The following is a 144,179-nucleotide window of genomic DNA, read 5'->3' on the forward strand; positions in this document are numbered from 1 at the left end:
TTCATTAGCCAGGGATCTTGCTATATCTGTAAATTTAATTTTATTTTTAGTGCAATGGTATGTCATATTTACAATATTTTGCTAACATACCTCATGCAATGTTAATTCTCTGTTAATACTCTTTAAAAAATGTCTGATTACAGGTCTTATAAAAATGCACCTACAGGTATTTTTCTTTCAGTATAAAATAAATAGTGATTTTTGGATATCTATTTATTTTGCTATATCAATATATATTACTTAATTGTATCTAATAATCTCTGAACTAAACCACTTTTGTAACCTTTTGGGGGTGAGTGGGTAGGTGTTCAAACATCAAAATAAAAATAACTGTTAACAATTAAAGACTTCCATTCATGCAAGGAACAAAGCAGAAACATGTTGCTTGGGAGAGCCAAACATATAAGAGCTGTTCCATTCTACCTGATTTCTGTGTTTAGCAAAAGAATGGGCCACATCACCCCCATTCTCCATGTTATGTTACAGAATTGTGTTATGTTACTTGATATCAAGGTACTATTACTTGTTGATAAATTGCTAAGCTGGACTCTCAGATCACTTGAACCTCCTCATTAGTCGATCATGTCTATGGTAAAGAAAACTTTATCTTCTCTTTTGCTCTTAGATGGAACCAGCTGCCTTAGAAACTGAGACTGAAAATATTCTTGTTTCATTTAACTTTCAGTTAGGTTCATGACATTGTTTTAAATGACAGTTTTCCATGTCTTATGCCATCAGACATAGTATTGCACTGCTATTCTACCTTATTTTTCATATTTTTCAATGTATGTTTACACACACTTTCAACTTACATCACTTTCTACTTTTATCTCTATTAAACTGTTAAACTCTGTTAAGCTAATTGAACTCTACTAAACTTTACATTTTCTATTTAAAATCTAGATTTTTATTGGGTGCATATTACAACTTATGAGATTTGCAAATATGTCATAACCAGAGATAAGGGCTATAAATGTCTTCTTGCTGTAAGCTGCTACATGAACACTTTATTATATAAACACTTTAACATTGTGAATTAGACTTTGTGTGGGAATGATTTTAGTGAAAATCAGAAAACAGTCTTTAGTGAAATGGTTCTTTAGTATTTGCTTCAGGTATTATAAGACCCACCCACATCCAGGGCAATTACTGACACAGAGGACACCCTCTAAAATATGGTATGGGCTTGTAATTACCAATTAGCAGTAAATATATCACAGTCAATTACAGTCAATATATCACAGAAAAAATACACTTTATTTAAATTACTTTAATTAAATTACACTTTAATAGTTGAATATATAAGCTTTCACTGAAAAAATCACATCACATTTGTCAATAAAACCCTGAGGCCTTAATGGTAACAGAAGTTTGCTTATTGATTGGAGTTGTACAACAAATGTCACGACTCCAGACGGAACTACAGCCACCAGCTCCAACTCAAGCAAACTGTCATATGTTCCGCAGATCATCATCACCTGAATTCTGATTATGTTCATCTGTGGCTTATTTCAATACCTGTAAAAACACTTTTCTTAGTTTAGCTTTTTGTGGAGTTTTCCCCTAGTGCGTACCGAGTGATTTTCTTTGTTCTCTTTTTTGGCCATGATTGCTTTTTTCTGGCTTTGGTAATAGTCTTTTGGATTGCCCATTGGTTTTGTTTGCCTGTTTATCTATTGCTTTCTTGTTTATTGGTACTTTTGGACTCTTTTTTCAACTACAGCTCAGACTTCCCTTAGGTTCAAGTTTTCCTGTCTGGTGTTATCGATATAATTTTGTGCCCCGACTTTGTGACCTTTTCCTAATTAAAGTTTTCTACATTCTGCGAGCGTCTGTCTGGTCATGAAACGTTACAACAAAAGACTAAGTTTGATACTGCTTTAAGTTCATTTGCTCTATACTTACACCCAATTAAAGACATGCTTCTATTCTTCTAAAAAAATAGTACATTTTATATGTCCTTGCACAAAAAGATCTTGTATTTATGTATTTTATAATGTTAGTAATTTTAAGATGTTATGAGGTGGATGAAGTCAGTCAACTGTTTCAGCAAATGTTTCCATCTACAGTGAAGGAAGAAGTGATTGCTGGAGACAAGTTGCGTTGATGAATGAGACTAGCTCATTGGATCAGACTGTGATCAGTTCTACCACACCTCATTGGCTTCTTGAGAGCTAGACCAGCTAATCAAAAGCTGCAATCATGATTACAGTGCTTAGTTGTTCAATATAAATTGGTATCCCTGTGGCATTCAGATCTTCAACTAATAAAAACGAATGGTTTACATATGGGTAGATGTGCATACAGCACGCATAGAAGATTGGAATTAAAATTAAAATTGCTTAATTAAAATAATTTCACACCTTTCCATGCAGCCTGCCCAGTAAAAATAACACCAATAATAATAATAATAATAATAATAATAATAATAATAATAAGAAGAAGAAGAAGAAGAAGAAGAAGAAGAAGAAGAAGAAGAAGAAGAAGAAGAAGAAGAAGAAGAAGAAGTATCATGATGATTAGCCAAATCTTACACTCACTGTGCATGGTATGTTTGCCTTCATCAGCAAAATATCATGGTTCACAGTTATTTTAAAGATTATTATTTTAAAGAACCTGACAGGTAGACCTACCTTACAGCATCACAATACTATAGATCAGTGGATGGGGGAATAGTTCCTGAAATGACCTAGCTGGAGCCCACATCAAAGACAACTTAAGACAAGATTTAAAGATTGGAATTCACCAGCAGCATCCAAAGAGCACTTCAGAGTGTGACTAATTTAGAAATGAAAAAATGTATGGGTATTGTATAAGGCAGGTTGGAAAATCATACCTCAAAAACATTGACCTGTAGCTGAGAAAAGAAGCACCCAGCAGGCAATACTGCAATGCACAGGTTAAATAGACATACATATTTGATACAGAGGTTCATGAATGAGAGGATAGTGGCATCTTTAATAGGATTTGGTAAAATATATTGAAAAAAGAAAAAAGATTTTTTTAAAACACTTGAGATGACAATAACACTAATACAAAATTTAAAAGTTTAGCTTTTTATAGTCATTTTCAGTTACATTTATAGTTGGGTTTTTCAGTACTTAGTTTCTGAGGAGTGTTATGTTTGAATGTGTATGCAGGGAGCACATGGGAAGCTGTGTTAAGTCTCAGTGGCCTGTGGGTAGTGAACACTCAAAATTAAGGTCTGGCTGATGCATGAACTTGCAAAAGTTTAATGCCCACAGCAAAGCTTTTTCCAGAATGTGCATGGTCCAAAATTCCAGTGTGTGTTGGACAGCAAAAACATTTTCCACAGTTCCAGTGCTATTCTTTCATGCTTTCATTCTATTGACTATATTCTCCCTTATGGTACATTAGTTCTGCAGCCAATTAAGCCTTGTTGTACATAAGTTCAAGAGCATAACTGAGGGCAGAAAGAGGCAGAATTTAACTGCTGCGCACTGAATTTATCACTCTGTAAACGTGTTCATTCACATGCATATGCAAGCATAGCATGAATTATTCAAATTAATGCATTTTAGTGTCACAGCATATTGCATCACAAATGAGGTAAGATATAAAGAATGTAAATTCGTTTAACATGCAATGTAGAAAGGTACATCATATTGCAAAGAATTACAATATGTGGCTGTCTAAGTAATCCTATTTTTAAATTGTAAATAATATAAACAGCATTTACAAAGCCTCCTAGCACACAAGTGCTGCTCCAGGGTTCCATTTCTTAGTTTCATTTTCTCCACCCCTCGTCTGTTTTTCGGCGCCTGTCATTACTTTCACCTGTTCCTCATTTCCAGTCCTTGTTTTCATTTTAGCTGTTATATGCACCTGTGTCTCATTTAGTGTTGATTAGTTCATGTATTTAAACCCTGTCTGGTTCCCGGTATCATTGCTGTAGATTCTATTAAATTCATGGCGTCTTGTCTGAACCTAGTTTCTTGTTTGCTGGTAGCTGTAATTATTTGCTGCAGGTGTAGTTTCGCCTTGGACCTAGGTGTGAAATGGGGGGCAAACACAATACTTACTGAAGTGTTACATTAGGAAGACTAATGTAGCAACACCTGTAGAAGGTTTTCCTCATCTACACTGAGACCAGACCTTTCAAACTCATCTAAGTATGTTTTTTTCACACTTTCTCAAACTTTCATCTCATCTGTCTACAAACCTAAATATCTTTCCAATCTGAAATGTGTCTTGCAATTCCTGTCTACATATGCCACAGATCTCCTAGACAGTATAGACACCGCAATCTCAGCAACCTCATTTACTCCCAACGTTTGGCATGTATGTTTATGAAAGTCCGCACCTGTTCATTGTTATCCGTGTATCCTAGTCTGTATGTTAATTCTAGCCTTTGTTTGTTTAATCTTCCGTGTGTTTCATTCTAGCCGCTGTTTATTATTAGTTGTTCGTGTATTCTCATACTCTCCATATTGCTAAATTGACCCTGGATTAGCCAAAGGACTATGACTCTGGATTTGTCCCTAATAAATCTTGCTCTTCACTGTACATGCATCCGCCTCCTTACCGCTCACCGCTACACATAAACCATTCTAGTACCAATGGGGGGGGTTTGAATTTTTACTTTTACATTTTTTTTTTTAAATAGTGAACATCTTATTGGAATATGGGTAAGTATTCAATGTAGAACAAACCAAAGCTCTAGGTTATCCATGATCAGGGGAAATCCCATTTTCCTGCCAGATAGAATATGAAGGTTGTTACTACTTCTGATGTTGTAACATGTTATGTAGCCAGTGAGGTCACCAACCTGACGATGCGTCAGTTGACATCAACATCAAAGCAAAACACTATGGACCATTCTGAGCCAGAGATGTAAGAAGACATTTACAGCTGACACAGCACTGTCTAACAGGGCAAGCTAAAAGATGTGTGGACTGCTACTGCTAAAACCTCACTGTTGGATTGGATATAAATCATATATGGAACAATCAAGCCAGAGCAGGTGTGCAACGGCTGGTAATACAGCCTGGCCGAGGGATGTGCGACAAGAGGCGTTAATAAAATAAAACTTACTAAGGGTTTCAGTGAATTAAACCAGTGTCTTAAAATACACTGACAGCTAGAAATGTAGTATAATGCCATTTGGGTTGGTTTTGTACTCATAATGAGAGAAAAAGAGACATCATGAGGGACTCTTTTATACTGCGGAAGGTGAGAGCAGAATATGTGGAACAATTCCTCAGGATTTCTGTGATATTTATTTGTCTCCATTTTTATGTTACAATTCTGATATATGGTTTGATCCCCTGACCTTTAAGCCTCAGCTAAGAGCATGGTGGTGGTTTGTATGAGGAAGCTGCTTCACATATTGCTGTGCATATAAGAAAGAAAAGTGAAAGGTAAAAGATAATGTATCTCAGTAGCTCAGCCTTTAACTAAAGCATGGGTCAACAGAATTCAAAAGAGTAGAATAGAATAGAATAGAAGAGAATAGAATAGAAGATTTGCACACAGAGCAAAGGACATTTACAACTGCTGTGGTGACCCTGGGAGATAGATTGTCATAAATAATGCATGGCTGATGGCAGTGCCGCAACCACACTATACCCTGCCTGAGAGTTATGTTCTGCCCAGAGCTATTTGCAGTAAGTCAATTATTTTTATGCATGGCCCCCAAAAGCTGGAGAAATGATCAATGCAAGCATTTAAAAAAATACTCGTTGAACTTATGGGCTAGGCATGAAAAGGCAGAGCAATAGTTCAGGGGCTCAATGGCAGAGAGCTGCATCAAGCAGGCTGAGTTGTCGGATTCAGCATTATTTCGTCTTTTATCCCTGTGTAGGAACAGTCTACCTGCTGAGGACTAACTTAAGCTAAAGAATGTGTGTTTGTCAGTGTAGGATGAAGTGAGGGATTTATAGCCAGTTTCACTGGAAATGCTGCAGCCTTCTGAGAAGGCAATTCTATTGCACTATTCAAATCACTTACTACCCAGGGTGCAGGAGTGTCAGTGCTTTTATTATTGGTGATGCTTGTATGGTACACTTAATTTCAATCTGATACAGTAGCAGTCTAATCCTCAGTGAGGTAGTGTTAACATGTCTGTGGACAACCAAAGATGAGCCATTGTCAGCATTTGTGAGAGTGAAAATGTCACCCTCATTCTCATATCGCAGCCTTGTCACAGAGCATGGCAACACTATTCTTCAAATGTTAATCAATTCCAAATAGCTTTTGAAAGAGCACAATGCATCCTGGTTGAAGAGGAGTGGATGAACATCATATGAAATTTAAAGACTACAAAACACGTCACTGAGTACCCAATCAGAGGTAAATGATCTCATCCCTTCTACAAAATGAAAACTTCATTTGAATGTTAAATGACTCATACAATATAAAACAACAAAAAGAAAGATAATATTATAATCATCATTATGACCTCCAACAATGATAAATCCTTAATGAAAGGCCTCTCATAATATTAGATGCTAACCTGAAAATAAAAGAAACTTTTAACGGCACTGACCTACATCAAACAATGGTGCTGTGGTTTATCCAATTTTCATAAGAGAGCAATAGTCATAAATTATAGCCACAGAAGGCAAAAGAAGCATAATGTGGCATATGTTTTAAAGAAGTATTTTTTTGGCTTTGTTTTCTCATCTGGCTCATGAAGAAGCCGCTTGTCGATGCAGGACGGTGCAAGTGTGCATGGTGCTATTACATATCCTCATGCCTAAATACCTACAATTAATATACTTCTTGAAGGCCCTTAATTTAATTACCAAAAATCACAGAATTATTTTAGTGCCATCATCTACTGACACCACTGCAAATACATGAAGATGTTAATGATTAGGAATTGGAAGCAAATTATGAAAGAATGAGGTAAACAGTTCTCGCTGACAAACAGTAATAAAGTTTCCTTTTGAGAGCAGTCCATGGGAGTTATTTGTATATTTGTATATTTGTACACTGCCTTAAAGGGATATTCTATTTTTCCTTCACTCTAATTTGGAACAACTCCTGTACCATTTGAACAGCTTTTGTATTCTTATTTTGGTCATATATACTTCACAGAGAAGTAATACCGCATATGGGAACAATGCTACAAATATTTTACTATTCCTCTAAAACTACTGTAAGTACAGAGGGTCCACCAAGAGAAGGGGCCAAAAAGATATCAAAATGAGCATCAAATATTCAGATATTCATGTGTAGTTTTTTCATCTTGTGTACATGACCCAAGACATGACAAAGTTGACGTAGGTGAGAGAAATCACCTCCATTATTACAAATAATCAACACTTAAATACATACTTAAATACATATGTACATTTAATACTTAAATACATATATATACAAATGTATACAAGGAAACACATGTATTACAAGGAAAGTACAAGGAAACACTGCTTTAATTTGACTACCTTAGTGCTTTTTAAGATATTCATAACATAAATAGTAGATTTGTAAGCCATATACAGAGGTCTTTGAAACGTATGGAGACAATCCAAGGTAGAGTAATATCAGGTTAGTTCTAAGATATACCAACATGGGGTATGTCTACACTATTTTGTTTTTGCCAAGAATCTTTTTATTAAGATGTAAAGTATTTAATTTCAAACTGAAGTGTTGGCATAATCCAAATGAAAGTAAGTCAGATAAGAGAGATAACATAACACTTGATATATTTCTGGAAGGATATAATTTAAAGAAAAAACACAAAATAAATAAATACAAGTAAATACAAATAAGTACAAAATTAAAACAAATAAATACAAATAAGTACAAGAGTAAACACACTGTTGTACACACAAGATACAGGAATAAAAACACTGTACATATAGCACTGTACACTCCTAGCATCCCTCTTTCCATGGTTTTCCTGTCTCGTGTCTTTGTTTTGCTTTACTACCTTGTTGTGGTTCCTTAGTTTCATTTTCTGAGCCCGCTCATGAGTTGCACCTGTGTCTAGTGCTCATTAGCCCATGGATTTAATCCCTGTGTTTGCAAAGTCTTGTTACTGGTCATTGTTAATCCAAGCCTCCGTGTGTGAATCCTCGCCTTTGTTAGTAATTCCTAGTTGTTCGTGATTCCTAGTGGGTTAATTCTAGCCTTTGTTTATCCTAGCCTCTATGTTATAGCTAACTAGTTTTGTTTCATTTAATTAGTCATGTATTCCTGGACTCTAAGTGTTGGATCTATGACCCTGGACTGTTCAAACGATTACGACTCTGGATTTGCCCATAATAAATCTCGTTCTTCTGCACACATGCGTCCGCCTCCTATCCACTCATCATTACATATAGATAGACTTATACTGAGAACCCTGATATAGAGGCTAAGTCATGCTCAGATGACTGTGCCAAAATTTGCAAACAGAACTGCGAATTTACCACAGTAGTGCAGATATACAGAAATATCATAGGTGCAGTGACACTTGTGCTGTAACAGGCAGAAGGAATACTATTCTTAGCTCAAAAACACTGTATTAAGACAGACAGTAGAAAGGAGGGTGTTGGACAGTCTTCTGGGAGGAAAGACCAGGGAAAGTACTACCTCCTCCTGTACTGAGGCAGGAGAAGCCTGGCTACTGTCCACTGGGCATTGAGGCTATGTGCAGCACCGAGCCTGCCTTCCTGATGACCTTATTGAGTCTTGATGTGTCCTTCACAGCACACAGCCACCAAGAAAAGAAGCCACCTTGTAAATGTCTGTAGTGAAATGCCACAAACACCAAAAGATGTCCTTTGATGTGTATCAAGTGCCTCTGCATAAACAATAGGTATAAACTGCATGGTTATGCATGTATATCTTAGATCTGTATGCCAAGTATGTGCTGCAAGCCCAGGCTGAGACCTATAAAATAATCAGAATCAGAATTACAATCAGGCATTGTTGGCCAAGTACATTTGCACATGCAAGAAATTTGTCTAGGTTACATGTATTTCTATTCTTCTCTATTCACATGGGAATGCAGACATCCTTGTCTACATCCTTGTATACATTCAAATATATACATTTATATATACATATTTATAATGTAACATAAGTATAGAAAATATGTGTATGCAAATAAAATTGAAAAGGCTGCTGAATAACAGAGCCAGATAAGAAACAGATGAGGAATTAAAAATAGCAGTACAGATAAGCAGTATCATAAAAACGTATTATTTTTTCATGAGTTTAATGGCACAAGGGAAGAAAGGTTTCTGTAATCTAGTAGTTTTGACCCTCCAGAGAGAAATTGGAAAAGGTGATGTCCCTGGTGTTTGGATTTTCTCTGCTTACTTTCTAGTTCTATGAACTCATAAAGGCTGAAGCTAGTTTGGTAAACAGGTCATAAAGACTGGGCTAGTTTGCATCTATAATCTTTTCTGCAGTTCCAATGCTGCACTGTATGTTGTGTAGTTCATGACTTGTGGCAGAGCTGTACAAGACTGTTATGGAGGTGGTGATGACTGACTGTATGAACACTGTGTATAATTGGACCATCATCTAGGAGGAGGATGAACTTTTTATGTTGAATTAAGTACATCCTCTGCTGGAATTTTTCCTCAGTGGAGTGAAGAGTGATGAAATATTACTGTTTTCAGAGCACTCAGGACCAGCGGGTTAACTGCCTGCTGTTATGCAGACTCATCCTCATTTAGGATGAGACCAGTAACTGTAGTGTCATCTGCAAACATCAGGACTTTGACCATTGGATGCAGTTGTTATTGTAGAGCAGAGGAAAAGGACACAAACTTGGAGATCATCTGTGGTGTCCTACCTGTAAAGAAGTAATCCACTGGCAGGTGGACAGATGGGCACTGAGATTAGCAAGTTTATTTTAGAACATTTCTTGGGTTGCTGTTTAGTGTTCTTTGCTGGGCATTTATCAACTCATGGAGCAGGTGGGAGCAGTTGCTCATGATGACTGACAGCTTGGCAAGCATTCTCTATCAACCAGCATCTCTGATATTTTAAGGCCATTTGCATTTGCTCATAGTGAAAAATATGACAACATGCCAACAAGAACAGCTGCTGGTTCACCACGAGGCATACCTAGCCATCCCAAAAAAGTGCCTACAAGCCTTTCTGTAAGCCTTCATGCCAAACAGACTTCGCACTGCAGCCCCCACCACTTTGAGACAAATGCTAATTTCTGTTGTTATCACAACTATTCTGTGTGGAGGTAAGTGATAAGGAACCAGTTCTTAGTAGACCACACTGAGAGCAGTGAGACTATAAGCAAATAATGCCCACTTCTAAGATTGAATTGCCAGCAGTGTGGAAAAAAGAGACACAGAATACAATACTACTGAGAGCCATTCCATGAGGGGCTTTGATGTGAGTGAAGCAGTCCCTTGCAAACCTACTTGCACTCTGCTTGAACCAACTTTTATTGTGGGCAGCCTGGGTTACTCATGCAGCCTTCACCTCTTCCACTGAAGGGGATTATTATGAAGCACCAAGGCTGTGGGAGGTAGGGGTGTGGAGGGTGGAAGAGCACCCTCTAACGGATGGTATAGGACCTTCATGTCCACACCTATACATTTGAAAATTCCCCACAGCACCCCCTACTTGAAATATGTTCCCACAGCTATTTGAAGCACTCTTGGAACCCAGGCCTGTCATTTCCTTCATTCAAGTGCAGCTGCATGGCAATGATTGTCGAGCATTAAGAGGAGTCAGCGAGACCATTCAGCTGTAAGAAAGCAATTATTAAGGACACTGTATGAAACTTAGACCCCACAGCCACTGAGTTTTGTACTTGGATGATCTATTTGTACACCTTGACAGAAGACACCTTCTAATATGTAGGTTTCCATCTGTATCTTGGCATATTTATCAGACATATTGTCATGTATGCCTGAAGCTGAATCCAAGCAAGATTGAGCTGCTATAAATCCTGGTGTCACGCCACCTGCTACACCCTCCAATACACTCCACCAATCAGCCTCACTCACAGTCAGCTTCTCTATTAGCAACTGGCCACAATCCTGTCATTGTACACCTGTGGACTATTATCACAAATTTCACACACTCTTTAAAGCTACAATCACAAACACCTCTATACCAAGTCTCTTGAGCTGTTGCTGAGATTCTAAGCAAGCCCACTGTTAGTTATTACCTGTTTGTTATATTTTCTTATTTTTAGATCTTGATTTTTGCTTGTCCTTTTTGCTCCTGTTCTGCCTGGTAACTTTAGACTATTCAACTCTGCCTTTGGATTTGTAACTCTGAGTGACAAGAGGCAGGAGGCTTCTTCAATCTCTTGTCATGTCCATACTACAACTTACCTCTGGCAGGTCTTGCAATGCATGTCATCAGGTCCTTGCAACTGATCCTGCAGTTGCAGCAGGGCAGGTGTTCACCATATTCCCAAATCCACTACTGCGTTCACTTGACTGGCTTCCTGTAGCTGCCTGTATCAGATTTACAACTTACTCTTGCCACTTTTCCATCAACAAAGTTGCTTGAGCTGGTAATGGTTCCTGTGATCAAGCAAATCTATTAAACATGGATTTCCATTGGTTTGAGAGCCCAACGATTGTGTGCCTGGATGTAGGCATTCCATAATCCAGTAATAAAAATCATATAAATATGCTCCTCTTTTGCAAATTTTGCTTCTTTCTTTTAGGGCATATCTTACCATCCAAGACCATCTTTTTCAGATTTTTCAGAACCACTGTTGATTCATTGCTGTTTTTGCCGTGGTTCTTGTGCTTTTAGTTGTAAATGGCAGAAAAGCAGGTAAACAGCTTTACATGGTGATGCCATGGCCCAGCCGTTCTACTGCTTGCATCATATGTTCATTGTTTTCAGTCCAACAGGATCCTGGGACAAGAATGGCAACAATTTTGCTGGTCAAGATCTCTTGTTTTGCGGTGGAAATGTGCAGAAGCATTTGAGATTTTGGCACCAGCACCATGCCAGTGGAAAAGTGCTATCTACTGAACCAACATTTGACCCATTAACCTTGAAGTTGATGCCTGCAGTATTACATCATACACAGAGAAGATCAGCAATGTATGTGACTAGCCCACATTTCAGAGTATGGGTGTCAGTTGTTTACCAAGACAAAAGGACACCTACATTGAGCCCCTTAAGCTCAGACTACTTTGACTAGCCATCCTTCAAGATTCATGGAAAGCCAGCATCAGAACTTCTCTTCTTTCCTCTTCACCAAACCAAACTACCAGGCTAGTCAAAACAGCCTTCCAGCAGCTGTCTTCCATTACTGACTTAAGACTCATCTGTTTAGGTTTCTTCCAAGTAGTTTTCAATCATGCACTTATAGAATGATTTTATATTTGCACTGGAACTGCCTTGTTTTCGCAATTGCACTTTTACTGTCTCATTTTTATAGAATTGAATTATATTGTATTATATGTCTCAATCTCAATCGCCAGACTATGGTTTCTGGTGATATCTTGAGTTAAGGGTATTTTTGGACTGGTATTTTTGGATTTTTGTACAAGCTATCTATTTCTTTTCTGAATAGACAACTTAACATTTTTGTAAGTCTTTCTGGATAAGAGATTTTGCTAAATCTAAATGTAAAATAACAGTGTGTGAGGGGCCACCATCAGACTTACTGGAATAAAGCTGAGCCAAACCAAATGAAGATTCCAATGGCAACTAAAGCTCCTAAGGCATGTAGCTGGCACCTACAGCATTGCAACACACCTGGAGAAGATCAGCATGTGACTTGCCTGCTTTGCAGAGTGTAGGTCACCTACAGAGTTTTATGCATCTAGCTTCATACAATTGACCTCTTCACCCCCTGACCAGCAAAAGAGCAGAGTGACAATGGTTTCCTGAGTGCGATGAAGCCTTCCAGCAGTGAAACAAAGCCCTCATCATTGCTCCTGTGCTGGGCTCTGTGATTCAGCATTGTCATTCACTTCAAAAACTGATGCCAGAGAGGACTTTTTTCTAGCCTTCTGTATTTATGGATTGTAAATATACAGTGGTGTGAAAAGGTGTTTGCCCCCTTCCTGATATCTTTTTTTTTTTGCATGTTTGTCACACTTAAATGTTTCAGATCATCAAGCAAATGAAAATATTAGATAAAGATAGCACAAGTAAACACAAAATGCAGTTTCTAAATTAAGGTTTTTATTATTAAGGGAAAAAATCCAAACCTACATGGCCCTGTGTGAAAAAGTGATTGCCCCTTAAACCTAATAACTGGTTGGGCCACACTTAGCAGCAACAACTACAATCAAGCATTTGCAATAACTGGTAATGAGTCTTTTACAGCACTGTGGAGGAATTTTGGCCCACCCATCTTTGCAGAATTGTTGTAATTCGGCCACATTGGAGGGTTATCCGCTTTTTCACACCACTGTATATTATCGCATACCTCTATATATCACAGAGATGTTACTTGTCAGTCCAGCTGTTGCAGGACATTTTACACAATGAGTTATAGATGATAACTTGCTTCTCAACTGCTTTGCTTGCTGGGTAACAATTTACATTACATTGGTAATATTTCAGTGTAACTATGCAGTGTAACTATAATATTGCAGTGTAATATACTGAGCAAAAATGTTTAAAAATACACTGATACTCTGCACTTATAGAATGGGGAAAAAAAGAGTATTAGTGTGCAAAAAATACAGTGGGTGTACAGAGTATCATACTGTTGTTACACAGTGTTAATCAGTATACTATACTGCAGTTAATAGCATAGTTACACTGTACCAATGGATATGTAATGTAATACTAAATTAGTCAGGCGTGTGAGTGTGTGATAAAGCATCCTTGAATTTGAGAAAGGCGCTTAATAAATGTAACTAATAATAATAATAATAATAATAATAATAATAATAATAATACCTTTTGGTGTTTTATGTACTGTATTTTTAGATAACATGCTAGTCATTTTTTGCACACATATACTGTAAGATAATACAGAATTATGTCCAAGGTCTTTGGAAAATGATGACAACTCAGTGAGGATTCATGAAAAATCCCTAAATGACTCCACACTGTAATTTATCCAAATATACAGAAACCCAGTTAGCAACATCTTAAACTGTCTGATTTACAGTACATTTAAAAATATGTACATATAGGACAGGTTAAGGGCTTTGCTGGTTGTTATACAGTATAACTGAATGTATCTAAAATAACAGATAGTTTAAAAGATTATTTGGAATCTCATTTCCATTTTTACCTTACAATGAGATGAAGAAATAACTGTGTCTCTCCAAAGTGCTTAACACAGTAGTTGTAATAATCAATTAATGCTTGTGATTAATATTTGTGTCTAACTACAGTTTAACTACAGTTGATGCAACATGGAGTTCTCACTTGTTTGATTGTCTGCGTAATGCAAATGTTCTCTCTCAGTGTCTACTTAAAAGAAGAACAGCAGTGACATTTGGGGGTGTAAAAATTGATAGAATGACTGTAGTGGGAAGTAGTGTGAAAGTGATTTTGTACATGATGTGACAATGAAAGTTTGTTTGGCAGCTAAAGCTTTTTAATGAACCAAGTAGTGTATCTTACACAGTGAGTTACCTCAGGTGTGGTTTCCAAACTTTACCATATGTCCTGGTCCTGAAGGACATTGTTGTTACTGTGTTGTTCTATAATGTATCTGTCATGGCACTGCCCCCGTCTCCTCGACTCCTCCCCATGTCCGAGCATCTTGTTGGTGTTTGTGTGTTAGCATGTGTATGTACAGTGTGTACTGTTTTTCAGCTGCCATGCTGTGTTTAGAGTTTATTATTCGCTTATCACATTTTGTCTTGTTTTTGCTCAGTGTTGTACTTTGTGTTTTTCTTTTGTTTCTGTAATGTGTCAAAATAAACATCTGTTTCTGTTTGAATGAGAGTTTGCTTCTGCATCCTGCCTCACCTCCTAACCTCACAGTAGCTGTACTTTCTAGTTTCAAGTCATACTGAATTTTAGTATTTATTCAATGTGTAATCACCACTAGTGAACAAAGATTTACAGAAAACCTTCTCACAAAACATTTAAAACATTTAGAGGTAGATTGAGCATTCTGCACAAACAATATATTTATAATCAAACCATCAAATATTTTTATACATTTGACTGCCCCCCCCCCCCCGAAGCAGTAATAATTATAAACTGTACAAAAAGATCTTGCTGAGTGTTATTTTAATGACTAAATATCTCAGAGAAATAAACTGAACTCAAGAATGCAACATATACAAGACATCAGACACAGACTTGAAAGTAATACATTTTATCTTTTAGTGTCAGAATGTACAGTAGGACATGAACTATAGGATGGCCATGAAACAGATGAGTCTATAATGTCCATGGCCTTCCAAATGAATTGAGAGTGGACTGAATCTTTCATTTCCTGATTGGTGAGATTTTTCCTGCTCTGTTAAGAGCATGGTTCCTATGAGCAATGAGCAAGAAGATGGGAAGGAATATTCACAGCTGATGGCAGCACACTGCACTTCTGCACATTGTCCATTAAACTTGTCAGCCATAGCATACATTGTAAGATCAAGGACAAGCTTTCCTTTGAAAATGTACTACACTGCCAGTTTCCTTTTCTGATTAAACTGTAGGCGATATATTTCTGCCATCTCAGGAACCTAATCTGGTCATTCTGCATTCAGTAATGATATTGAAGAAAAAAAATGCAAGAGAAAAGTTTTTGAATTTGATTTTGATTTTGTTTTGATTTTTTTTTGTTTTTATTTGCCTTTATGCTCTTTGATTTGACCTTTTTGTATTCCATATTTTTTCGAGGTATCTATAACCTTAATACTTTCATAATTTGTTGAGAAAGATCTTTACACAAAATGCAAAGTGTGAATGTAGAGAAGGCAGGGAGTAGTGTGATGGAGACCATGTTCTGGCTGGTGCTTTGTTCTGGTGGTCAGCGTTCACATTGTCACCAGGAAGACTGGAGTTTGAAGCCAGGTATGGTAACTACCATCTGAAGAAAAAATAGTAAAGAAGTTTTTGTCTGTCTTAGTTATAGTGAGATAATACTAAACGAATTGCACAACTGTGACTGTCAAACTTATTCAAACAAGTGCAACTTACTACACACATGTGAAATGTGAGTTGAACAAGCTTGCTCCGCATTAAAGTGTAAAGTGAGCACATTCATGTAGTGCATGTACAGTGGCAGGACCTTGGGATTCTAAGTTGGATGGCTGTTCAAGTTTTAAACCCAGGCTTTTTGCCATTTTCTGCCTGAGAGTACATGAATTGAGGAGATCACATTTTAAGCTTCCAATGACCATGACTGCAAACATGTCCTGTAGCAATTCATTCACCAAGTGCTATTTCCTCAGATAATGCTCAATTCAGGGTTAAACAGAAAGTCTAGGCTTCATTTCTGTCTAAGAGATCAAGAGATCTGTCTAAGAGGCTCCTGGATGCAAGAGCTGTAAGTTTGGAAACTCAGCAAACTGGCTTCACTTAAATACTTTATAAATTAAAGGTTTTCAGGAGTCACAGAATACAAATCACAGATAATGATTATTTGCAGAAATTAGAATATCACTCTTGACTCATAAGCATTGTAACTAGAGTATATTTATTGAATAAACGGAAATAGGAGAACATGCATAAAAACAATAAATTAAAATTCTATTAATAACCAGAAGTACTAAAATCACTATAGTGTAACATATGTAGCAGACAAAGTAACCTAACAAATTAACACAAACTAGATTCGTGGATGGCCAAAGTAGGTACCTAATAAAAGAAAGGAAAGAATGAAAGGAAAACTGTTTAAATGACCTGTGAGAACGATTAATGGTCAGTCTACTTATCGAACCAAATAACAAAGAAAACTTATTAACCAAATGAGATTAGATGTGAGATGTGAGAAGGCATGACAAAAAGCATAACAGGAAAACTTAGGAAAGAAGGAGAAACTTGTGAAACAGCGGGAGGGAGAACTAATTATAGGATTGAGGAGGCTGCATCGCAGACAGCAGGAAAGAATTACAATTCTAAGTTATAAACAGTAGCATTACTATTGATACCAACTGGTAATGTAAAAGGGCAAATGCCTGTCCTTACGGCATGTGGGGCTCAATCATGTCAAACTGTCTAAGGGTACTGAGGGAGAGTGTTTCCCATCAAACCATCTGGGTGGCAGAGAGAGAGTGTCCATTTTCCATCACATTGCTAGCTTGACCTGGCACGATTGATGTAGGGTGATGACGATAAGATGACTAGGCTTCTTGATCTGCGGGATTGGATTTTCAGAGCTGGCTCGGTTAGAGAGTCCTAGGCATTTGCAGGTAGACCCTTCCGAAGTAGGAATTTTGGGTACTGGTGGTCAAGCGTCCCATCCTTGCATTTAATGACGATTCTGAAATGGTTTATCGGTGGCCGTGCAATGAAACTTCAGTCTCAACCAACATAGCAAGGTGAGTTTGCTTGATATAAGCTGTGATGAACGAATTCCAATGAACATGAACTAAAATCTAAGAAATTAAGCAGAATCAACAAATGAGAAAATATAATTGATAATAAAATAGGGTAACATGATATTCAAGTCTTTTGTAACTGCTTAGCGACAAGCTATTGTCTTAGTTTTTAAAAAAATCTTATCTTCTTTGCTAAAAAAATAAAAACAAAAATGGGGGAGGGGGGCGGGGCGGGCATGTCTTCTGCACCTTCCTACTTCACACTCAGACTGCATAGGGGGTCAAACTTTCCAGGTGTATGTTGGGGAAAGGACATGCCTTGGTTTGTGCATATTCAATAGCCTTGGTTTTCACAATGGGGGAAGCAAATGGATAGTCAATTTAATTCCTTTCTTATTTTCTTGAAGTTACAAACTAGACTTTAATATAATTTGTCTAATTGATTCATATAAGATTTATAGTAAACACAGTTAGTAGTAGTTAACAATTTGTTTACAATAAACATGAGGAAAGCAACATACAAATGAGTTGATCAGGATGAATAATGCAAATTAATCCAAAACAAGTAATTAAATAATGAAACAATGGACACTTATCAAATGATAGAAGCAAACATCACAAAATAGCCATGCATTACTAGCTGATTACCATTTGACATCATAGTAGTAGTGCTAAAAGGCTATATGAATCTGTAGGAAAGCATATGTATCTGTGAATATATCTCTGTTGGATGAGACAGAGATATGCCTTCCCTGTTTAGACAAACTAAAATCTTGGTAGCAGTAAATTACACCCTTCTGCTGTCAGTAAGACATCATCAGATTTACAATGCACTGCTGCAATTCTAGAAAGGCAGTTTCATAGGAGAATAACATACCAGTGGATTTGTTCACCATAAAAAGATCTAACCAGGAAACAGTAAGGACAGTGGTGACATTTACAACTGTCACAGCCTTGTTAGGTTTCACCATGCCTATGCATACAGGCTTTCTCCCTCTGCATGCTGTTCACTGTGTGTAATGACTGCCACTTATATCTTGTTGCTGTGTGTGTGTGTGTGTGTGTGTGTGTGTGTGTGTGTGTGTGTGTGTGTGTGTGTGTGTGTGTGTGTGTGTGTGTGTGTGTGTGTGTTACGTAACATGGGTCAGTCGACAAGGCCAACTGGAATGTAACACCCACACATAATACATATAAGGGAAGAATATATTTATTGATATATAGAAAGCATTCATTGAAGAGATTTAATGTTAGGAAGACATTTTCCTCAATCAAGCAAGTATAGACGTCTTCTCAAAAATAACAGGCCTGGAAACTGGAGACTAGGATTTGACCTGTGGCTTGTTCAGAGAATGAAACCAATGAACCGCATGCCAGGTTTCCAGCCATCAGACAGAGATAAATCTAAAACAGGAGATTTTGATTGATGAGCTGTGTCAGACTTCTACATGTGCATCACATCATATGTCAAAAGAAAACAAAAGTTAAATCTTTTTTAAGTTTCAGGTGACTGCAAGATTACCCAGACAGCATGATAGTGGATTCACTGCCACAGACACTAAGCTGCTAACACAAAATGATACTGTCACTGTTAATAATAAAATCCCATAATATCTCAAATTATATCAACTTTCCTTTAAATAACTTGTTAAAACCAGGTATCAGCAAATGCTAATCATGTCCTGAGTGTCCAATATATGCTAACATTAAATAATGTTAAACAAATCCAAATCCAAAATCCTTTGTGAAGGTAACCTAGAATGTGCTCAGGAGAGGGACGTGAAGACAGGTTAACTTTTCTGAGCAAGTAAGGTAAGTTACATTGTTGACATCTGCAGCTACAGATTCTCAGTAAGGTGCTTTCACAATAAACTTGCATTTTTGCTATGATCATGAGGGATTTTATTGAGAAATCTACAAAATATCTAGCATGTAATAATTACTCACAATTGCTTTGATGGTCAACATCACCGAGTGAAAAATTAAGCTCTGAGGTGAATCTTAACTGGCAGCAGTGTCACATGGCTGAACACTAAAGGTTCTTAACTGGCCTTCAGTGAAGGCTCACAGCGCTTAATAAAACATCTAAACTGCTTCTACAGCCTGTGTTGGCTTGTTTTTGGACAGTGACTCGATTTGTTGTTTTTGACTTCACATTTGTTTGCCAGTCCTTTGCAATCTGTGATTGCCTGAAGTCTTTGAAACCGGTATGCTCTGTATCTTCCAATGTGATGCTCCAACGAATTATTTACCACTGCAGGTGCCCTTTAACGCTGATCTGAAACTAAATTACAAACCCAAAATCAAACTTTAATAACTGTAAGAGAAATTGGCCTCAGCTCTGAATAATGGACAGACTGAGGCCTTTAAGCTTTTTCTCAGACTATTGCCTATTGACATGACCAGTCAGAGAATTATTTCCTCTCAGATTGGATATCAAGCCCTTGGCTTCCCACTGGGCCTTGCATGATGGCAAGGTCTAGGTATTCTGGACTAACTATTTCCCTATTTAAAAATATTAATTCATGAAGCATATGTGCCCTGTAAAATGCCTTGTAAAACAGATGCCATTTTGCCTATATGGAATTCAGCACTGCACAGTGTTGGCATTCTAATACATGGAAATAATTCTGCATTCAGCAATGCATGCTCCTATCTCCAGTGTCTTTTGAATATGTATAAACATTTAAAGTTTTTTGTCAAAGGAATGTGATCTACATAGATCGAAGGTCCCGTCCGCTTATTCTCTTCTTATTCCTCCTATAAGTAAGTCCTCTTATTTTCTTCCCATTGTTTTTGCGCCCTCATCAGCTCTCCTCCTAATTTAAAGGAGATTTTGCCTGATAGCCTCTAAGCATGCAGAGCATTGAACAAAATCATTGGCTTGCAATAATAGTTTGGAAATATCAGTCTGTAATACATGGGGAACAGCACAAAGACAATGCATGTGGGTGTGGGATAGAAACTGTGTGTGTGAGAAAGAGAGAGAGAGAGTCCTAGCCTACATTAGAATGGTGACTTGTCTAATCTGCCTCACAGTTAATGGATTTAAACCAATATGGGTCAACTGTTTCACGTTATTAGAGTAGCAACAACATGGCCCTGGTCAATGATAGAATGTGGAGACAGGATTACACACCAGCTGGTTGCCCTATAGACATCAACCATGACAGAGAGTATGTTTCCAGAAAACCTTAGAGAATGGCAGCATATCAGGTAATGAAAAAGAAGAGCCCCAAAATAGTGCTATCCCATATCCCTGGCCTGTCTGAAATGGTTACTATACACCGTGGCATTCAGAAGTTAAGCTTTATCACAACTAATGTGATAAAGGCTTTTTTGCATCTACTCTCAGGTGAGTCTGAATAATTAATAGTAAAGTTGAAAGATCAGATGTATATAACAGTTTCATAGTCCCAAAATGCAGAGTGTGAGATAATTCTAATGATGAAATAATTAGCCTTTATTAGAGCCTTCGCAATACTGATGTTTTAGTGTCACCTTAGCTAAGAACATCACGGGAGTCACAGTCCATAGGAAACACTGAGTACAGTGCCAGTGGCTCTGCTGCTGTTTTTTTTTTTTTTTTTTACACTGGTTTATAGTAATGGTGTACTGCTCTCCATTTCTGGCTTTAGAGAACTGGGAACACATTCCTCCTATTAGATGCAAGTCTTTTTTTAAGTGACTTTCTAACAACCATTTTCAGGACTGCATTCAATGCATTGGCCTGCAGAGCATTGCAACAATCCTTCACAAGATAATTATTAAACTATTGTAATTAAAAAATTTAATATCTGCAAGACTCTGGGCTATACATTTTATACAAAATTGACACTAATTGCAGGTGTTTCTAAGTTCTTCAATTGGCCAAAATACAAATTTACCCCCATTATGCCTTACTGACAGTTTGAACTGATCGTTCAACTGGATTGTTCAACCTGGATTGTTCCAACCTCAGACAGGTGCTAAGTTAGTTTTGTTTGTGAAGCGTTCCCAGGTTACAGTAAAAAAAAATCCTTTAGAATTGATTTATGCAACAATGAATAAATAACCATTAATGGAAAGAAGATTGGGTATTCCTAAAACAATTATATCTTTATTTAAAAGCCTGATCATGAAAATTCTATCTCAACAGAATTATTTATTAAATGGAAATCACATATTACCAAGGTCAACGATATATTATTGTTGTTGCTATGCTGGCATATAAAGCTGATACCAACAGGTAAAACTAGGTAAGACATCCTTGATATGAGAGCAGTAGTAATACAATAACAATTTATTAAGTGACTGAGCAAGAAAAAATCTAACAAAAAGGCAAAATGACCAGACAAAAGACATAGAGAAATTATCTAAGGAAGCTGAGCTCAGTAAAAGACAACAGAGTAAGCAATAAACTAGTTAGCAGGCTAATGTAAAGTGCTAAAAAAATTAATGAACCTATGGGTGACAGGTATATGTGATGAGTGGTAAGCAATATTGTGGGAAAGGCGAGTGGTGAAGTGTTCATGAGGTGTGTTGTGAACTGTGGCTGTGATTGATGCTGGCATGGGAGTGTTGACACTGCCATATATCTGGCTGGGAGGAGGCAGTAGCTATCGTACACTTGCCATTAGCTATAGCTTGTGTTAGCTTGTTAACAAATATTAGCATCAGGAATATGTAAATATACAACGAAAAAATAAATGATCACCTGCCTCATTACAAAATACACATGCATCATTCACAAAAATACCAATAGAGATAAACACTGAGAAGGGATGACCATCTTTGCTAGCTAACTAGAAGCATGCTAGTTACTCCTTGAGTGCAGTTAATCCAGCTAATCCACTAGCACCACACTGGGTAGAGGACTTGGTCCTCTGTGCTCCTATAAGGATGATGTCAGAGGGGACAGATGTGTTGGGGGGCGGGGGGACTGGATGTGTCTTTACATTGGCATGACTCTCTTTGTTCATGCTCTGGGGCAGTGGTAGCCTATTACATAGGACCTTGGGCTAACAATTGTAAGGCTGTGGGTTTGAATCTTGTCTCTTCCATGCATCCACTCTTGGCCCATAGCCTTCTGGCTTCGTATAATGGCTGACCTTGCGCTCAACCTCCAAAGTAGCTTGGTTATGTGAAAAAAAAGCACAATTGTAAGGGACATGTATATGACAAATAAAGGCATTCCATCTGGCCTAGATCATCTTCTCAAAACTCAAATGCGTAGCCTTAGAGACAATAAAATGTCTTCATCCAGACGTCAGTGGAACACTGGAGGAAACACTAGAAGCCAACTCAAAGACCATTACCCAGGCCACCATAGTGTGGTATAAACCAAGGAGATACACTGTCATCAATCCTGTTCTGTATAGTCCTAAACCTCTCAGCCAGATCATCAACATGAGTGGGTGTAGGTACAGATTCAGGAGTGGAACTACTGTCAGCTACCTCTTGTACCTAGATGACATTAAGCTGTACACCAAGTTGGAAAATGTTCCATCTGACTGGGATCTATAACAAAGATATATAAGGAATAAAGAATGTCATTCCCCCCCCCCCCCGACCAGAGTAAGGCAAATCCTTAAGAATCAGTTGAATAGGAACAATAAGGTCAAATCCATAAATACATAACCCCTGCCAGTCATCAGATACCCAGCAGGCACAATAAGATGGCCAAGAGATGCAACGGAAGAGGAAGGAGGCTACAAAGTGTAAAATCTACTCTCTACTCTCCAGAATAAGATCAAAACACATCTGAAGATGTGCTTCAGTCAGATGGGAGAAGTAGTCATAAGCCCCTCCATGGAATGTACCACTGACAGATGGCAAAAGGTGGCTGATAAGTCAATTGCTGGAAAAAGCAAGACTGAAGGACAGCACAGAGTTTCTAGTCATGGCAGCACAAGATCAAGCACTATGCTCTAAGCTGATTGAAGCATGGGTGTATCACACCAGAGAGGACCCAAGATGCAGATTGTACAAAGGAAGTCTCTGAGAGAATCCAGTAGCTAGTGGCAGAATGTAAGATCCTGGCATGAAAAGCATATGCTGAGACACACAACCAAGTAGCAGGGATCATATGTAAAGCATCTGAGCTGGACACCCCAAAGTCAAAATGGGAGAAACCACAAAAAGTGGTGGAAAACCACAAGGTTAAGATCCTGTGGGACCATCAGAGCCAGACAGATAAACAAATAGTGGTGAACCAAACAAACATGTTGATATTGGACAAGATGCACAAAACAGCAGTGGAGATAGATGTAGCAGACACAATTGGTGGAAACTTTCAAAGGAAGGATTATGAAATGTTGGAAAAATATAAGGGACTGAAAGAAAGAAATAGTGAGACTGTGGAAGGTTAACACCAAGGTTGTCCCAGTGGTGATAGGGGCACTTGTAAACTAGAGGAATGATATCAATCTCAGTCCAGAAGAGTCAAATCCTAGGAATAGCAAAATCTTTGCTCATGCCTTTGTTCATGCTCTCATCGCCATCACTCTGAGTTTGTTACGGTATACAGTTGTCAACCTCACCAGAATGGTGATTCTGAGACAATCTAGCCCCAGCATGTCATTGGTCACTGATTGTCCTGTCGATACCTATTGTGTGTGTTTGTATTTATATGCCTCCTCTTCAAATAGTTCCCTACAGTATCTGAGATCAAATTTCATTATGATCGTGAAACTCTGCTCACTATACAATCTGCTATGGATGTATATGAATGGTGGAGAGCATTTTTTTTCATCCCCAGTTTTCCATGGTGACATCAGTGTGTATTCTCTGCATTTCCTCCTGCCTCATGCAAAAAGAGGAGCACCAGAGAAAATGAGGAAAGTGAGCCGGAATGAGAGTGAAGATGCACCATTTTTCATATGCACAAAACCACGCTTTCATATATGAAAGGTAGAAATGCCAGGCACTTACCCTGGAAAATAGATGGCAGCAGCAGTGAGGAGACTAGCAGGATACCAAGAGGTGAGATATGTGTGACGTGGGTCCTGGCAAATTCTCTGATAATGAGTGCTTCTGTTATAGCAGATTTTCTTAGGTTCCTTTTATAGAAATTCAGGGTTTGAATATAGGATTCCTGGAATGAAACAAGGAGCATATGTTTCTTTTCTGTTTCTAGTTAGTCATTTCTTATAGACATTTTAAAAATTAAAATACAATTATATACTTATTAATGTATTAAAATAAATCTATTTTAATAAGCCTAACCTTAAGAGATTCCATGATATGGAATAACTAGATAAGTAGGCTCAATATAGTTTGCATGCTAAATATAGTATGCTTTTCCCCCCCTCCATCTCAATTTATAATTATAAATCTTAAGCATTTTTTAACTCCAGATATACAGGAATGAGATTAAACACATTCAACACATTTAGAACTGTGATGTGACCATGTGGATCATTCATTTGTACATGCTGTGCACTTATGGTACTTATGGTACGAATTAGGCACAAGTTCCCAGCATCACTTCACTCAAATCCTCTTGAGAATTACACACACAAAGAATCCTAGCCTCTGTCCTCAAGCTCAGGAACAGAAGGTCGCACACTATACAAACAGTGCCCTTGGTCTAAGATAGAAGTCTGGAGATTCCACTGTGGAAGGACATAGAGAGTGATTGAAGAGGGCCATTGGCTTTTTTCAACATTCTTCTCATTCAGCAATTCTTACATGCTTCAGGGATGTGAATCTGAATGTCCAGGAATGACATGAAATGCATCACAAGGATTAAGCATGTTGTCACCCTAAAGTGGGATCAAGGGGCTTTCCAATCAATATTTATATCTTTTAAAAAATAGATAAATCAATCATTAACCCTTTCAGGTCTGTACAGAAGATGTTAGAAACTGATAGGGTTGTGCGGGCTTGCATACAATTAATTAAATACAAAAAAGAAAAATATATAATTTCTTATGTACCTACCCCTTGTTTTCAAGTGTCCTCTTTCCCCATAGAACTTAGTTACAGGGGATAGTGGTTGGAATCTTCCCCTACAAGAAGGGACAATGCTTCCAGAACCAATACGTCTCCACTAGTCCTCAATGGCTTTTACATAAACAAACTCAACATGTTTTGCCAGACATTTCCAATATGCAGTCATCAGCTGTGGTGATCTCTGTTGCCTGGGCTATAGACATCCTTTTGCGGTTGTCTGCAGTTGTCGTTCACAACTTCAATTTCATGCATCAATAGTTCACCAAATAAAAAAGAACACTTATTCATTAGCAGGCTACTAGTGGTGCTCTGTAGGCAACCCTGCCAGTCTGCATTGATTAGCAGAGTAGTAAAGTTCAGCAACAAGAAAATATGTCAGAACAAAATGTGTGGATTGTCATGGACAAATCAGCTATAACGATGTTTAAAAAAAAAGCAAGCAATAACAATGTAAGGATACTATTAGTGAATTTTTGTGCTTGTTATGAAGAAAATGACTATAATACTTTGAAACTACTTTAGACTAAGATAATATAATGATCATTGTAACTTTTATATTTTTATGAACTTAAAAATACTTACATTTGTGGGTTTCTTAGGTCTCTTGCACATCCATTTTGCTGGTGAGTCCCAAGGCATTTTGAGAAATTTCTCACAGCATTCAGAGGCGTGTGCCTCTGAAAAACCCTAACATTTTACCCTACTCTTGTATCCCCACAAAAATTGGGACACCTTTAGGCTTGAACGCACAAAACAGAGGGGTAAGGTTAGCGGAAAGGTGAAGGGGTGAAATGTGATTGGGCCTAATTAAAAAGTAAGCATATATATATATATATATATATATATATATATATATATATATATATATATATATATATATATATATATATATAGCGCCTATGAGAGAGAGAGAGAGAGAGAGAGAGAGAGAGAGAGAGAGAGAGAGAGAGAGAGAGAGAGAGAGAGAGAGTGTCCCTGCCGCCACATGCACCAGTACACAAGATTTCCAAAGAAAAACATTTTGGACAGAAATCCTTCATCAGGTCCGTCTGAAGACCTAGGAGGTGAATTGCTTTAGATCCATAAACACGATGTTACAAAGCAAAACTCTTGGAAGGTCCTTAGGCTGCTTACTTGCTGAAATGCAGTTTAATGAAATGGAGTGTACTTCGTCAGTGTTACTAATATGTCATACTGTGTATGAACAACACTTGTTCCTTTTTTCATGCTTACAGTGAACCTCGTACGCAGAGCCGGGCGTACGAAAGCGTAAAACAAACATAATTTGATGTGTCTGCTCAACATTTTTCCGTTAGCGCTGGAAGAAAAGTATGTTTGTGCTCCAAGAAACACGGCTTCACTTTTGCTGCGGTATTAATAAGATCACTCCGTGTGACACATATCGCACGGTGCCTTTGCGCCAAGAATAGGCAAACAAATCGCATGGCTCGAAAGCCAAAGGGGCGCAGACCAAGTGCCAATCATAGTGAGCTGCACCGGATAAGAGAACTACAATTCTGCAATAAATCTAAGATATTAAACAAACGTGCTGTGTGGATGATATTTAGCCATCGAGAAGGTTAATTCCTCATATCTGAAATAGTGTTGTAACTCGTTTTTCAAAAAGAAAATAAGATAAGAAAATAAGATAACGTTTTGTTGATCTGCGTGCGATTGCATTGTACTGTAACTCGTGGTTACAGAAGCGGAATATAGAACGGCGCGTAAATCTGCTCAGTGTAGTTGTAGCCGGAGTGCGCAAGACAGTTTAACCGATTGGTCTAGGAAGCCGGCGCACATACAGTTAGACCGCACTGCTGCACTTTATTTCCTAGTGGAAGTTCTTTACTTCATTTTTATCCCTCATTTTGTCGTATCTCAGTTTGCCATGGCCTGCGACATTTATCCCTGCAGTGACGCGTCGCTAATCAAGTACATATTAATGAAATGCATGCTCTTCTAATTCAGGAGACTGACGCTGCACAAAGAAGTCTGTACCTGAAGAACACGCAGAGGCGAGTAGCCAGAAGCTTGTTATGCCAACAAATAATTGGATGAAGAGAGCCTGAATAGTGGTTATACAAGACGTGGTCTACTAAAAGTTCTATCCGCAGGGTGTAAGGAGCAGGTCAAAAACACCTATCGCTTATCATTCCTTTGTGGGGGACCAGCGGGAGCAGGACACCTTCGGAAGGACAGAGCTTGGTCCAGTACAAGCCAGTCTCCGGAGACCTGGCGGAATTAAGATATCACTTACCTACTACGGATTTTAATTGCTGAAGGCTTCTCAAAACCAGGAATTAACAGTACGCGATTTCAGCATAGCAAGATGTAAGATAACTACCTCACAGGCTGGGTCAACTACTTGAGGGGCACAAGATGAACGCTCTTTTTTAACTGCCACTCCACTTCACTTTTTCCGCGTAGAGAGGAAAATGTGGAACTGACTAGGTGGCCAAAGGTGAGGAGAAATCTCCTGTCCTTTTGGGATAGTTTGCTACCCAGGCTACTCTCAAAAGCGTTGCGGATCCACACTGCCGAAGTGTCGCTGCTAGTGGCGTGACAGCAGTGCGATTAAGACTCTTTAGAGTTCGGATATTTCTGCAGAACAAGCTGTGCGACAATGTATCGCATTCTGCATCCTCAAGTAAGTTTGAATTTCAGATACATTTATTTTTAAGTATTTTTTCAGAACAATGTCACAAACTTTCATCGCAACTTTATAAATCGCATATATGTATAATTCATCGGAAGGTCATGAACGATATTATCAATTAATTAATCAGTTGAGCCTCTATCAAAATTTACCAGAGAAATGTCTTCGATCACTGAATAATTCACACGTTAAACGTTACGGCAGGCATGTTTTGCTCCATCTACTTTACAACATTTCTGGTGTTTAGCCAATTGTAAACTAATATTATGTTTTGCTAATATAAAACATGAAATACAGTTTACCTTAAAACCAGATCGAAGCCCACCTTGTTTTTAAATGAGCCAACTAGTGCACTAACGGAGTAGTATGTTATAGGGATTCTTGAAAAATCGAATTTGGCGATGGAATATGACGGAAAGTGTCAGTGGTAATTACTTAACGATTATCGTGAGGGGGTGGGGGAATTGCCAATGACTCAGCAGCGTGTGGGTGTGCAATTGAATTCTCATGACGATACATAGGCAGAAACTGGACTCAACCCACCGGTGTTTATCATGCCCTGCGCTTATTATAGCGCCTTGGCACTTCCATACAAACAACATTTCATAGACCAAAGGCGATGATTGTCATCATTTAGTACTTGAAACACATAATAGAAGAACCGTGATTGCTTGACAATATGAGGACACTGAACGAATCACTGCAGGCTAATTAAGTTATAAGACTTCAAATCACGAACAAGATAAACTTTTTATGAGGTTGATCAGAACAGCATCATCAGATTAGTGCTGAATAATAGTGGACTAATGGCTTGCTAAAAATATGACAAAATATAACAGAACAAAATATTATGCTGCACAGCATCCTTCAAATTATTATTTTTAATCAATTTTATGAACTTATAAACACATTAACCAGACAGGGCATTACAGTAAATCTAAAGCAAATTATGTCTGTCCATCCTCTATTTGTTATCCTGTAACATACAAGATCATTTCTCAATTTTGAAAGAGTTAAAGGATTTCATAAAACTTCAGAGAGAGAGAGAGAGAGAGAGAGAGAGAGAAAGAGAGAGAGAGAGAGAGAGAGAGAGAGAGAGCGAGAGAGAGCAGTAGAGAGTCATTAGCTACTTCACTCTTTTCCTTCTTAACTGGGAATAAGACCTATGCATAACTAGCACTCTGTCATGACAACATGTCTATCACAGGGATGGGATATTGGCAGAGAGCTAGATGTTATCTTTCTCATTTGTGAAAAAGATGATGTTTTCCTCTGTCCCTCCTCTCAAATTAGACCATTATTTGCTCTTGTGTTGTAAAACTATGCTGTAAATACAATGTAGGTCTTGGTAAACTCCTAATAATGGAGGGCCGTCATCAGTCCTAGTTCCTTGGCTAGGATTTCAGGGAAACTGGCCCTAAGAATTGTTCCTGGTTTGGATGACCTTGGCGCAGGTCCAAGCCTTGTCAACTTAGAGCAGGCTCTTTTGTGTGTTTCTGATGGGTGCAAACGTGTTTTTGCCACACTGTTCCACACCTGTCCAGATGACATGGACCTATCTCAACCCCACTCCTCAGTCTGCCAAGCATCTGACAGGTCCTGTGCAATTAAAGTCAATCCATCACCGCTCGGTGAGTGCACTGATCTCATTAACTAATCACAGAGCACTCAGGTACAGGGGCATCTCACTGGATCTCTACAGGCTCAACACACTAGGGATGCTAATAGGGCTGACGGGTAGAGAGGGCTGCTTTGTAGGGGAGCATCTGCAAGGCAGCAGCTTGCTAGCTAGCAGTAGATTGTAAGCACACTCAAAACCCCCACAGGAAGTTGGAAAAGAGAATATGAGCTTTTTGCTGATATCTATCCAGGTATGTATTTGATTTTATTTTTGTTCTTTAGGTAGTCATCTGAGGCATCAGAACATTACTTTTACTTTAGTTTTAAACATTTGAATATTTTTCCATATATACAATTAATTTATATATGACATATATAAGTATATATACTACTTTATTCTTAATATATTTTTCTTTTCTTTTTCATATTTAAGTGGTTGCAGTAGCACCCCCATAACGTCAACAGTTTTTATCCAGTCCTCAACATTAATGATTAATGATTTAATGATTGATCCATCTATTTTTTAAAGAAGTGAATATTGATTGGAAAGATCATTGCTCCCATTAAATATAATTTTTTAAAAAAATGAAAAATTGCAATAAAATATAACCCTTCATCAAACAGTTTTATTCAGAACTTTAGTCCCTAAAAGTGCTCAGCATATATGAGAATTTCTTCAAGACTCATAGAAAAGCATCATAGGCAGCTTTGTCATGAAAGAATATTATGAATATTATGGTGGTGTTTACACTTTATGGTGTTTACACTTTATCTCTTTGGAGGGTCTTTTGTAAACCCAGCCAAAGATTTAGGCAGCCCATGTGTGTAGTTGGTATTATACTATAAAATGGTTCTTCATATCCCTGTGGCCAGGTGGTGAGAGGACTAAGCTGTTAATTATTAGAACATTACTCAATGTCATTTCCTCACAAGTAGTCAAATATGCTCCATCTGTCAAACCATAGATGTGGAAAGCATAAATGATGCCTTTTCCTTGAGCTCTACTGTCACATGAGGTATTCAGTACTGGTCACAACCTATTCCAAAGGAATCAAATAAGACTATTATAGAACCTTCTTGTTCTGTAATTGGCCAATTTATTCAAACTAGAGGTTTTTCTGAAGTGATATTCTGAAGACTTGAAAGCTTGGCATAAATGGTCTGCTCTAAAGTTAGACCTGCTACAGAGACACAGAAATGAGCAAACAGAAGTCAAAGTCACTGGAAAGATGGAGCACAGGGTTTCACTGACAGCATAACCATGCTTCTGGGGGCTCTGTAATGAGACCCCAGTATAGTGCAGGGTTCCCCTGAGTTGCCACTGTTGAAACATGCTTCCACTAACCACTGTAAAGTGGTTTTCATTCAGTGAATGTTCCATCAGTCCAGTCCAACATTAGGTTTGATACATGGTACAAATGCAGTGCAAATAGAAAAATAAATAATTGCTGGATAAAATACTTTCCATCATGGGATTTATTGCTGTAATTCAGTCAGATTATAGGTATATATGTCATATATTTCATAATATTTCTGGTAGTTATTCTTGAGGTATAAAGCAATGGAAGTTTTACTTGTTGTCACTGTGGCCAGATTGGTTTCCACACAATAAGAATAAAAATATAAATTTCTCTTCCCAACTTAGAGTGAGTCCAGTTTTCTCTGCTCTTTACTCCACCATATATATAGAAAACTGGTATCTTGAAGGTTGGAAAGAAGGAGTATGAAAAGTATTTCTACATGTTGTACACAGATAAAGAGAGGGAAAAAAGGCTGGAGCTGCCAGTAGACATTCCACTGTTTGGAGACAAAGGCAGTTAGCCCTGCAAGGTGGAAAGAAGCGCAAGATGTTCATGCACATGGTTCTTATGCACTGGGGACTAGTGAGGTCCCTTTCAACTCTATAAAAGTGCACCTGACATCCTAAAGTTGATTGTTCATTGTAGTAGTGTGGATGAAAGGATTTATCCTAAAGGGGTGGTCAAGAACAGGGGGAATTCTAATGCCAAAAAGAAAGATGCAGTGAGTACAGTTTAGACTAATAAGCCCTATTAATGTGGAGGGGAAGATCTTTTTAGTGTGGTTGTGCAGAGGCTGACTGAATACTTGAAAGCTAATAGTGTAATCAACACATCAGTGCAAAAGTCAGGGATCCTAGGCTTTTCAGGATGTTTATAACATAGTAGTGTGATCTAGCATCAGAATCAGTGAGCAAAGAAGGAGGGCAGGGATCTACATGTAGTATTTTTGGATCTTGCTAATGCCTTTGACTCAGTACCACAAAGTCCCGTGGAAGGCATTTGAGTTTTTCAGGTGCCAGATAGTACTACTAGGCTGGTCGGAGCCTGTTTTAAAGATATTTGGTTTTGCTTTAATACAGATAAATATACTACATTTGATATGCACCAAATATACAGCATCTGGAAGTGGGCATAATTACAGGGTGTGCAATTTCACCATTGGCATTTACAATGGCATTGGAAGTGATAATCATAGCTTCCAAGTGCGTTGGTGGAGAGATGTTGCAGGATGGCACTCAGTGCCCTCCTATTAGAGAATTTACTGTTAATATGACAACACTTTTGACTACTCTTCCATGTGATCAAAGGTTGCTTGACAAGTTGAATGATAATCTTAAGTGGAAAAGGTTAAAGGTTAAACTTTATCAATCCAAAAGTCTATCTACTGTTAGGGGAATGCTCATGCAAGAAAACCTTTTTTACTAATGGTACTCGAGAAGCCTGTGCAACAATTTGATAGATGCTATAATGCCACTCTTAATGATATAGAGCAAGTTGTGGTCCTGAGAAAATATATGGTGAAGGATATTAATAATATCAATGAGTTCCTTTTGCCAGGTAAGATAAAACTTTTTGTGTCTCCAATCTGTATTATTTCTTCAGATGTGGTGACGTCTGACAGCCTATGAAGGTGCTGTAAGACAAGTGGAGAAATAAAAAAAGATTATGCATAAGACCATAAGGAAGTGGTAAGGTATGCCTCTTGTCTAATTAGTGTAGGTTGGTACAGAAAAGGGATGCTAGAGCTGCCAATGTTTAGTAGAGAAATTTAAATGTGCTAAAATAAGTCTCGAGATTACTTAGTTGAGTTCTAAAGAGGTGGCAGGCTCCTGTTGTTAAAACAGGAAGGAAGTGGGATTCACAAGAGGCAGTCCAGTAAGCTCAGAGAGCTCTGGAAGACAGAAATGTCATACAGCATGTACAAAATGAAAGAGCAGTGTTTGGGTTAGGTGATTCATGGAAGGCATTCAAAAAGACAGCACTACCAGAGAGGAGGTGGATGATTACTAACTTTATTCAAGAGCAGGAAGAGGAGGGCAGGCATGCAGCAGCAGTCAATCAAGGAAAACAGAGTCAGTGGCTAAAGTGGGAATATGTTGAGAGACGAAAGATAGGTTGGTGAGCTTATGGGCTATGAGTCCAAGTCGCATCAAATGAATCCTTGCAGCTGTCCTGATATCCTTCTAACCCAAAACCTTGGTCGGTGTACGGGAAGACATGCACTGTAAACTATGTTTAAGTTAATTCTATGAGGCACATTTTATCAGGTAGCAAAGTTAGTCTTTCACATGGAGATTATACTTCAGATGCTTAAATACCTGGCATGTTTATTGGACGGTAAGCACATAGATGTTAATTCTTATTTAGGCAGCAATTCTTATCTGGAAACAGCTTTATTAAGTTTTGAAGGAAGGGCAGAGTGTCAGTGGTCAGACACAAGTTAGAAAAGAGTTTTCAGAAGTGGTTGAAAAGGCTAGTCAGTGGCTGTGGTTCAGAAGGCTCACTAAGATGTCAGTGGGGTTTAATACAGCCTTAGTCACAGGATAGGGCACAATAGTCAATCAGTTGTTGAAAAATGTTATTACAAAATGGGCTTGGAAGGGGGTGAGTCTGGGATAACAGGTCTCATTGTTTAGCCATTTGGAGGTGCTGTAGGCTTAATTCAATGAGACACTGGAGAAAGGGGATGCCTACTTGACAGACCTAATGAAAAACCTGTCATTTGATGGCCTCGAAGGTGGTTTATCCATTGTTGGGCAATTACAGTAAATGGGAGGGGGAAGTTGAGCTAGGCCTTTATATAATCCCTAATGTCTTGGCACATGTAAAGAACATCTTAACATGTGTATAATTGTATTAGACAAATGGAGCCTTGTGTGACTCATTTCACAGTATTGTAATTATATAATACAACACATGGCTAACTGACTTGGCACAGATGCTGTACAATAGCTGTACATGCCACAAGTCCCAGTGGCCCGTAGTTTTTTTGCAAAATACAAATAGCTGGTACCTGGGTGCTGAGAAGCTCAGGCAGAAGAACTACAGCCACCGTTACTCTGTGTGTTTCTGACTCGTCATCAGCATTGTTCTCACGTGTCTCTCCTCATGCACAACTTGCATGTGAACCATTTCTGCATCCTGCTTAGAACAAACATGTACATCAACGGTCTTATCAGTTCCTAGGAGATGTTTCTTCCTCTGGATTTGTTTTGACTGAGCTGCTCTGTAGCTGCAGCTGTTTATTTCTGTTTATTTGAATTGTAATTTGGATATTGACAAATTCTATGAGATGCAGCTACAAAGCAAATCATAATCACAAAAATTAGCAAAGGAGGTTCCCTTTTTCTCTGATTCAAGCAGGAGATTCCCCTTTTCTACAGGAAGGCAACATTTTTACTATGCTAATATTTTACATTATTATGAATGCAAAGCTAATGTTGTAATAATCAATGCAACAGAAATGCTGGCTAAAAGTTTCACTCCAATGAACAGATTTGGAAATAAATGTACATTGTATTTCTCTCTCCCTGTCTCTCTCTTTTCCTTCTCTGGCACCGAGTTCAATTTTATAATGCCTTTTCCCTTGCCTCCCTGATGCATGAACAAAATATTAAACAGAGGACAGAATAAAACAATATTCTAAATCAGGATCAGCACTTTGCATTTGAGATATTTTAAATGGGCAAGTGCATTGTTTTACTGTACATTAGGGCTTACCACAAACAGACAGAAATCCAGTGCTGAATGTGTATGGAGGTAAAGTACTCCATGAGTGCCAGTGTAAAGGGTGCCTGTAGCGTCCACATAAACAATCTCTGCCCTCCCAAGCCATAAACACAAGCCAGCTGCCAAATAGAGGCGTATTTACAAGAGCAAATTTTTCATCACTGGTCAAGCAAGAGGCACTAATGGGTTGTAGTCAAGTGGTGGCACTTGACCCCATTTTGTTGCTACAGCAGGTCTAAGGAGGGAAGTTTGTTATGTCCAGGGTGGATCATGCCAATCTCACGGAAAGAGTCATTAACAAGGACACCGACATTCCCGAAGGATTCTGCTATGGGAAATGTGCTCTTTTTCTAGAATCCTAGAAACTTGTGTGTGTGTCATATAGTTGTGGTATGACAAAAGGTTTATGAACCCTAGATATCTGGATATCTGATTATCTAGACTTATCTAGATATCCAGCTTAGTTTTTGTTTTCTTTTTCTTTAATCATAATAGTTAAGGACAGTCATATTTAACAAAAAACTCACATTTAATATTGCCAAGTCTTTAATGCTCAAAATCATAGCTTACATTCAGTAATTGTACCTGATTTGCAGTAACCTCAACTAAATACTTTCTCTTGATGCTGACTAGCCCCAGCACAGTGACTATGAAGTGTTTTGCCCATTCATTAATACTAATCTGTTTGATTTCAGCAGACATGTTTGAGATGTTTTGCTTGGATGGCCCGCTTCAGATCACACTTCAGCTTCCTATCAAATCCTTCTCAGATCTATCCCAGGGTCCCACTGTTATGCACAGTTTAATGCTTCCTCTGTATAAGAATAAACTCACACAATCAAATACATATCAATACCTTCATAAGATGAGAAGGGTAAGCACTAGAGTGGACTGGTTGGATTATGGAAAAGATCTATTTAGCCAGCCTTGTGATATACTGTTATTACTAGACAGTATTGATGTGCCTCCATTAACCAAAGATCTTACTTAAAACTATTATTACTCTAATGGAATATGTTCATATTTAATGGCATTTTAACTAATATAAAATGTATTAATTAATCACAAGATTTACAAATCCATCAGTATTGCCACAGTACAATGAATGACAATAACATGATTTTCTGTCAACAAATGAAATCTTTCTGAGAAATAAGTAATAATATGTTTTATATTTGTGAAAGATACAGTGAGATAGATAGATACAGTGATAGCTCTGGGTTTGTGGTTCTGTCTCTTAAAGCCTATGTGTGCAGACCACAAGATGAACACCAGGCTAGCATCCTGCACTTTTAGTCATAATAACACCGTCACAGGGGGCAGAGTTGAATGTCTTTTTTCTTACCCTAAATTTAAGTTCAATACTAGATGGATACTGTACATTCTTTAATTTTGTCTTCATGTTGCCATTTGTCACAGTTCAATAGCCTGGCGAACATGGCTGTTATGTAAGGCTTATTAGTAAATGGATTGAAAAAGTAATTGTATTTAGTTTTTAATGCATTATGTATCTAGGGTAATGTAAATTGGTACTAATTCCTGATATATAATTTCTTCACAATATGTGTATAGATTCACACATACTCACACTTAGAGTGCAGTAAGATTAAAAACACATTGAGGGACAAGCCCTCTATTACTCTGTTACTCCCACACCAAGTATTGCTTAATCCATCCTCCCACACACATATACACAAACATCCATATCATCCACAAATTTACTCAGAATCCTTATTAATTATCTCTGCTGAACTCTGCTGCAAGTCCTAACATAAAATATATCGACTTCCTGCGCTACCTTTACAGCTCGTGTCATCCCCATTTATCACAATTATCAACCCCACAGCTAAAACGTGTACGTGGAAGCACAAGCTCAAGGTTAAGTTTGCAGTGGTGAGCTCAAAGACCACAAACGTCAAGCTAAACAGGACTTATTTAAAGCTGTTTTACACATCACAAAACATAGAATGTATGTGCATGTGTTAAGCATGAACCTACCTTGACGAAACATGGCACCATTTCAGATTCCATTTATAAACTCACCAACAGATTTCCTCTTTCTTTATGTTAGCTCACACACACTGCAACTATACCTCCTGCACTCAGTGGCCCCATGCTGCCTACTTGTACACACAAGTTTTTGCATCCTACAGCTGTATCACTTTTCTGACCTACTCATTTCTTCACACGGATGGAAATTTACACATTACAGCAGCACCAAAAGTTATTTTAAAATGGAAAAAAAAAACTTAAAAGCAAATAAACAGCTAATAAACAGTATAAACAATTAGTATGTGTTGTAAAAAAAAATATATAAAGAATGTAGTCTTTTACATGCATTGTAAAAAATAAATATTGAGATATATAAACAGAATAACTATGCAAATGAGGACAAAGTCTAAAGAGTAATATGAAAATGAAGGATATGAGTAACTGTATTAGGGTATATTGTCAACATCCACAGAATAATCATAAGAATGAAAGTAGAATGTCTTGTGAGGTGGATATAAATACAGGGCTAGAGTGGCTAGAGTGGACATAAAGTGTCTCAGCACACTGTAAATTATCCTTATACAATGCACACATTTAAGGCAATGTTGAACAAGTAGAATTGTAAAGGACAGTGCATGTGGATATGAGTAGACCCAGTGAGAATCACTGAGCCTGTTCAGTGAGAAGCTCAGTGCACAATAATTGTCTGGTACAGTGAAGAACTGTTGTACAATGTGATTGGAACAAATGAACTCCTGTAATGTTCCTTGCCACAGCAGTGCTGAATGAGACTGTTAATAAAGGTGCTCCACTGTTTGGTCAGTAGGTTGTGTTGGGGTTGTGAGGTACTGCCCAAAATAGGGCAGTGGTAGCTCAGTGGTTAAGGTACTAGTAACCAGAAGGTTTCCAGTTCAATTCCCACCACTGCCAAGTTACCATTGTTGGGCCTCTGTGCAAGACCCTTAACCCTCAAATGCATTCAGTCATAAATGTAAGTCAGCTACATGCTGTAAGTTTAAGTGTCCTCCTTTCCACCACCATATTAAAACCATTCAGAGAGCAGCCCACAACCAAGCCAACCTTGATATGTTTGTTGAACCTACTTGCATCTATAGTCCTGATGCTGCCTCTCCAGCAAACTACTTCAAAGAGTGCAACACTTGCAACAGCAGACTGGTAAAAGATCTCCAACATTTCAGAGAGACAAGGCAATCAAGCCTCTGCATATGGCCACTCCTAGAGGAAGCACATTATTAAAATTTATTAAAAATGTGAAATAAGTGGGTGGAGGACTGTAGTCTGAACACATCTCTCATTAATTTCCCTCTGTTTCTCATCTCTTTTTCCCTGTTTCTCATCTCAGTTACCATGGCATCCCTGCTACCAGGCCACTGTCCAACATTAGTCACCAGCAGAGATTGGCATGATAAGAGATCAAGCTGATCAAGTTTTTAAGTGTGCCATGTTACAGGTCCTGTTACATGGAGTACATAGACTCTGACCCCAATCCTATGTTCAAGTTCTCCCACAGCAAGCTATAGCCACTATACCAGCTGTATACTCAGGACCCTCTTGTATATATCAGCTGTAAACTCAGGACCCTCTTGCCCTCTGCATAACCACAGAGCCCTAAGCAGGCAACTGGGTACGAAAATGCCAGGGTTCAGATTTCAAATGCCATGAACGGGTAAACCCGTGCCATAGGTACGGGTCCACCCTCAGGGATCAGCCTTCAAGCTGAGGACAGAGTGACCTACGTATCAGGGGCTTCAGATCCTTGTGTACAGTACACAGTGTTTTAGAAGCAGAAGAGACTGCTTGCGCCAGATGGTTTCCCAGCATGGCCTCTGAACCTTGCGAGAGGTGCACTCATTGTTACTCCCTAGCTTGCTCCAGGTCGCGACTGAGCACTACGCTACAAGTCTGGAGGCACACTGCAGGACACATGTTATTCGCTGCTATTCTACAATGCAAATCTCTTATGCTATCCCTTAATTCACTCTCTGTTTGTGTTGTGCTAGGAACAGAATGAGCCAGAATGAAGACAAAACCTCATCCCTACCATGACAGACCCAGGGGACTGAAAGTCAGATTTAATGACTCTACACACTAGCTGTATTATTTTCTCCTTAATTTATGGGGCTTTCTTTTATTTTCTGATTCTCCCAGAACCTCATTCTTGTGAGTTCGTTAACTCTGATGAAAGCCTAACCTGTGTTCAACTCTGGAAAGTATTTTAATACTCACATGCAGCATGGTTGTTGCATAGGGCCTTTTTGGCCTGAGGTCCTGTTGCCTGGCTGGCTTTATTAAGTTAGAGTGGCCACGAAGGAGCCCCAGAGGAATGTGTTTACCTCTCAGAGGTTGCTTAAGGTTGGATTAAATGTGGTTGTGTGCTGGTTGTACAAACTCCAATGTCAGTCTGGACAAAGAGTACAGCTATTGAAACCTGTAGGGACACAAGGGGACACAAACCTGTGCTTTCTCACATACCCACCAAAGCCCAATAGCCGTTGCTACAGAGTGCACAACAGCTACTGCCATGCTTATAAGCTGTTTAATGGGGAAAGGAGCAAACATTTACCCTTAGTTCATAGGTCAACCCTTTATTGATTACTCAACCCTATTTATTGCTAGTGTTAAACCCAGAAAAAGAGCTGATAAGCAGGACTGGAGAGCCCTTTTTAGAAGAAATGATGAAATGAACACACATAGTCTTGCATTGGCCAAGGAATAACACACTACTCACCCTGAATCTGCCCAAGTCCTCTCATAATGTGAAATTACTTTTGACTCCCATTTCTTTGAACTTTCAGAAACAATTTGAGGGCAGTTAAAAATTGATCCCCTGTCTGTCAACACCTTGTTCCAAATTAAGGTGCTGGGGCCAAGGAAAAGTTTCCAGGAGTGTATGGAGCATTCACTTCTGGTACCTCATTCCCCCATGAGGTCACCTTTCTGTTCTCCCTGGCCATTAAGTTGCCTCTGGTCAAATAATCAACTCTTTCTATGCACTGCCACTGGACAGAGTGAGATGAAGAAAGCAGAAATACAGAGCAGAAGTGGTGTCTTGCTGGATGGCTCATGTCAACCCCACATCGGCTGGGCAGACTATCATACTCCAGGGCCGGATGGCTCATGTCAACGCCACATTAGCTGGGCAGGTTTTTGTACTCTGGGGCCGGATAGCTCGCATCAACCCCACTTTGGCTTTACAGGCCTTCGTACTCCTTGATTAGCGTACCCAGTGGCTAAATCTGGACAAGCCTGCTCCCTGCTGATAACTGAGCTCAGGAGAGTAGAGCTGAACAGCAGTTCCTGCAGTGCCTTGCTCCCAGGCCTTCTTCTCATCTGCCCTAAGCTGGGTTTCAGCTAATATTAACACCCAGTGGACCTTTCATATAACAGCTCAGTGCTATTTTGGTCCCGCTCTTATGCTGCCAATATATTTTTACTTTATGAGTATCAGCAATTCAAGGGTAACCCTGCGGCTGACCACCTGCGATATATGAGCTACCACACTGACTTGAGTGAAACCAGGTGAACCAATTTGCCATAAATGGTTTTCCCGTTAAAACCAAGTGAACACACAAGAAATTATACACATACATCTAGTCAAACCTTCACAATTATTAAAAGAAAAAATTTCTAATGATTAATAATTTGTCAAGGCTAGGCACATCACTAAATTGATTCATTAATTTGCTTGATGTTGGGAAAGTTTAATCTGTCCCCACTGAGAGATCATTTATTTCTGCTGCTGGTGATGTTGGGGAGGATGATGAATCTGAGCACCCTGGTGCACCCTTTAACAGATTCACACAGCATGTGCATGTGCATGTGAGCAAGAGCAGTCTTTAAAAACAAATATGCATGTGCTTTGCACACAAATTGCCATATATGCGTATGCACATGCACGCAGAAACATAAATACTAATGCACATATACAAATGCATATACTCTTGTACACATGCACTCACACACACACACACACAGGCACATTTACAAATGCACACAGCATACATACTTACATACATATGGACACTCTAGAAATATAATATAGAAATAACTATATATTTAGGCATTACAGATGAATATTGTGTTAAAAATCATTCAGACCAGAAAAGAATGTCCTCACAAAGTCAGAAGGATTTCATCATGGAAAGATATTTTTGTGGAAGAGTAGTGTCTCACTCATGATTAATTCTAGACCAAAGACAAGAGGAAGCATGTATTGCACAGCTAACATTAGGAAGTAAGCATTTACCATTATTTACTGCCGAGATGACAGATAGGTTTTCTAACAGCTTCATTTCATGTGTTTGAGTGGCTTTGCTTGAAGTATTGTATCTAATTAGCTAGGTTATATGAAAGAACTGGTGCATGGAAGTGTTTGTAGCTATACTGCCTGTATTTATCTCTGCCATTATGCTATTTATCTAATATTGCTATATATTAGTAAGTGTGTGTTCTTCTCTTACCCATAGCTATGTCTAGATGAGGGTGGACCAAAGCAAAACAAAACCACATGGAGAAAATTGCCATTGATTAACAAAGATCCCTGGTATCGCTAACTGTTTTCAAGCTAATGTTATTTAAGTTGAAATGTTGTTGTTTAGATTCTTTGTGTATGTGACTCAGTCAGTCAGCATGCAAAAAAGGCCTCTTCTAGGCAAAGCTTGACAGCGGAGTTTGACGAACACATTCATGCCACAGTACATATTCGCACCACTTCCCTTTGCAATGATATGTCAAGCAAGGACACACAAACACATGATAACATAACTTTAGCTAACTGAACATTCCCTCCCATCTATGCTGTGGACACCTTTGATTGCTTTATGGCGGGTTGCACTCCTTGCAAATGCATGTTTCAACAAAGTGTGTCAGACAGCAATTATGCCTCTTCTAGGCTGGCTCTTCTAGGTGGTCTGGCAAAAAAAAAAGTATTTAGACAAAGGTTTTTAGGCAAAAAAAAAGGTTTTTAGGCAAAATCTTTAGAAGAAACACTAGATTAAATTCTACAATATATGTTTCATTATAATGCTCCAGTCTCTTTTTGTGTGGCTATTGGAAGTAGGTACATTGATGGTACATATACTGGTACAAATACTAGTATAGTATCTCATTTGCTGACAATCTATGCCACTGACTCTGTGACACATTGATATACCACAACATATTTATGCCATACCAACACTGCATGTAATAAATAATAATAATAATAATAATGAAAATATCATAAAAATTGATACGTAGAGCAATTGTTTCCTACCATTATCTTTGTAAACACAGTCTGGCAGTTGTTTTGTTATATTAGTACTCACATTCATTTTCAGAAATGCTTTAGAGAGAAAATTGGAGAGTTTTAGAGAGTTATTGAGAGACAAATAACTTAATTATGCCACATTTGCATTTGAAAGGCACTTTGAAGACCCACAGGGAACATTTGTTTAACTGTAGAGCCTCTCTTCTATTTTTAGATGACTTGGATCATTTTTAGCCATTTTAATAAGGGAGGCCTGGCACTAGGATGGCTGCCACTGACAACCTTTGATGTTGCTACACGAAGCTTTGAGGTAGTGGTTAAAAAAAAGGTTTCTAGTCATTATCACTCCTTCATTTTATCCAATAATCAGAAGTAATGCAATTAAGTAATTACTTTTTCCTTGGCTGCAGGTTGTATCGCGCATTAATTAATGTCGCTATAAGTAAATGGGGTTACTGTGCACCATATTAAATTTGGCAGCTGATATTAATAATGCATTAAGAAGGTGACTTTGGTGGTAGGCAAACTGAAATCGAGCTGGGACATATAGAATAGAAATGTACACATTCCCACACACAGATAAAGAGGGATGGGGAGGAAGGAGGGAGAGAGAGAGAGAAAGAGTAATTAAATGACTAGTGGATATCAGTGACTAGACTTCACATACTTTCACATCATTGGAGAAGGTGGTGATAACACACACACACACACACACTCAGCTACCATCTCCACCAACTAAGAAAAGTATAAAGACAGCTCTTTACAGCATGAGTTACACAGTCAGGATTATGGCTCATGGAGACAGCCCGATGTATCATTTTCACCATGTGGGGAAAAGGATGCAGACTTCCCTCAGTCTATGGGGGCTGCTTAAATCAGCCTCTGTTAGATGGTTATGTGGTCTTTTTCCTTTAAAAAAAAAGAAAAAAAAAAAAGCCTGACTAATCAATAAGGGTTCAGTGGAGTGGATACAAAGCAGAGAGGAAGATCCTATGGCCTCTGTTGACGTCGCCACACTTCCACATTTAACCTGTCCTATACATGCCCAGTGATTATCACTGACAATGACAGATTTTTGGGGTCATTTACTGAGGGGAGGCAGATGGCAGTCATCAGGCCAACTCCAACATGCAGGCATGAAAATGAGACAGTCAGTACTGTTTGCTCCCTTCTAGGTTAGTGTGGAAACACATTTAAACAAGGGCCATGTCTCTTTTGCTGCAAGGCTGTGGGAAGTGTTCAGCCATGACATGTTTCTTGTGCTTATGGTTTATTTAATATTGAAGGCACTGATAAACATACTAATCCAGTTCAATTGCTGCTGGAAACAAGGAGGCAGGACCATAAAACCTCAAAGTTGCACTTAACAACAACTGAGTCTCTCTGTTTTTTTGTAGGCAATATCACTCTTTTCACTTCTTTCTTCTTCTCTTTCTTTCCGCCTCTTTCCAATCCCTACTCCCTCTGATTAGGCTGAGAAGGGGCAAGTAGCCAAGAATTCTTAGGAGATGAAGGTGGATGCATGCACAATCCAGACTAAGGCCGCTACCACTCAGTGCTGTCAGATGGACAGGAGCAGCTGCTTCCTGGTCCTGACAGCTTAGTGGAGCTGGGCTCAGAGGAGAGGAGCATGTGAGCCATGCTTAGACAGCTCACACAGCTCTAACCAGCAATTTACAGGTCATTAAACATCCCTTGTGCATGTTAGAAGCGTACAACCAATGCTAATAAAATGAAATAGCATCAACAATAAAACAATGTGGCGCATTGTTATACAGAATACCTTATTAATTTAGATTAATTTCCTTTGCAGCTGTTTTCTTTGACTCAGGCCTGATAGATTCTTCCCTTACCTACACATCCTTGAGGCACTCCAAGCTTGAGATGTATCTCTCTGGTCCCGCAAGTTACAAGACAAGGCTCCTGTTACTAAGGAGGGTATAAGAGAGATCCAGTCCTTTTCTGGGTGTTCTACCTGGGAAAAGAAATACGGGGCAGTGTCAAGTCAGGTTAGCTTTATTGTCATCTCAGACCCATATACAAAGTAAACATAGGACATACACCAACTTACTACAGATCCTTGCCACCTTACAGCTGCACGTATTCATATATAATTCACAGGGGTGAAGAGTGAAGAAAATGCCAAATTACAGTGTACCTCAGCTGCTGTACTTTATCAGCCTTGCTTTTCATTGGGCATCCACAGTGTGGATCTGTAGTGCAGCCACTCTGTGCAGGCAAAATCATGCTAAGAACCTTTTGAGTATTAGGTGCCCATGGGACCAGTACTGTCACTACTTGTGTATAGTTCTTCTCACCACTGATCTCAATCAGCTTCCAGACCATACCACACATTATGAAACACAGCAAGGTTCAGTTCCATCCACACAGTGACTGCAATTACCCCCCCCCCCCCCCCCCACTGAATTAGTACCCACAAATAGCTGAACTGAAACATAATTTGCCTCAACACAAGCGAAGTGTACATAATTTATCATGTGCAGCCCCCACTGTCTGGTGCATAGTCTTTCCCTAACCAAAATAAATGAATGCTGATCTGGAAGAGAGCTGTGACAAGCTGCTCTAGCTGGTCCCAGCTGCAGAGGGAGAAGTAGCACAGGCCTGGGGAAGCAGCTGCCAATCACAGGCTCTTCTTCTCTGTGTGTTTGTACACCCATCCATGTCTCTGCAGTCTGACACACTGGGCATGGTGATAAGCAGCATCGATTTGTTCCTCATGTCCCTCAGCTATCTGCTGATTGCTTCTGTATATAGATATCTGTGTAGAGCACATACACAGCCTTTTTAGCAAACATGGACTTTAAGACTGCTGTAATAAAAAAAATTATTATGATAAAATGGGTTAAATGCATGTTGAAAAATGTGAGCTTTTGGTACTAACCCTGAAACACTAGGTTTGGATAGAATGTAAATGACCTAACCATTCACATGGCTCTTTGGTAGGGCCCTCAGCCCAGCAATTGGAATTGTCAGAAGACTCAAAGTGATCATGGCAGCTTTATGCATCTTGTGGTCATCAGCTCACACCAACAAGATGGAGCTGATCCCTGAGATTTCTGCTGCTTGGGGTTTGTTTGCGAGGTAACAGAGGGCATGGGCCTGCTCTAGTGGGTTATTGCATTAGACCCAGGAGGCTGCGCTTCTTGCCAGTCAGGCTTGCTTCTCCAGGGGCAGGCTAAGCTAGCAGAGGGAGTCAAGCCCTGGGCGTGTTCAGGCTCTTCTTGCATGTTAGGGCCTATTGTTAGGGCAGGATTACCCATTTTCCAGTCTGCACAGCTGCCGGCTGCATCAGTCTGTCCATGCCACTGCAGAAACTGACCACACACCATCTCTCTTCACCCCCTTCCAACAAATTCTGTATTAGTATTAATATTTATAATTTTGTATCAATAGGGGATGATATATAAAGTATTTTTGTCCTTTAATCTATAACATATAAATTCAATTGAATTTCATTATAATTATCCAGCTGTTTTATCTGTTTCATTAGTTAACAATTTTATGACACCATCATTTAATCAATGGTCATTTGGTGGTGATAGAAATAGCTAAAAAATTATTCCAGTGATTTTAATTTGTAACATTTGTTCAACAATGAACCCAAAAGAAGCTTCTTTTAATGGTTCCTTCATGGCTGCATGGAATGATGAGAAATGGAGACCATAAGGGCTAAAGCTGCTCTACCAAAGCCCTCTAGACTAGTGGCACAAGCCAATCTCTCCACAGCACTGCGCTTATTGTCTGATGGGTTTAAAAAAATAATAAAAAACTTTGAAGGCTCCCAGAGGGATTGAATAAAAAAAAAGGCATGGAGAGAGGACAGGAGACAAGTGGAAGGGGGATAATATAAAAGAAGAGTAGGATTGAGAATGAGAGAAAGCAAGCAAAATTGAGATAAAGAAAATGATAGAGAGACAGAAAAAAGAATGAGGGAGAAAGAAGGGAGAGATCTAATTTTCAACACAGTTTCACCACCTGGGCAGGGGGATTAGCTTTCTGATTATCTTCATAGTATAGACCTGTTTGGGGGAAAAAAAACTGCACTCATTTGCAAAATCACACAAAAAACTACCTGTACAGAAGCGGTGCCTGAAGTATCTGACGTGATGCTGATACAACAATATATTTACAGTCAGAGAGAGATGCAGAAAGGATCACTGTAAGAGATCTGAATTGTAGGTAATCTCCTTTATGCAATTTTTATAGGCTACTACTGTTTATACATAGGCTTTTCCGGAGGCAGACAGAACAAGCAAGCTATGGGAGGGGTCTCAGGAGCTCAGTATCTTAGCTCAAGGTCAAAGTTCAGAGATCAGCCAGAAGTTGACAGCTCCCTACATATAAAGAAGCTGTGCTGTACTATTAACTCAAAGGAAACTTTCATTCACAATACATCTTTTCACATATGCCCATAACTTTCATCAATTATCATGATTTTGCTTTGCCAGCAGAGTTGTGATAAGTTATTAATAAATGCAACCTAAACAGTCAAGGACATAAGCTTTGCGCATGTCCTCCATCATTCATTTATTCCTCATAAATACTTCATATAGAGTACTCCACCAGAAGTTAATATTAACACGTGCTTTGCCAAGTGTTAAATACTGTTAAATATTGCACCTCCAAGCATGCCAGTAGCCAGTGAAGCCTTAGTATGTTTCACACGTAACCTTTAATAACCAAAAATGTGCTGGAAATGCTGGAAATTATTGTCTCACTTCCTCCTCACTTGTGTAGGCAAATGGAACAGGCTGTGCACCTTTCAGATATACAGTATTTCCCCATTTGTCCAGCAGTTTTAATAATTTGCCAGGCTCAGGTGTTTATCAGCCTCATACCTTATCTAACCGCTAAAGCTTCCTTGACTGAAGCTGTCACTCCCTATTGTACTTGCACAAAGCATTTTACCTTTATTTTAAACCTTTCATGTCAGCCATTATACCTTCGGGGAGGAAACCCAGGGGAGCTGGATTACGACTGAGCTGTCAACCTGTGCATGTTGTTTGCAGCCACCTCCTCTCCTGCGCTGTTTTGGGATGCTTTTTGTGGTGAGAATCGCCTCAGGGGCACTCAGAGGAGGGTGGAGGTCTTCCACACTGAGCAGCGGGAGGGCCAGTGTGGTGTGTGGTTCTGGCTTTGCTCCTGGTTCTTAATGCAGTCAGGGAATTAGCTGCCACTCGTGCTTATCAGGTAGGTAAGTGCGTGGAGTTTAGTAACCCCACTGCTCTTTTCTATATGAGATTCCGTTCTCATCTCATCTTGATGAAATTGAGAAGAACTTGACCTTCTGAGCAAACCATACTTTTTATTTCTGTTCATACACATATATGCGATCACATACACACACACACACACACACACACACACACACACACACACACACACACACACACACACACACAATTTGCCTTAGTAACAAGAGGACTGCCATATACACTAATAGCATCCAGTAAAGACAACTGCAAAATAAATTTGCACAATAATGGAATTTGAACAGAGATCCCATAGGACTACATTTTTCTCAGTAAACCCAAGTACTTTCTTGGAGGATTCTTAATAGCTTAGATGCTATAAGCTATCTTAATAGCTTAGATGCTGAGGGGAACAACTGCTGAGAGACATGGAGCAAAGCATCTATCAACTGTGTGGAATTGATAGTACAAACACACAGATCAACATTGTCACATCAGTAAAACACACATGCCAGTGTATGAAGGACTACAGCAGTAGTTTGTCAGTTTGAGTGTTAACTCAAATACCACGTTAACTCAAATACCAGTATCACACATTTTTTGTTGTTTGACACATCAAGACGATTATAATTTCTTTATATAATAATTATGATGGTTATGGTGATGGTCCACATTACAAATGAAAAATGAACAAATAAAAATAACATCTTAAATTACATTTGAAAGAGCAAAGAAAGAAACAACAGGAAGATGAGAAAAGAAATGACAGTGCAAGGAGAAGATTGACATGGCTAGGGTAGCAACTGAAAGATGATGAGTCATTATGAAGTTTCTGGGAAAACCTCAGGCAGAGGCTAACCAAGGCAGATGTATTTCATACAGAAGTAACTGACAAGACATATTTTCCTATACTCAGCTTGGAAAACCCTCAGGGCTGTTTTTGGTGCTATCTTCTCTCCCTCTCACTGTCTCCACCCCAAGCTCTGAGGTAGGGGTGGGTTGCAGCAGCTGCTGGCATGTGGCTATGAAAACCCATCTGTGCTCATAGGAGGATTGAGAGATTGCATTCTCACGTCGCATGTCACTCCTTGCGATTAGATCACTGCAGCGGAGATTCCAGTCACCTTCCTCACTTCTAGTAAAATCATCATCAACCAGCAACCAACTGCAGCCATTCCAAAGTACATCCACATTCTGAACTACTGATATGTATAACATACTGATGCTTCTACTGTTTCTTCAGGAGTGCTTCAGCATGAGGGACAGTGTAGCAAAACTGGGTGATATTAGATTACCCAGGAGCTCTAAAGGCACTGATGGGTCAATTCATCATGTCATGTTTGCCCTTGCAGAGCGAAGTATAAGACTTTGGACATATGGACGTTTTATTACATTAAGAGCATATTGGTAGGTTTCATGAGAAACCTATAAAAGTGTTCTTTACTATAAGATGGTAATATCCTGGAGAGATGTATTAAATCACAGAATACAGGTACTGTCAATGTACACATATCCATGCAGTCTAAAATGCATGTCATTTTCCCCCTCATCAACGTTTCCCTACACGTGGTAATGTGTCTTTGTTTTTGTCTTCCATCACGTTGAACTCCATGTGCTATGCTGTAATCCCTGTTGCCAGTCCTCAATTTGTGTTGGTCCCTCCATGTCATGTATATTTAAACCCTATGTTCCCCAGCCATGATTGTTGGTTCTCTTTGTTGTTGCCCTTGACACGGAACGTTCCTCCCCCCATGAGTCACGTGGCACGGCCCGCCGCGTGCAAGGGGACTCACAGTTGTGTTATTGTAACCACGCCCACCTAGGATAGCACACATCTGTGCTGGGTTGAATGTTACATGTTTGTTGGTCTATTTAAACCCCTGTCAGTGTATGCCCTGTGTTGGTCATTGTCGCTACTTTACATCAATCTCTATATACATCACAGTAGTAGTAACGTGGATTTGTGTTTGTCACTCATTTATGTGTACGTGTTCATTGTTTAGTGTTAAATGTTTAATTATGTTCTCCGTAGATGTTATATGTGAGTGCCACTATTGTTGACCACGTTTTATGTTAATAAACATCTTCCACAGACAAGGGGGTCTGTGTATCCTGCTCTGCGCCCATTGGCACATTGGCAGACGTCATTACTTTTACCTGCTGTTATTATTGTTGTTGTTCTGGTGATCATATCTGTCTTCGTCAACCTTGTCAATCTCCGTTATATTCCCACGTTCAAGTTACGACTTTGTTCAATAAAAAACACAGCCTGCCCCTGAATCCCATCTCAGCAGTTCGCTTTCCACAGCCTTACACTGCATTAACAGGGAAGCATCACACCAGAACAAAGTGACTGTGTCCTATACTGCCAAGCTTCTCCAATTAAACATCTATTGTTTAAAAAAGGGCTACTTTCTTCATCTCTTCTTTCTAAAGAAAATGTGAACTGGTGTTCTTAAAGCCTACTATAAATACCTTGATAATATGAATCATTTTAGCATCAAGCAAAGTCTGTAAATACTAGATCAAATGTATCTAATATTCTGGAATGCTGATCACAATGATGCATTAAATTCAAAGAATAATACACACAGAGACACATACAAGAACACAGAAAGATTATGACGTAGACATTCTGAGTTAGTATTCTGAGGCTCATTCATGTTTGTAATAGTTGGTAATAGCCCAGTTCACTGAGCCTCAAGACAGGTTAATCGTCTGGTGTTCAAGTGCCTTGTTATTGGCAAGACTGTGCAGGAGCTGAATGAATGATTAAATCATGCCTTCTATCTTTAACTGTGTATATTCATCCACTTAACAGTATTTGCTGTTCTGCAGCATAAAGAAATAGCTCAGCGTGTTGGAAGAATGTACTATGCCTACTGTAGCAGACAGAACCCTATACCCTCAGTGATTTAAATAGCTTTGGTCCAGTAAAATGTAGATTTCTTTTGAACTTTTCAGACAGATGTGCATTACATAAAACTTACATCGAGGGCTAAGCAGCTGCAGCTATTGTATATGCTGTGCAATTATTTGTGTCCTTTGTGGATTACAGATGTTTACACACCAACACTGGAAGCACGTCAATCAAAAATTCATTTGGGGATTGTTCATGTTTGAGGCAGTAACAAATGATTGCTCTTTATGCTTAAAGTCGAGCTTAATATCCCATCTCCTGCCTTGACATGCTGTGATGTCTGGAGCGGTACACACAGTACACAGTTGACTGAGCTCAAATTGCTACTGCTAAGCGCCAAAAACGAGTGAAGCACAACACGTGACTAATGTGTTTACCACCACGTTCACGCTTCAGCATCATGTTCAGATGTGTTTGTGGTCTATCTGCTGCATATCACACACCTGTGCTCTGCTCCCACATCAGTATCCTCACATGCACTGGCATTAAATATGAAACATATGCTATCTTCTTACCACTTGCCTAACAGGAAATTTCACTGTACACTTTTCTTTCCCTTTTTTTGGTAACACAACACTGCCCCCCATCCCCCACCTGAATGTCTCTTTCACAGTCCTTCTTTCCCTGCATGCAGGTGTTCTCCATCTGGGTTACACTCATCTCCGGGGCCACGGCTGAGCTGACATGTGATGCGCTTCTGCTGCTCTCCACCAACCTCACTGGTGAGTGTGCACTCTTGTGTTGGTGAAACCATAACTGGGTCAGCAGTCTTCTTTCTTTTACGTTTAATGGTTATAATACATTCCAAGATACTTATATGAAAATATGCTCATATGTAAAGTATAGCAGAAAGCATTGATATTTATTAGTTTGGAAAAATAATTCCTGTTGTGTTTTTTCCTACAAGATTTCTGAAAATTGCATGAGATTCCCAAAGAGATTCATGGGAAATATGGCTCAGTTTTTGCCCTTGCTTTCATACTTCTTTAAACTGTACTGATCCATCATTAAAAAGCACATGATGTTACACGTAATACTATATGGAATCAAAAATAATAAAAGGACAAGTTAAGAGTTAAGGAAGAGAAGATTAGAGGAGATTTGGTGTGATTGGTGATGTGAGGGAGACCATCACTTAGGAAGGTTAAATTGGTGCGCTGACTGCTGTGCCAGAGAGCTAGATCTTTGGTCTGTTGGTCAGAGTTCATGTTTACCTTCTGTCAGCCCTGCGTTTGAGTCCTGGATAGGGTGGATTCCTTATGCCTTCATTACACATGGTGTCAGAGATGGGATGGCTGTGAGGCCATTGGGAGTGTGCCCCAGGTAGATGAACCCTGCTGTGAAAGGATGGTGTAGCCCAGTGTGAGGACCCCTGATGAGGGGCATGAGTGTAGCCCCTCTCTCTCTTATACACCCCTCTTGCTGGTGTTGTGACCTCTTGCTTGCTTTTAAAAAAAAGCTTCTAATCGGTCAAAGAGCATAAATAGAAAGCTGATGAGATACTTTCTCTTTCTGTACATTGCCTCTTTCTGTACACATAACTATTTCAATTTTATGTAATTATGTTATAGCCTATACTCTCCAAAACCCCTAAATTTAAATGAATAAAAAGTATTGTTCATTTTCTGTAGTATCCTTGCATTTTAAACAAATACCAATAGAATGCCAAATAAATTTTAAAAAAAACTATTAAAAAACATGAGTGAAATCACGTACATATAACTGAATTGTTCTTTCTTCTTCATATGGAAATATATGGATATATATATATTGTATGTTTAATGTTATCAGAAGTGCCACCAGGCCTGCACTTTGCTCTGATGGCCCCAGCCAAAATATGAGACAATTACATAAGGCCAGAAAAATTAGAGAATAATTTACTGCACAGCTGTGTAAACACACATTACTACAAGGCAGCATCAGTTCCCGAATGGTGGTGGTGTTGACATCATATCCTGCCATCCCTCCTCTTCTGGCCATCCCTAAACAGACAACAAAGCATCCACATTTTATTTGTTTGTTTTTGTTTTGTATGCACTTTGCATATATCTTGTAAAACACTTACCAAGCAAATTGTAAATCAGAGGAAAGAGGATGTAGCTGATAGAAGACAAGGACACCTGATGTAAATGCATGAAATTATTTTACTGGCATATGGCTGTGCAGGGAACGTTAACAATAACATGCTCTGATTGTCTTTGTACTTTCTTCCTGTGGTCAATAATGTCCCATAAACATCATTATGTGAACATTAGCAGGAGAACGGGAGTGCACGCATACGGGATTAGCGCATAGTACTCTGCGAAAAGATTCTGCACTTAGAATATGACTACTAAATTATTACTTATTTTTATTATTATTTATATTATTTATGAATAAATAATATATAAAAATACATAAATAAAATTATATGCATATCATTTTTATTTATTTATACATGAATTTATTTATTTAGCAATGAGTGCATGGTTCTTTTCTTAGGTATGTTTAACCAGTAACCTGTAATGGTAACCCGTAATGTGCTGTTATTTTTAAAAATATGAATGGCAGCTCTGCTTCATGAATATACAGCAGGTGTCAACTGTACAGAGTTGCCATTTATCAACTCTGAATAAGCAAAAAAAAAGGTGTTTCAATTGCTCTCCTGATGCCATGTATACCGAATAGGTAAATAATATCCAATATGTTAATGTCACCTCAGTCTCAGTATCTCTTTTTACCTTTTTACCTGTTCTTACACACACAAAAAAAAACTAGAAAAGCACATGTGTGAGCAGACAGTTGCAGAGCTCATAGTAACACCAGACTGGTAGCAACCCATATAAGCTACAGTCAATCACAGTGTTTCCCACTCTCATAACCTTGGCAAAAAACAAAAAACAACAGTTTTGACAGAATGAAAAAGAAAACAGCCTCTGCTAACCAAACATAACTTTCTAGCAAGGCAACCAAGCTTAAATGTTAAACAGTAACTTTGTACACTAATCACACGGCACATGTAGGCCATCAGTGTGTTGGTCATCTGGTAGCCTCAGATCCAGGTTCATCTCATGTTAATGTGAGAACTGTCTCCAGCTGGCTAGGATACACAGCATAGCCCACACCAGACAGCCTTAGATGGCACAGATCCAAATAATTCACAGGGATCCAAATGATTCACAGTGGCTTTTCAACACTGGAAATTAGAGACAATCAGGAATATAGTTGTATATATATATGATGTTAATATGAGGCTAATGTGAGTTTTAAGGTCTGCAGTGTCACCATCATAAACCTAAACTTTCTGAAAGACAATAACTCATGACAGTTTAGTCAGCTGTGTTGAATCCCATCTGCAGCTGCCTAAGTAGAGTTATTGCTGCAGAATTTTACATTTTAAAACCCAGTGAAATCACATTTTCACCCTGCAGAGATAAGCCCACTTTCCTTTGCCATGATTGCAACACACTGACATTAACAGGTTCAAGAGGTCATGTGTTGCTTAACAGAATGGTAGTAGACAATAACGGATGTCTTCACATCATGGACATTGCATCGCTCTGCAGCAGTACGGTCACTAAGGAAACAAACACGTGCCTCTTGCAGAATATGCACAAACCTGCAATTAGCAGCGAGCATTAGTGCCATTGGCACTAAACGTGATTAGCATCCATTCACTCTCTGACACTGCTATCATCACTGTTATGAATATATTGTTTATTGTGATGAACAGAATAAATCTATTCAGATTGCTTTATTTTTATATTTTTTATTAATTTTTTTATTTGTCTGCAAGTTACTGAATATAGCCATAAGAGGACTATGTCACAAAACCTAAAATGTATTTATGTGTGCTTTTTAAATGTTAAAGCCTCTCTTTTATGTAAAATATTTTGTTTACAATTGACATTGCAATTGATACAGGTATATGCCAGATTTTACTGCATGCTAAAAAATATTTACATTGCAAAGGACCTTATTATGTATTATGTATTCTGTCAACTTCAAAACTCTGTTAAATCTAGGAACCTTAACAATTTTTGCCATAAAATAAAGAACATTTTGCCAGTCAATATATGTGTCAGTCCAAATATAAATGTGTGTGTGTGTGTGTGTGTGTGTGTGTGTGTGTGTGTGTGTGTGTGTGTGTGTGTGTGTATTTTGCATAATATCAAATGATAGAACATGAACAGTACAAAGTATTATTTTCTCCTCTCAGTCAAAAGGAGTTTGTGTGGCTAACCCACTGCAGAACCTCACTGGAAGCTACACTGGTAGAGCTCCTGGACTCTCCCTAAGGCAGTTTAGCTCAGGTAGCAGCTATTATAGCATAAGAAATCTGCTTTTATGGCAAGACATCAGCACTTAAAATGAACTTGCCAATAGAAGTGGCCTATACCCAGGCAATTTATGAGACTACTGTACATATAAAGACCTTGTCAATAGCTTTAACTGTTCCTTTGTTACTGATAACTCCCTCTTCTAACAAGATGAGGGCTAATGAGGTTCATTTTAAAGTAATTGCCAGACACTAGAACTATATAGTACCACTGTGGATAAGCATCTCTACACATAAACCATACTGATGGTTCTTGCTCTTGCTTTATTTTTTTTAATTTATCAAAAAACCTAAATGAGCCAGGCTTCATGTGGAGCTTCCACCTGCATTCCCTCTCTTACTACTGATCCTTAGCTGACTGGTCTGTGGTGCAGGCACCTTCATCCTGATCCCCTCACTATATCAGTGCTCAGTCATCTGCACTATAACCATCTGTTCCACGGATCCACAATCCAAGGCCCAAACAGCATGATTCAGGGGTAGAGCCTGCATGTCATATTTTTGTCGCCAATAGATGTTGCGCAATGCTCACCCATCTTTTTCATTCATGATCTCCTGTAAAAGATGTCTTTTTTTGTAATTGAGCTCATAGAATATGTTACACTGGTTAACAAAAATTTCATCACATTCAAAAATATATGTATTTTATGTATTTTTGCACACTGAATCCAAATATATTTTCAGAATTTCTCTATTGCTAATAGTTTTTTTGTTTGTTTGTTTATTTCAGTACACTAGTATATCATTATGTATTGTATAGAAAAGTGGTACCAATCCCCTCTATATTGGCAAGCCATTGCTGGACTAGGAGGGATGTTCCTGAGGGCAAATAGCAGGGAAATATCTGTACATGTTAGAAAGACGTTTGTGCATATTTTTAAATGTAATAACAGCCTTACTGATAAATATGTAATATATGTTTATTGTCAAATTTAATTGCTCTGTCACTTAAAAACCATGCATATCAAATTAAATAATTAAAAACAGATTCAAATTAAGCATAAATATGTGGGACAAAAAAAAGTTCACATTTTGTTTGTCTAGTGTTATCAGACTGTCTAGTGTTATCAGATTGTCATGTTTCCTCAGCTTTATGTGAGGCTTGTTATGTGCCACCGTAGTAATACCAGTGATTGTCAGAACTCAGTGCCTCTATGAATACACCAAGAGGCTGTCAGGGATCAGTCATAGATGCACTCTTCTAAAAGCACTTATCCCTCAGATTTCCCATACCATAAATCAACTGTGTCAGGCCTGACAGAATGTCAGTACTGGTAAATGTGGCAGAGCATATGGGTCTCCATGAAATTGGTTCACTTAATCTACTTCCAGCCTGAGAACTGAAATCTGTGCTATGGGAATGCTCTGCATGGGTCAGAGAAGAACTGATCCCCAAGTGCCAGACCCATGTGGCCTGGACTACAGTTCCTTTCCAATGTGCAGTAGCTCTTTCAAGACTCAAGGGAAATAAATGTGTTTATCCCCTGAGAACCAGGCTGTCCCCATAAAGCCCCTAAATCTAAACACCAAAATAGTCATCAAATCAAATATGAGCTTATCTGGATAGCAGCCCATTGATCAGTTTTGTGAATGTCAGACAAAAAAGCAAACATGATTGGTCTTATTATTTAAGACCCTTTGGTAGTATCCACTTGCATGGGGGTGACATAGGCAGTGTCAACAACCTCATTTCACAGAACCTCGTAGCATCTCTTTTGTGCAGCATATGATCACATCAACTGGCCCGTTTTGTTTGGGTTAGCACCAGGATACAGGTGGCACACTCAAACCACTGCAGCAGGTCAGACTCCAAAGCCTGGCCAGCACAAACCACCACAGTAAATCCTGCTGAGAACATGGCCCAATGGCACAGCATAACCAAAGTCACACCATTGGCCTGCATTAGCCATGAGGTTGCTGTCATTTCTAAAAATAATAGTGCAACATGGCTTCATGCAGTGAGGCACAAAAATAAATGAATATGTGAATAATAAACCAATATTACCCATTTGTCTTATTCTACTAAAATCAGAAATTCACACAGTCACTTAAATGATTTGCCCAGTTACCAAAATGGCTTTTGACTGTGCTGTTCAGCAGAACCATCCGCAGATAGCGTCACTGTAGTGGCACTTATCTAATACAAAGGGATGAGTCAATAAACAGCGAATATCAATCCAAAAGCACACTGAATTCTGTGACTGCTCATGGCCCTGCCTTTGGGACTTATTTTCTCTACTTCAACTGATCCCAAATGATGATCTTTAAAAAAAAAAGAAAGGTCACAACAACTTATGGGAAATTACATTTGCTAGTATATGATCAACATTAATTAAAAGCAGCCACAAACCATTAAAAGGCAGCCTTCCAGTTAAGTTGCACAGACTTACATTTTTAAGCATGAGGTAGCTTTGATTTCCACCCTCTCTGAACATTTTACACATCTGGCAAACACTCTTATCCACAGCAACTTATAATTTTAAGCTTATTACAGACATAGACAAAGCTAGATGTTAAGAGCCTTGCCAAGGACTCTTATTGGTACTTGCTCAGATGGGGTTTCAAGCCCTGACCCCAACAGGAGAGGCAGCATTGTTACCCACTACACCATACCAACCACATTGTATTACAGTGTACAATGTTTGGTTTGTTGTTTCTTATAATGACTGTTGTTTGCAGCTGAGAGTTCAGGATAGATGACAAATCACATATTGGATATGATTTCACTGTTCCACTGTTTTGTTGAAGACCTCTTATAATGCCAAGGATAACAAGATGCACCATTGCAAGTTCTCTGATGTCTGCTTTTGGCTATTACACCATCCGTACACACAAAACTACAAAGTACGGGTTCTGACACAGTTTTCAATATGATACACGTCATAGATTTTATCCTAGCCACCCCCCTCAGCATCCCCTGGGGCTCCACAAGCCACAGTTTCTATCAAAGCCAACAAGGGAACTTAAAGGACGACACTGCAGTCATACATACAGGAGAAGAGAACAGAGAATGTATGGTGCAAGCAAGCACACTGCAACGGCAAGTCCACCGCATCACCTTGGGCAGAGATTTAGAATATCACTGTACTGTTGTTTTCTGGCCTGATGCACCAGAGCAGATTAGAGCACTACTTAGGAGGCCTGTGTTTTTTCTGCTCATGCACACTTGGCGCAGCTCGATAATTACTGTTGAGAATTACTGTTAAGTGCATTGCAGTAGAAAGGTCAGAACAGAGATTGGAAACAACCAGGTCATAGAAGGAACATAGGGCTTTGACCATAACATTTTTTGCACTGATTGAAAAAAAAAACATTTATTTGTTTACAGGACAGCTGTAATGTTCCATTTCATTTTGTTCTTTTTCCAGCTCGCACTTTGTTACTGTGGAACCAGACATCCAGCTCAAGTAATAACACAGGTGAGGTCATTCTCCATCTCCTAACTTTGTTCACCTATATACATACTAAATTAACAGTGTTCTACAGTGTTTTTAGAAGTCAAGCTGGGCCCAGATCGATGTTGCATGAGTTCATTCAACCAGTATGTGAATGTTCAATTTCAGTTTCTAAAAACAGCCAAAGTTCTCACAGCTGATATAAAAATGTACCATTTCTACAGTCAAGCTTATTGCACAATTCCCTCGATAATGAATAGCTTGGCTCAGTTTAGATGTGGAGATATTTTTGAATCACATTTTGCAGCTTCAAGTGTCATAACTCCTACGCTGCATCACTGTAAAGCCAGCTGCTGAAATGTATAGCTCTTTTATGAAAGAATGCTTCGACATTAAAGGTTCCCTTATCTAACATTCTATATAGTATTCATTTCGATAACCACCATGAATTTCAACATTAATGAACCATTAGTAAATAATGAGGTTGAATTAATTGACATTTTCCAAATGTAATGGACACCAAATATTTTTGATTTAGATACTGATTTCTTTTCTTTTCAAAATGTTTAAGCATGTAATCGTAACCTGTTTGCCCATGGCCAACACTTAAATCTGTAAATGCAGGTGGTAATTAATTTGTTAGTATTATGTATGGGTAAAGTTCATGGCATGTTAATATTACATAATGCTGTAAATAATGTTATTTAGGAACACCTTAAAATACTATACTCAGGATAAAATTTTCAAACTACATATAATCCAAAATAAATATAATCCCAGAATCAACTTGCATTGTAGATTTCATCTCACAACCACTAAAAATCTCTTGTGCTTAAAATACTCTTATCAAGAAGACTGTGGCACAACTGTGGTGTGCATTTTTGTAAATCTCATACTTGTGGTCACATTTAACCAGAACACTGAGACTTTTTTACCCACTGTTAATCAAACACCTCCAGCGTTAAGAAGAGTTTCTTTATGTCTGTGTATCGTTTAATCTACTGTGTATTACTGTATTATTTCTTAAAGAACATTTGACTGTTTTGACATTTGAAATGCTAGTTTGTTTATGGGAATTCCAGAACATAGTCTTTCAGTAACTCTTACTTGTAACACGGTGGCCCGAGTGCCGCAGGGCATGTAGCAGGACGCACAGACTTCCCCGACATGGACAAACATTTAATTGAAACATAAAGACAACGGCACTCACATGTATTACAAACAATGAACGCAACATGGTTAACAGTGAACAAACACGATGAACATGGATACATTTAACAATGATAAGAAGAACATTTAACATTCACATTAACACGCTACATTAACACATTACGTCAACAATAACCAACAACACTGCACACAATGACAAAAGTTTAAATACACAAAGATTAACACAATACAGGTGTGTGCAGGTGTGGCTACAAACAGGATCCTCCCATTGCACGTGGCGGGCCAAACCACGTGACTCGAGAGAGGCGAGTGTTCCGTAACATTACTTCTTGGTTAATAAATAAGAATTGAAGTTTTTCTACTTCTTTTTCTTTCTTTGATCAGTGCGAGTAGGACTTTAAAGCCTAGTTCTGTTTCAGGCTATATGAGCTGCCTGCTCTGATTCTTGCCTCATTAATTAGTCTAGACTTCTTCCAGACTCACTGCAATGGAAGAGTAGCTAAACCAATGTTATTCTGAAAAAGTAACTTGCTTCATTAACAACATTGGAGTAAAGGTACAAGTGATCAAGGGATTAAAATATACTACAAATTATATTAAGGGAGAGGAGAAGTTCTAACAGTTTGTCAGGTTTCATGCTGTTCATCTCATTTTGGTGTACTGATTACACATAGCACTGTTTAACTGTGAGTCTGCATCACACCATTCTGTATGCTCAAATCTTTAAGATTAATGCATCTAAATCTTTGTGGATCCCTGTTCCTTCACTCATACACACACACACACACACACACACACACACACACACACACACACACACACACACACACACACATATACTCTTCCTGTGTGTGTTTTCCATCACTATTTATTAAACCTTTTAATGGGACAAACAATACATAAATAGCAGTCTTTAAAAATGGGCTAAGATTACCATTACTCACTGCCAGGTGCAGGCCATTGGCAGAGGTAATTAGATGGTGTAGGTTAGCACTCCACATTTCACATGGCCTATTCCCATCCATGCTAAGCCCCTACTAAGAGTCCAGACCACAATAAAGTGTAAAAATCAATCAGGACACTTAACAACCATGTCAAGACAAACACAGAAAGATTCCACAGCCACCATATGACTATTGTCTCATATTGCAAAGGACCACTAAACCAATCTTCACAAACATGTATATGCAGCAATTTCAAGTTAACAATGTATTTATCCTTGAGATTCTTTTTGTTGATGTTGTTTTTGTTTGGTTTATTTTCTTTCCAGTTACCATATTGAAGTTTGTCTTTGGCATTTTTCAATACAGACCAGGAAGACCCTCCTCTTTCATATTCTAAAGACACTGAATTGGGGTGGATGGGCAAAGACTACAACTAACACTGCCTGCATCTTACTTGAATCGTACAACTCTTTATTTTCAAGACCATGGTTAAGATTCATTGCTTCTCCACACACCAAGGAGAAGTCTGAACCACTCCATACGTTCACCTCATTGTGTGCCCATGCTAAAGTAGGGAAGGAGAGAGGCGTCATGTGGTCTATATCTTCTCAGATGCTGCAGCAGCACATCCCTTCAATACTGTCAGTACTACTGGCAACACTAAGATGGATTAACAAACCCTCATGATACTTGGGAAACAGCACCAAGAGAAAGGGCATTTCATACTCTGTGGGGGCATGTTGAACACTATGGTTTCAGGGGCAAGATGAAAGTGAAATGGGGTGTGGTTTCAGGGGTGGATTAGGAGAGTTAAATGACACTGAGATTCCTTTGCCTACAGAGACTACTATGGATGATAAAATGTGATTTGGTGATTCATTCAGTATTTGCAAATATGTGTACTTTAAGCAGAAAACAAAAGCAGAAAACAAAAATGTACATGCATACACACACACAGAAAAGAATGTGCACACAGGTGGACACATACATACCCATACACTCGCAAAGGATTGGATAAAGAGAAATAAATCTGGAGTATCTTTATGAAATTGTTGTCTCTCTGGGTCATTACTTTTAGCGTGCTCAATTTTTTGTTTGCATAAGGTTTATTAGCCAAGGATATGAAGATTCATAAATATAAAATGTATGGGTGTGCAAATAATATTTTATAGAGTTCAGAATACAGCAACCAGATACAGGATACACGGTAACAGATACAGGATTAAAAATTAGTTTGCATTGTATATTAGTTTGCTGTGAAATAAAGATAAATTACACTTGTGCTTACAAAAATAGCATTTACAAAGCATAGATAGTAATGTGACTTCAGCAAGAGTTAATGGCATGAAAATCTTCCCTTAGCTGTGGGCCTAAATAATGCCCAAAATCTCTCTCTCTTTCTCTTTCTCTCTCTCTCTCACTCACTCGCTCTTCCTCTCTCCTCTCTCTCTTCTCTGCAGGCTTATTCTGTAATATATCGATAGATGGCATTGGGACATGCTGGCCCAAGAGCAGTGCGGGTGAGATCGTATCGCGGCCCTGCCCGGAGAGCTTCCTGGGTGTCCGCTACAACACCACCAGTGAGTCCAACATCACTCATCTACACTGATGAATAAATAAAACAAAGGAAGCTATATGACAGGACTATCAAAAAGGGAGGGATTTAATGGGAAGGTTTAATATTACATCCGTTCAGAGGTGTGCACTGATCCTCCATGCAATGAAAAAGAAGACTAGAAAGAGAATGGATCCAATTGCAAGAGGTTGTATTGAAGTGTTGGAACAGGCTGGGGAGAAACCAGTATTTGAAGTCAGTCCAGTCTGGTCGGTAACCAGAGGCAGAATCCAGGTGGTGTTTGAGGGTCAGGCAGATGGCTGGGTCTGAAAGGCAGGCAGAGTTTGGTAACTAGAAAAACTAGCAGACAAAAGGACAGCTCGATACACAACATGACAGTGTCAATATTTCGCAAAATGGTTAGGAAAGGAAGGAATATAAATAGGAAGCCCTGAGTAGGAGAGGAAATGGGTGCCTCATCTGTGCCTCATTAGCATTGGGGTGAACCTGATTGAATGTGATGGTAGAGAGAGGAGGTGGGCATGGCAGAACTGCTGGTGTGAGTGGAACAAATGACATTCCATTAAAATACAGAAGAAAAAGAATTTACAGCTCAAGTGCTTTGAAATGAATTCTAACTATATAGTTTATAATTAGAATATTTGAAATATAATAATATCTCATAATAGTATATAGTTACAGGGTACATTTTTACAACTTCTTTGAAATTTGAGTACATCTACAATACCAGTACTGTTCAAAGCAACCCAATACATACAGGCACACTGACTATGCCAGACTATGTCAGACTATGCCATGCAGCAGTGACAAACACCTCAACATGTCTGATGGGGAACCCTAACTGTCTCAATTGTAATTTGATCAGAAACCAAATAGCAGTATAAGTTCTTGCTTGGCCTGGCCTCTGCGCAGTTACACACAGCATTGTGGATTCCTGTGTCCCTGGCACTGGGAGATAAGAGCTGAAACAATAAAGGCTATGTCTGCAACCCAAGTACACACTGTGTGTGTGTGTGTGTGTGTGTGTGTGTGTGTGTGTGTGTGTGTGTGTGTGTGTGTGTGTGTGTGTGTGTGTGTGTGTGTGTGTGTGTGTGTGTTTTTCTCACTGCAGAAACCAGTATATGTTTTAAAACATGAAAAGGGCATTGATTATAGAAACACTGAGATAATGCAGGTTATTCCCATGACACAGAGGTTAGGAAACCTTAGTCCCTGTGGATCAATGTGTAGGTTTACTAAATGAGTTTGTTGTATTTCTGTGGTGGTTGTTGTCCTACCTCTGACTCTCTCCCTTCCCTGTCTCAGCCAGAAGGACCTCTGCACTGAGGCTTACATGACCAATGCTGTTCAACACAGCTTTTGTGTCTTTAGACTGTATCTGCAGGTTTTCCCCAAAAGTCCTCTCTCCCGTCTCTCTGTTGTAAATCAAAGCTTTTTGTAGCTTTTAACAGTGTTGTCATGGAAGGCAGGGGTAGGATAGTTTGGAAGTACAACTGACATATTCTGGTATCTTATGTCAATAATGGTGTGGCAAATAATAGGCAAAATGCTCCAGTTCAATCCAAAAACAAGAACGGGAAAGCAAATATTAGTGAGGAAATATGTCACTCTCTCCCAGTCACAGTAAAAATGCATTAATTTACTCTTTTTTGTTCAAATCCTAAGCAGACCACAAAAGCTGAAAATCTAATTCTGCATAGGTACAAAAGACACTCATACAAATATATGCACACATACCCTCTGACAAAGAAAGCAACATTTGCATCTATTAGTGTCTACTTAAATAGAGCTGAAGCCCTGATTGATTATACAATTCCACCTTAAGCATCTTACCCTATACCCCCAAGCTATTTACTTGATACTTCCAAGGATTAAGTACACCCAGTCAAGTCCAAAAAAATGTAATAAGAATCCTGTCCTCTCCATAGCAGTTTAATGTGTGTGTCTGTGTGTGTGTGTGTGTGTGTGTGTGTGTGTGTGTGTGTGTGTGTGTGTGTGTGTGTGTGTTTGTGTTGTGTGAGAAGAAAGACCGGTGTATAGGTGTGTTTAAACAGCAGAGAAAAGGCTGTTGATAAATGTGTTGTGAATGTACTGTGAAGTATGGAAGTAGGGAAGAGTGAGATGACACTGAATTCCTCATATAATCAAAATGATAATATTTTCCATTCACGGTGAGAAAGTAGCAAGAAATCTTCAAAAATTAATTGTAGTCATAAAAAGGATCTGTGTCATTTCTTAGTTGTAAAGTTCATTGTGTCATTGCACTGAAGACTAGGTCTGCTCAGAACTACATGGGTTTTTCTTTTTTCTACTGAGAATATGTTTACACTGCTACACTAATTAAGTTTAAATATGTTACAATTCTCAGGTCTCAACCCATAAATTGGTTCTGAATTGTATTGTTAAGATGCTCCTTTACACTGAGCAGCATCATGGAGGGGGTAAAGGAGGTCAGTCTTGTATCCATCTAGAATTACTCCTTGATGACTCCTCAATGACACCCTCATTATGATCATTATGGTTATTATGATCGTTCAGAAATACACTGTGAATAAGCAGTGCGCTATAACTCACCACCAATGAAAACAAAAGGGAAAGAGCCTCATTTGTCTATGAACCAGTAAACCCATGTTTGTTTTTGTTAAAAGTTGTTTTTGACTTAGGCGATCTACACAAACTTGTGCTCCAACAAGGAAGAAATGTATATTTCCTGCACCCTCTCCACTCCCTTCATATGAGTCCGTCTCGCCTTGCTGTAGTTGTTTATTACCTCCTCTGTGCTTGGCGTGCGGTCGGACAGCACTGCACTTGCCTGATGTGTTCAGGCTGCAGGTAAAGAGCAGCTCAGCATGTACACATCTCCATGATTGTTTCTACCTCCATGGGTCAGCACACATTGCTGCTCCCACCCACAGTGCTTCGCTTGCAGAAGTTAGGTAGTTCTTCCTCCTGCTGTCCCGATGTCTCTTTATCTTCTCATGCCATCCTGCTGTACATCTGTGTCTCACTGCAGGACAACAGTTTGCACCCCAGCAAAGCCTGTAGTGGTGGGCGACAGTAAATGTGGTAAATATGGGGGTATTTACTACTGCTAATGATTCAGTTCTCACCAGTTACATATACAGGCACTACTGTGGTGTCTTTAGCTTCACTAATAAACAGGGAGTCAGTCCTAGGGAGCCTACAGTTTTGGCAGTTGCTGACTAGAACAAGAATCAATTAGTAGCCCAGTTTCCCAGCACGTCATGGCCGTAGGACTGTTGTGAGCCTTCTGCAGTGCATCAGAAGGGCTCTGGTCTATGTAATGTCCACACATTTTATGTTATTGCCCCCCACAATGTTTATGTTCCAACACATCATATTTACTATAAAATAAATGAATAAAACTGGGGGGAAAAGTCTCACAGCATAGTAACTGTACTAACGCAATACTGTTTTAAATATAGTAGGAGCAGAGAGAGAGGGAGAAAGAGACAGGAAGAGAGATATATGATCTCGTCTTCTAATTCCTCAGGATTCTCTTGCTGGAAATGTAATGAAGCAGACAAAAGAAACTCTGGCTTTACTGGTGAGAAACAGTGACACTGATGATTCTCATTTTCACACATGCAGAGTCCAGCAGCAAAAACAACCTGATGAGTGCAGAATGCCCAGTAACCTCGCACAAGCAATCGATTTCTGAGCCCCTTCCAGGGTTGCCTCTCTGGTTTTCACCAAGACAGCCAATTTTTAGGCTATATATCCAGGCGTTCACTTTTGACTTCCATTTATCCTTTTTTTGTGACTGACACAGGACTGACTCCCTCCTGAACTGTTGGGGATGATGATGAAACAATACAATAATATTGGTCAGGTTGTTTGTCACAACACCTCACTTTCCCTTCCAACTGTCAATTTTAGGCCAATCAAAAGGTGGAAGACAAATTAGTGGTGAGTCTAATGGAATAGGAGTGTCCGGTTTTGGTCTGTTGAAAAGGTGAGAAGCTTAGTCTTGTGTCAGAACCTTATCGTAATCAAGGTCTAGCTCTCCTTCACTTTTGAAGATTATGTCCTAGCTTCACTCTTCCGAGAACTGGGGTGAGGCTAGTGCCTCGTACTGACAAGTATTTCTTTGTTCCTGTCAACACACAAGTCATCTCCATGGAAACCCAGATACGCACACAAAAGACAGATATAGAAGATGGTGAATCTTTCCTGGAATGTGGGTTGATGATTAGCGGCATGCGGTGGTTGAATGTTAATATGCATTCAATTTAAAATGTAGAACAATGTGGTCAAATAGGGATGTATTGTCAGAGGACAAACATATCATGAGGTCTAATACTGGTCGTGGCTAAACAGTATGAGCGGATATTTGATGGAGCATGGATTCATAAGTCTAAATAATGCCATAGTAACAAGGTACTTTCTTAGGTGAAACTGTCAGTGGGTTAGAATTGAGCATTACCCCAGGACAACAGATCCTGTACCCAGAGAAGAAATACAGGTATAAGATAATAAAGAAACTACTTGGTAGTTAATGAGAGTCCATTTCAGCTATTGTCTTAACCCTTATCCCCCTATGTCATCTCTGTGTAGTTAAAAGATATTATATTGGTCTGTGATGATGGTCAGTAGTCATGATGTTATTTCTTGCTGTTATACAGTAATCCAATTGTGAATGGATGTACCTACATGGGCTAACTAAGGCCCACACTTCTTTCAAAGGGAAACACCTACCACACCACTGTGGGAGTTTCAACAGCACAACCCAGTTTTAGATCAAGACCTTAAGTAAGCAGCTAGAACAAGGAGCATCATTTACTTGATCAGGTTCTTTTATTTTAAATAGAAATACAATTGATGTAGTTTTTCACTGCTTAAAGGATTAAAATAGTGTTATTTTAAGTTGTAATTACACAAGGAACCCAGACGAAGTGCAAAAGCTTTACATTTATTTGAATTTAGGATTCCAGTCTTAAAATTGTAAAAGCCAAAATACCTTTAAATATTTTATCTAAAACCATAGAAAAGTCACAAGCCCAGAGAGCAAGCTAGTAGGTTTACCCCTCTATGCTACTCTCCACATATGTGCTCGTGTCCCACACATCCATCTTTCTCTCTCTCTCTCTCTCTCTCTCTCTCTCTCTCTCTCTCTCTCTCTCTCTCTCTCTCTCTCACACACACACACACACACACACACACACACACACACACACACACACACACACACACAGAAAGAGGGAGTGTAAGATCCAAATAAAATGACAGGACAAACACATACAAATGGAGTAGGTCTAGTTCCATACCCACTTTGAAATTTTCCACCACCACCAAAACATGGAAGAAATATGTACAAATGGCATTGTCAGAGTAACATCGCCCCCCCCCCCCCAAAAACCCAACATAACCTTCTTTCATAACCATTTCAATAAATGATAAAAGAAACTACAACGCCGCCTCCTCAGATCTCCCAAGACAAAGAATGTGCTGTTAACAAGGTTCCTGTAACCTCAGCATATGCACAGGCTACTGCACCCAGTTGTCCAATTTTCATTGCTTGCTCAATCACTGCAAGAAGCAAAGGAGGACTGTGCATCAGTAGCCTACTCTGCCTGGGATGAGAATGCTTAACCAGTAGAGAAAGCACTGCAGCAAGCACTAAAACTTACTCAGTATAACCAAAGGACAGTATAACCCAAAGGCTTTCTGAAGGCTATTTAAAAGGATATACAACATGGAAGTAGCAGTAGTTATTATGAGGACACTCATAGTAACATTGCCTTAAAAGTAACCAGTTACACATTGTTGCTGTCATCTGGCAATGTCTAATTACAGGAATTTTTCCCTTCTGTGATTTTCCAGATAATGTCTATAGAGAATGCCTCGCCAATGGAACTTGGGCAAAGAAGGGGAACTACTCGCAGTGTCAGGAAATACTCAATGAAGAGGTATGAGTGTGCACAGCTTGCCATTCTCCACAATGTGTGTTACACACTACAGCCAAGATGTGGGGGTTTAGTGCAACCTAAAGTGTGCTCCGCGGCATACTTGAATTTGGTATCACAATTGCTCATAATGCAGTTAAATTACCACTGACTCTCAGAGGAAAAGCAAATACACTCTTAAGCAAGTGAAGTGCTGTTCTCAGTTGCTTTGGAATGTGAATATGATACAGCTGGTCACTCTCAAGCACAAAAGTGTTTTATGTATCCCTGCCCTGGTACAGACAATATGTACCATAAGTCTGAAACTCTTATTTCTTAACCCAAATATGTGAAAGTTACAAACCCTTACAAACCAAGCATTTTCATTCTTGCTTTGTGAATGTCTTGCTCATGAGTAAAACATTGATTGTGATGTAGACTATGAATACAGTTTTGAGTGCTTCTTCATACTGTGTTCGTACAGCTACATTGTGAGAGCCAAGATCATGTTCAGATTGTTTTATAAATGCATGCATTTGTCGGGATGATAAGTATCCAGCTGTAGCTGAACATTACTTCAAAGGACCAGTGTGCATTAATCCCTCCAGTTTAAACTGTTTTAGAAAGACAAGTACACTGTTCAGTCAAAGATACAACACTGATCTTGAGCTGCAAGATTTATCATCTGCCCTCTAAGGTGGATTGGAGTAGAGGGGCTGGAAAATAAATAATGTATAGGATCATTATCAGCTTTCATATTGAGCATTTACCCATTCATAGTGGGGGTTTTCAGAGTGAGGCTCTCCAAATGAGAACCCATTCACTTGCAATGGGATCAGCCTGGTAGAAAAGGTTAGCCATTCAGTACTCAAGCTATCATTCACAGCGCAGTTTGCCATTACATTGAAATATTACCATAAGCACTGTAAAGGTCTTCTTGTTTATAGAACAGATGGTGGTTGTTTGAACATTTTGTGTTCTTCAGTAATCCTACCTATAACTGTGGATCAAGGAAAGTTCTGTGGAGAATGACAGCAACCTCCTGCTTCAAATGAGGTTTGCAGTAACACTGCCACCAGAGTCCACAGAGCCTGGCCCCTCCTGCACAGCCATATGTACACTCTTAGTTATTCAGCCAGCATCTGGATCTCAGGCATTATCATAAATGTAACTTCTCGCAACACATCAATGCTATACAATTAAAGCAAACTGTCCATTTAAGTCCCATCTTATTTTTTACCTCTTGGACAATGGACATTAATAATGTGGTTAGCAAACATTATTGCAGACAGCTGATACCTGAATGCTGGACTAGGGCCAGTTTCATGATGCAATATTGCAGATTGTGGTTGCAGTTTTGGCTGACCTGGGCATGGTGGTCAGAAGAACTTGGCTAGGAGTGCACAAAGCATTCTTGATCGGCCACAGTCATGCTCAGTTTGGTGTTTACCCTTACATGTGACACACTAGAAACAAATCACCAATTTCCAGGCCAGGCCTTCCATAAGGATATTAAGAGAGTTACATCAGGGACAATTCAAGGCCAGGAGGTTGTTTTAGAGTTAGGGTGTAAATTTGTGAGACTGGTTTCTTTTTCCATCTGCTAAACTGGGACTAAAAAGTGTCCAAGATATTATTACAAGTAAAGAGTCATCCTCAATCTATGTGTCTGACAATATGGAAAACAGAATATGTGAACAAAAGTGACATGAGAAAACACAGACCAGGATGCTGTCATTAATACAATTACTACTAGTAGTAATAATACTAATACTAATAATACATGTGAGTTATATAGCATTTTTCAAGCACCCAAAAATGCTTACAGTTACAGATAAACCCTTTCGTCAACGGGTGAGCACAAAGTGAGGCGAGGGGTCGGATGCAAGTGCAGATGGAATTTATTAACAGACAAACACAAACAAACACTAACCAAGGATGAACTAAGATAACAAAGATAACAAAGGCTAGGGCACAAAACAGTAAGAACCATACATACTGAATGAACCGAAGGACCAGACCAAACAGACATGATCACCAAAATAACCGACAACCAGAATAACAAATCGCTGGGAGCAAGAACAAACTGGGTAGCTTCTTCCATGCCATGAATGGAAACTGGCAGGGCTTCAGGAAGTGCAGCAGCTATTATGGACTGACCTGTGGATGCAGCTGCTGCAGACGAGAGGTCCGGAAGCACAGCTGCTGCTGACAACGGGTCAGGAGGCTGGTCATTGTGTTCCTCTCTGGGGTCTGGAGGCTGGCTGGCACATTCCTCTACGGGGTCTGGGGCTGTGTTATAGGAGAATACACAGAAAGAACAGCCCTGGCGTGCTCCCTCACGTCCATAGTCCCCCCCTACCACACGTTCTATGGGCAGGTCTGATGAGTCTTGAGAGCCTGACACAGTTGCATAGAGCTTCCCCCCAAAAAATACTTGGATGCCAGTACAATGAAGGCTAGGGATGTGGGCTGATAGACTAGAACATACTTTTGGGGTCGGTTATTCTGTAACGTCAAGGGATGATCTTGATGTTAGGGGTCAGACACAAGTGCAGAGGGAATTTATTAACAGACAAACATAAACATAAACACTAACAAAGTATGAACTAGGATAACAAAGCTAACAAAGGCTAGGGCACAAAACAGCAAGACCCATAAATACTGAACGAACCGAAGGGCCAAACCAAACAGACATGATCACCAAAATAACTTCACTGACAACTTCAAGAGAATGGTGAAAGATCAAACTTCCAACAGACAATAAAAAGTGACAACCAGAGTAACAAAACACAGGGCTTAAATACCGAGACTGATGTAGACTAACAAGACACAGATAAACATAATTGCAGGAAAGGATACAAGCAAGGGGGCGCAACAGAATAAAACCAAGACAAAGAAGCACAGGGAAACAGAACCAGGAATGAAACAAAACAGCATTGCCATGGAAACCATGATGCCAGGGAGGGACAAAGGTGACACAGTTAAAATGATTACAATTATAGATAAACTCTTAGTGTGTGTCATATTATAATGTCTATTATGTTTTTTATTGCCTCTTGTTACAATGGAAGAGGCACCAGGAAGCACAATATACATAATCATACCTGGATAACAGCAATGAATAAAATTTGGAAAGATCACAGTGGAAAATGGGTAGGTTAAGCCTGAGGAAGGTCATAGACTAGAGAAAAAATTATGTTTTAAGGTTGGATTTAGATATGGAAAGAGAAGTAGATTGCCAGATATACAAGGGGAGAGAGTTCCAAAAGCATGCAGTACATCTGGAAATTGCTCGGTCACCGAAACTGTGAAGGAGACCATCAGAAGAAGACCTGAGAGAGCGAGTGGGTTTGTAGTGAAGAAGATGGTAGATAAGGTAGAGTTAAATTTTTGAGAGCTTTATATATGAGTATAACGTTTTTGAACTGCATGCAATACTTAACAGAAAGCTAGTGAAGATCCTGTAGAATGACTGTAATGTGCTGGTGTGACTTAGTGAGAATGAGAGGATGAGCAGCAGAGTTCTGAACTATTTGAAGCTTGTGAAGGAGAGATGAGCTGATGCCAGCAAGGCGAGAGTTGCAGTAGTTCAGGCAGATAGAGATCAAAGCATGAATGAGAGATTCAGCAGCAGATAGAGAGCAGCATGGTTGCATTTTTGAAATAATGCATAATTGAAAGAAGGAAGTTTTAACAGTAGTGCAGATATGGGCATCAAATGCAACCGTTGCATCAAGGATAACAGCCCAGATTTTTAACTGGGGCTGGGGCAGACAGAGATATAGCATCAATACGTAGAGGGAGAGAACCAAGAGGGTTAATTTTGAACCTATGAGGATGAGCTCAGTTTTGTTGCTATTTAACATAGGGAAGTTTTGTTTCATCCAGAGTTTATTTTCTGAAAGGCCTTCTTCTAAATTTTTGTAGTGGAGAATATTTAATTGATTTATTCCTGAGATAGATCTGTGGGTGTCATCCACATAGCAATAAAAGTCCAAGTTGAAACTACATATAATATATCTGAGGGGGAGTATATAGATGATAAACAAGGAAGGTCCCTCACCTGAGCCATGTAGGACCCTTTGAATGACAGCATAGGTGGAGGAGGTGTGTCCAGAGAGTGATAAATTGCTTTCTGTCAGTTAGGTAAAAGGTGAATTAGTCCAGAGCAGATTCATCAATGCCTAGTTCATAGATCCTTGACAGGAGGATGGAATGGCATAAATGTCAAAGGTGGCACTTAGGTTGAGCACAATAAGGATACTAAGTGCACCCTCATTGGCAGACAGAAGAATGTTGCTAATGACCTTAATCCAGGGCAGTTTCTATACTATGGAAAGGATGGAATTCAGACTGAATGGTTAAAAAAGATTGTTAGTTTGCAGGTAGCCTTGGAGTTGGCAATGGTTTGTTCAAGGATTCTGGACAAAAATGGAAGATTAGAAATGGGGCTGTAGTTGTTAAGATCAGGTCAAGGCCAGGCTTTTTAAGTATATGGCTAATTGCAGCCATCTTGTAGGCAGAGGAAACTTGGCCAAGAAGTAGTGATTTACTGATGATAGCTGGAAAATGAGGGACCAGGGTGGGAAGAGAAGCTTTGGTAAGGTAGAGAGGGGAACAAGAGAGCAGTTGGTAGTTTTAGAGTAATGATGTCAGCACTGAAAGAAGAATCAACAGTTTTGAAAACAAGAAGTTGGAAGGAGAGCGAGTTGCTGGCTAAAGGAAAGGGAAGTAAAAGAAGAAACATCTGTGGGGGTAGAACTCAAGGAGTTGTTGATGTTAGAAAGTTTTGTCATTAAAGAAGTGTAGGAAAAAGTTAGAGTTCAGAAGAAGCAACAACAATACATTAGAATGGAAAGGGCTAAAGATTTGGCAGTACAAAAGTGACACGAATGTAGAACCAATGAGTGCATGCATGCCTTAAACCACCCGATAAAATATTCTTCAGCATTCAGCTTGTGTTGCTAACCAGGATGAACACGGTGTATTAGTACTCCATGCAGAACTGTGTACATGCTGCTAGAATAGTCACACTGTTTGCTTATAACCAAATTGGGTCTAGAGTTATTTTTGTCATTGAGATTAATATGTCATTTGCTGCATATAATGCAATATATTATCTTCTATTCAACTGCTATGCTATTACAATTAACATTTTACACTTTAATGCAGAATATATTATTAACCTGATAGCCAGCAATGCTATCGGAAGTGCAGTGATATTTGATTTGGTAGATTAACAGCAGAACTGAGGAGAGAGTCTGTTGGATTGCAATCACCTTATGTGAGGGATGAAAGCAGCCATTCCTACCTTGTGAGCCCAACTGTACTTTTTTGTTTCAGCAAAGAGAAAAAAAAAGGCTGGCTCCTACTTCAATGCTTCCCTCACTCAAATCAGAGCTGATTCCACAGCTGTGTCTCTGCCTGTCAAGGTGATACCATCACCTTCATATCAAAGCTACTTTGTTGAATATGACTGTCAGGAGATTTTTGCTGAAGAACATAAACTTGTCAGTGGCACAGTAGAAATATTATAAGCTGAAGGATTTGGAAGAATAAACTGTTAAAACAATGTGCACTGGAAGTACTAAATCAGGGAAATCTGCTGTTTTCCTGGCTGAATAATAAATATTATTATATACATTAATAAACTGACCAGTGTGCAGGTATTACCTCAGAATAGACTTCCACAATAATGCACAGCCACTACTTTTAATATAACTATAAAGCAAGTCATCTACATCATTATGGTTAAGTTTTGGGTTTTCTGTTACAAGCTATAAAACCATCCTTTTTACCATCCTTTTTAGATATGGTATAAGTAATACCCATGAAAACATGCATCACTCTAATCACACTGAGAATTCTTCAGACCTGTTCTAATGGAATCCTGTGGTAATATATAAATGCAAATTCAGACCTGCTCTAATCAAACACTATGGTAATCAAGCCAGATGTAATGCATTTATTCATATATACGTGTACAATACAATGAAATGCAGTCTTCACATATCCCAGCTTCTTTGTGCGCTATGGTCAGAGCAGAGGGTCAACCATCGTACAGTTGCCCTGAAGCCAAGAGGTTAAGGGCCTTGCTCAAGGGCCCAACAGTGGCTGCATAGCAGAGTTAGGATTCGGACCCACAAATTTTCACTAGCTCAAATTCTTACCCACTAGGTTTGTAGAGATTTTTAAAATTATGTTTTCACAAGAATTGTAATTGTTTTATGGGTTTTTTTGTTTGTTTGTTTGTTTAAAACTTGTTATTTTGTTGCTGTCAGTTTCATTTGAAACAGTCTGTAAATTTTTTTGTTGTTGTTGTTTGTGCCTGTAACATCCAAATTCATGACAGCTAATAGCTATAACTTACTGGTTGGTCAATATCGCAGAGCATGCAGTACAACTTAGCTTGTCAAACACTTACAACACTGATCATGCAACTGGCAAAAAGAGGCACAAGGTTGCTCAAAGCCCCTCACTTGTCTAAAGTGCACAGACACACACAAACACACACACACACACACACACACACAAACACACACGCACACACATACACACACGCACACACACACGCACTCATGCATGCACACACACACAAGCATGCACACACACAGATGGACACAAAGCCAGGCAGACAGGTGCTAGCTACCAGTTATCTCTGCCATCTGCTTCCTGCAGGACTATAGATTTAATAATTAATAAGTTAGCTCACAGAGAGGCACATGTGGTGGCACCAGACTGCTCACTCTTTAGGCAAATGTAGGAACTGCCCCAGTGGGAGACACAAGCTCTGCCCAGGGGCATGATATTCCAGGTACATCGGCACTAGCTGGGGGGAAGTACAGCAACAGTAAACAGGCAGATATATAGTTGCTCCAGAGGCCTCTCAGCCTATACCACTCTGAATTTCATTCTATAATTATTGCAGTTTCATATTTTACAACACTGTTTATTGTCTAATAGTTTAGAGGAAATAATGATTAATGCCATAGATTAGCCTATAGACCATGTTCGCCTGGAAATACAATTTGTTAGGTTATTTTTTATATAGTGCCATAATTAAGTAGTCTTGTAGAAAAACATCTGGATCATGCAAATGCTTTTGAAAATGGTCATCCATGCTAGATTGTAGGACTTGCTCATGAGCTTTCTGCAGGAAGTATAATCAGTCTTTCTACAATGTAAGTATCCAGAGGGAAAGAGTGGGTCAGCAAATTCTGCACACTTAAAGATTTACTACTACAAAGTAGCAAATATTTATAAATGGCATCTGCAGTGTAAGGGCTTCACGTTTTGTCTTCAAGTCCTCTTAAGACACTTTACAGGAGTAGCCATCAGGATCCCCACTATTTCCTATTATCTCAATGTGAATGTTCTCAAAAATGCCATTTAATTGCTATTTAAATGTGTGATAACTGGCATAACACCTGCTGATCTAATGTTATTATACACTCATCACACTCATACGATTTTCATTTGAGTGATTTTCAATTGAGTGATCATCACATTCATATCATGGATTAGCAGTTTCCTTCAGCTGACTGGGCATTTCTGCGTTCGCCTTCATGAGAGAAAAATGGTTCTCTCTTCTTTCCATTGGTAGAAATAGTTTTGTCTTACATTTAACCTCCTTTCAGTAACACAACTGAGAAATTATTGATGTGTTTTCAGATCTAATCTTCAGAATAGCCCCACTGATAGTTAATGCAGATATATTATAGTATAATAATAATGTCATGAGATGTTTAGACATGTCACCCTTACCTTCTAGGATTATGTTGGGACAAATACAGGCAGCTGTCCAGGTGATATTTCTGATTATATAAAATTCTTCACACATTTATTCTTTTATACTTCTTTTTTTCTGCTTTCAATTTTCTCAGGTCATGGAGGCATAAATTCATTTTGCTAATCCCATGAGCTCTCCAAACACAAAAAAAGCACTTTCATAGATCTGGCAAAGTTGATGCTCTTGTTTGGAAGGAGTGAGGAGACAGCGATGCCAGTGGAGCCACTGCAGTACAGGAGCTCACTACAGACGAGACAGGTAGACAAGGTGTTAACTGTTATGGGCCAGGCAAAAATCAGACGCTTGCGGATAAAAAACAGGGATTTATTGTAGTAACAGGTAGTGGAAATGGTCACAAAAAAAAAGGAGTAACTTGAAAGTAGGTTGTCCTGGAGCAGCTGGCCACTCTTAAGAGACCTGTCCAGAACAGCCCCATTAGCCCTGACGGGCAGTAGGGCAAGCTGGAGACGGAATTGCACAGCAAAGAATACTGCACCATTTTCCCATGGATTCAATATTTGTTTTTACTGTGATATGCATTGAGAATTAAGGGGAATCTTAGGTACAATGCAGTTCTTATACCACAGCATATGCCTTTCATTTAAAGATATAAAGATAACTAGAAATGCACAGGGAATAATAAAGGGAGGGAGATTTTGCACATACAATAAGGGAATTGCACAAGATAAACAAGTATGCCAGAAAACAAGTAACAATATATGTAGAAATTGCACCAACCAGTACAGGTGGCTGGCAGGGAGCATATATGTATATGCTTATTATTATGAAGATATCTGCTGCTGTTACTAAAATAACTGCAAAATCCCACACAGTACTAATGCCACCAACAGCAATAATGATAAGCATTTTTTCTTGTGCTGTAAAACCGCAAACAGAAAAATGCTTTATTTAAAAAAAAAAAAACACCTTTCAAAAGAATCAATTATGTTTCAGGTTTTAAGATGCTGATGTCAAAGAACAGGTGACATTATAACTGGATGACTGGAGTTAGGAAAGAAAAAAGGAAAATAACACAGGGGTGGCTGCATGTGAGTGTGGCCAGTCCCAGTGCCACTCTGCTGGTCCCAGTGCCACATGGCCATTGGGGAGGGAAGACAGTGGAAAGTAGGGCGAGTGCATCGCCAGTGTGTCAGGCATTCACAGTGACTAGATCACGTGGAGCTGCCTTTGAAGAGCCCCCATGTTAGGGTTTAGCTTTGTGTCGAAAGCCATGCAGACTACAACACACATCAATCAACATCATTATGTATGGAATGATGTAAATGACCCAGATTTAGCCAAATGTCTAATTTTCTTCTGTTGTCCCTGGGCAGGTTGATGTTGAAAAATACAAATGCTTACAATTCCACACAAACACAAATGAGGGAACAAATGAGGGAACACAAATTAGAGTACAAGTTGAATAAAACAGACATATACAAAACACACGGAACAGAAGCAACAAACATGATTAAATGTTGGCACTTTTAGCTTTGCAATAACCATATTCTTAATGACTAAAATAAATTAATAATTTTCAAATGTCTTAAATCAGAGGGGAGACAAATCCAGTCATGTGATACTCTAAATTTGGTCAAATGCTGATTGACCAAAAGCATTTTTCCTTAATGATACTACATAGTCACCTTTCTTGATGTCCCTGGTTGATCTATTTGTAAGTTTATGTACAAACTGTCCTAGCACTAATGTGCAAGACCATTTACGAATTTAAGAACTAATATTATATTTGAAAATTTTACCAGATTTTCAAAGCTTAAGAAATTATACTTAGGTAAAATATTAAAGTGATGATAGCAATATAATTGATTGGTACTGGAGAGGACAGCACAGAGAGGATACTACTCCTAGCCATGAATTTTTTGTTTTGGTTGAGTCTGTCACAAATCGCTCACCTCACACAAGTTACATGGTTTGGCCTGCCATGTGAATTGGGAGAATATTTGTTTGTGGCCACACCTGCGCACACCTGCACTTTGTCTTGTCTTTATGTATATAAACCCATGTCAAAGTGTGCACTATGTTGGTCATTGTTGGTGTAGCATGATGATGTTATGGTTAGTCTCGCCATTGTTAAATGTATTCGTGTTCATGTTCATCGTTCATGTTATATGTGAGTGCTGCAATGTTGGGTGTAATAAATGTTCGTCCAAGTTGACAGAGTCTGTGCGTCCTGCTCCACACCTTTTGGTACTCAGGCAGCTCCGTTACACGGTCCCTGTTAGTCCCCTTATATTGATTTTTCCAGCCTTGGATTGGTTTCACCTTTGTCTAGTTCATATTCATTAGGCTGCGTATAAATACCCCTGATTGCTGTGTCTTGGTATATGACTTGAATGATAGTATGTAGTAATGTGAATTTTCCTGTTTTCCATTAAGAACCTTAATGGGTTTTATCCTATTTTGGTATCATTAATTTTCCCTTTCAGATTCCTGTCTGGCCTGTGTGTATTTATTTTTATTTTTTTGTGTGTGTTGTTGGTTTTTGTATTTGTGTCTATTCTTTTTGCCAGTTGCCATAATAAATATCCTTCAACTGCGTGCTTGTGTCCAGCTCTGCCAGCTGCCACGTCACTCTGAGCCTGCCTCATTTTATGCCGATGAACACCTGTGTTCATTGTCTTTGAATCTGTATAAAATATGACTACAGCAATCAAAATTTATTTTAAATCATCTTATTTCACTTATTCCTTCCTACAAGCCTGCAGTCATGCAAGTCTGATTTGCCCTTGAGCTGTTGTCAATATGACCAAATGACATACTCATTAGGAGAATACTTAGGGTTGCTGATTGACTCATATCTCATTATTTTTTTACATGTTTCCATTCATTAAATCAGTGGAACATTGTCATTTCTTGCTAAACATCTTGCTCTACTAATCTTTTATAGAAATGGCAAGTTGCATGAGGCTACAATCCAAGAATGAATCACAAGGCTCTATTATAAATTTGTACAGATATTTCTGTGAAATCAATGCACAGTGTTCTCTTTGAAAGCCAGCAAAACTCTATCATGAGCAGTGAAAGGAGGCTCAAACACACTTGCAGGGGCCAAAGGACATCAGTGACAGATTTGTGAATCACAGGAGTGCACAGCCTGGAGGCACAGGGAGGGGGTATCGGCCCCTGCGATCACTGAGCACCTGATATCGCCAAACACCCGCATGCATACGTGCATGCAGACACACAAAGCTAATCATTACGTGATCAACATATGCTCCCTGGAACCCAATTGTGCCATTTGTATAGTGCAAAGGGACAGGCAGCAAGGAAGGTAATTTCCCTTTGAACAGAGAACACAAACATTTCAAGCTACAAAACCTCATGTGTCAGAGACCATTTGGCATCAAAATCCAACTGCACAAATAATGAGATGGGGTCAATGTTATGGTTGTTTATTATGGTTATTTATTTACTACTAACTATTTAATATTTGGAAATTCATTAGCAACATTGTTACTGTCAGGCAGGACTGTGTAAAATGATCTATGGTTTATCATACTGCGTGGAGACTGTTCTTTTTGTAAATATCCTTGCCTCCCATCCCAGCATACAGTTCTAATCTAGTCTTACTGTTTCAGTCTGATCCTGAAAATCAACAGATTGTAGAAAAGGCAGCTGAAAGCATATCTATCCAACATGCATTGAATGGCCACTTTATTAGAGACTCCCATATAATAGCACGTTGTACCTCCTTTGGTCTTCAGAACCACAACAATGTATCCTGGCTTAGATTCCAGTAAGTGTTGAAATAGTTCTGCAGGAATCTTGGCCCATGCAGACAGGATAGTTTCTCTCATTTGCCACAGGCTCTCTCAGGTTCTGGCAGGCTCTGAACAGCCCGTTTTACCCTGTCCCAGAGGTGCTTTATAGGATTAAGATCTGGAGACTATGAAGGCCATAAAGCAAGGAAGACACACTTTCAAGTTCCTGGAACCAATCCATGACTATACAACCTTTGTTGCATGGTACATTGTCCTGATTGAAGTGTCCTTCTGCCATTTGATAAAGAGCACACTCTAAATGGTCTTCTGCTGTTACAAGTTATGCAATCAGACACATTAGTTTGTGCACCAGCATTGTATTTGGCTACAATTTGCTTGACTGTGCACTGCTGGTCGTCAGAGAATTCTTGACATTCTCCTCTGACTCCTTTCATCGACGTGTTGTTTACATCCACAGGATTCCCTTTAGCTGGATGTTTTTCCTCGATTACATTTTTTGGTATACTCTCAACACCACTGCAACCCCCCCCCCCCCCCCCCCAACAAGATTGGCAGTTTTTTAAATAATGACTCTGGCCAATCTAGCACCAATGACAATGCCTCATTCAAAGTCTCTCAAAGCCCGCATTTTTCCAATTCTAATGTGGATTCACACTGAAGCTTATCCATGAAAAACTTGCTCATCTGATTTTATGCTGCACGCCAGGATCCTGTGTCTGATTTCCATACAGGGATGCTCCAATCATGAAAGTATCTCTAATAAAGTGGCCATTCAGTGTATTTTAGTCATTACAACTATTTAAATTGTAATAACCGAGTAAATATCAGTAAACACCTTTTAGTAATAGTTTGCATGACCTTTATACTAAAATGAATTTATTAGTCATGCCAGTATCTGGAATATTATCTGGCTGAATGCCTTGTAAAGTCCACTGACATAAAAGAGCTGTTGTATTTTTCTCCAATACTTCATCAGATGAAACTAGGGACTTGTTTCCCATCACTGGCCCACTAAAGGGTTTCCAGCAAGTCCTCACAAAAGCATTTAGGAGCTCACTCATGTTTTGCTTTTATATGTTTTATGACTTGGGAAGCTTTGCAATGCTATTAGATGTCTATATTTGTAAATGTAAGGCCCAAAAGTCAGCATTGTTCCTGATGAGTCTTTTTGTGTCCTCTTCTGTGTTCTTTCAGAAAAAGAGCAAGTTGCACTACCATATTGCAGTTATTATAAACTACCTGGGCCACTGCATTTCTCTGGGAGCTCTGCTGGTCGCCTTCATCCTCTTCATGAGGCTCAGGTCAGTTGTCTAGTTCAATTGGCCTTTTTTCATAGCCTGAATTATATCAAGATTTCTATAAAATATGTCCATTCATGATTGAAAGCTTCTTTAGACAATGGAAATGATCAATGGGTGTTTCTTGAGAAATTTCAATAGACTTTAATATAGAAATTACATAACGTAACAAGCTGAGGCAAGGTGCAGATGTGTAAGTGAAAAGCATTTCTATTAAGGGAAGAGCATAGTTCCAAGAGCATAGTTGTAGTCTCATAGTCTTTGGTTGGTAAGCCTGTACAATGGAATAGCAGGACTAAAACATTTGGATCCAAGAACCCACAAGCAAAGACAGGCTAAATAAGTAATGACTGAAACAAAAACATCAAGACAAGAGGTATAAATTCACAGGTAAATAGGGGGAAATGAAACAGGTAAAAACAATGAAAGGCAAGGAAGACAAAACATAAAACTAGATGAAACCAGAAGAAAAAAGCCATAGGAACCATGACTACAGAGGGGGGAAAACCGTTACACATTACAAGTAGTAGCACATTACTTTGGACACTCGACATAACTACAAGAGTTAAAACACTTGATGTCTTCAATATTATTTTCCATTAAATACATTAATATACAGCATGATATACAAGCATTTTGCCATGTGAAACAAAGGACAACCTGATCAGGTCTTAGCTTCTACTCTGAGGTTCTTATACTATGGAGAACTTTAATTAAAATTAGTAATGGCATGTCATAGACATACACAATGTTTACAGTGTTATTTTAGCTCCACAGCAGTTTATCTTAACACTTTGTTTAATTTCATTTTTTTGCGCTTTATATATTTTATTTATTATATTTATTTGTATTAATTTTTTTCTATTTATTACATTTTTCATCTTTAAATTAACTTTATATTTCCATTTAAACTATATTTAACTTAATTGTTTTTAAATTGTGTTTAAAAAGTTGTTGGTTTTTTTTGGCAAAAATTATCCTGAGGTGATAGATGTAATAAAATTTATTGTAACGGTGAGCGGTAACGAGGCGGACGCATGTGCGGAGAAGAGCGAGATTTATTAGGGGCAAATCCAAAATCCAAAGTCGATGTAGCAGTCCAGGGTCATTGAGCCAATACGGAGATTACGGGGATACATTACAAACAAACACACGAAGGCAACCGGGGAAGCAGGCTATAACATAGGCCAGGAAACACGAAGGCTAGGATAACAATACAGGCTAACAAACGAAGACTTGGAAACAGACAGGCTTTCAAACTTCGCGACATTAAACCAAACACAATGAACCTAACACAAACGCAACCATCAAATATTTTTTTTTTAATTAATAAAACGAGAAAACCGAATTATGGCATGGAACTAAAATACACATGGCAGGTTAAACACGGAACACGGAAGCTGGGAGGGACTAATCGTGACATTTATGATCTCTATCATAAGATGTAATAAACTTTATGTCTATATGAAGCACTTTGAATTGCTACTGTATATGAAAAGTGCTATACAAATAAGCTTGCCTTGCATTGCCTTGCATTGCCTTGCATTGCCTTGCATTGCCTTGCATTGCCTTGCATTGCCTTGCATTGCCTTGCATTGCCTTGCATTTCAACCTGTAAGCCAAGCAACTGCTGAAAAGGACAATGCTTGAAATAGCTGATGGAATACAGAAACCTAAGGATATGAGCCAGGGCACCACAAATGCTACCTTCCTTATCAAGACTGTGCCACTTTCCTTCTAAGACATCAGAAAGCATGCTCTGGATCCTCACCTCCAAGGCTAGCTTGTCTAGATAAACTCTCAGCTTGTCAAAAAATCATCCTACTGCAGGTCAGTGAAAAACACATCTTCAATGACATCTTTAGAGCAATGTCAAAACTCTCAAGAGCATGCCACTAACACTTCAGAAAAGCAATGCTATCCAATTTTATACACCATAACAGCTGCACATAGAATAATGTTTAAGATTACAGTCTGTTATTGGTTAGTTTGAACCTACACTCAAAATTCAACCCCTGGAACAGATGTTTGAGTGTATCTTCAATCTTTTATGTTTGTTTTATGGCAGATTAACATTTGTGAGGAGACCAATACAGCTTTGTGTTATCCAGGCCAGATTTACTCTGCATTAGACTATCTTTATTAATTTGACCAAGATAACCCATTCCAGGTATAAGACTTTTAATTAAAGTATCTGATTCAGAGCCACAAAATTGAATTTTCTGGGTTATGTCTCTTCGTAGCTGTTTCTGAGAAACATAGTGGACACAGGGACATCCACCATGCCTGTCGCCATTGCAATTTCTCCATGTCATTGTGTCATTGAGAGACTAAGTGCCTATGTGGCTTAAACGGAAAACAGAGGTCATAAAGTTGCAGTCTGCTTGGTGCTGGTCTTCTCACTGAGCTGCAGTGTAATGAAATAATTATCAGGAACAGATGCCTTGGCTTCACACTGCAGTGCTTCAGACCTCCATTCCATATCTGTCTCTGGCCTAAGGGACTTCATGTGGGGCTGTGGAGGTGGTCTTTTAAATGGGCAAATCCAGGGATATTTATCTGTGTTTCCTGAAAGATCCCCTTTGGATCCCTTCACCATTTCTGGACTCTCACAGAGCTGAAGCAGCAGCAAAGGTTTGCCAGCTTAGAGTGTTTTGTGTAAGGACTAAAATATCACCAGCAAGTAATTTCTTGGATTACATAGTGTTGTCTAGTCCAATTGTGATCTAAATATGCAGAATCCCAAAATAGCAACCTCGAATAGCTAAACTGAATATTACATGTAGTGAGATTAAGTGCAGCCTTAAAAATTGCCTTCATTCTCACAGTCTCAGCAGTCAGGGGGAGCTTGAAATGTTCCTCTATGTATGAAGCAAGTGATTCTAGGACTCAGTAAGTGCCAACATTCACTGTCACTCAGGCATTCAAGTGTATAAAACAGAGAGCGAAGCCCAGTGAGCAACTCTGTGAAGGCTAACCTCACTGCACCACAGTAACAAGGCTCTGTCCACATACAATCGTATGTCTCATATCGTATTTCATGACAAGTAGCTTGGTTGGTTTGGAGTCAGACTGCAACTGTCTTTCTTTGCTGTGCTATATGAAATGCTTCTGAAATATGCTCTAGAGCAGCTGTGGTGGACAGTAAGGAAAATTAAGGACATGCAAATACATTTCTTTGCATTACGTCACAGTATGAAATGCTGTAAACAAAGCACTCCAGGGCATGCTTTTGGCAGTCCAAAACCAAGAACTCTCCAAACAGCTCCTGAGAAGGTTTCAGCCAAGTGAACAGCATGGTCAAGGTTTGAGCTGTTTCAGCTGTGTTTGCTCATTCACTCTAGTGTTACCATAAAAGAAACATGCTAGAACATGTTCTCCAGCATTAAGTTCATCTTCCATTATTGCAAGCAATCAAAGTTAAATGCTCATACCTTTTGTCCAACCTGTCATCAGTGATTAAACAATGGAGGCTTTCACATGCTTGTTTGTGTTCACAGTATCACGTTTTCTAAAATAGTTCCTGCTTCAATGAGTTTTACCAGAAACTCAATTAAAGCAGTGAAGGGTTATAATGTAACATAGATTACATTAAGAGCATTAATGATAATGTTTTTAATGAAACATATCTTAATGCTTGGGAATGGTTTAAGTAAATTAAATTAGAGAACATCTCAGTTGTTAAATCTTAATTGTCTTCCATAATCACCACTTCTCAGAAGACACAATAAAGGATAATATACTCAATTTGCAAATGTCTGTGTTTTGTATAAGGAGGACCTCTACGCTGCTATTTGTGTCTATGCTGACGTAGGAGAAAGCAGCAGGGTTAGATAGTCAGCAGACCTCAGAGCACATGGCCCCTGCATGAAGCGCTGGCCCTCTGCCAGACCCCTGCAGCGACCTGCCTGCATTCAGGCCAGGCCCCAGTGTGGGGTGTTACCGGTACATCTGCACGCCATTTGGGTTATGAGACGCTCCAGGAGGCCCTTCCGTAAGCACTCTGAAGCCATAGGAACTGAGCAAAGCAGGCATGGCTATCTAATGTAGGACCCTGGCAGAGAGAGCGGAACCAGAGGGTGTACACGTTTCTCTCCTGCCTCTACACTTTACTCTTGTTTATCCTTTATATGGCCAGGGTAGCATAGAAGCCTCTGGTGTTGAGCCTCTAGAGGCCTTTAACTGGCCAGGCACATCACTCCAGATTATTCAAGAAAAGGAACAGCACAAATGGAGAAAAGCCTGGTACACTGTATCCATGGCACCTATGTATTAGTGGGCAGGTCTTCAACAAACTGCAGTAAACATAGCACTCAGTTAGTGATAAGCACTGAGGAAGGCTGTTTAACTCTTCATAGTATCAGAAAATAGGAGGTCACAGGCTCAGTTACAGTGATTTAATGTTTATTGCATGCCTTATATGTTTTAAACATAATGTAAACTACCCCACCTCTATCACTAATCTGATGTGTTGAATACGTTACTGTAATATTATGTAGCACTGTCCCATATAAGATGTAGCAAGAGTCTGATCCATATAAAATGCGGTTTCCCTCAATGGCAGCATCAAGATTTCAACAGCTAGACTTCCAGACACCATTGATATACAGCAAAGTCAGACTTGCTTCATCTAGCAAAGTCCATTTGTTTTCATATGCCAAAGCCTACTGTTTGATAGCAGTGATAAAGAACAGGAAATAATTACTTAAGGGGTGAATCTTACAGAGCATGGCAAAGAAAAAGATAATTGCAGTATCAGTAGTTGCAAAACAAGGCTGATCTTATGCAAAGTATACCATTTTGGTTAGCTGTCACTAAAGTCACGTAGTGTTTTATGCAATATTGAATTTGGTTAATTACCATTGCACTGGAAGACGTCTGTCTCCTTATAGTAAGACCCTTTCCTGCATTAGAGTCAGTTTTTATTAGATTGGTATTAATAATATTAATGGTTCCTTTCTTAATTACTCCAGTAGGCAAACAGCCATGTTTCCACTGGGGAGAGCTTATGTTGGAGTTTAATATGTTCTCCAATTCTTGCCAGTGTGGTCAGTTATGCCACCATCAGGATTGTGACCATGGAGATGGTTGGCACGGAGATAATCACTATTGCTCTGTTTGTGATCAGTAAACACCTAGTAAGGGACATTTTGTACACATACCAACATGGAAACATCAGAGGCTTTAATGAATATGCTTGGTTGAAGACTTGTCAAAAACAGTTTAATTTATACATATGTTTAAGATGTACATGAGCTTGAGTAAATATCTTAAAGATATGTCAGAAAATATCTATATATACGCCCATATTCTGAATTTTAAAGAGTTGTAAGATACAAAGGCATTGTTTCAGAGAACACTTCATTCATTCATCCATAACAATTTAAAAAGGTCTCCCTTTTTTAATCATGACATCAAAACCTACTTTAAAAGGAACTGTATAGCTGTGGCTGCTCAGCTCTGTCCTGTCCCACCCATCCTCAGCCACTCTAGCAGAGTACCAATAATTACAAATTCTGAATTTTCATGCATACCCACCCACTGTGTTCATTTGCTTACCTAATTACTTTTATTTATTTATTTATTTATTTATTTGAAAGCCCTGAGAGCTCCAAATATTTATTTATTTGGAAGCCCTCAAAATAACTTATTTGTTTAGTTTTTGTCAAGGTCAGATGAGAACATGGCTGTGATAAGTGAGAGATTGGGTGACACTTAACTAGGGTCCACACATAGAGCATTTTCCCTTAGGCCGCACGTCCTGGTGTTCCTGTGCTTTTAACCTTGAATTGAGAGGAGACTGCATTAACACCATACACAGGTTTTCATGGTGCTGGGCCAGTATCTCACACTCATGTGCTGTTATGCTCAGCTGTCTTGTTAATCTGCAAAAGTACTGGAACCCAGCCAACCAGAGGAAAGAGCCCACAGAAAGCTGGTCACTGCTAAACTTGGTGCTTTGCTTATTCTAAGCAGTGAAAATGTGCCTGACTATGAAAAAGTACATCTAACTGATATTGTAATAATTTCTTTCATTTTACCTTGCAAAGTGATGCTCACAGATGGCTGTGATTATTTGCTCAGTTACTCCAAGCTTTGTATAAATGACTCATTAAAAATAATACTGGAATTGAACCAAAACAAATGCCCACACACAGACACACAGATCTCTATGCTAAAAGTCCACTTTTTAAATCTTACATTCATCATTAGAATTGATTGTGGTTATATGCATCCCAAATAGGGTTAGGATTGGATTAAATTATATTAGGCTAGTTCTTTTAAAAACCTTTAACAATTTAGTGCTGTTGTGAGCCTAAATCTGCCATTCATATTTTGAACCTTTAACACTGTGACAAAGGGCTCATGTTGATTCCTGATCTCAAGCAAAACACTTCTACCCTTCTCTCCCCATCAAAGCTACAATTACAAAGCTGCAGTTAACCAAAGTATCCTCTTGTCTCTTATCATTACATATTTTATATATCTATTGATCTGAACCTGTTTGCATCCTTTATCCATCTCTCCACAGAGATTTAAAATGGATCTTCCATGACTTGAACAATATACACAGACCCTTATGCTGTGGTAGTGAGTAAAGCAATTTCTAATTCCCACATAATGGGGATGAAGGACTGAGGCATACGCTGGGTGGTAAACATGCCACAAGGGGTTCAGCTGCAAGGCTAAAGTTGAGATATGCATGAGAGATCATGCATCATGCATGAGAGATCATGCATCATGAGAGAGTTGACAGGGTCCAGTCAGGAACCAGCAGAGTTAAGAGGGTGTACACATGCAAAATTGTAGTAGATAAGTAGAAAAGATAGTAGATAAAAGCAGTTGTGTCCAGATGTTTCTCAAATACCACACACACATACACGCTCACACACACACACATGCACGTACACACATACAGAAAGGACCACTGAAGTTAGAATTGGAAACTGCAGCTAGCAATCTGACAGCACATACACTCCATAATTAAGCCTATTCTTTTGAGTTATTTTTGTATTTTACTTCTTTGTATTGATCAATGAGATTATGAACATACTGGCTGAATAAAGAACAGTTTGAAGGACATACAAGCTCTTTCTAATTATGGCAAAGTGTCAGTAGTAATGGTGATCTGGGGCCATGGCCTCTGCAGGCCATGCAACACAGTACACCAGTCACTGATCCAAGGCTTTGTAAGGCTGGATAGGAAATCAGTTAGTACAAGTTTAAGGCACTCTTTTAAAAAAAAAGAGCTGTCAGCAATTTGCCACCTTTGTCCTTCACAGTCACCAGTCATAAGCCATAATGACAAGGCTGATGGGGTCTGAATCCAGACGTCAGCTCCCATTCTTCAGACCCATTATGCAAAATCTGCGGTATTCCTGATTGCGGTCCAGGAGACACCTGGGTTCACCAGCCACCACTAGGGTAAATTGCTTTGTCGATTCTCACAGCACACTTGGCAGATGGATCTCTCCTTGCTGTGTTTAGCACGTGCTACAAAGCTGGGGGAAACGGGCAGAGGTTTTATTTATAGCATAAAATAAGCCAGCAGCCGTGCGAGTGTCACCGTCAGGTTGCGTGACTGCTGCATGCTGAAGAGCCTGTTGAGTCTTCCGTGGTCTGAAAAGCTAATACGCTTGCCTGCAAGTGTGCAGGTGTAATAGCCTGCTGCTGTCACTCCATGGCACAGATAGAGCAGCAGGAGGATATAAACTGGGCAAGCCAAAAGGGTTTCAAAATGCAAGTGTGATTAATAAAAAGATAAATAAAAATAAAAAGGACATGAAGGCATCAATGCTGCATACCACTACCTTCGTCCGTCCCCCACCCCTCTGCTATGATTCTTCTTATCAAACTCCCCCAAATATTCCTTCTTAATTGTCTTAATTGGACTTGGCAGATATTTCAAGGTTTATAATCAGTGTGATTGTGTTCAGTCTTGGAGCAAATTTGCCCTAATGATACATAGTTGTAATATTAGTTTAATGAGAGTTGTAATATGTGTCATGCATTTCTGGCTTAATGATCTTGCTTTTTTTTTTTTTTTACTCTGCCCTTCTCCTCTTAAAGAAAGATCTTTACCTCCATGTCAATCCCAGCAATGTGACTCATCCTTACCCCTTATCCTTACATACTCACTATCTATCTATATCTCTCTATCTCTCTCTCTCTCTCTCTCTCTTTCTCTCTCTCTTTCTCTCTGTCTATCTTTCTATCTCACATGCAGAGGTTCTTATAGGGGTGCAACCAATTACTAAAGAGTTATTACTCTCATTAAAGTGCATATTTGGGACATTAAATTAGTAATGTCCACCTGATCTTTATCCTTTTTTATCTGTTCATTCCCCTATTCCCCCCTTTCCCTCTCTGGCTCTAACATAAAGTCTCACACACACACACACATACACACACACACACACACACACACACACACATTCTTTTTTTCACAGCTCTGCTACGAAAGAATCACATGTTAACCTGTGAAATGCAGTGATGAAGAAAACAAAGAAGCCGTTTGATGCTACCATGGTGAAAACAGCACTGACCAACTAGCGCTACTAATGATGTCACGAATGTCATCCAATGGCCTGGTGCCGTTTGACAGCCAGTAGTTGGGGGGGTGGGGGGGGGGTCAGTGTGTCCCTAGTATAAAACATGTGCCCTCCTATCTGTCTCTTGTTCTTTAAAGACAGAATATACAAACTTTTATGGAGCCATAGCATTAACAAAAAGCCTCCATCTGCTGCATTTAAATGCTCTGAGCTGTCCTCCTATACACAACAAGCCCATCCACACATTGACTCCTGAACAGGCACATCATTTCATTTCATACATTTTTCAGTGGAATGAAGGGTGCTGTGACATTTGAATGAGTATAAATGTGTTTATTGGATAGTTGCTGTAATTTATGACAGCAGTATAAGAAAAGAAAGCAGGTGGACATGAATAGTTATATGATGGAAAGAAGGGGGAGTATCTTACTAACATTAAGATATGTGTTAGTGTGCTGTTGAATCGGCCCAGCTGGATATTTTCTTCTTGCTCTGGTCTTCTATTTCTGTGTTTCAACAGAAGTGTTGGTGTGTGTGTGTGTGTGTGTGTGTGTGTGTGTGTGTGTGTGTGTGTGTGTGTGTGTGTGCCTGCAGTCAACATAAAAGACAGAAGAGCAGATATGCAACATAGAAAAAACAAACAGAAGCTCCACTGAGAGCTATCCATTTATATCAGCATAGAATTAATTTAAATATTCTAAGAGCTGTGGGAATAGACAATGGTAGAGAAACAGAGAAAGGAGACAGAACACAAATCCATATGTGTTGTAACAGAGACAGTAGAGAAAGATGGTGAATATAAAAAGGATGAAGTGCAGAAAAAGTAAATGCTGCTGATAAGCAGTAGATGATGGAGTCACCCTGATTATAAATTTTACTCAGGCTCATCAGAAGAACATTACATTTCTTTAAGTAGATTTTTCTGGGCACCACATTAATAAGATGCGTTTGGTGTTTTGTGAGTCCACTGGGAAAGGAGAAAAGTGTGTGGCAGCATCTGCATCTGAATCCCACTGGCTCCATAACATCTTTTCTTCTCTTATTAACCCTCCCCCTGCTTCACCATCTTCCCTCACTGCTTAAGATTTTGTCACCTTCGTTAATGAAAAGATTAAGAAAATCTGTCAATCCTTTCCTCCTACCTCTGCTTCTAAATTACAGTATCAGTCACCCCCTTCTACTTCCTTTTACTGTCTTTTTCACAGAAGAAATTCAATAACTTTTTTTGTCCAGTAACCCTACCACCTGACCTTTAGATCCCATTGCTTCCACATTGCTCCAGTACATTTCACAAGACCTGCTACCCTTCTTCACGTCCGTTGTGAATGATTCCCTGTTATCCGGTAAAGTACCGAGTGCCTTAAAAACAGCAAGCGTCATACCCATCCTGAAGAAACCCCCACTTAGCACTTTAGCCATCTGCAACTATCAACCAGTATCACTTCTTTACTTTCCAAAGTTCTTGAATTGTCTGTCTACAATTGACTGACTGTCTGTCTTACAAAGAATGAATTACAGAATCCTAACCAGTCTACATTTAAAGAAATAGCACTTGTAGTTGTTACTGAGAACAACTGGTCTTCTACTGAGAATCACTGGTCTTGAAACTTCTTGATCTCTCAGCAGCCTTTGACACAGATCCTTCTGTCCATCCTCACAATCCTTGGTATTACTGGCACAGCAAGGCGATGGTTTGCTTCATATCTTGAGGACTGGTCATATCAGGTGACATGGAGGGGATCCACATCTGTTCCATGCAGACTCTCCACTGGTGTCCCACAAGTGCTTGGTTCTCTCCTGTTCTCCATATATACCCACACACTTAGTAAGGTTATTCTCCTTTCCACTCATATTTCTTCTCATATCTTGCCATGCCTAGTCTACATCTCTTCATGGATGGTAGCTCATCATGGATAGCAGCTATATATCCCTGGAGACCCTACAACTCATCCAGAATGCAGCTGCATGGCTTCCATATGGGTTCTCCCATATCTGCACCTAAACATATTTAGGTTACAGTTTATATAGACATGTATAAAGAATACAATAGTTTATACAGAAAAGTTGAAAACATTAAATGTCCACAAAACAAGTTTATTTAAATGAATTTACATATTCAACCAATGTTTTTATCTGCTAATTGACAGTTAACTTTGAACTAGGTCTGGGTATCAAAGATGAATACCGACCAGTACAGAGCTGTGAAAAAAGCATGCAAAGGGAATCACTGTCAATTAAGTAGGGTTCAGTTATGCCATTCAGCCCCAGCTTTTGTCAAATGTTCTTTAACATGGAAAAACAAAGTTTCCTTGCTTTTTAAAATTAAATGATCTATAAATGAGCATGAAGACATATATGTAGATAACGTTTTTATCCTTTCATTCATCCCTCTGTCCTCCCATAGGAATCCATTGATTTAATAACTACCTTAATTTTTAAGTTATAGCCATCAAACCTGGTGAAAGGTCTCAACAGCTAACCACAAGCACCAAACTGTATTTAATGCTGATTGCATTCATCTATCTACCAATTCTATCTTAGGAACCAATTGATTTTATAATTTCTTCAGCTGTAAAAACAGAACAACTAAATTTGCTGTACTACTGGTCCCCACTGGGAACTACTATACTGATTTTCAGGTAACAGAGCCATAAATTTCATGCTGTTACAACAAACTTTGGCAAGCTAAATCAAAGTTTATTCATAAACTGTACTTTCTAGTTAATACATTAAAATGAATTATTTTATTGGAGTATGCTTCAGTATGTAAAGAAATACCTTCCTTGAGTTGTACTTCCTAAGTTGTACTAAAGAATACTTTAAAAGTCCATTTTTAAATAATATGCTTAAACTGACATGAAAATTAAATAAACTTTCATTTAAGTATATTTAGTATATATATAAGTATATTTCCTTATAGCTTACTAAAGTATAACTTAAAATGTGTTACTTTAAAATATACTTTTTAGATAGTTTATTTGAAAAAAAACAATAAAGAATACTTTTGTACAAGCATGTTTTAGTTTGTTCAGATATATATTTATTAAAATGCATTCCCTTGCAGCATACTAAAATACACCTTAAAATGTATTACTTCAAAGTACATTTTTTGAAAATACAGAAAAGTATATTTGTGTATTTTTAAGAAGTACATAATGTACTCTTAGCATTCTTTGAACACTTCAAATATACCATTAATGTGCTTATTTTTCATAAGGGATAAGAGGATCTGTATTTGATAGAGACTACAAAACATTGCTGTAAGTCACTCTGACAAATGCTGTAAGTGTGTGTGTGTGTGTGTGTGTGTGTGTGTGAGAGAGAGAGAGAGAGAGAGAGAGAGAGAGAGAGAGAGAGAGAGAGAGAGAGAGAGAGAGAGAGAGAGAGAGAGAGAGAGTGGATTGTTTTTAAATATATGATTGAATTATTGAATGAAGTACTTTCCGTTGTTTTTTTAGTTAGGTTTTTGTTTTGTTTTTTTTTAATAAAAAAAACAAATTTTAAAATGACCTCACACAGCAGACAGCTTTATTCACATTTTTGGAGAAAGCAGCACCTCAGATTAAATATATGTGTGAATATGTAAATAAAAGGAAAGCTTTTATGGATCACCAGAAGAGCTTCTTGAACATCCAAAAATAACCATTTCAAGGTCCTCCTGCATCTCTGGCTGGATATTTGCAGATTTCTTTTTCAGGTGTTTTTGTGAACTACCATTTATAGACCAAGGGTTAGTTTTTGAGACAAATCTTGCCGGTCTAAAGTCGCAGTTCTCATTTTTTTTATCTGAATGTGTGGGACTGGTATATAATATCCTGAATTTTGGCTCAATATCAGATACTGCATTGATTTTGATGTAATCAAGGTATCACATGTAAATCAGATGATTTTGCAACACTACAATCACATTAACCAGTTTAGTGACTGTTTGCAGATTGTTTCTGACAGCATGACTTAACAAAGGGGCCAGGCTGAAGAATTTTACAGTGAGTTAGCTGGCCTGCCTTCAAGACCAAGATTTACCTTGAAGCTTCAGAAATTGAGTCAAAGCACATGACAATAAATACTAATCCTTCATATTCAGGTCAAGGGGAAAAGATAAACATTACTTCAAAGTAACCACAAGTGTGGAAGTAGTGTGCTTGTCTGGAAGTTGTTCTTGTGAGTATGTTGCTGTTGATGATGATGATAATGTGTGTGCGCTCACTCACCATGTCAGAACTGCCACTGTAGGATAATTACCTTGTCTGTTGCTAAGATACCTAAATCTAAGTTTATAAAGTTCCACTAATTGCCTTATCTGTTGCTAAGTTACCTAAATCTAAGTTTATAAAGTTCCACCATACCAAATAAACTGGTTCCCTGGTGGGATGGTAACCAGATATGTTATACCAGATACCTTTCAGACAATACCAGATACTTTTGACACATTTAATGACACCTAAATACACAATGCACATACAGTGATAATAGCTGTTTAGAGATAACCTAGAAACAACTTCAATACCAGTGTAACAGTAACTGTGTATCCATGAAATGTAGTAGAAAAAACAGCTAAAGTTGTTCTACTGAAAAGTTGGAGGGGGTATTGTTGATTGAAGTTGTGGTGTGTCTGAGGCATGGTAAAATAATAAGATTGTCTTGAGTACAAGTGCTTAACCAAAGGTACAAAAACATTAAATGGTTTTAAATGTCATAAGAGCAGTCATCTGTCATTAATGTGCTGAATGGGGTTTAAACAGGCTTGTATATAAATCACTACAAAGACAATGTAATAGAATTACATTAGAATTAGTAAAACATTAATCAATCAATGACTATTATCACAGTTTAGGTGCTTGTTTCTGGGTGGCAGGCTGCTCTCATTCCAGTTGTGATATTGCCTTGTGTAAAATCCCATAAACACTTTTTAGTCTGCTACACTCATACCAGCACAACACCCACTACCATGTCACCACGGTGTTCATGCAATTACTTTGCTGAGAATAGATGGTCTATCACCTAAATAATATCCAGCAGCCCTGGAGAAAGAGAGTGATGAGTGATTACCTGGGAGGAGCGTGTTTAGACAGATTGTGTGTGCTATCATGTATTGAATTGTTCAGTAAATGTAGTATGTGAGTGTAGTATGCTACTCTTCCTACTCTCATCTTCACCTCTTTCACTGGCACTGGGCAGGAGTATTCGTTGCTTGAGGAACATCATTCACTGGAACCTGATTACAGCATTCATCCTTCGCAACGCTACCTGGTTCGTAGTGCAGCTTACTATGAACCCCAAGGTGCATGAAAGCAATGTGGTGAGTGATAGGACATGCATGGCTGCACACACATACACTGCATGCACAGATATACTCGCATGGTGCACACACTGTCCACACACACACACACTGTGCACATACACACTCTGGCCACACAAACTATGTGCACACATACACACATGCTGTGCACACACACACACACACACAAACACATGCTGTCATCCATACCATATAAGTTTGGACTATAAAAATAGTAAAAAATGGAAATTATAAACACAGAATTGGGTTAATGCCATACAGTACTTTCTGTTCTCAGCTCTCAGTTACATTATGTATCTGGTGTGTTCTTTAATATGCAAAAACGCAGTTAACGACAAAATCTGCAATAGGGAATACAAAGAAATGAATCTTTCCACATAAACAGAGCTCCTCAGAAAATCCCAAGTGCCGAATTAACACCAAAAGTTTTCATTTAGGTCAAAACGGACTCAAATTAACTGGAAAATATACTTGAAATTCTACACTAGGGATGTGGCTAATGTATAACTCTCACAGTCTCTCACACGCTCTCCTTTTTCGCTCAGTAAACTCATACCCTATAGCTTCTGCCTATATACCCCTCACAAGCAGACACACACACACACACACACACACACACACACACACACACAGTCTCTGTATTAATATTAATTGGATTGTAAGCATGCCTTTGCTGTTTGGTGCTGTGTCTTTGTGGCCTCTCTCAGTCTCAGTAGGTGTAATACAAGCAATACCAATGTGATACCAGTAATACTATAATAATAATGTGTAATACCAGTGTGTGTGTGTGTGGGGGGGGGGGGTGTGCGTGTGTGTGTGTGGACATACGCACATCAGTAAACAGTCCAATCTCTGAGGAGTTTTCTGATGTGCTAGTCAATTACCCCCCACTTCTGGGTGCTTCATTAATTACAATATTACCCTGTCAATAACAAGCCCACAGGATCCTTTCAAATACATATCAACAGAATTCAATGTACACTGTCACGACCACCTCATGGTTTGAAACTGCTGCTTAGATGCAGGGGTATAACAAGTAATCTTAGAATGCATTTGTGTTTTCACAAAAAAAGGATGCCTGCATTTGTATTGCTTCATCACATCATGATTGTCTACAGATTAAACATATATACTAAGGTTAACGGCACTTGCCCGTCTTTTTATTGCTCACTTTATCTCTTCTTTTCTTTCTGAAAAGATCAGCCTTATTGATAGCTTCCTGTAAACTGTGAAAGATCAATCTCTTCAAAGCAGTTTTCCTGTTGTGCTGTGAAATGCAAATTTAGCCATATACATCTTTAACTGGAGTGTTCCTTAACAGCGTGGGGTCTGCCTGCATGTCCAGCAATGTTCATGGTGACAGCACTATTGGAAACATCCTGTCTAGTGCCTAAGCATCTGACAGAAGCCTCTACATTTCACTCTTCTAATAGAGCATTCATGCCCAGAAAATCTGAGACTGTGAGACCAAAAGAATCCACGCATACGTGGAGACGAGTGAGATTTATAATGGGCAAATCCAGAATCGTAATCATCAGAGTAGTCCAGGGTCATAGAGTCAATACGCAGAGTATAACAATACATGTTTAACAAAAGGAACAAAACACACAATGACAAAAGGGGTAGCAGGCTATAACAAAGATAAAAGCAAATAAAAGAAAAAACAACTAACATTAGCAAGAACAAGAGCTAGATATCATGAACAACAGGCAGAGAATAACACGAGGTAAGATGTCACGATCAGTCCCTCCCGGTTTCCGTGTTTTCCCTGTCTTGTGTTTTTTAGTTCCGTTCCATAGTTTAGTTTTTTTCCGCCCCTCGTTTGATTTTCTACACCTGTTCCTCGTTCAGTTGATTGTATTTAAACCCTGCCTTGTGGCCTTAGGTTTCGCTGTTCATTTGAATTTGTGAATGTGTTTCGTTGTGGTTGCTTCTTGAGTCTGTGTTCCAAATTCTTCATTTATGTTAGCCTGTCTTGTTTAGCCCCGAGTGTTTTCCTAACCTTAGTTATAGCCTGCTTTCCCGTTTGCCTTCGTGTGTGTTTATTTTGTTTACTCATGTATCCCTGTGCTCTCCGTGTTGGCTCTTTGACCCTGGACGGCTTTAACGATTCTGGATTTGCCCCTATTAAATCTCACTCTTCTTTGCACATGCGTCCGCCTCCTTACCGCTCAATGTTACATAAGAATTACAAACAGAGGCTAGGATTAACACAATGACCAGCAAAGCAGACAGGGTTTAAAGACACTTACCAATAAGAATTAACAAGACACAGGTGCTATAAATGATGGGCGGAGAAAACAAAACATGGAAGCAACACAAATACACACTAGGGAGTGGCCATCATGACAGGCTTTAATAGCATTTAGAACTTTAAAAATTATTAGCCTTTTTACGCAAATTAAGATTCGGCTGGAGCATGCTTTTGGTGCAGCTGATTTTTCAAATCTGAATTCACCTTCAACTGAAACCCTAAAAACAGTAATCGTATATCTCGGTAATATATAATCATATAACTGTGTAAAAACTAGATTAGTAGAAAACAGTGATAGTAAATCGAGCAGTCATGCCAATTTCAGGGTGTCTATCTAAACCTGAATCTTGCTCACATTTTATAGAGGAGAGAGTCATAACAAAGAGTAGAACAAGATTAGGTGAAAATAGTTAAATATTGTTAATAAGTAGAAAGTGATGCCATGAAACTTCTCAATAGTGCACTGCCTTTAAAAACTTTATTTATTATTCAATATATCTATAAAGCAAATAGTACATAAGCTTGATCAGTGGACTGTTACCAGGCATAGACAAAGTTACTACAATGCATGTGATTTCCCATTGTAACAGTTTGTGATAAATTGCTGTTGAGGCTTTTGCATCATAGCAGACGTTTTATGAACAGTTAAAATCCTCTACTTCTTGGTAATTTAAACAATTTCATTTGCTTTTAAACAATTTAGTGATCTTCTAATTTAAGTCAGGAGGCAGGCAATGTGGAAGTATAGTGTCTCTAACCCCCTTGGCCTGACTCAGTTTGGAACAAAATAAGGTTAATTCAAGCTGAGTTTAGAATTCAGTCCATTATGCTTGGAGCATCATTTTATTCATTTATTTAAGGCCTGTTTTTGAACTTTTTTTAAAGCCTCCACTGTCCTGTAGGTGTCCCATAATGTGTTGAAGAACAGACCTTTTCCTTCCCATACACACACCTGCAGCAAAACGTGCACAGATCCCTAAGGGTCTTTGATTTCAGTACACATATTTGTCAGCATATTGTCATAATGACATCCTCTGTTTTCAGTTTTATTGGTAGGTGGATCAACTCAGAGTCATCAAATTGCTAAAACATTTGTTTACCGTTCAGTACCTAATCAAAATAATTAGCTATCAAAAACCTTACATACTCACATCACATACAAACACATAAATGTGTTTTAGTGTAATAAAGGCGAAGTTCATCTATACAAGGCTAACTCCATAAAGAGCATGCAGTACTAGGATTCACGTGTAGGCAGTAAGTGCATTTATTGTACACTACTTTAGTTTTTGTATTATTAAAAAGGTAAGCCATACTTCATTTTTTTCATTTTTCACAAGTTGTAATGTGTTTTGATAGCATAATTAATTGTATAAAAGAGTAATGTCTTTGCCATGAAATGCTATCATTATCTTCAGTGAATAATCTTCAAAGAAAGTTTTATATCACCTCTTTCTGTGTCTGTGTCTCTTTCTCCCATCCCCAGATCTGGTGCAGGTTGGTCACAGCAGCGTATAATTATTTCCATGTGACCAACTTTTTCTGGATGTTTGGTGAGGGTTGCTACCTCCACACAGCCATAGTTCTGACCTACTCCACTGATAAGCTAAGGAAGTGGATGTTCATTTGCATCGGCTGGTGTGAGTTGCCGTTGATCATAACTCCAACTAACCATAAATGGGAACCAGAGTTTTTACAGTCCTGTACTCAGGCAGTTACAATTCTGTAATGACATGTCATTTGAAAAGGGGAGGAAAGAAAAATAGTTTCTGTTTTTACTATTTTTATTGTTTTTACAAAAAATAATCTTTATAGAGTCTGTCACTCTGAACTCAACATGTGAGACACAGATTAAACTTGACATTCAACAATGACATTCTTATCAGATTTCCTACTTAACAGTCTGCCACTGGATGCCATATATATGAACTGTGTAGATAATTAGTGCTTGTAGCAGCACTTTCATTGTACTAATTGTATTGTTTTTGTTTAACATCGAAAGTGATGTCAGTACAGTGGCATTTGATTTGTTTTTCTACTCTCAGGTATCCCCTTTCCTATTATTGTTGCGTGGGCCATCGGTAAGCTGTACTACGACAATGAAAAGTAAGTACCTTTCATGCTTGAGTTCTCTTGGTCTCTACATTTTTCTCCCGCACATGCATGCACTCATGCATACACACACACACACACACACACCAAATCTACAATAAAATAAATATTTTTATTATCCTGCAGGATATTATAAATTTAAAGACAATTTGTTAGACAGTTATGTATTTTTCTATTTCAGTCTTGAACTTTTTATTGCACATCTTAGTTCTATTTTTTCATAAACAGCTCTTTATCCCAAAAGTATTAAATGATACATCAGCCATCAAAGCCTTTGAACATTTTTCTTCTGCATCTTCTTTCTAATACCTCACAGAACAAACAGTAGTTATCTCATAGATGCTGATGCATTTGTGCCTTTTACTCTAATGTTAGGCCAATATTTAGCAAATAGCAGCTTCAGTGTAACTACTGTGGGATAGTTTGTACTTCCTGGTCCATGCCATGCTAAAGAGACACACAGGTTCATTTCCCATAAAGGCTGTGAAATTAAGTTAGTGCTTAAAACTGGTCTTTAATTCAGCTAGATAGTCATTGTGCATGGCCATTCAGTCTTTATTTCATTGCCAGGCAATTGTTTTATCGACTGCATGCTGGGGCCTGACCCACAACTACACACACCTGAAAAAGTCGAACAGGCATATGGTCTTGTTTAGTCTGTAACTGGATGAACCTGTGAATCTTGTCCTTCCCAGACCATGAAAATCACTCCGACAAATAATACTAGACTGCACAAAACTTCTCTGCTTATTTTTCTCTCTTCCTCTCATACACACATACACACGCACACTCATGCACCCACACACACACTCATACACCCACACATTTTTGCGCATACACACACAGAGGTACGCACACAGGGGCTTGATCCTGCCACCTGCCGAGAAGAGTGTAGGATCTGCAGTATCTGCCCAAGGGACAGCTTCCTTTATCTGCTGCTTTACTTTTTCCTTCAGAAAGGCTTTTCTGTTTTGCTTTTAGGTGATCTTTATTATGTAATATTTTTGTCTTTTTTGGTCTTCATTTATTTATGTCATACCTTCTTTATCTTAACCTCTATTCTAAGCCTGTTTTATACTGAACCACTCAGACTGCCTAGGGAAATGACACACACATTGTTAGAACCTCTTGAATGCAGTCACAAAATGAAAAAGATCGTTGCGTGAACAGGGTAGTCCAGTCATTTGGCCAATTGCTGATTTTAGCTGCAATACCTATCAAGAAATTCACTAGCTTTCTTCTGTGGTCTGCAACTGCAGGTGCTGGTTTGGGAAACGGGCCGGTGTTTACACTGACTACATCTACCAGGGCCCCATGATTCTGGTTCTTCTGGTGAGGCAGAGCACAAACAGAAAGTATCCATGAACATCCTAACTTCAAACTCCAAAAATGAGCCATTACTATAAACTTAGCACAAGAGCAAAATGGTCTGTAATTCCATTTAGTCTAATCGCCACTACAGCTATACAACATTCATAACACTATTCTGTCTACCAGCTTTCTGTAGTACCTAACTGTGCTTCTCTTTCACTTTCTCCTTCCTGCAGATCAACTTTATTTTCCTTTTCAATATTGTGAGAATCCTCATGACGAAGCTGAGGGCCTCTACCACCTCAGAGACCATTCAGTACAGGTGAGGCCATCTCAGAGACCATATAGTACAGGTGAGACCACTTCACAAACCTTTCAGTGCAGGTGAGACCACCTCAGAGACCATTCAGTATAGCTGAGACCACCTCAGTGATCAATTAGTACAGGTGAAACCACCTCAGAGACAATTCAGTACAGGTGAGGTATGCCAAGCAGCAAACACCAGCTGAACTCAGCACATAGTGCAAAAACATGAACTGATCTGTAGTGACCTGAACTACATAAGCAAAAGATTGTAGAAGGTATAATGGGAAACCATGCACCAGCATTGGCAATATCTTTGTCTATTCTTAAGGGTGACTGTGGATTATAATCTTGTTGCTGACCATTACATAAACATAAACACCATCAAGGTGTATGTGTGCTTTGTTTGTTTGTTTGTTTTTTCCTATATCTACATTGCCTTTTCTATATCTGTCATTCTGTTTGTCCTTTAAAATACGATACAATACAACTTTATGGTCAGCCTTTTCTGAAATTTTCATTGTGTCCTTGTGTCAAAAACACATAATTACAACAACAGCATGCATAATGATACGCATAATACTCAGTGATAAATGTTCTTGACAGGCACATTCATGCAGTTACCCCAGGCAAAAGAAAACAAAAGGTTAATGCTATATTTACATTTACATTTTCATTTATGGCATTTAGCAGACGCTCTTATCCAGAGCAACTTACAAAGGTGCTTTGTCATTTACATTTACATCCTAGCCAGTAAAGTAGGTTAGAGTCCAATATACCAATGATCTAGAATACTGCAGAAATACAAGGGTCACTGCTATATTATCACTATGCCAGTGTTTTTATCATGCAGTATGATATTCAGTATAATATCACTGGTCAAGAACATTAAATCAATTCTTGTCATGTCCTACTCACACTGAATGTTGAGATTAATTCTGTGTAATTTGATCAGATCATTCATAAATGATTTTGCAATCGTTACGAAGCTAACATTGCAGCATTTCCCCTATTGATTGACCCTGTTGACCCTGTTGATTTTTTCCTTTTATTAATGGATGATTGATTATAGTCTGGTTGTCTTGCTAATTGAAATATCCAATGATGTGCCTAAGTTATATAAATTAATATTAATATTACTGTACATTAAATACTACATTCCATGACAACCTCCATGTTTAGGTTTATAACAGTTTACAGCAAATGAATTTACAAATCCAAGAGCAAAGGTGGGATCAGTTGCTCCAGTCTCAAGCCTCATGCAACCCCAAATATGAATACATCTCCACAACTCCACCACAATTTGGAAGCAGATGAAGCACTACCCGGCCCACCCACTACGTCCTGCCCCAAACATCCCTCCCCATCATTCTGTCTCGAGTGTCCTGCTCCAAACACCACTCCCCCAACATTCTGCCCCGAAAGTCCCTCCACCAGAGTCCTGATGCCATTTGAATGGCATCTCTGCACTGTAGTGGCACATAAGATTCAGGGCGTGCCTGTGCCAGTGTGGCTCATATTCGGAACAAAATGACAGACTTCCTTTGCCTTGCTCTCCACCGTGGGCTGACACCAGCAGGCTGATACACTACAACACCTCTACCTTGTCTGATTTTAGTTCGTGTTCAGGAAGCTAATATGGCAATATTAGCCAACTCATACATCCTATGGAACAGGTTTTTTCATAACCAGATTAAAGCATAAGATTCACTACTGGAACTGCATTTTAACTGAAGACTAAGTATATTATGTGTGAACAAAATCAGCACTATTAAGTTATTAGAATCTGGGGAGAAAACAAATTGTTCAGATTGGCAGGACAGAATACTATGAAACTTATCTAAAGACACATGACCATATATGAGCTTTGCCCTAAAAGTAACTGAAGTTGGAGTCTGAATATCTCAGCCTGAACTGGAGTGTGATGTTTTTTTAATGAAATCTCTTCCCCCTACAGGAAAGCAGTGAAGGCTACTCTTGTTCTGCTGCCGCTCCTGGGAATCACCTACATGCTGTTCTTCGTCAACCCTGGAGAGGATGAGATCTCCCAGATCGTTTTCATCTATTTTAATTCATTCCTCGAGTCTTTTCAGGTAGGCGACAGGCTTGTGCAGGTCCTATTTCTAGCTGTAAGGGGATTTGCAGTACTCTGGTGAACAGGATCAGAGGTTTGCATGGTTGAAAGACAAAAAATAGTTTTCCAGACAGATTTTGTATGGGTGAAAAGCTGATTTACATATGTACTGGTAGTGTAATTCAGTCTGTAATATAATTGGTGTATATATAATAAAACCAGACTGAACCGAAGGTTTGTCTTAAAATCACTTTCAATAGTGAAATGTTTATATCGTCATCACCATTGTTACAGTCAGGTTCATCCTGGAAACTCATACTGTATTAATGCTGGCTGGATAGTACACTAAGTGTTTGGAATGCAGAAATGAATTTAGAATTGCTTGCATCTTATAATTTAGCCAAATGCCTCCCAGCCTCCCCTTTGAAGTCATTTATACTAATTTTTAGATGTGAAACACCTCATGGAACTGGATTGTATCTCACTCACATATTCACTCATTCACTCACAGTTAGCAAACAAGAAATTCTGTGTGACAGTGGTGCTTTGCATCAATGACACTGTGTGTAAATATTTATTTTTGAAGTACTGAGAAAATAATTTAAATGTTACTGTTATAATTGCTTGTGTGTAGTTTTCTATTTCTTTTTCTTTTTTTACATATCTTGATTTTTTTATACCTGTCTGTGTCACATTTGGTCCCCGCTCACTTTGATGTTTTCCCTGTGTATTTTAGTTCCATTCTTTTCTCCACTCCTCGTTTGATTGCTCACACCTGTCCCTCGTTTCTACCTTGTTAAGTTAATGTATTTAAGCCCTGTCTGATGCACTGTGTGGTGGCTGTTCATTGTGTTCATACTGATTGTTTGGATGTTTGAAAGTCTGTAGGTCTGCATGGGTTTTGTGAATGTATCTAAGTAGGTTCATTGTTTGTCCAAGTCAAACCGCTGTGTGTATTCCATGTATGTAGTAGAGTTGTGTTATTTTCTTAGCCTGTATGTTTATTCTAGCTTTTGTTTACTCAACTTTTCTCCCTTATTCTGTCTCCTCTCACTCTCTCTAAAGTTAAAAGGCTATTGGGAAGTAAAGTTGCTATGGACTATGACTTCAAACCTATCAGGAAAGCATTATATAAGACCCCAGTGACCAAGTCATTGAGGCATTATAGTACAGGGCATTCTAGGATTAATTTCTAAATTAATGGCATTTTTCAACCACAGTGGCACTTCTATAACACAGAACAATTGTTACTAAAACATTTACAGTTTAGCAAACCCTTTAAACATGATATAATTTATATGAAACACAGACTGTACTGAATGCATAATGAATGCTTACACTGTGCAATAAAGGCATGTCAAAATTATAAAATGTTTTTTTTCTCCATCTTTCACTTCAGGGCTTTTTCGTGTCTGTGTTTTATTGCTTCCTGAACAGTGAAGTAAGTAAACTCTCTTTGTCTCTCTTCCTCTCTTCTTCTTTTCTGTAAGCACCTGCACTCTCTATACAACAGGAGATGCATGTCCTCCCCTGCATGCCCTGGGGAGGAGCATGCTCAAAATGAACTGGAAGTCGACTTTCCGAAGTGCAGTGCAAGCAACCCAGAGGAATTTGATCAGCGTTCATTCCATCTGAGAGACCTGGCCAATCAATATGATCGCTCTGGGTTAGCTGCACCACGCCCAACCAACTCAATGATAGTCAATAGTGTAACAATTACTACCAAGAAAAACTGAATGTTCACAAGGGCAAAATCTGGTTTGAGTTATATAGTCTAAGGCATTTTGATCTCTCTCAACATCCTGCTTTATAATGGAAATGCCCAGACTGCAAATGCACCAAAGTTACAATTACAGAGAGGATCTATACTTTCATTCCTTACTAGATCATGTGGTTTGTTAACTGATCCAATCAGATGAACAAATCAATGAGAAAAAAGATGGCATGCATTTGATCAGAGGTCACCATGAAACATAAATCGTAATACAAAATCCAACAAAAACATGCGAATTACATATGTCCTCACCCACACTGTGACATCACTGACCTGTTCCAATAACCTTCAACAAAGCAGTACAGTCTGAAATTCAAGCTATTCTCATTTACTCTGCCAACAATATTATAATAAAACATCCTTGAGTCAAGATGACAAAGCACAAAATGTGATCTACTTTCCAGTTCACTGGCCCATTTGTAACACCATGTCTACACAATTAGAAAGAGCTCAATAACAATATTATTGTTATAATGAATAACCAGGGAATCATGTAACTGTAACACCGATATTGAAATGAAGCATGTAAAACTAATCATTATCTAACTCTATACAATTGCCAGTAAATTATTTATGTCTTAAGGCATCATGCACACAGCTTAATGGAGTTACAGAATAACAAGTTTTGGAGAAAGACTGCACCTGAAAACAGCTTAATGGAGTTACAGAATAACTGAAGTTTTGGAGAAAGACTGCACCTGAAACTCTGCCCTTATTTCCTCTTTATTTATACTCCCATGCTTCCACATTTTTTTTCTGTGATGAATCTCATAACCTTCCTCCCTGACTCCACCCTGGTTCCCCTGGTTCTCTCCCTCATTCTAACTCTCCATCTTCAATAATGGGAGCTGGTTTCTCCCACCCAGGGAGTCCACCCAGAACTCCACTCCAAAGGTTTCTCAGTTGGTCTCTCTATTATAGTCTCTCTAGTCTCTCTATTATCTCTACTTCAACCTGTATAGAAGGCATGATCTGCACTTGCAAACAGTATATTATAACCATGCTTTAAAGAAACCCTGGTTAACGTGTTCAAAAAACATTTATCTAAATCATGTTGCCCTCATGTACCTTTAACTATTTCACAATGAGAAATTATCATGATCATGCACCAGGATTTTTATATATTTTATATGTTGCACTGAGTTGAAAACATTCTCTTCCAGAACAAAAACACAATTTTCTTCAGCTGTTCAGTTACGTAAATTATATACTGATTTCTGGCAGAGAAAGCCCCTTTAGATCATACATTCTGGATCTAAATTGCACATGCTTGCAATATACCCACTTGTGCCCTCTGCCAGAGGATCATGAAGGAAAACATCATCTTGATCAACGAATCCCTACAGTGGCATATTACCATTCTTCAACTCCCAGCAGAAGCTCATTATCCGTGCCCCACCAAAACTCTGCTGCTGATAAACAGCCCATATTAAAAACCATTCCCTCTCCTGAATCTGCTAAAATCAAACATTTAACCACCACAAGAGAATCTATGAATCTTATCTTGGCTTATTTTATTGAGCAAATTCTTCCAAGGCCAATGTAAAATACTCCTGATGAACTGTTGACTTCATTGACTTTCTCTGAGATTAACTACAAGTGCTTGTTGATAGGGAAGGAATAGTTCATTCCAACAGCACATAGAGACTGGCTCATCTAGTCTTTTTATGGTAATTGATGATAAGTCATTCTAAATCTGAATGCTTATGTAAGCCATGGCACCTGTTCTGCTCCTGCCATATTTGGCTGTAATATACTGCTGCCATTTGCTTCTGTGATGCTGACTCAGAAAACCTAGAATTTTGAGCAGAAAGATTGTGTCAGACCTGTAGCAAGGGTGCTGCTGCCTGCTTCTGACCTGCCTTCAAGCCTACCACCAAGGCGAGGTTAAGAGTTTCAAGTTGCATTCCAGTGACTGACAGGGGACATTACTTGGAGGACTCTCGCAAAGACAACTACCAACCCCCCACCCTTGGGAAGCATGCTGAGCTGAGATGAAGGCAAAGAGGCAGGTTGATATTTATTACAATGACATCCTTGTCATTGATTTACTGAGATGGAGCCTTTTCAGAGGGCTGGAACACTTCTTTTTAAATGGCTTTTTTAACTCACTGATTAAAGAGCAACACCAACAGCATTTTTGCACCGCCTCCATGGTCGATGTAACCAGTAACTAAGATCAGATAGTTGTGACTCACTACAACAGTGTCCTTGGTCCTGTAAACAGGCTAGATTTTTTGGCACCTTTGATACAGTTAACTTTAGGAACCATGAGAAAAGCTTAGCAAGCTAATCTTCTTAAGTACATTCACTTGTCTTATAAAGGGTTTGATAATTCTCCGTTGAATTAAATAAGGTGTAATAAAGCAGCGAAAAGACAAATGTATTCAAAGCACTGGTCCCTTAATTCAAACATCCTCAGCTAGATGGCTATGTTAGTATTTCGTCCAAGACCAATAAAACCTAAAATCTTGGCAAGCGAGATTGTTGCCCTACAAATAATTTAGGGTGTTTTTCACACATGCACTTTTTAGTCTGGATAAATTGGACTGTAGTTTGCTTTCACCCTTGGTGCAATTTGTTTAGGCAGGTGTGAATACCCTGATTGTACTTGGATTTGGACCAAAACAACTGTACTGAGACCCTAGAGAAGGTGGTCTCGGCTCGGTCCCAAACAAACTCTGGAGCAGTTCATTTGTGGTGAGAAAGTGATCTGATCTCAATCTGACCAATCTAAGTTTGAGCTAAAGAGCTCCCATTGCCATGTTTAACCTGGTATATTGCCCAGATAATTACTACAACTATGAACAAATGTCATCACTGCCATTGTTCACTCTAAGTTTACCGCAAGAAAATGCTCCAAATATATAAGCTCATTAACTAGAACAAACAAACTATAGGTGTGAAAATATACATATGTAAGCTGTGCCTCTTGGTTTTGCTTATGTCATGGCACATGACTTTAACCCAAAGCAATGCAGAGGCTTCTCTTCAGAGATTTACTGACAGAGACAATCATCTACTACATTACAATGTTACCTTTTTTTGTAGTTTCATTGGTATTGCCCTTTAATTAAAACAACCAAATCATTTGAATGGCTAGAGCACAAAGTGACACTTCCCTCAAGCACATTTAAACTGAACTGTATACAGACATTGAATTAAACAACTTCCTATACTCCATTTTCCAGAAACAATTTTATTAACCACAGCTTTTACCAATATAAACTTTTCAATGTCTGTGTGTGATACTACTAAATGTTACTGATTCTGCTGTCAGGAGTAAACATAGTTACAATGCTAGCTTCTTGCTTAACACCAGAAGGTATCAGATATCTAAATTATATCTAAATATTAATTTTGTGGACCTTTGTGCATGTGACGTACATCATGCCATGGTATCAATGGTTCAAATGTTAATGACTTGACTCTTAACTATAAGATCGGCTCATGGCAATAGTTGGCTTTCTGCCTGCTTAATAAACATTAGCGCTTAATCTTAAACCTCCCAAGAAAAAGTGTCCAGATTGGTCACAAATCATAGCAAAAGGGCATCATTTACCAGCAGAAGTAGATTGTGTCCATTTGTCTGCATACATCTCTCTTCACAATTAAGAACAGGCTTTACAGATCACATACAACTTCAAGAGCTGAGGACACATTTAAAGGTCACATGGAAATTAAGATGACATTTTCCTCAACTCCATATAGGAAACTAATGCAATCCAAAAAGCATACCCTGAAACTTAATTAGTGCATTTTGCCTTCACTTCATACCCTTGATAATTTTAATTATTGATTCAGATATGGGCTTGAAATTTCATGTAGTTTCTTTTTTAAATCATGGGTGTCACGGCACGTCCCCCTCCTCCTAGACTCCTCCCTGTGTGTGTGTGTGTGTGTGTGTGTGTGTGTCTCTATCACCTTGCCCCTACCTTGTTAGTTGGTCATGTGTTACTCCTGTCCTCAAATATGTTCCTTGTTAGTATGTATTTAAAGTATGTGTTAATATTTAAAGCCCTGTTTTACTGTTGTTTTTCATCTGTGTTTGACCCTGTGCGTTGTACTGACACATTGTACTCAGTTTCCAGTCTTACTGTTTGCTACATCAGTTCAGTTTAGTGTGTATTGTTCTTGTTCTTCGTATTTTGTTTTGTTTCATTTTTGTTTTTGTTGATAATAAATAAGCTTTTCATGGAGACTTGCACACCTCAGGAGGGACACTGCCAGTTTGGTTGATGCAAGGCTGGCCTGCCTCAGTATGGACATGGATAGGCTCATCCAAGAGGCAGATGAATCCCAGTCAGACGTTCCTCATAGTGACCCAAAGCCTCCCGCAAGCACCTCCCTCAATAGCCCTAAGTGGGATGGACTCGACTCTCCTCTCCCTTCAAAAAAGAAAAAAGAAGGGAAAGAAGAGGAACAGAACCCGCCCTGACCTTGTCGTTGTAGTGAAGGCCATCTTCCAAAGTGTTTAATTCCGTCCCTGCCTGGAGGAGAAGCCTGTACTCCAAATTGGCTCACTCCATCCCTGCCTGGAGGAAGAGTCTCCTGAGAGGTTAAGGGAGGATCCTGGGGATTCTGGGTCTGATGCTATGGTGGTCGATCTGTCTTCCATGGACCATTATTATGAAAGCAATGCTGAGGGGCAGGAAGACTACTGCAACCCTCAGTCGGATGCGGGATCTGACTGCTCGGTTGCTTCTCATCTGGACAGAGAGAAGCTTTGCTTGGAGTCAGTTTCTGATGTAGAGTTAGAGCGATCTGCAGACTCCTGCATGGAGGTTGAAGCCTCAAATGCACCTGAGTCTGTGAAAGGTGCACGCCGCTCCAGAGCCCGTGCGCTCCTTTGTAAGAGCTCCAAGAAAGTACATGTGTCATCCAGCGCACACTGCTCCATAGTCTGGGCGTCTCCTCACAGGTATGCTTGGAAATTGGAGCTCTCTACAGTGCACAAGCTCATGGCGGGTGGTTCATCTGGCATGCTCCCTCATCATGTGCTCCCTAGCACATCCGCCAGGAATGCAGAGGTGTCATCACTGCCCAAGCGAGCAACAGGCACCCCCTGCTGGACTTGTAGAACTTCACACCAGCCAGCACCAGGAGGGTCGGCTAATGTCCCCTTCTGTCCAGTCACTGGACCCCCGCCTACCCTTCCCTTAGGGCCCGTTAGTCACATTCCTGTTCCTGTTACTGTTACTGTGCCAGTCCCTTTACCTCCCTTTGTGTCTGTTCTCCTTCCTGTTAGTGTGCCTGTCCCTATGTCTGTTATCATCATGGTCCCTGTTGTCCTCCCTTCTGTCCTGTCTGCGCAAGCCCATGTCAGGTCACTCAGTACTCTGACCATGCCATTTGGTGTTGGTCTGAGGGCCGGGGCACAATGGTCTGGCGCGCCTGGAGTTGCACTGTCGGGGGGGGCAGGGGGTTTTTCACGACATGGGCTCCTAGACTCCTCCTAGACTCCTCCCCATGTTCATGTGTGTGTGTTTGTATGTATGTTTCTCTCAACATGCCCCTACCTTTTTAGTTGGTCATGTGACACACCTGTCCCTAATTATGCTCCTTGTTAGTATGTGAATTTAAAACCCTGGTGTTTGACGCCATTGTACGGCATGTACTCACATTCCACACGTTGGTTTAATGTGGCGGGGGGGGAGGTGTACGGGTTTTGGGGGCGGGGGGTTGTTCTTGTTAATAAATAAAAGAGACATGCCTCAGCATCCCACTTCATCGTCATGCCTCGTGACAACAGGTAGACATGTATTAGGTTAACCTAAATTAATAAATGTGTTAGCACCTTTGCTTTTGTATGATGAACAGGATCAGGTTGCTGTGCTTAAACCAGTCTCTCATTTTGCAGTCACTGCTTTCCCTCTAACTGCAGTCAGTGCCTTCCCTTTAGTTCAGACTCTTCAGTGGTATGCTAGTGGGATTTAATCAATCAAAAACATTGCAGTTAAATCCTAATACACATCAATAGAAAAGTATATACAGAGTTATACAGAGGTATAACAAAAATGAAGTAAATTACTTGGAATTTATTCCCACAGGAATTTAAACAGCTCACAAAGAATTAAATTTGTCCTCAGGACTTCAAAATATTCCCTCAGAACTTTATCCGGCTCAGCAGGAATAATATATATCTGGTGCTCACTTGGTGATTATTAGAATTCAGGATTTTATGAGGCAAACAGTCAATCACTTTAGATATTTAATCAGAACAGTTACTCCCAGTCATAATACCTCCATGAATGTTATCCCCCCTCCAGATTTAATCACTCATTAGTGATTTGCATTCTTGTGTGATATAATTAAAGTGCACAGTTTTTGTGTCATTGTAAGCAGCATGTGTTTATTTCATGTAAGTCACAATATGTCTGGAAAGTCTAAGCATTTAGACCCTAATGATCTGGATGCACCCAAACCCCTAAATCACCCTAGGATCCCTTAGCAGGATTGAGTCCTCACTGTCTCTGTCTGTCTGAGCTGGGGGGATTTTGTTTAATTCAGCTGGTTTTGTTTATTACATCCAAAGCCCAAAGAAGAAAAAATCACAATGTGTTCTCTCTTTACAAGCTACCTAATTCAATAGAGCTGGCTTCCTTCTTTTAGTTTCCAAGTATATGTGGCACTCTGACAAGGTTAATTGGTTTTAGAATTCTGAGTCACTCCATGTAGGATGTTTGAGACAAAATCATAAATTTTTAAAGTTTCAGGAACAGAAAAGTTGAACATATGTAGTAAAAGAAATGAAGTTAGAAGAAAAGCTAAAAACTCAAGAATAACTCAAGTTTCAAGAATATTCTGTTGGACAGAGGTTTTTGCTTTCTTCCTCATTCTTCATTTATGGCTCTTTACCTTTTGATTATGTGTAATCATGCTTTCATTTGGTCCCTGCCTTGTTCCATACTTGTTCCCAAAAGAGATGCAAATGTTGATGACTTAGACTGTGTTGTGAATCATTTGGTGCAGTACTTTAATACTGATGTAGTATACTAGGAACCAACTATTCTTTGTGTCTCACCATAGGTGCGTTCAGCCGTTCGGAAGCGCTGGCATCGCTGGCAAGACAAGCACTCCATCCGAGCACGGGTGGCACGTGCCATGTCAATCCCCACCTCCCCCACCCGAGTCAGCTTCCACAGCATCAAACAGTCGTCCGCTGTCTGACTTCAGCTGATCCCGACCCCAGAACTTTACACAGAACTCACCTCCTCCCCTCCACTCCCAGCCTCAACACCAGCTCCTCTCTCTAACTTCAGCTAACCCTCAGCTCCCACAGCAAAGCTAGGGTATGAGGGCCAAACAGGGTATGAGGCCTTTGACTGAAGAACACCCTGAGATGGGGCACCTACCCGAGGTAAAGACTCGCCTTCAAGAGAACAGGGGAGGAGCAAACTGTAAAGAGGTCAGACTCAATCAGCCAATCTGAGGCAGATAACAGGAGGCCAGGCTCTAAGGAAAACACTACAGTGGAGTCTGCCAAGTAGAAAATGATCAAAGTTTAATTGGGTTTCTTCATTTCCCCTGGTCAGCCCTTCCATCTGTGTGATGCCCTCACTGGGACACGGCTTTCCAGGCAGAGCCTTTGGAGTACAAGGGCAGGAGCTCAGAGGAGGAACATGTATAATCTTCCTGAAGGTTTCATATGAAGGTACTTGTCAAACTTGGACAGTTGCTTCCCATCAGTCTGCACATGTGACGATAAATGGTAGGTGATAAATCACCAAGCTTTTGCTGATTTTCCTTTTGGGGGTGAATTTGCTGTTTCTGGAGCACTTCTGAAGCAAGGTGTGTCACAATGGATATGTGTGCAATGGATACACAAACCGTCTTTTGAATACAAAACTACCACAGATCTTTCAAACTACTGCCTTTTAATATTTTGATTGAGTTCACATTTGTAGACAAACAAATGCACCCATCTAATTGAGCCTCGTTGTCAACCTAGGCTCAGAGACTGAGTCAGTCATCAGAGAGATAGGGCATGGAAGTTTACTAAACTTCCAAATTTCTTCATGTCACATCATCTTATGAAGTTCTCAAAGTTCCCAACTTTAAATATTTCAGTTTGGCAACTTTATCTGAGGCAAAAACATGCCAATGCACAAACATTCATATTGTTTATTTAATGTTTAAAAAAGGTGTTTTAGAAACAAGTGTCAGTTAAAGTCAAGTGGACATTCTATATCACCATTGTGTATTTTGGTTACAAACATGCAATCAGTCCTTTCACTTACAGCTGACTTATAATTAAGGTAAACTCATCACATTTTTAACATTATTTTATGTTTTATAATCAAGAAGGGGCCCCTGTTCAGAACATGCAATACAACAATTTAAGTCTTATAAAAGAAGAGACCAGATATATTCTAATCCTATGAATAAAGTATACATATTGTCGTAGTACTAAATGGAGGAAGTGTTTATTTTTTAAACTGTCAAGTTCAGGCCTTCCTGGTGAATGTTGTTTTAAACTAGCTCTAGCCAACTCCTTTCTCCTTCATTCAGGCTGGGAGTAGAACTTCATGTCCTTAGAGAAGTCCCCAGAGACAAGAACAGACTCAAGTTTTAACATCAATGAAATGCTTCCCTGCCTGGTTAGGCAGAGCCACATCTGAAACCAAAAAAAAATTGCTTGCAGAAGCTCATACTAACAAAGGGCTTATCTTATTAAACAAAAATGTGAAGCACCACATTGTGGAGCACCGTAAAAACCTCACACTAACACTCAACTGAACATATTAAATTGTCATCCAGATCACTATTTAGAGCCACTTCTATTATCCAGATTCAAAATCACCTGCGGCCTAGCAGCCTTAGAAACAAGTCATTGTGGATGTGAGGACAACGCTTTTCTAAAAGAATGATGATTAAGAGATGTGAGTGGGTTTTGTCTTAGTGTGAAACCATGCCACTGTGTATAGAAACGAAAACACAGGTTGATATCTGTCACTCACGGTATTTGTGCAGGTAAATGACACAAATGTCAATTACTGTGGACAGGGGCAGTCATGATGTTAATTAAGTACAATGTTTTTGGGTCACCCTCTCCAGTTTTGTTGTTTTTTTCTGTGTTTTTTGAGTGTGTGTGCGTGTGTGTGTGATAAAAATACACCAGACTGGCAATGGCCTCCTGCAGTGAGCTATAACCCTTAAGCATTTTTGTTCTCAACGAGGCTAACTTTTGCAAACACCATTTGAATGTATATGCATTCTCTCACAAAGGCACGCTTCTTCAAACCCTGAATCACAACCCAGCTTTAATATGCTAAAAGAGATTCTTTTTTTCTTTTTTTGCTGTGAATATTTAATCAGTCAAGGCATGTTATTGTGTTATAAATGAACACACTTTAAACAGAGATTGTTAAACAATGCCATTGTGACTCATTTGTGAACTAATAGGTTATTACATTTACAAAAGTAACTAAATCTGGTGCAGCTGAAACCCCAAAGCAGCCTATTATGTTTCCTTCGATGATCCAACATATCTGGTGCCCCTAAGTCTTACTAGAATTAGGCTATGTGCAGGCATTTTCAGAAAAAAATAACGACTAATATTGTGAGTAAAAGCACAGACATTGTCCACAAAGCCAAAAGTTTCACCCCAGAATTATCTTGGCCCATCTATCTCTTTGGCTCCAATTGGCTGGATGAAGCAATGGAGAAACAAAAGAAAAGTATCTTTTCTCAGTGTTGTGGCTGCTGTCCTAGTCAGGTCTGTACCTCACTGTTCCTCAAACATCTGAATGTAAAAGTATGCAGAGCTCACTGCAGAGAAAATCTGCACACTTAAACTTTCTTGAGGAAAAATAGGTTTTGGATTAAGATAGAGGGGAGGGAGTGAATTAAGCGAATTAAGCAAATTAAGCAAGGAGAATCAAGTTTGAATGAGCAGAATCAGCTTAAACTAGCAATATGATGCCAGTTTCCCACTTATATTAAGATGAATAGATGCAGTGGAGCATTTTCTGCATTCTCTGAATCTGATATCCACTAACATCGTCACATCCTGCCACATTACAGCAACCCCAGCAGGGCCATAAAATGGTACACAGAGTTCTTTCAGCACTATTTCAAACTTTTCTAATGCTATTGCTGTGATGCTCTCGGGAAATGCAACCAGACCGCAACTACAAAAACAAGGCCAACCCATTTGTCCCATTAAGTCATATGTCCACACACTTTATTTTTACAGGGCCTTTGACAAATAGCAACTGATTATTATTATTATTATTATTATTATTATTATTATTATTATTATTATTATTTTGGCTACTTTTCATTCTACTTGGAGGCAGATCACATTGAAAATTGAAAAAATTGCAAAATATGTATCCACTGTTAAAAGACATGAAAAACCCCAGCAGTCACGCCATCAGTTCACTTTCGGGATTTACCACTTCCATGCCAGAGTCTAGGTCTGAGAGTACAGAGGCCAGGTTTGGAGGACCAACACAACTGACAGGACATAAAAGCCATAACACACCTCCCCTGTTTTGTCAAGTAAAGTCTGTGACATCTTCCTGCTGACAGCACTATGAGAGCAAGTTCTCATTCAGGCTCACCCTGTTTCAAGAGCAGTCCTGTTCAAATGCTCAGGATACATAGCTGTGCTTCTATCCCCACCTTCCCCAAGCCACCCTCCGTCCTAGCATCAGGGTTAAAGAATAGGTCCACTGTTCTTCAATCCACACGTTATTAAATCTGTAGCTTTTGATCATTTATAATTATGTGCATCACAATATCACTCGTAGCTTTAGTGTTGATAAATGTAACACTCTTCTGCAGTTTCTCACTGGGTACAAATTTAGTCTATTCAGCCTTCAAAATTAAAGAAGGGGAAACATGAAAAAAATATAAAGATAATATATTGAAGAAACAATTCACAACACTTTTCAAGTTTGTCTTTATTTATGCATAAATTTACAATAGCTCAAATCTACTTTGACTTTGCTTTTTTGTGATCATGATGATTCATCTATAAAAGCCAGCCAGTTTATTGGCATTTGAAATGAATCACCTTTCTACTAATGACACATCCATTTCAGTCTGGTTGGAGTTCCAGAATATGTGCTTTAAGATATTATTTGCTGCCTTTTATTGTCACCAAAATCATCCCAAATGGCAGAGAGGGGAAAAAAATAAAAATACAAATACAAATGTTAAAATATGTCCAAAACAATTATCTTGTTTGTCAGCTGGCATTCCAAACCGTTTGTCAGCTTAACCAAAATGTGTCTATATGGTAGAACATAATTGACAGTAAAGTTGTAATGCATTCTTGTGCTCTTTCATTGAGCTGGTCTTCATTGAGCTTACTCTGGTTGAGCTCCACTGGCATTGATAAAATAGGAGGCAGGCGGAGATGCTTGAGCTATTGTTTGTTTGTCAAATGGCTCGCCAGTGAATGGGAAAGAGGCTGGAGGGCATATGAGCATCTCATTCAGCAGCACAGCCTGAGGACTCCCATGGCAGTCCTCATCTCAACCCAGGCACACCTCAACACAGCCTTCTCTTTACTCATCCCACTTTAATGGAATGTTTGAAAGTGGTTCAAATAGCCCCACAAATTCAAAAGGAATGGCTATATTCCAGCAATTTGAAAGGCTGTTTAATCTCAATCAAGGATAATAACCTTCTACAACACCAATTATATATTTGCATGATTGTATCTCTCATCACCAGAAGCTTGCACTATATCCAAAACATTCTTTCAACTACATTTAAACCAATGTCTTATTTAAGAGATATTATAAGATTGTTCCAGTGTTTATTCTAACAATTAGTATCATTAAATCTCATTACTGTATGTATATATGTATAATTACTGTCTCATTATTATCAAATGATGCCAAATCTTTCAAGCTGTGTGTTGCTGGATTTTCCATGTGCATGCATGTGTATGAATGACTGTGTTCATGCATGTGGGTATGTATGGATGTATTTATGTGTATATGTGTATGTGTGTGTGTACTTAGAATGTTTCTAAGAAGAATGTGTGCAGACACAATCATTAGACAGCTATCATTCCAAAGCAATCTGCTATAATTAGTGCTCTCAAAACCATCTGTACTATCCTATCATATAGTGCCCTCCACAAGTATTGTCACCCTTGGTAAAGATGAGCCAAAAAAAAAAAAACTTCTCAAAACCACATATGTTTTACATAATTGTTGGCACCACTAGAAATTGTTATGAACAAAAAATGACGACTATACATATACTTAATTTTGTTTTTGCTGCTGAATACTCTTTTACATGCTTGGATATTAGATTTCTTTATACACATTTTTGAAACATTTTCAGTGCAAGATCAAGTCAACAAACAACACAGCTATTTCTCATCACGCTCTCGGGTCATTTTTTCCACATATGCCAGTAATACTGGAGGTACTGTATGGCTTGTTCAGTGTGCTTGGCAAAAAAATGCTTTACCAGTAGCTCAAATGCTTCTTAGACAGACAAGAATACACAGGATAGAAAATCTGGATAGATGCCCTCAGCTAAATGGTAAATCTGTCCATGCTATAGCCACCAATACATAAAAATACAAATCTATATTTATGTTTTGTAGTCCAGTAGAACTATTGTTTACATATAGGGTCAGTGTGAGTATCAGACTTGTCAGCTGTAGTCCTGTAGACTGTACTTTGGCAGAACTGCCTTGATTTCTTTCTAAATCAGTATAATTTTTGTCACTGTAGTGTCTGTTCAGTTCACTTATGAGGTATTTTTATGATCACTGCTTTGTGCTCATGTGTTTGTTTCCACAGCTGCTTTCTCTATTTTCCAATGCATTTACTTCTTCTCAGCAGACATGAGCTATTGAAGTCTAAACTGATCTCAGTGATCAGCAGGTTTGATTTATTTGAAAGTTTCAGTCTTTGTGTTCATTTAAATTGTGAAGATGTACATATGAAATATTTATTTAAATGTATATGGCAAAGAAATCTATATTTATCACATTATTTAAATATGATCAGTACACAGGCTGTGACAGAACTAATAACATATAAATTGAGGTCCAAAGTGCGTGGAATATGAGAATATGTGAAACCAATGAAATATGTAATTTTGATTTCATGGTTCAGTAGAACCAAATCTCAAACATTTCATCTTCTGCAGTAGTTAACAAACATTCTGTTTATGGCATTTGTTTATCTGTTATATCCATTGTATAACTTTGATGTTTGACAGAATTGAAAAAAAAAGATATAATTTGCACAAACTCTACTTCCTACCTTGAAGGCCTCAAGATATATGTAGTGCTTATAGAATTGTGCATTAAACTTTGTTTTATATATCTTCAATTGGTGTGGTGTTTTCACACTGTGTTCACGCTAAATATCTATGAACACATTTTCTATATGTCTAATTTTTTTTAATATTGTTGCTTTATAAATTTAGAAAAATAGAATTTATATATTTAGAAAAAATAGAAAAATATTAGCTTTTGAATCTATTTGCAATGCATAAATAAAGAAACTTGTTTCTCTACAGCAAACATTTGAGTCATATGGGAATTTAAAAAATACAGATATTGGAAATTACATTCAGAGGTTAAAAGAAAAATAAAGCTTTTCTCAAAAAAAAAAAAAAAAAAAAAAGATTAACACACAAAACCAGCTAAGCACAGGTCTCCTCATAGCACAGCAGCATTAACATACAAGACCAGCCATGTACAGGTCTACTTACAGCGCAGCTGCCTTAACACCCAGGTTTACTAGTAATTACAGGTACTAACTGGTCTCGATCAGTCAAATGATTGCAAGAACCACTCGATTTGCTTTACAGAATCACATTTAAGACTAACCAAACAGCCTCAGTTCAAGTCATTTCCTTTTAACAACCCTGATTATGAAGAACTGCTGAAATCATTTTTTAAATATTCTTTTGCTGTTCTTGTTATGGAAAAACAATAAAGTAAATGGATGCATCATTCAGTTTACATATGGTATCAAAAGTAGAAAGAGAATGTTAAAATTTTCATACACCTAAACAGTGGACAAACCCTGGTTGTTGCTATGACTACAGAGTATATTTCTTGGTAGTTGGTGAATAGCATTACATATACTACATACGATACCACCTCCAACCTCCTAGAATCTTACTTAAGATGAAACAGTAGACCCAGCTGCCAGCCACCTTTCAGAAGAGCAGAAAATCACAGCTTCCATTAGCACCATCCTGTGGGGCACTTGTGGCTAATGTAGGCTGTTAAGTACATGAATGGGTTGTTCTCATAAGAGGAATAAAGGATAAATAAACCCTGGCCTGACCACAGTTCTATACACTATAATGAGCTCAAAGGAAGCATCAGGGAAGGCACAGACTCTGTTTAACAGTGTTTAAAGTATCCACAGTTTGAGAAGAGAAAGGAGAAACAGGGGGAAAGGCAAAGCTTTATATTTGTTCTGATAAGCCTGTCCTTAAAACCTAAAAAAGGAAGATATTTTATCCTGCAGGTCTTTAGAGTGTTTGTGAGTATGTTTCATCTTAGGGGCATTGTGGCTGGCTTTCCATCATCTGTTTCTCTTTCCTTTTTGTTCTGTAAATCACAGTTTGATCTTTGCAGAAACATGTCTTGTTTTACGCTTTGCTTTGTGAGATGCTGAAAAAAACATTTAATGGGTGGCAACAGTCAGCAGACATCCCAAAATTAATCTTCCTGTAATGTACAAGGTTTAAGATTAAATAAGAACAGTTACAAATAACAAATCACTTGGACCAATCTTGTTGCCCCAGAAGTTTTTTTACACTCCTGAAATGTAAAAAACTAAACATTCACTTCACTTACCAGGCTGGTTTTAATACATCAGCCCTTAGAAATGTCTGTGAACACTGGAGCTCAGTAACCAGGGAGAACATCACACTGTAACACTCCTGTAAAAAGTACTGGTTTGTGAAATTTCAACATTTCATCATTCTGTCACCTTAAGGGAGGATAAGCATGATTATTTGTGTTAGAAGAAAATTACTGACACACTAAGAGTTACACACAAACCACAAAGCACTGTGAGGATTGGCATGGAGGAGCCATGGACATTTTTCTTGTGGGTCGGTAGTGTAATAAGTTACCGCATCTTTCCAGGATGACCTGGTGTGGCCATAAAAAAAGTATTTACAATAATTTGGGCTAAAGCTATTGACCTTGGAAAAAGGAAAGATACCAGCATGCACACACATGGACAGCAGGGAAAATATTATACTTTCTCCTCTCTAACACATTTCCTTTCCATGCTGTCCTTGTTCACTCAGCTCATGATTCAACACAGAAAGACATTTGTCTCTCAACATTAAGCAAGAGATGGAATATAGCTGTAATGTAGTTGTGAATTCATGTAAATCTCACTTTTGTCAATTGAATAGAAATGAAAAACACATTTACATTCAACCAAAATACTTAGAAGTGCCGGGTGCCATGCCTTAAAGTTTATGTAATAGATTCTGAAGCACTTAACATCTTCTCTGCCTTTAATCCTGCACATTCCACCCAAATCTTTCTCCAAAGCCCCAAAGACATGTACACTTAGCACTTTACCTACCCTTCTATGTGCTACATACACATGCAATAAGCACAGATGCCCTCCTCATGTAACAGAAGTTTCCTGATTGACTATTACAGTTGAAGTATCTTGAAATTTTTAGTTGCTGATTGGATGCTGGTAGTCACAGAGGCATCTTTCCTTCTCAGAGCATATGTGTATAATAATGATGGCTATCAGGATGTTAAAACAGTTCAAGCCAAATAGTAAAATAGTAAATTATAGTAAATAAAATTGCTTACATCATCTTTTTACTACTCTGTGGCCAGTGGGTGCTTATGTAATGTACTAAACAGCTTTACACTACTAACAGCTGCAAAAGCATCATCTATCTATGATTCTTGCCATTTTTAATGTTAAATGATTGCTTATTCATCCAGCTCTTCCATTCAACAAGACCACCAAAGACATTGTGACGATACTAGATCATATTTGTTCTTGGCATAACAGACTCATACTGCCAATTTTACTAAGTCCAAAGTTGTTCTTTAGTATCAATGTTCAGCAGTTAGCAAAGATATATGATCAAAGTAAAACTGAATTTCTTAATAAGGATTTAATTAATAATGATTTTTAATTAGATACTAGAATTTCAGTGTAATAATAATAATAATACTGTTGTGCAGTACCAACCGGAGAGAACACTTGAACGGATGTCACAAAACTTGCATCCGTGTATTGAAGTACCTGCCACAGAGTACTGTCTAGTAAGAGAGAATTCACTGAGAGAATTCAAACTAGTCATACCGTTACACAATGTGCCTAGCTTATTGTGATGTAGGCAGCACAGAGGAAGCGAGATGCGAAGTCGAACGAATATGTTCTTTATTTTCCATGGTCTTGTAACAAAGCAATGACGAGCCTAGGTAATCTCCTGGGTCGGAGCAGCGTTGCACCAACAGACGCTTTTGGTCCTGTCCGCTAATACGTAGCGCTGTCCGAACCTGTAAGAATATAACTAGTGTGAGGTGTTAATGAGCAGCAGGTGTCTCCTGTCAGTAGACAGGTGATTGTGAGTGGGGGAGGCAAGTGGTACGGTCCTGGTCTGGAGGGGGCGTGTCCCTCCCGGTAGGGGACTGGCCTACCATGACACTTATGCCTCACTGAGTAGAATAGAGGGGTCCTGCTTGTCCTTTCTTTCCCATGTTAACACTGAACTGCTTTTTCGATGTATTCATTGAGGTTCCCTTACTGCAAGCACAACAGGCAAAGCTAGGCAATTAAACCCAAGATATATGGCTCACATTTGTGCTGTTAAGCTATGTGTTTACTGCCTGCTTTGATCTGAGCATCTCAGCTCATTTGCATGATGAGTGGTCCACTGCACCCACACATAGCCTCTTAGGTCATTACAAGAGAAAAGATGCTTTATGAAAAATATTCATTTGGATTAATGGCAGAATTCACCTTCATTAAAAGTTAAAGAACTGAACGGATCTACAAATGTTATCAGGCATTAATTGCGAGTGTTGAGCAGTGTGGGCTCAATGATAAAAAAAATAATAATAATGTATTTAGTAAGTACGCATTTACATAGGAAAAAGCAACTTGTCATTATCCCTGAGAGCAGATGACCATGCCCCTCTTTTCTGTGTTGCTATATGATGCACTGGCCAATGAGGTCACACAATGGACAAGAGTACAGATACCATAATGTACATTAACCCATCATGCGGATGCTATTGTTTTATTGGCAGTGCACAAAAATCTTAAACCTTTTGAAAATACAAGAGGACAAGGCTTGGTAGATAGTAGTGCTGGGTGATCATTTCTGAAGTTCCATGTGCAGCGACATCACTATCATACAGTAAACTGAAAAAAAATGGTTTTGTGCATAAAAAAGTGCTTTGATAAATAGGATTAATTTTCCACTTCTGCTGGTGAAAGAGACATTCATTGCTGTTACAGGAAGCTCGAGAATAATCTTCGTATATTACAAGGGCAAGAAATCTGAGCACTTACGATAATTTACCAGCAAATAACCTACAGCTTTGCTGAAGTGATTGAATTTTTCTACAGCTTGCATGTGCCAGCTGCAATAGCTCACTAGGTTAAAGTGATGGAATGCCAGAAAGTGATGAGTTGGAGAATTTATGGCTGGACCTTCACTCAAAGCAATTTCATATCCAGTTCCCAATGAAGGAATGTTGAGGAAATAGCCTGCATGTTAACAGGACATTCACAGCCATTAAATACGCTTCAAAGGCATTAGAATTATGGCACATGTTTCACATAAATCAGCTTAACAGACAGAGTTAATGAAGGCTTAAGGAAGTTCCAGTGCACATTTGTGACTTCTTTACCCATTTTAACATGACAGCAATGCATTCAAGGCTCCTCTGCAGGCCAGCATGACCACCATCATGACTTTGCACAAGGCCTTCTCTTACTATGCTGGTTTGAGCTAGTTTGAGTCACTCACAATAGATTTCAAAATCAGTAAAAGACAAAGATTTAATGAAGGAGTTAAGGATTTAAGGATTTAACACCTTCAAACCAGTACAATGGTTCGACGGCACACCTCTGAATTATGTTCATGATTGTAGTCCTGACTTTAGAAAAAAACAACAGCTACTGCTTTACTCTTTGGCTGCTGCTATTCACTTTGCACTAAATGTGTCTTACACAGTGTGGCAAGAGTTAATAGCTACTGTAAGATGAATAACGTAGTAAACAAACTTCTCCACTGAGGGTCACCTTTACCTCTGGTATTTCAGGGTTTCCCTGACCTAAACCAAAATAGGTACATTATTTATAGTCACCCCCACCCCTACTGGTCCTATATTTACTGCTGCCCTCACAAGCTCAGTAAACAAAGGCAAGAAGATTGATCTCCAGCTGCCTGCCAATGACCTTGGCTGTTGGTCATGAACTGTGTGTGTTGGAAATCCAAACCCCTTCCCACAGCATACCACACAACAGCCCTTCTGTAAAGTCCACTGAGCAAATGCCTGGCCCTGTATTTACCTCCACTTTAGCCTCCAGGGACCTCCACTCTGATAAAGGAACAAGTGGTTGTAGTGGCAGATTTGGATCCTGAGCTGTCCAGCTGGCTTTCCAGTGTGTACTGTAAATCAATGGCTCTTTTGACTACCAGGCTTTCCAGTATATGAGGTTTATTTTAGTTGCAATAATGGCAAAGTAGCTTTAAGATTTGAATGTGGTCTTTGTTTACAGTGCCATAGAGGGACAGGATAATGACAACTTATGGAATATAATGAGATAATCTAATGAGGTTTAATAAAAGCTGGTCACTGGAATAATAGTACCCACACTATACATCAAGGCAATAATGTCATGTCAATTACAGAGTGAATGATTCCTAAAGGGACAAAGTAATTAACTAAATTAATGCCTATATTCAAGCATGCTGGGGTTCTGAATTCTACACATGCACATGTGTATGCATTAGCACATACATGCATGCAAGTCACCATTCATTTGTTCATGGTAATTTGTTTGCTTGAATGTGTGCACATGTGTATTTTATAGTCTGTATGTGTGTCTGACAGCATTTCTCAAAACACATTATTTAGATGAGGCCAGCAGTGCACAAAGTTCCATACCCACCACTGAGAAATAAACTCTCCATTTCCTTCTATTCGAGATCTTTTCATCCCATCCCTGAGCAAATGAATGGTGAGAGCAGCAGTTCTCTCTCTCTCCACTATGGCTGTATGGCCAGAGCTTGCTGTTTGTTTTTGTGTCTGTATACAAAGGGCATCCTTGTTTGGAAATGGGCTATGGGTTGAAGGACAGCAATAAGTGGTCAAAAATACACTGATGTGAAAGTAACTAAATATAGATCTTACTGTCTTCAAAAAGAAGAGTGGCCTATAATATGCAAATATATCAATCCTCAAGTCAATTGATATATTTCAAAACAATCACCCAAATGGTAGACCTAGTTTGACACTACCAACAATATAGGCTAAAAGGGAAATGAATCTCTTCCCAGTGTGCTGCATCTTCTAAGCTGAAATAGTGGCACAGCAACTTTACTAGAATATCTATGAATTTCACTATATTTCTGCAGTGTGATATCTGCAACTATGAGACACACAGGCTGACTGAACACAGCATGTAGGTGAAATAGCTAGCAAGTAACTATGCTGCCAGTGCCAATGTAGGCTAATCTTCCAGTTAAACAAATTTCATATCACATATTGTGAGTCCAATAGGGGAAAAAAGACAAGTAAAATCATAATAAACTGCCTCACAGTTATGAGGAATGCCACCTGGTCATCTTTCTTTTCTTCCTGAAAACAAATAATGAACAAAAGCACATAAAAGCACACTATTTGTGTTTTGCTGAATATGTATTTGGATTCGGCTCCACCCCTACTCTCCATTCGTAAGGTGCCGATATGGCTCCACCCAGGAAGCAGCTGTTATTAGTCTGATGACCTAAGTGTACACTGCAGGATACAAGAGGGTATACACTGCACCACAGATCATAACTGTAGTTGCCTGTGTTAGTGGACAGAGATAATCCAGCATGCAAGTGAGCCAGTACCTGAAAAAGCCCATTTGGTGTTTTTAAAAGCAAAAGAACTATGTAAATCCATTTTTTACTTGTAGCCTTTAAAGTGACTTTTTGTACATTGTCATTAATTAATTTATCACTCTGCACTTATCACTTTAATATTCATATTAATTTCTATTAATATTTCTTGTCACAGAACGCTCGCCTCTCGCAGCCACGTGGTGTGGCCCACCACGTGCAGTGGGAGGGTTGTTTGTAACCACATCTGCACCTTGTCTAAATGTATATAAACACGTGTCAAAGTGTGCAGAGTGTTGGTCATGGTGGAGGTAATGTGGTTGTAGCATGTTGATGTTAATGGTAACGTTAAATGTTATTCTCGTCATTGTTCGATGTATCCGTGTTTATCGTGTTTGTTTAATGTTAACCGTTTCATGTTCATGTTCCTCGTTTGTAATACGCGTGATTGCCGTTGTCTTTATGTGTTAATAAATATTCGTCCCCGTCGCTGGAGCCTGTGCGTCCTGCACCTCGCCCTTCGGCACTCGGGCCAAACACGTTACATTTCTGTTGCATTTAGTGGCAAAGGAAGGTGACAATCTAAAAAAACAAATGTTAACTCATATTTAGAGTTCCTATTTAGAGGCAAGAATTTTGAAGAACAGTGCATTGTGGTGCCTAAATTCCTTGATTAATTTTAATGGTTAAAAAAATTGTTTTCAGTCAGCAACACAGTCTCATAAGTGCACTTGAAGAAATCTACATTTCCTCTACATCTGAGCATCTGGATGAATCTCTCCCTCTCAGGGAATTAATAACATAATTCTTGAGTATCTTATGCAATGTTATGCACTAGTGCAATTTTGAGGCCTCTCCCAAAGCTGCCACAGCACTGAAGTATCTGTAAGGCAAATCAGTGGCCACAAACACTCCAATAGTTCTGAGAACAGATTACTCAGACATCTATAAATAATGCAGATGTGTATTATATAAAATATATATTTTTTTTAATTGTGTATCTGTGCATACATGGGTCTGAATTTATTTTTTATTGGAAAATTTTATTAATTAAAATATACACACAGAAGAACACTAACGTCCATAAATGCATAAATACAATTCTATGCAAACATATCGAAAAAAAAAAAAAAAAAACATAGGCACCATTTACTATGATCAGGAAACTGCTAAACAGAACCTTAAAATGCAGCATGTGAGGAATACATAGCTGTTAACCATGCTTTTGTCAAAGCACTCAGGTCTTTGCCATTTTCTAAAACATCTTTATGAGACATTCAAAAATGTAGAGGTTTGCCATTAGCTGTACCTTATTCATTAATGGCAACACATGAATTACACTGCCAGATCATTAGCATCCTTGCAAATGGGTAATGCTGAAAGCTCACAGAGCACTGGAAATGCAGCAAACTCTATAACCATAGAATAAATAAATAAATCACAAAAGTTCAGTCTGTAACTAATAGTGTAGGATCAACTGCTAGAACTTGGCTTCTGACATGCAGAAGTTAAGTGCAGACTGTTTTTTTAATGTTGTTTTAAAATGCAATCACTCCTGTTGAGAAACATACTGTTAAACAACATGCCAAGACAGAAAATGTCATTTGTCTTTAGAGTTAATAGTTACTCTTTGGTATCTACATAGCAAGCTTTCATGGTGGCTTTCCAGTCATAATAACAGGCTTTTAATAAACAGGTTAAAGCCTCAAAAAAGCAAAATGAAAGGCAAACAAATACATAAATTCTGTCTGGAATATAAATAATTCTGTATTCACATTATTTGATACAATCCTGCAATACTACTGAGGGGGCCGTCACCATTGAGCCCAGGGTCATATCAGGGAGTTAGAATGTGCACTGTGATTAATTAACTCTTAATAAATATTATTATAATTTATATAGTTAACTCATTTATCATTTGAAACTCTTCTGGAATATACATTTTTAAAATACCACTTGAAACTATCAGTCATTAGTACAAGGTTTGAAGTTAAAGGGAGTAAGAGCCACAGACGTTTATCAGTGTTCCAGCCTTTCTCTAGAGCCCTAATGCCCCATCTTACTCACAGGATCTACAAAAACCTACAAAAACTTAAAAACTAGCCAACATCTGCTTTAGATATGTAATACCAAAATTGGTCAGTCAAAACTCATTAATGGAGGAAAATTGCAATGTAGGATTTACCAACAGTATTTTCACCTGTTTGATTCATGTGTAATGCCCAGACATCGCAGACCTGAGCGCTGTCTGAAATATTTTTCATTCAGTGTATCACCTCTGAAGGCATAATACATGAAATTTGGTTGAAATTCCATCTAATGAATCAATAATGAATCACATGAAAATGTTTTATTTGGTTTATTATTTTTAATGGTTTATTTCATAAGAGCATCTGCTTTTGTTTACCGAATGCCAAGAAGGGTTTAATGTGCATAACTTAGCTTTGAAGATTCCACGACTTTGGATAGGGACATGAAAGAGATTTCACACTGGATTAAGATTACAGTCTATTATGAAACAGACATAAGATCTCTTGATGCTGGTCAGACAATGCAAGAACACAAAGGCTTATTTTATTAACCAGTACAGGAGGCCTAATAGTTATGCTATTATGCATCTAACCTATAGGCTTTACTTAATCTTGAATTATTTAGTCAAATCATGGTGACTTGTCATGTGAGATGCTGTTGTAAATCAGTCATTCTTGGAGCCATAAAATCCTCACTGACACCATGGGTGGAACAGTACATTCTTAATTCAAGGTAGCAGGCCACAGTGACAGCAGGGGCAGATTGTTTGTGCCTGGCTTTTTAAAGACCAAACAATGTACACAGAAAGGTCAAAATTCTCAATCACCAGTTGTTCTTTAAGCCTACAGACAAGCAGTGTACTTCTCTAGTTCATGCACCTATTGGTAGAGTGTTATATAAGTCTAATTTAGGCACAATGTAGAAGAGATTTTAGCCCAAAACGTTTAGGAGACCAGTGCTCACTGGCCAGGGGACAGTTGTTGTCACGTATGCACAGTTTTGTGATCACCTCTGGAAAAGGTTTTTGTGAGAGATATTGTATTGATGGCTCAAATTAATTATTAAGTAATAAGTAACCCAGGCTACATATTATGCTAAAGTAAGAGCAATTATAATCCACAGTGTACAGTATAAGTTAAAGCTATGTATGGCACAAATAGAATGAGTGCACTTAATATTCACAACCAGCTTCCTCTTAGCAGTGCTATTGCTGGTCGCATTTATCTCAATGTCAGGAGGAGAGGCAGAGAGCAGGCTGCCACAGGCATTCCAGCATGCTGCAGTATGAACAGCCTGCCAGGCCATTAACCCACCCATATCGTATCCAGTGTGTTTGCGCCCTGAAAAAGCAGAAGAGAGCAATTAGTCCTCCAATGCTGTGTGTCTCACTGGCCCATTAGTAGTTAAGGGAGAAAATTGTGGGTTTTGGGGACAACTTATTAAAGTGAATCTTGGTAGCCCTGAAGTCATATGCAGCTGGCATCTGAGGGGGCAGCTTCTTCCAAAGTGAGCATAATGAGATGAGTCACATTTCTCTTTGTACTCAAAAAAAAACAAAAAAAAACAACTTGTCAAAAGTAGATCGGTTTAAAAAAAAAACTAGACAAAATCATATGGTAGAACAGGCAATTAGGCAAAAAAAAAACTCCAATCACCACCAGCCTTTATTAAAAATGTTTACTTTTTTTTAGAAACACCTTGCAGGAGTACAGTTATAGACTATAATCCATCTGTTGCCCGATTCAGTTTGTCTTAAACATCTTCCAACTCTATCACTGTTAACTGTCTGACCATTGAATCAGCTGGATATTTGCAGGTGGCAGACCACTCCCAACCCAGCAGTCACACTGATGTGTAAAAACATCAGCAAGTCTGATCTGCCTGATATACTAATGCAACTTCCACTACTAAGCCACTGACATGTCGCTGACACGGATGTTTTGAGAATGGTCCTTCATTCAATTAATATCCCAGTCAGCAGTGGTACTGAGGCCTTAAACCGGTGGTGTAGATTTCATTTCAACTTTGTGAGGGACACACCCCCTAACCTAACACATTATATGAGTAGTAGAATTATTGGGGGGGGGGGGACACCAAGCATTTATTCTTTGTGTATGACTTTCTGCTTGTCTGTACTGTTTGGATTTCCCTCTGTATTTGGTTAGCATGTGTTTATTGAAGCCCTACTGGTTTTTGGTTTTTGGATATTGTATTCTGACTATGGCTCATACATCTCTTCAGCTTACCGATGTTTTATTCAGTGGTTACAACCCTGCTTGTACTCTTACAGATAGGCTTAATATTTGTATTAAGACCACTAAACGTATTCTGTAAGTGTCTGTCAGCTCATGAGTCTATAAGACACATAGCTAAAGCAGCTAATGAGCAAGTAGGGCTAAAGTAGGTTTTGCTAGCGAATAAGGTACCTGGGAAGTGTAGATAAAATCCTGTTAAATAGGGCATACATTTTTCCTTGTGTACATCTGCATATATATATATATATATATATATATATATATATATATATATATATATATATATATATATATATATATATATATATATATATATATATATATATAACCTAATGTGCTTTCAAGATACTTCTCACAAAAAATAAAATTTCAACTTTACGGCTATTCACTTACTTGGGTTACATATTGAAGCATTCATCTTTCATTAAGATTCATTATAGATTTCATTATAGAAGGGTAAAAGCTTACAGGTTATGTGATAGGCCCAGGCAATCCTTCTAGCCACACACCCTTTCTAGTGTTTTCCCTTTATTACAGATGCACTTTCTTTCACCTAATTTTCTCATCCTCCTTAATCACATCGAGTTTGCTGGCTAAGCCATTAGAAAAGAAATTAAATTATATAAGTCCAAAGATAAAACTTTGGGAAAATGACAGGAGTCCTTTCTGATTGATGATGGCTACTTTCAGTGTTTTTTCAGTGAACCCATTGGTCATGGGCTGAAAAAGGCTTCACATCCAGACCATCGCTGGAGTAGGAGAGGAGCCAGCAGTCTCAGTATAACAAAAACAATGCCATCTGTTTAGCTTTTGTACATATGAGAAACTTCCCTGAACAGTGCTATGTTATGACAAATATGTGCTTTATTACAAAAAAAAAGGTCTTTAAACATTGCTGAATAAGGCTTGCAATGTCTTCCATAAAATTGCACTGAAGGTGAATCAGTATTATCCAGTACAATTTTAACTGCACTTGGAAATCAATGCCCTGTTTGTGTCCTGGTGCGCTGTGCACCCAGAGGACAGGACATGCCCACTGACGCACACACACAGCTTACCTTCCACACTCCCAAACTCCTGATCAATAATCACATGTACCTGTGCCTTGTCTGGTTTCCTTTCTTTTCTTCCCTATTTAAGCCTATCTCCAGTGCTGCACATTGCTCAATCATACAACTCCTGAAACGATGCTATGAGTTCATCTTAATCTTCGGCCACAAGTGTCTTGAGTATTTACTGCCAGCATATTTTGTTTGCCTTTTTTTTTTGGCTTTTAAGTTCTCTGCTGTGCTTTTTCCTTTTTGTCTTTATTCATAATGGAAAATAAAGACACTACTTGTTCACTGTAGCATCTCGCTCCCTGCCTGCCACAGTCACAGTTTGTAACAATCTTTTTATGAAAGAAAGGATTAAAGATAATCTAGTTCCCTCAAGATGTCTCACAGGTAACCAATACTTAGGCACAATTATATCAATTTATTATCATTTAAATAAATGTATATTAATTTTGTAAGAATGAGTCTGGTGTGTCTAATAAAATACCAGCAGCCATTTAGAAACATTAGTTTAAGACTATATGAAAACTAAGGAAACCGAATCTGAAGGTATGTGAGGGTCAGTGCCAGACATGCTCTACTCACTTGTCTTCTGAAAAATGTTCATTATGGATCATGAATTTCTTCCTGATACCACAAACATGCAGTTGCCAATAATAAAATAGGTGGCAGGATTTAATGTGTACCATCACTGTGGAACAACCCTCTACCTGCTCCCTGTACCTTGTGTAATAAATTACTAACCTCCAGGCTCAGAAACCTGTTTTGTACATTTGCCAATGACCATCACTCCATATTGTACAGACCTCTCTAGCCCATACAGCTGGCTGTTCTCTCATTGGGTGAGAAGGATGACAGTTTCTTTATTGGTTTAGAGAGATGCCAGCCAATTATGACTGTTTGGCTACATTTATAAAATTGTACATTAGTTCTTTCCTCCAAGTACCTTCAGCAATCCTATGGTCTATCGTGACCAGCAACTAGAAAAAAGCTATGTGTTGCAAAGCTATATGTGTTGCAAAAAAAACTGTACCCCTACTGGTAGCTATCACAAAATAGTAGAGCACTAGACCTGGGGTGTGGAAATAATCAATATATATTCAGTAGAATATGCCAAAAAACTCCAGCACCGTACTGGACGTGTGTAGGTCTAAGGACATTCTTGCAATTTTCAGTCTTTTCCACAATAAAACAGCAGAACTGTTTATGCTTTTTGAAGAAACTGAATGTTTCTACAGACTCCACAAATCAATCCTTTTATGGTAGCTGGAAATAAATGCATTTCCAGTGGTTTGCTTTCTGCAGTGAAGAGCTACAATGGCAGCAGGATTCATTTCAACCAGGGGCTCAACTGCATTTTACATAATTCATTTTAAAGCAGAGCCATCTCCAGGAAAATGTACTTGTCCTTAATTTGCCAAGAGTCAGTTAGACAAGATTTTCTGTGGATCTGACTACTAACTAAGCTTAATGTAAAGCATTGGGTGGGGTCATTTGGTGTTCAGTATTTACCATTATGTATTTCACTTTAGAGCTAAGCAGTACTATGCAAAGATGAAAACATTATAATAACTATTTAAAGGCATCCTGAGATTAACATTAGGAAACACACCGTGTCACTGTCACTGACCAAGTGTTTGCTTTTCTCCTGTAATTTACATGAAAACGGAGGGCTGTGGGCAGATCGTGGGTGGATTGTGCTTATGTGTTGTAGTTGTCAGTCTCAAGTGGTTCCCTATGGTCACGGATTTACCTATGTTAATTTGTCAGCCACAGACAGAAGAGCTTGATCAACAGCTTGATCACCTAGAATTTATCAGAAGCCAAAAGTGTCCACAAAGACTACCAATTGTCAGGAATCTATTTGTGAAGCAGAAAGGCAGTAAGGTCTTCATTGCACTGGTATCATGGGTATCTAAAAGCCACAGAATCCATTTAAAATGCTAGATGTCAACATAGCTAAGAATAAATTTTATGCAAGAGAAAACCACAGAAACATTAATAAAAATATTGTTTTACCAAAAACATACATGGGTGTAGTGTTACACAACTGGTCCAAAACACCTGGCATTCAGATCCTGAAGGCCAAGCTGAGAAACAGCACTGGCTTTCCTGAAATGTGGTTGGAACCTTGACCCCTACCGAACTTTAGCAAGTGCTATTTTGTTGAAGAGTTAAATAGGTTTTCCAATACTCACAAAGAATCAATGAATGCATGGCATCTAAAAGGTGATGCAGAAGCATTTTCAGGGATTAGAATGCTAGTGACTCACTGGTGGAAATCACTGGTGGACAGTTTCACCACTGGTTTATTAAACATATTAAACATAATTTTAGAGCCAAGCTGATGCATTCTGAAACAGCTCTCAGATCACAGAGGAATCTACAACATTCTGTATCAGATTACACAATGCAAAAAAATAAATAAATAAATAAAATAAAAATGGATAGACTGCATCAACATTGTTGCTGCTGAGTAAAAAATAAATTTCTCTGTAATCTATTTTAGTAATAGTGATCAATAAATACACTCCCAGTAAAAGGGTTGGACACACCTGGCTCAATGTATTTTTCATAGTCCTAAAGGTATTTTATTGTAGTAGTTTATGCTTAAGTTTGTTTCTAAGACAATATAATTTGTGAATATGAATAGCCTATATATTAATTGATTTTCAAAACACATGCACATATGAAAAAAGTAATAATAATTTTTTAAAAATGTTCCTTTTAAATGCCCCCTCGGATGCTTAGATTCAGAACTTTTAGTCTTTCACACTATAAGTAGTCGGACTATGTGAGAATTTCTTCAAGACTACTTCATGAAGCTGTGAAAGAAGACGGGCTACTGTGAAGAATCTAAAATCTTAGACAATGAATGTTATTTCATTGTTGTGATACATTCACTGTTTTTTTACAATTAGAAAACAGTAGAAATAATCAAAAGACTAGGTGTGTCCAAACCTTTGACTGGTAGCATAGATGACAAAGATAAAGGTCCCTGTGACTATTCTGGGCTCTGTAACCAGCAAAAAGGTTAAGTTTTTCCACCCTGTGCAGCTACACTAACCAATCAGGAGGAGATTTTTATTTAATTGTCATGGTAGGCCGGTCATTCAGGAGGAGGGACACGCCCACTCTTCACTCACACACACACACACACACACACACACACACACACACACACACACACACACACACTGCACCTGCCACAGTCCTAATCACTTACCTATTAGTTAGCGCACACCTGTTTCTCATTTCTCCTGTGTTTGTTTTCTCCTATATAAGCCCACAGGTTCCACCCATTGGTGCTGCATGTTGCCTGCCAGTCAACAGCAAGCAGCCTTTTATTATGCTGTTCTCTCCTTATCTTTAGTTTGTTTACTGCTGTCTTGCAGCCTGCTTATTTTGTGTTGTTGCTCATGTCATGGAAAATAAAGAGGAGACTCTTTCAATTTTTCCTCGTTTCTTGTTCTCTCTGTGCCACCACTGTCACAATAATGAAATCAGACCCCATTTCTTACCTTAAAACTAAACAGATTTGTCAATGGTAACAGATTTCAAGACTGGCACTGCAACTTAGTCCAAGACTAGTAACTAGTATAGCTCATGTAAAATGCCTATAACTCTGGATCACAAGCTAAATTTGATCGAGTACTATGACTTAGGTGGCACAGAGGAAGAAAGAGGCGAAGATGAACGAATATGTTCTTTATTTTCCATGGTCTTGTAATAAAGCAATGATGAGCCTAGGTAATCTCCTGGGTCGGAGCAGCGTTGCACCAACAGACACTTTTGGTCCTGTCTGCTAATGCACAGTGCTGTCCCTCCAAACCTGTAGGAATATAACTAGTGTGAGGTGTTAATGAGCAGCAGGTGTCTCCTGTCAGTAGACAGGTGATTGTGAGTGGGGGAGGCAAGTGGTACGGTCCTGGTCTGGAGGGGGCGTGTCCCTCCCGGTAGGGGACCAAGTACTATATAAAGATGATAGTCCAATTATAGTCATTAACAGACCTAGGTACCAAAACAGATTTTATTTAAGGTAAATAAATTACTTATAAAACAATTGATGGCACTAATGTTTTATATATATATATATATATATATATATATATATATATATATATATATATATATATATATATATATATATATTAGTGTGTGTGTGTGTGTGTGTGTGTATGGGTCAAAAAAAAAGGTCACACTCTAATATTTCGTTAGACCGCTTTTAGCTTTGATTATGGCATGCATTCACTGTGACATCATTTCCACAAGCTTCTGCAACAACATTCTGTCACAACATTTATTTCTGTCCAAAGTTGCATTAATTTTTCCCCAAGATCTTGTATTGATAATGGTAGATTTGGACCACTGTGCAGCACATCCCAAAGATTCTCAGTGGGGTACAGGTCTGGATGCTGTAGTGGCCAATCCATGTGTAAAAATGATGTCTCATGCTCACTGAACCACTCTTTCACAATTTGAGCCTGATGAATACTGGTATTGTCATCTTGGAATATGCCCGTGCCATCAGGGAAGAAAAAATCAATTGATGGAATAACCTGGTCATTCAGTATATTCAGGTATTCAGCTGATCTCATTCTTTGGGCACATAATGTTGCTGCACCTAGACCTGACCAACTGCAGCAACCCCAGATCATAGCACTGCCCCCACAGGCTTGTACAGAAGGCACTAGGCATGATGGGTGTATCACTTCACCCGCCTATCTTCTTACCCTGATGCGCCCATTCACTCTGGAACAGGGTAAATCTGGACTCATCAGACCACCTTCTTCCATTGCTCCAGAGTCCAAGCTTTATACTACCTAGCAAATTGAAGCCGTTTTTGCCGGTTAGCCTCACTGACAAATGGTTTTCTTAAGGCTACACAGCTGTTTAGTCCCAATCCCTTGAGTTCCTTTCGCATTGTGCATGTGGAAATGCTCTTATTTTCACTATTAAACATATCCCTGAGTTCTGTTGTTTTTCTACGATGTGCTGTTGTTTTTCTACGATTTGATTTCTCCACACTTTTAAGTGATCGCCGATCACGATCATTCAAGATTTTTTGCCAACCACATTCCTTCCTTGAAGATGTTTCCCCACTGTCCTTCTACTTTTTAATAATGCGTTGGACAGTTCTTAACCCGATTTTAGATGTTTTCTCTGCTTGATGCATGCCAATAATTTTACCCTTCTAAAACAGATTAACATCTTTTCCACGACCATAGGATGTGTCTTTCAGTATGGTTGTTTAACAAATGAGAAGCTACTCACTGCAAATAACTTGTTGCCAGCTGAAGCATAATCACCCATGCAGTAATTATCCAATTATCTTACCTATTTGCTAAGTTAAATCCAGGTGGTGACCTTTTTTTTTGGCCAGGCAGTGTGTATATATATATATATATATATATATATATATATATATATATATATATATATATACACACACACACACACACACACACACACACACACACACACATACACACAGATGTAAAATAGCCCTTACAGTAAAATAAAGTGAGTGAGGAGGTCCTGTGAAATTGTGATTCTTCCAATGCACAACCACATACTTTTTACATGAAAGTGGTCACCTCTTATACAGTTTTTCATTTTAAAACATTTGAAGTAAGTGGTACTAAAGACAATCACTATGCCCTGCAGAAAAGAAGAAAACATTTTCAAGTGGTGGTCAGTCAGTTTTGAGTCCTGCTGGGTTTTCGCTTGCATGACTGTGTTATATGTGTATAAGGGAATATGTGTAAACTGGATGTTTTTATATTTATTGGATTATAATCATTGTATAAGGGGAGACATAAGACAACATTTTCAGCCTTAGTTAAACAATGTCCTACACTATTCTACTCAAGATAACACTGATTCTTTTTTTAAAACTTACAGTAACAGTATTGTCTGCAAAGTCAGTCCAGTGCATTTTACCAGCTCTCTCTTTATATTATGCTAAATATGATCTGATGACAACTTCTTAACCGAACCGACCCTTACTTACTTTTACCTCTGGGTAAAAGATTACATGAAGCAGAAGCAACTGACTGCTTTGATTGTTTCAAGTAGATGAGAAACAAGTGTTTTATTTAAAGCAGACTTCACAATATATCTGAGGCAACCCTGTATCTCTCAGTGAAACCATTTCCTTACCACTAAAGATCATTAGAGGGCTCCGGCTAGGGGGCCTTTGGTTTTTATCCATGGGCCTTTAGATCATCTTGTACAATTGTCCACAAATGTAACTGCACATCATATGGTATTACCTACTGGTATCATTCCTGCTTCCTTCCACATGTACTTTAACATGTGTGTTAACCCAGTTGAAGATTTGGAACCATAGGGCGTTTTCTACCAATGCCTTTCACAGTGCTGAAATATATATATATATATATATATATATATATATATATATATATATATATATATATATATATAAGAGAAAGCATCTCAGCAAGCCACAATTCGACCACTAATGGATAGCCTGTCTGAAAGATTTAGTACAGCCAAATATCTGAAACACTTCACTGTTCTTATTTGAAAACAAATCAATAGTCTGAGATGCATCTGTGCCCCGAATTTATCACATTGATGTAAGCAGATACCTGGAAGAGGGGTATTGTTTGTCTCTGTTTGTTTTACAGTAAATGCACTTACATTCATGCAATACCTTTAATAACAGTTGAAATACCTAAATTTTGGATGATGTTTCTGTGGTTTATCATGCAATGGGCATTAGTACTTACAATTGGCACAACAGTCTTACAATTGGCACAACAACAGACTATAACACTTAGTCATAAATATTAAAACACTTAAGAATCATTCTGCATAACTGTATAACAAAATTATCAGTGATAATTGATTGAATTAACTTTATTGGTCAACCGAAGATGGACATTTTTCTCTGATCTCATCTCAATTTTACTCTGTACATATAACTAAATAGAGAGCTCTTAGCAAGTTCTGGATTTTAACAGGATGATTATGCTCCACTTCTATGAAGGTCACTCCTCAGACAGGAAGTGAAAATGAACTCAATTTTATTTAGGTTGATATCACTGTAAATGACACTAATATTTATCATTACAGACAATTCCTTATAATCTGACAAATGTTTAAATGCCATCATAAGACAATTATAAGCATTGACTTTTAACTAAATTAAATGCCAGTTTCTGACATTTAAATAGCAGGACCAGCAATGACAAATCTTGACTCAACTTCTACCAAACAGCCATTGTTCTGTTCCACACAGCCTTAAATCTAGATTCCACAATTCATACACATCTGGTGTTCTTCTTCCCTGGAGGTTTTTTCCCTCCCTAAATGATCAATGCTAAAAAAATCAATTCTATTGATTGAGGCATAACATATTTCCCCTCATCCTTGTGGTCAAGGCTGAAATTGTCATTTTTAATAAGTGGAATCTGTCACTTGTCTGCAACTGGTTTTGGTCTATCCAATGTAAATGATAGACAGCTATGCCTGTATATATCATAAATGTCATTAGCTTTGAACAAATCACACAAAGTATAAATTGTTTTCTTTTTTACTAGACATTGATTACTTTATTCTTATAGCACTGAAGTGACGATCAAATAGGCACACAAAATTGTAATAAAGTACACAGAGTTTCCAGAGAAACAGAACGTTCCTTCATCAACTGTGCAAGATGTGTGTGTGTGCGACGCTGAGGAGTTATAGCAGGATGCAGGGACGAGTCACGTAAAACTGAAACATGCGTTTATTACGACAACTGAACACAACAAAGACGTAGCACACAGGCTATCGGTTCAACATCGACAATATTCACATTTAGACAAAAGACTTATATATACACACACACTAATGATACGCAACAAGCAGCAGGTGTGAAACACAAGGAAGGCATGAGCATACAGATGAACACACACATACGCACAAACGGGGAGACGTTTCGGAGAAGGGGCCTTATCGTGACAGAGCCCCTCCCCAACGGTGCGACTCCTGGAGTACCAGCTTATCGGGCTACGGCCTCGAAACCCACGCTGAATGGAGAGGCCAGAGGGCCGAGCGACCCGACATGGGCCAGTGTGAGCAGGACAGAGGGGAGAAGGACAGGGACCAAGACAACAACAGACATGTGGAGGGACACACTGACAGGCACAGGCACTAACACAAAGGGGGATAAAGCAACTGGGACAGACAACATGATGGGGACAGACACGGTGACGGGTACAAAACTACATAAAGGACTGTTATAGAGTCCTGAGAAGCTGGCAAGAGCCCCAGTATGGCCCCCAGTCTTCAGCTGGGCTGGAGTCCCACCCGCCTGTGGGGGAGCGCCCCTTACCAATTTGGGGGGTGGTGACTTCCGCATATCCATTTCAGGAAACGTAGTGCACAGGCTAGTGGTTAAACATAGACAATATTCACAAAAGACTTATATATACACACACACACACTAATGATACACAACGAGGAGCAGGTGTAAAACACAAGGAGGGCATGGCCATAGAGACGAACACACACACACACACACGCACACACAGGGTGAAGTTTGGAAGGAGGGGCCATACCGTGACATACCGTGGAATATATATATATATATATATATATATATATATATATATATATTCCAAGACCTTCCAAGACTTTGGATAGTGTATGAAAACTCTATGGACTTTATTTAAGAGCTTGTTATTTAAACATTTTCATATCCAGTTTTACCTGAAGCACTGATTACTGGGATGAATCAATAGGAAAGACCAGAAGTCTTTCTTATAATATAGTATAACTTGAGGCATCATGCCAAAAGGCATTCTACAGTAGCATTCTTGATTAAAGAAGCCTGTCTTTAAAGTACACACACACACACACACACACACAAACAATATCCAGACCCCTGACTTGCACTTTACTTAAAGAATACAATAATATTAATTGAGGTCTGGACCTTAAGCTATCCAGGTATCTGGGGCTGCTCTGCGCTGCTCTGTCTGCAGGCCTATGCATTAATTTTTCCCCAAGATCTTGTATTGATAATGGTAGATTTGGACCACTGTGCAGCACATCCCAAAGATTCTCAGTGGGGTACAGGTCTGGACACTGTGGTGGCCAATCCATGTGTAAAAATGACGTCTGCAGGCCTATGCACAAGTTTAAAGTGGAATGTGTGACATAAGGTAGGTGTAAGTGTAAGGTCATGAGATGCAGAGTGAAATACAGGATACCACCTAGAACATTAGTGGTGTCCCAAACCTGGTTCTCTAAAGCTCTTTCATTCCTTTGGTATGCCAACACAATGTTAGCTACTTTTCAGGTGTTCACTGGTGGTTATTTGACAGGTCACTGCAAACAAATTCATTCCTCTGTGGTTAGGAAAAATCAGGTACATATTAGATTTACACGTGTGCCCCGTGACTCCTCTCAATAGAGCATTTAAACTCTCTTATTAAAGAGACAGCAACCTCCAAAATGGGCTACACCCTCCTGCAGCTCAAGTGAAAAGTCAGTACCTTTCCCTGTTCTACTAGTGTATCCTAACACATGCACACACACATTCTAGAAAGAGAACTATCTTACCAGCAACTAGTCAGATCTTACACCCTCAACAAAGCCCCCTGAATATATCAGACATCAAAAAAAGAGACTGAAGCTTGTATTTGTACCCTTTTTGAGGTGAAAGGTCACTCCTTTCATCTCAAAGTTGTTGGGTTTTTTGTTTCCTAAGAGATACTGCTGTGCAGACAAACTGTTACTTCACAGGAGAACTAAATCTGATATAACTGATAAAACATTAGCATTTGGGATCCAAAAAGAGAGGGAGCACAATGTTCTCAGCAGACTTCAATATTATTTCTCCTAAGGTAAGAAAGTGCGAGAAAAACATGAAGTGATGAGATCATAAGACCTTATGTCTTGGAGTAATATGAACCAAAGATTTAGACATATGCGTGACATGACTAATAGCCATCAAGCTAACAGCAAATTTGTTGATGTGGAAAAAATAAACCAAAAGCTTTTTAAATTCATATCTATTGTTATCACAACATTATCAATTTAACCATCACTTCATCCAAGGTGAATGACTACAAACATTAAATACATTAATGCAATCTATTGCTATGTAGATTCTCAGGGCAGAGAAAATTACTTTTTGAATATGATTCAAAAAGGCAACTAGAGTATGCTGTGCTCTGCCTGCTTATGCTATTCTCTGTTATGGCCAGGAAGAAATGCTCCTTTGCATGTCAACTCTTGTTTAAGATGGCTGTTGATTACAGACACAGATGGTCACTAGTAAACATAAGTTAGTTAAAAACAGTAAATGAGAAATATGGTATAAAAAATACAGAGGGGGGACTCCCCAAATTCAGTGTTATAATATGTTTCATTGATTTAAAATGTATAAAGCCCATTGCATTAATGCTTGCAATTAGTGAGTAAAATGATGTTTTCTTATTAAAGCACCCTAACTTAGACTGCATCCCAGTAAGAGTATCACTTCCCCCACTTGTCTTTAACCCTTTCTTAGAAGCATAGTCTGATAAGACAACTCTACAGCACTCCTGATTTCTAAAGATGGCAGTGGAGGCATTCATAACTGCCTTCTTCAGATGTTGACCAAAAATTTTGCATTTGAATAACAATTGCAATACATCTCAGCATGATACACTGGTGGTCAATAAGCAGAAACAGTGTTTTAAAATAAACAGATTTTTTTTTTAAATTCAGGTAATTACAATTTCTCAAAGAAGTAGGGCAGAAAACAGAAGCAAGGCTCTGCTCCAGTGTTCTGACTTCATTTTAGTTTATTGTTCTTTATAGGGATGGGTGGCAGACTTTAAAATAGTACTTCTCCCCATCAGGTGTCCCCATCAGCCAAGAGGTGGTTTATCAAGCTGACTGCACAAGCCCCCTTATCTCCATTTATGCTTCCCTCAAGTAGAGCAAGTCAAACAATTCATCCCCGTCCCCACACACATTTGCACACGCATGCATATGTACATGTACACGCATTCACTATGCACACACAGGTGCACTTTCTCATATTTATGGCTGATTATATTATTATTTGATTATTATTATTATTATTAAGTTTGTTACAGTATTCTAAATTTCCTCACATTAGGAGGACCTCAGATTTGGGGAGTCTGTAAAACCTTTAGGAGGACCTCAGATTTAGGGAGTCTGTAAAACCTTTTCCTTCTAGAAGAAAGCCTGATCAGGTGCTCGCAGTTTTAAAGGGGACCCTGTCCTAAATCCATCGCAAACCCTGTCTATACTACATTTAAAATAGCAAACTCATCCTGAATACCCTTTTAATTTTCTTGTAAACACAGGAGCTGGTGCAAATGTTAACCAATATTGGCTTGGGCACATCTTTGCTCAGCAACATTGCGGGCAGGCTGCAATGGAAGCAATTTAATTGGTCAATGAGAGAGATGTGATACACATCAGTAGAGTGGAGGCGAATTTTGCCACCATCATTACCCAGTAATGAGCCCCTGAAGGCTGACCTTTTGGATGTATGCAGGGGGAGCTTAATTCATATGTCAGGAGAGAATGTGAGGGAGCCTTATGAAGACCCAGCCAGGATTATCAAGCCTTGTGTAATACCTCACATGTTGTAATGCCTACCGATGAGTCACATTTTACTGGATTAAATGCAACAGCATGTTTATTGTAACGCAAGTAGTACACAAGTACATAAAATCTATTTATTAGACACTCTTATTGTTAAACGTAACCTTGTTTAGACTATGTATAGTTCCATGTAGGTACACATACAGGTATCTACCGTATGCATCATCTATGACTATTTAAATGGAGCAATTTATCCTCCTACTGTAGGCACCTTTACTAGCACTATGTGTATTTGCACTACATTATTTCCTCTGTCTACACATAGATGAGAGATACTGAAGCTTTAAGTTTAAATATTTGTATCTGTTACAATTTCACTGTGGAACTGAATGGACAAGAATCTCATCTTTGAAAGGCAAAATAAGTCCACCTTCCTTTTTAGCAACACACAAATGTCTAATATATTATATTATAACTAAGGCCACTGACAATAATGTTTGAGTTGGAGTTGCAAGGTTTTGCAATGTTCGGGCAAGATGTCAATTGGGAATAATGTATGAGCAATATACTTTTTAACCAGTGGAGTGCAGCTGGCAGTTCAGTGGTGGGGCTTACCTACTACCCTACCAGATAGACTTCACGACTGTGTGTATTCCAGCACAAATACACACTGTCCCATCCCTGAAAGTTGACCTACACAGCTGCAGTCATAGATCCCTTCTTGTCTGCCCAAGGGTTTTCATGTTCCCCCACCATGCTATTAAGCTTCTCATTCTTCTAAGCATCAGAGCCACATAGCTATTATCTGTCAATTTTAATCACACACAAAGACCATGGGGGGTCAATGTAATTAACATGTTCACAGTGTGTTGAATGATGGAAAGCATCACTATGAGATCTGCCAAGACCATGAGACAAACACAATGAGACAAACACTCAGTGGACACAGAGGTTACATCTGAGCGCCAACAGCACATAGGACTTTTGGATCATGGCTGAGCACACTCTGTTCTGTGTTTGTCTTAGACCCTTTTCCATTCTTATTATCCAGATGGCTTTAATTGCTAGACCATTGTTTATATACTTTCAAAGACATGTATGTTTCAAGTTTCAAGTTTGGTTTATTTGTCACATACATAGTCATACATAATATAACTCACAGTGAAATGGTTGAGAGTGCTCTGTCCAAACTGAGGAACAAGAAAACAGGGGTGCATAGAGAAATATATATATATATATATATATATATATATATATATATATATATATATATATATATATATATATATATATATATATATATTTATTTATTTATTTATTTATTCTATATATGTACAAAAAGATATTAACAATGTATGTACAATATATGTATATTATGTTTATATACACAATGTACAATGTATATGGCTGTGTATATATGTATGTACACAATGTACAGAATGTACAGATCTATTTGTAAAATGACATATTTAAAGTTTTTATGTTACATGGTGGTAATTGAACATATTTGCAGTTATGTTACATGGTGGTGGTGGTCCCCACAGTTTATCAGTTTCCCTGATTCAGGGCCCGAATGGCCTGTGGGAAGAATTTCCTCTTCAGTCTCTCTGTCTTGGTCTTCAGGGAGCGAAAGTGCTTCCCTGACCTCAACAGAGAGAAGAGCCTATTGTTGGGATGGGTGGGGTCCTTCACATTCCTCCTGGCCTTGGTCTAGCACCGCTTGTAGTAGATGGTCTGCAGGTCAGGAAGTTCCGTGTGAGTGATATGCTCTGCTGAACACACTACCCTTTGGAGTGCTTGTCTGTCCTGCTTGGTGCTATTCCCAAACCAGACTGTGATGTTCCCCATGAGGATGCTCTCAATACTGCAGGTGTAGAAGTTCCGCAATACCTTGGAGGGCGTCTGAGGTGGTAAAGATGCTGATGAGCCTTCTTTGCCAGGGAATTGGTATGGCGGGACCAGGACAGGTCCTGCGAGATGTGAACACCAAGGTACCTGAAACTATCTACTCTCTCCACCATGGTTCCACTGATCCTCAAAGGTTGGTAGTGCCGCGCCTGCTTCTTGCTGCAATCCACGATCAGCTCCTTTGTTTTACTGACGTTCAGGAGGAGATTATTTTCCTGGCACCAGTTTTCCAGGTGTTTAATCTCCTCCAGGTAGGCCCTCTCATCATTGTCTGAGATCAGGCCCATGACAACGGTGTCGTCAGCAAACTTGACAATGATGGTGGAGCTGGAAGTGGCTGTCGTAGGTGTACAGTGAGTAGAGCAGGGGGCTTAGGACACAACCCTGAGGAGCTCCAGTGCTGAGGGTGAGGGTGGAGGAGGCGCAGTTGCCCACTCGTACTGATTGTGGTCTGTCTGTTAAGAAGTTGGAGATCCAGTCACACAGATCCTAGATCCTCCAACCTAGTACTGAGTAGGGAGGGGATGATAGTGTTAAATGCTGAACTGTAGTCGACAAACAGCATTTTAACATAATTACCCCTCCCTTTGTCCAGGTGGGTCAGTGTGGTGTGGAGCAGATGTGCAATTGCATCATCAGTGGAGCGGTTGTGGTGGTATGCAAACTGCAGTGGGTCCATGGAGGCTGGCAGTGAAGATGTGTGCATGCACATTATATATTTTATACACACTTCAATCACCCATAACATTAAACCAGTTAAGACCAGTTAATGCATGGACTCTATAAAACCTCTGAACGTGTCGAGTTGTATCTGGCACCAAGACATTAGCAGCAGAGCCTTTAAATCCTGTAAGTTGTGAGGTGGAACCCTCTTGAATCTGACTTGTTTTTTCATCACATGTCACAGGTACATGATTGGACTGAGATCTGGGGAATTTGGGGGCAAAGTCAACATATTTATTTTAGTCATGTTTATAAAACCATTCCTGAACAACTTTCAGGGCAGGGCGCATTATCCTCATAAAACAGGCCATTGCTATTATGGAATAACATTGTCATATACTTTCAAGTTGTGTATACTTTGTCTGCAACAATGTTTAAGTAGGTAGTACATGAAAGTGTACATCCACATAATACATTAGACTTGTAAGCACTTTCAAGATAAATATGCTTACAAAATGACTGAATCGCAAAATAAACAAAGCCAACAAAACATAACAAGGGGATAGAAAACAGTTTGGGTACAGGGCAAGAACATAGCAACAGAACAAATAGTGTAAATGAACTGAGGAACAAGACAGTGAAGTGAAAGAAACCAATTAGGCGTGGACCAGGTTGTATACAAGAGAAAAAAATGGATTAGTATTGGGATTGGATTTAAATTTAGAAAGGGATCCAAATAATCTGATTTGGGGAGGAAGGGACTTCTATAGACACAGAACAATTCTAGAGAAGGCTCGATCACCAAAAGAGTGAAGTTTA

The 144,179-nt window shown here is 38.8% G+C and overlaps 1 protein-coding gene and 2 long non-coding RNA genes across 8 annotated transcripts; 1 reads left to right on the forward strand and 2 right to left on the reverse strand.

Moving 5' to 3' along the window:
* Positions 1 to 15,101: 15,101 nt before the first annotated feature.
* LOC145657016 (uncharacterized) lies at positions 15,102 to 26,085 on the reverse strand. Of its 2 annotated transcripts, XR_014122787.1 has the most exons (3): positions 25,284 to 26,085; positions 24,273 to 24,435; positions 15,102 to 15,910 (listed from the first exon to the last, which is right to left on the reverse strand). It is a non-coding gene; the product is annotated as an uncharacterized LOC145657016 (long non-coding RNA). The 2 variants fall into 2 exon arrangements; XR_014122786.1 differs by lacking the exon at positions 15,102 to 15,910 and adding an exon at positions 16,501 to 17,420 and having other exon boundaries at positions 24,273 to 26,085.
* A 175-nt stretch (positions 26,086 to 26,260) lies between these two features.
* On the forward strand, positions 26,261 to 114,261 carry crhr1 (corticotropin releasing hormone receptor 1). 5 transcript variants are annotated; one of them, XM_081711183.1, is made up of 15 exons: positions 26,261 to 27,942; positions 38,615 to 38,679; positions 50,630 to 50,717; positions 57,682 to 57,732; positions 61,283 to 61,402; positions 67,243 to 67,328; positions 80,034 to 80,140; positions 93,868 to 93,988; positions 97,729 to 97,882; positions 98,288 to 98,348; positions 99,614 to 99,686; positions 99,902 to 99,987; positions 101,926 to 102,061; positions 103,442 to 103,483; positions 110,846 to 114,261. In XM_081711183.1, the coding sequence occupies exons 2-15, from the start codon at positions 38,632 to 38,634 to the stop codon at positions 110,984 to 110,986; spliced, it is 1,314 nt and encodes a 437-aa protein (XP_081567309.1). In that variant the 5' UTR covers positions 26,261 to 27,942; positions 38,615 to 38,631; the 3' UTR covers positions 110,987 to 114,261. The 5 variants fall into 5 exon arrangements, with proteins under 5 accessions (XP_081567309.1, XP_081567310.1, XP_026885846.1 ...); XM_081711184.1 differs by lacking the exon at positions 38,615 to 38,679 and having other exon boundaries at positions 26,262 to 27,942; positions 50,609 to 50,717; XM_027030045.3 differs by lacking the exon at positions 38,615 to 38,679 and having other exon boundaries at positions 26,263 to 27,942.
* LOC145657017 (uncharacterized) lies at positions 89,213 to 97,821 on the reverse strand. Its single transcript, XR_014122788.1, has 2 exons — positions 97,692 to 97,821; positions 89,213 to 90,687 (listed from the first exon to the last, which is right to left on the reverse strand). It is a non-coding gene; the product is annotated as an uncharacterized LOC145657017 (long non-coding RNA).
* Positions 114,262 to 144,179: the final 29,918 nt, after the last annotated feature.

Source organism: Electrophorus electricus, chromosome 3, assembly GCF_041902795.1.
Source record: "Electrophorus electricus isolate QZ-2024a chromosome 3, ASM4190279v1, whole genome shotgun sequence".
Classification (NCBI taxonomy): Eukaryota; Metazoa; Chordata; class Actinopteri; order Gymnotiformes; family Gymnotidae; genus Electrophorus; species Electrophorus electricus.

Excerpts from the sequence above, each read along its gene's own strand:
- crhr1 (XM_081711183.1), top strand. The coding sequence starts at position 38,632 with ATGAAGACAAAACCTCATCCCTACCATGACAGACCCAGGGGACTGAAA. Across the intron at positions 50,718-57,681 it reads GCTCTCCACCAACCTCACTG|CTCGCACTTTGTTACTGTGG; the intron begins GTGAGTGTGCAC and ends TTCTTTTTCCAG. Across the intron at positions 103,484-110,845 it reads ATTGCTTCCTGAACAGTGAA|GTGCGTTCAGCCGTTCGGAA; the intron begins GTAAGTAAACTC and ends GTCTCACCATAG.